This window comes from Cucurbita pepo, chromosome 15 (genome assembly GCF_057944985.1).
Source record: "Cucurbita pepo subsp. pepo isolate OVF chromosome 15, ASM5794498v1, whole genome shotgun sequence".
Classification (NCBI taxonomy): Eukaryota; Viridiplantae; Streptophyta; class Magnoliopsida; order Cucurbitales; family Cucurbitaceae; genus Cucurbita; species Cucurbita pepo.
This window is the reverse complement of record NC_141812.1, coordinates 1217843-1354961: the sequence shown is the minus strand read 5'-3', so window position 1 is coordinate 1354961 and position 137119 is coordinate 1217843. Positions and strand designations below refer to the sequence as shown.

The 137119-nt window shown below is 37.1% G+C and overlaps 21 protein-coding genes and 3 pseudogenes across 33 annotated transcripts in view; 7 read left to right on the top strand and 17 right to left on the bottom strand.

The window, feature by feature from the left end:
* Positions 1 to 1767: 1767 nt before the first annotated feature.
* Positions 1768 to 2910, bottom strand: LOC111797473 (zinc finger BED domain-containing protein RICESLEEPER 2-like; annotated as a pseudogene).
* An 11053-nt stretch (positions 2911 to 13963) lies between these two features.
* LOC111811466 (putative WRKY transcription factor 21) lies at positions 13964 to 16702 on the bottom strand. The gene is made up of 3 exons (XM_023698327.2): positions 15724 to 16702; positions 15503 to 15628; positions 13964 to 14291 (listed from the first exon to the last, which is right to left on the bottom strand). The coding sequence occupies exons 1-3, from the start codon at positions 16383 to 16385 to the stop codon at positions 14147 to 14149; spliced, it is 933 nt and encodes a 310-aa protein (XP_023554095.1). The 5' UTR covers positions 16386 to 16702; the 3' UTR covers positions 13964 to 14146.
* Positions 16703 to 19968: 3266 nt separating this feature from the next.
* LOC111811465 (signal recognition particle 9 kDa protein) lies at positions 19969 to 26230 on the bottom strand. Of its 3 annotated transcripts, none has more exons than XM_087117948.1 (5): positions 26099 to 26230; positions 25711 to 25779; positions 24696 to 24789; positions 24085 to 24187; positions 19969 to 21555 (listed from the first exon to the last, which is right to left on the bottom strand). In XM_087117948.1, the coding sequence occupies exons 1-4, from the start codon at positions 26168 to 26170 to the stop codon at positions 24111 to 24113; spliced, it is 312 nt and encodes a 103-aa protein (XP_086974074.1). In that variant the 5' UTR covers positions 26171 to 26230; the 3' UTR covers positions 19969 to 21555; positions 24085 to 24110. The 3 variants fall into 3 exon arrangements, with proteins under 3 accessions (XP_086974074.1, XP_086974073.1, XP_023554094.2); XM_087117947.1 differs by lacking the exon at positions 19969 to 21555 and adding an exon at positions 23865 to 23997; XM_023698326.2 differs by lacking the exon at positions 19969 to 21555 and having other exon boundaries at positions 23865 to 24187.
* Positions 26062 to 27367, top strand: LOC111811464 (PRA1 family protein E pseudogene; annotated as a pseudogene). Its single transcript, XR_015411911.1, has 2 exons — positions 26062 to 26196; positions 26311 to 27367. The product of XR_015411911.1 is annotated as a PRA1 family protein E pseudogene (transcript).
* A 2338-nt stretch (positions 27368 to 29705) lies between these two features.
* On the bottom strand, positions 29706 to 34240 carry LOC111811463 (magnesium transporter MRS2-I). 2 transcript variants are annotated; one of them, XM_023698323.2, is made up of 11 exons: positions 33676 to 34239; positions 33519 to 33548; positions 33054 to 33198; positions 32812 to 32933; positions 31860 to 31934; positions 30870 to 31088; positions 30728 to 30772; positions 30576 to 30620; positions 30395 to 30424; positions 30131 to 30250; positions 29706 to 30044 (listed from the first exon to the last, which is right to left on the bottom strand). In XM_023698323.2, exons 1-11 carry the CDS (start codon positions 33961 to 33963, stop codon positions 29958 to 29960), a joined length of 1206 nt encoding a protein of 401 aa, XP_023554091.2. In that variant the 5' UTR covers positions 33964 to 34239; the 3' UTR covers positions 29706 to 29957. The 2 variants fall into 2 exon arrangements, 1 of the variants encoding a protein (XP_023554091.2); XR_002817545.2 differs by having other exon boundaries at positions 29973 to 30044; positions 30131 to 30198; positions 33676 to 34240.
* Positions 34241 to 35865: 1625 nt separating this feature from the next.
* On the bottom strand, positions 35866 to 38226 carry LOC111776495 (U3 small nucleolar RNA-associated protein 18 homolog). Its single transcript, XM_023655953.2, has 2 exons — positions 38035 to 38226; positions 35866 to 37777 (listed from the first exon to the last, which is right to left on the bottom strand). The coding sequence occupies exon 2, from the start codon at positions 37761 to 37763 to the stop codon at positions 36045 to 36047; it is 1719 nt and encodes a 572-aa protein (XP_023511721.2). The 5' UTR covers positions 37764 to 37777; positions 38035 to 38226; the 3' UTR covers positions 35866 to 36044.
* An 860-nt stretch (positions 38227 to 39086) lies between these two features.
* LOC111811923 (auxin-induced protein AUX28) lies at positions 39087 to 41208 on the bottom strand. 2 transcript variants are annotated; one of them, XM_023698987.2, is made up of 5 exons: positions 40812 to 41208; positions 40009 to 40265; positions 39734 to 39875; positions 39516 to 39577; positions 39087 to 39333 (listed from the first exon to the last, which is right to left on the bottom strand). In XM_023698987.2, the coding sequence occupies exons 1-5, from the start codon at positions 40931 to 40933 to the stop codon at positions 39308 to 39310; spliced, it is 609 nt and encodes a 202-aa protein (XP_023554755.2). In that variant the 5' UTR covers positions 40934 to 41208; the 3' UTR covers positions 39087 to 39307. The 2 variants fall into 2 exon arrangements, with proteins under 2 accessions (XP_023554755.2, XP_023554756.2); XM_023698988.2 differs by having other exon boundaries at positions 39102 to 39341; positions 40812 to 41203.
* A 2505-nt stretch (positions 41209 to 43713) lies between these two features.
* LOC111811922 (Aldolase-type TIM barrel family protein) lies at positions 43714 to 47871 on the bottom strand. Of its 3 annotated transcripts, none has more exons than XM_087117800.1 (11): positions 47711 to 47871; positions 47355 to 47570; positions 46928 to 47074; positions 46782 to 46847; positions 46189 to 46297; positions 45515 to 45591; positions 44957 to 45007; positions 44788 to 44865; positions 44241 to 44318; positions 44061 to 44120; positions 43714 to 43978 (listed from the first exon to the last, which is right to left on the bottom strand). In XM_087117800.1, the coding sequence occupies exons 2-11, from the start codon at positions 47541 to 47543 to the stop codon at positions 43844 to 43846; spliced, it is 990 nt and encodes a 329-aa protein (XP_086973926.1). In that variant the 5' UTR covers positions 47544 to 47570; positions 47711 to 47871; the 3' UTR covers positions 43714 to 43843. The 3 variants fall into 3 exon arrangements, with proteins under 3 accessions (XP_086973926.1, XP_086973927.1, XP_023554753.2); XM_087117801.1 differs by having other exon boundaries at positions 47355 to 47452; positions 47711 to 47869; XM_023698985.2 differs by lacking the exon at positions 44957 to 45007.
* Positions 47872 to 51900: 4029 nt separating this feature from the next.
* Positions 51901 to 52481, top strand: RTFL14 (ROTUNDIFOLIA like 14). Its single transcript, XM_023697877.2, has one exon. The coding sequence runs from the start codon at positions 52002 to 52004 to the stop codon at positions 52116 to 52118; it is 117 nt and encodes a 38-aa protein (XP_023553645.1). The 5' UTR covers positions 51901 to 52001; the 3' UTR covers positions 52119 to 52481.
* Positions 52482 to 53558: 1077 nt separating this feature from the next.
* Positions 53559 to 58899, bottom strand: LOC111811135 (putative DUF21 domain-containing protein At1g03270). Its single transcript, XM_023697876.2, has 13 exons — positions 58434 to 58899; positions 58267 to 58343; positions 57988 to 58071; positions 57791 to 57904; positions 57006 to 57089; positions 56767 to 56838; positions 56105 to 56172; positions 55645 to 55732; positions 55356 to 55429; positions 54916 to 55288; positions 54621 to 54667; positions 54446 to 54540; positions 53559 to 53924 (listed from the first exon to the last, which is right to left on the bottom strand). Exons 1-13 carry the CDS (start codon positions 58699 to 58701, stop codon positions 53911 to 53913), a joined length of 1458 nt encoding a protein of 485 aa, XP_023553644.2. The 5' UTR covers positions 58702 to 58899; the 3' UTR covers positions 53559 to 53910.
* Positions 58900 to 60051: 1152 nt separating this feature from the next.
* On the top strand, positions 60052 to 60648 carry LOC147789131 (uncharacterized). Its single transcript, XM_087118286.1, has one exon. It carries the CDS (start codon positions 60071 to 60073, stop codon positions 60524 to 60526), a length of 456 nt encoding a protein of 151 aa, XP_086974412.1. The 5' UTR covers positions 60052 to 60070; the 3' UTR covers positions 60527 to 60648.
* A 3382-nt stretch (positions 60649 to 64030) lies between these two features.
* On the bottom strand, positions 64031 to 65402 carry LOC111811102 (adenylate isopentenyltransferase 3, chloroplastic pseudogene; annotated as a pseudogene).
* Positions 65403 to 70024: 4622 nt separating this feature from the next.
* LOC111811104 (small nuclear ribonucleoprotein SmD1b) lies at positions 70025 to 74432 on the top strand. The gene is made up of 4 exons (XM_023697833.2): positions 70025 to 70159; positions 70280 to 70356; positions 73808 to 73999; positions 74132 to 74432. The coding sequence occupies exons 1-4, from the start codon at positions 70146 to 70148 to the stop codon at positions 74191 to 74193; spliced, it is 345 nt and encodes a 114-aa protein (XP_023553601.1). The 5' UTR covers positions 70025 to 70145; the 3' UTR covers positions 74194 to 74432.
* A 1136-nt stretch (positions 74433 to 75568) lies between these two features.
* On the top strand, positions 75569 to 80052 carry LOC111811095 (outer envelope membrane protein 7). 2 transcript variants are annotated; one of them, XM_023697823.2, is made up of 2 exons: positions 75569 to 75891; positions 79593 to 80052. In XM_023697823.2, the coding sequence occupies exon 1, from the start codon at positions 75659 to 75661 to the stop codon at positions 75869 to 75871; it is 213 nt and encodes a 70-aa protein (XP_023553591.1). In that variant the 5' UTR covers positions 75569 to 75658; the 3' UTR covers positions 75872 to 75891; positions 79593 to 80052. The 2 variants fall into 2 exon arrangements, 1 of the variants encoding a protein (XP_023553591.1); XR_002817494.2 differs by having other exon boundaries at positions 75571 to 75936.
* Positions 80053 to 80442: 390 nt separating this feature from the next.
* On the bottom strand, positions 80443 to 82402 carry LOC111776256 (aluminum-activated malate transporter 12). The gene is made up of 6 exons (XM_023655658.2): positions 82028 to 82402; positions 81812 to 81952; positions 81470 to 81742; positions 81281 to 81393; positions 81059 to 81202; positions 80443 to 80963 (listed from the first exon to the last, which is right to left on the bottom strand). Exons 1-6 carry the CDS (start codon positions 82341 to 82343, stop codon positions 80640 to 80642), a joined length of 1311 nt encoding a protein of 436 aa, XP_023511426.2. The 5' UTR covers positions 82344 to 82402; the 3' UTR covers positions 80443 to 80639.
* An 8280-nt stretch (positions 82403 to 90682) lies between these two features.
* SCY2 (SecY protein transport family protein) lies at positions 90683 to 97935 on the bottom strand. Of its 2 annotated transcripts, XM_023697989.2 has the most exons (14): positions 97790 to 97921; positions 97224 to 97546; positions 95838 to 96356; positions 95616 to 95704; positions 94859 to 94938; positions 94651 to 94740; positions 94172 to 94263; positions 93671 to 93754; positions 93038 to 93179; positions 92535 to 92651; positions 92308 to 92437; positions 91873 to 91996; positions 91647 to 91753; positions 90683 to 91076 (listed from the first exon to the last, which is right to left on the bottom strand). In XM_023697989.2, the coding sequence occupies exons 2-14, from the start codon at positions 97294 to 97296 to the stop codon at positions 90987 to 90989; spliced, it is 1737 nt and encodes a 578-aa protein (XP_023553757.2). In that variant the 5' UTR covers positions 97297 to 97546; positions 97790 to 97921; the 3' UTR covers positions 90683 to 90986. The 2 variants fall into 2 exon arrangements, with proteins under 2 accessions (XP_023553757.2, XP_023553756.2); XM_023697988.2 differs by having other exon boundaries at positions 97224 to 97935.
* Positions 97936 to 105602: 7667 nt separating this feature from the next.
* On the bottom strand, positions 105603 to 107593 carry LOC111811228 (protein FANTASTIC FOUR 1). The gene has a single exon (XM_023697987.2). The coding sequence runs from the start codon at positions 106510 to 106512 to the stop codon at positions 105823 to 105825; it is 690 nt and encodes a 229-aa protein (XP_023553755.2). The 5' UTR covers positions 106513 to 107593; the 3' UTR covers positions 105603 to 105822.
* A 1923-nt stretch (positions 107594 to 109516) lies between these two features.
* Positions 109517 to 115862, bottom strand: LOC111811227 (putative transmembrane GTPase FZO-like, chloroplastic). Of its 2 annotated transcripts, none has more exons than XM_087118017.1 (11): positions 115204 to 115862; positions 114557 to 115110; positions 114250 to 114318; positions 113177 to 113374; positions 112621 to 112752; positions 112300 to 112386; positions 111747 to 112178; positions 111475 to 111642; positions 111026 to 111256; positions 110643 to 110758; positions 109517 to 109895 (listed from the first exon to the last, which is right to left on the bottom strand). In XM_087118017.1, exons 1-11 carry the CDS (start codon positions 115697 to 115699, stop codon positions 109613 to 109615), a joined length of 2766 nt encoding a protein of 921 aa, XP_086974143.1. In that variant the 5' UTR covers positions 115700 to 115862; the 3' UTR covers positions 109517 to 109612. The 2 variants fall into 2 exon arrangements, with proteins under 2 accessions (XP_086974143.1, XP_086974144.1); XM_087118018.1 differs by having other exon boundaries at positions 114557 to 115088; positions 115204 to 115344.
* Positions 115863 to 116981: 1119 nt separating this feature from the next.
* Positions 116982 to 119904, top strand: LOC111811239 (uncharacterized). Its single transcript, XM_023697999.2, has 5 exons — positions 116982 to 117140; positions 118486 to 118841; positions 118930 to 119013; positions 119095 to 119166; positions 119565 to 119904. Exons 2-5 carry the CDS (start codon positions 118551 to 118553, stop codon positions 119760 to 119762), a joined length of 645 nt encoding a protein of 214 aa, XP_023553767.2. The 5' UTR covers positions 116982 to 117140; positions 118486 to 118550; the 3' UTR covers positions 119763 to 119904.
* Positions 119905 to 120057: 153 nt separating this feature from the next.
* LOC111811238 (GRIP/coiled-coil protein) lies at positions 120058 to 122921 on the bottom strand. Of its 2 annotated transcripts, none has more exons than XM_023697998.2 (6): positions 122773 to 122921; positions 122577 to 122702; positions 122363 to 122485; positions 121456 to 121662; positions 121213 to 121377; positions 120058 to 120551 (listed from the first exon to the last, which is right to left on the bottom strand). In XM_023697998.2, the coding sequence occupies exons 1-6, from the start codon at positions 122818 to 122820 to the stop codon at positions 120186 to 120188; spliced, it is 1035 nt and encodes a 344-aa protein (XP_023553766.2). In that variant the 5' UTR covers positions 122821 to 122921; the 3' UTR covers positions 120058 to 120185. The 2 variants fall into 2 exon arrangements, with proteins under 2 accessions (XP_023553766.2, XP_086973901.1); XM_087117775.1 differs by having other exon boundaries at positions 122577 to 122714; positions 122773 to 122914.
* Positions 122922 to 123696: 775 nt separating this feature from the next.
* On the top strand, positions 123697 to 126139 carry CSP41A (chloroplast stem-loop binding protein of 41 kDa). The gene is made up of 6 exons (XM_023698546.2): positions 123697 to 124107; positions 124198 to 124319; positions 125047 to 125149; positions 125241 to 125379; positions 125455 to 125732; positions 125812 to 126139. The coding sequence occupies exons 1-6, from the start codon at positions 123721 to 123723 to the stop codon at positions 125992 to 125994; spliced, it is 1212 nt and encodes a 403-aa protein (XP_023554314.2). The 5' UTR covers positions 123697 to 123720; the 3' UTR covers positions 125995 to 126139.
* Positions 126140 to 126288: 149 nt separating this feature from the next.
* On the bottom strand, positions 126289 to 130313 carry EMB3129 (GTP-binding family protein). 2 transcript variants are annotated; one of them, XM_023698547.2, is made up of 9 exons: positions 130092 to 130313; positions 129802 to 129939; positions 129580 to 129696; positions 128023 to 128166; positions 127853 to 127939; positions 127428 to 127543; positions 127116 to 127297; positions 126815 to 126872; positions 126289 to 126731 (listed from the first exon to the last, which is right to left on the bottom strand). In XM_023698547.2, exons 1-9 carry the CDS (start codon positions 130233 to 130235, stop codon positions 126608 to 126610), a joined length of 1110 nt encoding a protein of 369 aa, XP_023554315.2. In that variant the 5' UTR covers positions 130236 to 130313; the 3' UTR covers positions 126289 to 126607. The 2 variants fall into 2 exon arrangements, 1 of the variants encoding a protein (XP_023554315.2); XR_015411969.1 differs by having other exon boundaries at positions 126648 to 126731; positions 127120 to 127297.
* Positions 130314 to 133541: 3228 nt separating this feature from the next.
* Positions 133542 to 135148, bottom strand: LOC111811892 (putative inactive patatin-like protein 9). Its single transcript, XM_023698943.2, has one exon. It carries the CDS (start codon positions 134920 to 134922, stop codon positions 133765 to 133767), a length of 1158 nt encoding a protein of 385 aa, XP_023554711.2. The 5' UTR covers positions 134923 to 135148; the 3' UTR covers positions 133542 to 133764.
* Positions 135149 to 136154: 1006 nt separating this feature from the next.
* Positions 136155 to 137119, bottom strand: part of LOC111811093 (mavicyanin) — a 1212-nt gene continuing 247 nt past the window's right edge. The window contains exon 2 of the mRNA XM_023697822.2: positions 136155 to 136664. Within this exon, the coding sequence (XP_023553590.2) occupies positions 136270 to 136664 (395 nt within the window). The 3' untranslated portion in view covers positions 136155 to 136269. The remainder of the gene's footprint in view (positions 136665 to 137119) is intronic.

Genomic DNA, 137119 nt, shown 5'->3' with positions numbered 1-137119 from the left:
ATCCAGGATTGTTGGGGGAAGAGACCCACATCGACTAATTAAGGGGTTGATCATGAGTTTATTAGTAAGGAATACATCTCTATTGTAATGAGACCTTTTCGGAAAACCAAAAGTAAAGTCATGTGAGCTAATACGCAAAGTGGATAGTATCATTTCAGTGTAGAGGGTCGTGGTTCCTAACAACTAACACTAAACTTGTTCATTCTTTGTACTTGCTCTCTACTTGCATTGCAGTGTGGTAATGTTATGTTGGTCAAAGACAATCGAGCACACACTAAACTTTTTCATTCACACTAATAATCGAGCACAATGCAGCACAATAATAGCTTAAGTTGTTGAAATCATCATAAGCTTATTTGGATGACAATATGATTCTTGTTGGTGTTTTCAAGAGTTGGGTGGCCCTCGCTCTACAGAAAGAGCTATAAAGTGAGTTGGAGAAGGTAAATTTCTTTTAGGCCAAACTACTTCTATGATATGTAAATTACATTATCAAAGACGTGGTCTCCACTCTAACCTTCTTCCTTCTTAATTTGAAGATTTAGCTACTCGGGAAAGATGTTTCATACATAGCCAATGTACTTCAATGAGTGGCAAGAAAAGTCATGAGTATTGAATAAAGGTTAAATGTTAATTTTAGTTAATTTTACTTGGTTTTAAATTCAAAAGTCAGCCGTAAAGGAAAATGGGAGAGTGTTGAAGATGAAAGGCAAAGAGTGTTAACAGGAAATAGTGGTCTTTATAGCTTAGGAAATAGTGACACTCTCATGACTAGAGGTGTACGTGGTTTGGGTTGGGTTGGGTTGGGTTGGAGGATTTTTTTGACCCAACCCAAAAGTTCGGGTTGGTTGGATTAGTAACCCAACCCAACCTAAAAATTTTTTCAACCCAACCCTCAGGTTGGTCCAAAAAAATTTAATTTGTATGACCTAAAATGATAAAACAATTACTACTCGAAGTTGTAGATCAAAAATATCAAACTCTCTATTGCATTCATATTATCACTTATAAATATATAAAAAATAAGCCATGAATCAATTCTAAAGTTACCACAATATATAATCATTCAACAAAATGCCTAAAAATTCACCTATAAATATGTAAAGAATATTTAATTAATTCTAAAGTTACAACATTCAACAAAATATTTAAAAATTTTAAATTATCCAACCCTCTCTTGTATTCTTAATTCCTACAAAAGAAAAATAGCATCTTTAAAGTTAGTACGGTTTTAAGACGTTTTAAGATTGTTTGGATAAAGCATAGTGTAACTTCAAATATTTTACTTGCATGACGTTGTGAAACTTGAAGGTCTTAAATCATCTGAAAAATAAAATATAAATTATGATATAACAATAGCATCTTAACAAATAGACAATATATAACAATAGCATCTTGACAAATAGACAATAAATAGATTTGGAGTTACCTATCTCAATCTTGGAACAAATCTCCAAATCTTCAAGTTGTTGAGGAATATCTAACTATACTGATTTTCTACTGAGGAATATCTAACTATACTGATTTTCTACCGATCCAATTTTGTGTACATATGAGAGCTTCCACTATTTTAGGTGTCAAAGAACTCCTAAAAGAATCAAGAATCCTCCCACCCGTACTAAATGGTGATTCAGAAGATACAGTGGACAATGGAACGGCCAAAACATCTTGGGCAATTTTCGATAAAACTCTATACTTAAACTCATTTGCTTTCCACAATGCCAAAACATCAAAATTATCATCAAGTTCTTCACTAGGGTCAGATAATTATCGATCCACATCATTCTTTAACTCGAGTGAATGTTGCTCTTCTCTTCTTCGTTTGTATCTTGATAATACTAATATTGAACCACTCAAATTCTCTTCATCAATTGTGTCCATCTCCATACTCATGGACTTAGAAGTGAGTCTTGATTCAGATTGATGATGATCTTGAGCATTATCATAAAACTTGTAGTAATCATACAAACGAAATAAATAATTCTTTATGCCATCCACCATCACTCTAGCCATAGCATCTTCATAAATATTCGAAAAGCAAAATGATATGTAATCCAATTTGTAATGAGGATCGAGTACCATAAATATCAACTTATTAATTCTTTCCACTGAGCCCCCATATTTGTCATACTTAACTTTCATATTTGAACTCATGTTACTTAAAACAGAGTTCACATTTGTACTCCACTTAATTAAAAGTTCTCGAATACCCCAAAGTTCATGAAAATAAGATTTAGAAGTCACATATAAAGAATCACTTATCTTCGCAGTGACATCATAGAAAACCTTCAAAAACTTTACAAACACTACAACATTTTTCCAATCATCAATGGTTGGTGGCCCTATTCTTTTGTTTCCATGATCCCCCTCTTTGAAATAATCAACATAATCTAATTCTTCCTCCTTTAATACTTTGAAAGTTTTTTCAAATTTCAAGGCATGATCAAGCATCAAATAAGTGGAATTCTATTGAGTCGCCACATCCAAACAAACAAGTACTTTACATTTAATTTTTTCTTGTTCAACACGATCTTTATTGTCAATCTCTTGGGGATGATCTAACATACCTCACGGCATTGCGAACACTAGAAATGGAGTCATGCATTTCTTTAAGCCCTTCATTCACAATCAAATTAATTATGTGAGCACAACACCTCATGTGTAATATTTCTCCATCTAAGACAAGTGAATTCCAACTTCTAAGCCTTCTCATAATATATGAAATAGCTATATCATTGGAACTTACATTATCAACTGTGATAAAGAAACCTTATCAATTCTCCATTCCAATAAACAACTCTCGATAATCTTGCCAATAGTCTCTCCCTTGTGGTTAGCAACTTGACAAAAGTTGAGAATTCTTTTATGCAAATTCCATTCTGAATCAATAAAATGTGCGGTGATTACCATGTAATTAATGTTTTGCAACGAAGTCCATGTGTCAGTGGTGAGACAAACCCTCTTGGAATGGCTGACTAAAAAATCTTTAACTTTTTTTTTTTTTCTAGATAGAGCTGAAATATATCTCTAGCAATGGTTACTCTTGACGGAGGGTCAAACTTAGGACATGCAATACTACAAAACAATTTGAAACCCTCATTCTCTACAAACTTAAATGATAATTCATCCATAATTATCATCTTGGCACATGCTGCTCTACATCTTGTTTGACTAAATAATGAAGTAACAATATTACTACCACCCTTTTCATCTATTGAACGTTGAAAACTTAGAGTATTTGTCCTTTGTCCTCCACCTTATATGTGTACTTCCTACACTGATTTTTTAAGTGCTTCCATAACGTGCTAGTTCCACAAGAATTAGTATCACAAGCATACTCCTTAGAACAATAGTTGCACTTGCACCTTTTATTATTGTTCTCTAATCTTGTAAAGTGATCCCACACGGTTTATTTACTGGGTTTCTTCTTCTTAAATTCAAATTGGGTAGCCAATGGTGGTTTCGATGCATTATAATTAGTAGAGCTACTTGCACATACCGTTGCACTATTGTTTTCGATCTATAAAAAGTAAAATAGAACTATTATGATTCAAACATTTAACTCAATATGAACAATTATCATAGAATGCATCAAGGTTAAAATATACAATCAGTTTTTGCAAGGGGATATAACAAAAAGAGAATAAGCTTATCCGTTATAGCGTTCCAGGAGACTAAAGAGAGAAAAACGGCATGCGAAAAAGAAACAAGACAAAGAACGCGAGAGAATGCTATTGAGATCAAATTCCTTGTGGAGACTAAGTATCTAGAGAGATTTGTATTTTGTGGAGAGGGTGAGAGTAGAGAGGTAGGGAGAGGAATGGATGAATGGATTGTAGAGAGGTAGGGAGAGAAATGGATGAATGGACTGTGAATTGCAGTAGGATTGAAATGAAATGGCAGAGGAGAGGATTGAAATGAATGGCAGAGGATTGAAATGAATTGCGGATTGAAATGAATGGTTGAAATGAATTGCGGATTGAAATGAAGGGTAGAGGAAAGGATTGAAATGAATTGCAGAGGAGAGGGGATGATTGCAGAGGAATGGATGGCAGAATAAAATGAATTGCAAAGGATTGCAGAGTAAAATGATTGCAGAGGAATGGATGGCATAATAAAATGAATTGCAAAGGATTGCAGAGTAAAATTGAGAGAGGATGGATGCGATTCGTGTAAAAATTTAAAATAACAGCCATTCCAGAGGGAGAGTACTACTGTCAATAACAGCACATACCAGAGAGGGGAAGAGAAATTTCTTTCACCACTGAAGTAATTATTGGGTTGTGAAATATCAGGTTTGGGTTTGGGCTTGGGCTTTGGTAGAGACTAGACAAACTGTAAATTGGGTTTTGACTTTGGGCCTTTGGGCGTTAATTTCTTTTTTTTTTTTTTTTAATATTTTTGGGTTGGGCCAGGTTGACCCAATCATTTTCTTTTGGTACTCGAACCCAACCCAAATCAGATCGGGTTAAAAAAAATGGACCCAACCCAAACCCGAAATCCAAGACAACCCAACCCTTATATTTCGGGTTGGGTCGGGTTGGGTTCTCGGATTTCCGGGTTGGGTGTACACCCTTACTCATGACTATAATTAGTTTTAGAAAGCTTATACATACATTGTTCTTTCTACTGTAAAAAGAAAAAAAGGAAAAGAAAAAACAGAAAAATAATAGAAGAAGGTTTTTGAGATAAATAGAGTTTTTTTTCTCTTACTCTCAAAAGAAAACTTAGTGTGCGTGAGATTTCTTTCACAAATTCGTGAGATTTTTTTAACAAATTGGTATCAGAGCCAATGGCGAATGTGACGGTCAAATGCCGCTACCACGACTAATGAAGACAAACTACAAGAATTGGAGCATTCAAATGAAAGCTCTTCTCGGTTCTCAAGATGCATGAGAGGGGGTCGAAGAAGGTTTTGAAGAACCAAAAGATACCACGGGTTATACAACGGCACAAAACAAGGCGTTAAAAGAGGTGCGATCAAAGGATAAGGCGACACTATACATGTTGCACCAACAAGTATACCAACAAACTCATAAATTTTCGATGATGAAGATGAACACGACAACCCAAAATATGAAGTGCGAGACTTGTATGATTCAATAAATGAGGTACACCTTGTATGTCTTCTTGCAGATGCTGAGAATATCAACTTTGAAGAGGCGGTGCGAGAAAGAAGTGGCAAACTGCCATGGATGAGGAGATTAAAGCGATTCATCGCAATAATACATGGGAGTTAACAGAATTACGGGAAGGAAGTCAGCTCATTGGTGTGAAGTGGGTGTTCAAGAAAAAGATGAATGCTCAAGGCAAGATAGAGCGATACAAGGTGCGACTTGTTGAGAAGGAATACAAGCAAAAGGCGGGAATCGACTATGACAAAGTGTTTGCTCCCATTGCAAGAATGACGACAACTCGATTTCTCATTTCCCAAGCGGCTCAATTCAAATGGCCGATTTTTCAAATGGATGTCAAGTCGACATTCTTGAATGGTGTGCTTGAAGAAGAAGTCTATCTCGAACAACCACCCGGGTACATGAAAATTGGAGAAGAGAAGAAGGTACTAAAATTGAAGAAGGCGCTTTACGGGTTGAAGCAAGCACCGCGAGAATGGAATACTCATATCGATTCATATTTCAAGGAGAACGGGTACAAGCAATGTCCCCACGAGCATGCACTTTACACAAAGAAGAGTTGAGGTAATGTGATATTTGTTGCTCTTTATGCTGATAACCTCATTTTTTTGGGTAACAATGATGAGATGGTAGAAGAATTTAAAAGCACAATGACACGAGAATTTGAGGTGACAGATTTGGGATGGTTGAAGTTTTTCCTTGGTTTGGAGGTTAAACAAGGAGAGACGGATATTTTTATATCACAAGAGACATATGAAAAGGAGATTTTGAAGAAGTACAAGATGATAAATTACAACTCGGTATCAATGCCAATGGAACTAGGTGCAAAACTCTCAAAGTACGATGAAGGAGAACGAGTAGATGCAAATAAGTACCGGAGTTTGGTAGGAAGCCTTCGCTATCTTACATGCACAAGGCTAGATCTTTCATTAAGTGTCGACATTATAAGCCGGTTCATGGAGGAGCCGATTTATTCACATTGGAAGGCGTTGAAGTGAGTCTTACGGTAAATCCAAGGAACGGTGTCACTTGGGTTATTCTACTCGAAAACAGAAGATTACAAGTTAGTTGGTTTCTCTGATAGTGATTGGTGCGGAGACATAGACGATCGAAAAAGTACATCGGATTATATATTCTTTATGGGCAACACAACATTTACTTGGCTTTCAAAGAAACAACCAATCGTGACACTCTCGACGTGTGAAGTTGAATATGTGGCAGCATCTTGGTGTGTGTGTCACACGATATGACTTAGAAATTTGTTGAGCAAGATGGAGCTAAAGCAACTAGGTGCAACCGTGATTCAAGTTGACGACAGATCAGCAATTGAGTTGGCAAAGAACCCAACCATGAAAGAAGCAAACATATTGACGTTCGTTTTCACTTTATCCGAGATCATGTATAGGAAGAAAGTGTTGAATTGATGCATGTGGCAAGTTAGGATCAAGTTGCGGATATCTTTATTAAACCACTACCGAAAGTACTTTTCAACAAATACAAGGAATGATTGTCATGACCGATAGTAGGAGCATGTAAGTTTACGAAGGAGTTTTATTGAATAAAAGTTAAATGTTATTTTTAGTTAATTGTAGTGGGTTTTAAATTAAAAAGTAAGTCACTGAGTAAAATGACAAAAGTGTTAGAAGATGAAAGGACAAGAGTGTTTAGAGGAAATAATGACTTTTATGACTTAGTAAACCGTGGCACTCTTATGGCTATAATTAGTTTTAGAAGAGCTTATATACTTGTTCTTTCTACCGTGGAAAGAAAAGAAAAAAAAAAAGAAAAAAAAAACAAGCAATAGGAGAGGATTTTTCAGATAAATAGAGTGTTTTTTTCTCTGTACGCTCAAAAGAAAAATTAGTGTGCTTGAGATTTCTTTCACAAAGTGAGATTTCTTTAACAATGAGATGGTATTGATATCATATTTGATGGACGCTGTTTTGATTCCATTGGGTGATTTAACGGGTTATCATTGTAGGGGTGTAATACCCCATGTACGGTCGTACATTTTAAATCGTGTGCGGCGTCATAATCTTGACAGAATCATGAAAAGCTTTAGGGAAAACTCAAGCCCCATCGTAGTTTTTTGCTTAACTTTGTAGCTTCATCGGACCTTAGACGAGATTCTCTTTTGTCGACTGAACACAACTCATGTGGATAAAAAGTTTGTTCGGCCATACACTTTGCCTATATGTGACTCTAAACAACTTGCCTCTATTCTAGGCCAAGTCCTAAGGCTCGACCTTGTCTCTACTCTAGGCAATTGTCCTTCAAATGCAATGTTGCATCTCATTTCATTGTTTTAATTTTCAATAAATCGGCCCACACGCTTCGTGATGACATCCCAAGTCTTGGACAGTCATCTGTCCGCGCCACTTGCTTGGACCACTTATCGAGAACCATAGGCGAGTTAGTAAGATAGTCCTGGAAAGAGAGTCCTGCGTTTTAAACCGCCTAGACGTCCTAGGAATCTAGTAGACCTTCATGGCACTCATGAATGACTAAGGTAAGTCTCCAAGTCGTTAGCATGTGGCTTCATCCGACCTTAGGCGAGGTTTGTCTTCACCAACCGAATACAACTTGTGGGGAATCCAAGCTTATTTGGCAACACAAGCTGCCTGCGTGTGCATGTTCAATCTTCTACGACCCAATCAACTTGCTTCTACACTGGGTCAAGTCATTCAGCTCGACCTTGCCTCTCTTCGGGGCCAAGGTCTCTCATGTGCAATGTCACATCTCATCATGTCATCTTTGTTCCCAATTAACATGCCCCACATGTCTTAATGTCATCCCAAGTCATGGAGAATCGTAGTTCATCATAGCTAGCTCGGTCATGTCCAATGAGAACGAGCTCATGTGACGTGCATAATACCGAGACATCCAGAACATCTATCCACTCGAGCTCTATCAAGGCATTAGACTCTCTTGTGCCCATGTCATATCATTTATAGACTCCGTACCGGATACAAGTGTATGATCCAACCTCCACCACAGGGGAGGGGCACAATGTCGACACACCCGTGTTGTTTCACTCTGTCTTTGAAAGACCTATTTCAAAGGAAGTCACCCGAAACACTTGTCTCGCAACGCTTGCCTTCACTGTGACATGTGCATGTGCCACAGGGTAGCTCGCTTAGGCCACAGGGTCCAAGAGTGGTGGAAAACTGACACCATGAGTCCCGTAATATACATTTTGAGGCATTTTCAATCTAACAAGTGTAGACATGATTTTAGCGAAAGTACATACAATGTCGTGGAATGTTCGTCCGGTGTCTGATTAACACCAAATTTGGCAAGCTTTCATATTTCATATGGACGGACTTGACTCCTAAATCCCATGCCCAAATCCCGTTCGAATTTCAACTTTCAAGGTTAAGGTCCGAGGCCCTACCTAACCCTTCAACAAGCCTATCTTTGACATTCATGTTGATATCGTTGCCTCTATTTTGGCTTGACTTTTATGCACATATCTATGGTGTGTTAGATGAAGTACCATCCTCCTTGGTCACATCATGCAACTCGGCTTGCCTCGACCCTTGCGTGGTCGATTGGGCGCCACTACCATGTAGCCATCTTGTCTTATCTACACGCTTAGGTCACAACATACTCTTTTCAAAGTAAGGTTGTGACACCAGTCATGCATATTATGAGAAATATGCTTAAAAAAATATTTTTTTATGTTGCATCACGTTTATGAACAAATATTTTCTATATGTGTGATCTCATGCATGTGTGATGGAAAACTATTTCAAAGGAAGTAACTCGAGACACTTGTCTCACAACGCTTGCCCTCACTGTGACACGTGCATGTGCCACAGGGTCGCTCGCTTAGGCCATAGGGTCCAAGGGTGGTGGAAAACTGACACCATGTCTCCCCTAATGGACATTTTGAGGCATTTCCAATTTAACAAATGTAGACATGATTTTAACGAAAGTACATACAATGTCGTGAAATGTTCATCCAGTGTCTGATTGACACCAAATTTTGCAAGCTTTCATATTTCATATGGACGGACTTGACTCCTAAATCACATGCCCAAATTCCATTCAAAGTCTAACTTTCGAGGTTAAGGCCCGAGGCCCTACCCGACCCTTTAACAAGCCTATCTTTAACATTCATGTCGATATCGTTGCCTCTATTTTGACTTAGCTTTTATGCACATATCTATGGTGTGTTAGATGAAGTACTGTTCTCCTCGGTCGCATCATGTCACTTATCTTGCCTCGACTCTTGCGTGGTCAGTTGGGCGCCACTACCATGTAGCCATCTGACGCAATATCTACCACTCAAAAGTGTGAGTAGATATGAAAATATTATTACTCAACGAAAGAGTATAGATTTAAGAATGAGAAATATAATTGGGATCGAATGTTCAAATCTTCGTTGATATTCACAACCTTTAAATAGGATACAAGATACTAAATAATATCTACAAAGAAAATATAAACTAATTAAATCTTGATAATAACATAAAATAAAATATACTACTATTCAAATTTAACTAACTAAATCTTGATAATAAAATAAAATATACTACTATTCAAATTTAACTGATTACGAATATCTAACATATATTTCCTAACTAATATATTCTTCAAGATTACGAATATCATATATTTCATAACTAATTCAAACTAAAATATGTTGCACTAAATTCTGACAGCCTCCCTTAGTGCGAACTTATTTCTCAATAATTCCGAGAGCTTTTACGAAAAACTTCAAACTTCACTTTGGCATGTGCCTTAGTAAATATGTCTGCAACTTGCTCATTAGTATGTATTTCCTGCAATTCAACATCCTGTGTTAACATGTTCTCTCGAACAAAATAATCTACGAAGAATTTCTTCCATTTAGGCTTGCGTATGGACTTCTTATGCACGCCACCACCTGAATAAGACACTGACACATCATGTTCAATAATTTCCTTCTTAATAAGTTCCACATCACAACGATTCAATCTGGTAATCTTCTGAAAAGATCTAATTTTGAGAGCATTTGACAGTTCAGATCTCAAAACAGTCTTCTCTCCAATGGTCTTAAACTTTGAGGCTTCCACAACTATAAAAGCTCCTTCACCATTTGAGTTCATGTAAAGTCCACCCAAAATATACAAAGCATCTACATGGCTAGGCTTCAAGTCGATATGACCCTCCAATGATTGAATCTGGGCTTTTGATTGCTCCAATTCTAATGACAAAGAGTAATAGTTCATCTCAATTTGTGCAGACTCACCATACTCCATACATCGGTGAATTACATCACTGGCAGACTGCAAAAGCTCTTGATCTTCTGATCCTTTTTTACCACTCAATATATCTACAGAAGCTTTATATCCTTGGTCAAGGTCCAAGTCATCCTTATTATGATCACCAAGGGCATGCTTGAGCTTCTGAGCAAGGGACTCATCTCCTTCAGCTACCCAACCATCATGCTCATCACAAGCACTGTGGCCGTTGTCACTAGATGCATAGTCCTGACTTAAGAGTGTAAGAAATCGATCATCCAAAAGCTGCCGAGTTCGTGGCTTATCAACATCATCTGCCACATGGTCAACGTCTGCATCCTCAAAAAAATCGTCACCAAAAGATTTGTTATTAACAATATTCTGGCTTCCTGTCGCCCTCTCAGAATCTTTAGCCACACTAAACTTATTATCCGTTGAACCATCCTCCCCTTCTTCACATAAATTTGCCTGAACCTCAACATCAAAACCAAATTGTGATAGATCAGCATCATCAAGCAGTGCCGCTATTTCTGGGTCAGGCTGGGGCAGAGCATCAGTAGCCGAATCGTGCGAATTGGTAGTTTGATCCAAATTCTCCAAGATGAGGAAATCGTCAGCCTCAGAGGGGAGGTAAAGACCATCAAAATCGTCAAAGGTTAGCTCGAAAACTTCATTTTCGTCGAATCCCAAATCCAAGGCTATGGAATAAACAGAAGGGTCATCAGGGGCGACAGAATTGGCATCCGAGAAAAAGAGAGAGTCTAGAGGCGAAATTTGGAGAGAATCAAATTCAGAAGCGCAAGTAGTGGAATTAGAATTTTGATCACTTGTAGAGACATCATCTTGATATACGGTTGAAGTCATGTTTGTTGGCTGATCAAGAACCTCAGTGGTTAAGCAGTATTCCCAAATTGGATCTGAAGAATTTTTACTTTCATGTACAACATTTGCTTCTCATTCCGTTGACTCGGCAATTTGGCTTAATATGGCCTGGCTTTCCGCAACAATCACACACCACTTTCGCCTAACAATCTCGTTTAAAGTGGCCTGGTTTTCCACACCTGTAACAAGCTTTAAATGGATTCTTTGACGACTCCTCACTTTTGAATTGATTCCCATTGCTAGATGAAGGCTTTGAATGAAAATTCTGTCTCCTTTGATCTTTGACATACAACACATCTTCTGACTTTCAGGAAAACTCGTTGCTGCTAGTCATTTGCTTAATCAAGGTTTCTTGATTGGAAAGAAGATTCTCCAGTTCAATTACTGTAGGCTGATTTGCCCACCCTTGTATTGAGGAAACAAAGGGCATAAACTCTTTCCGTAATCCACGAATAAGATAACGTCGTAATCGAGCCTCACTTACTGGCTCCTCAGCATCTAATTCTGAAATTTCAGAACACAGATTTTTCACTTTCAAAAAATATTCTTCAACAGAAAAATTACCTTGAGTTACCATAGCTAATTCATTCTCTAGAAATTGCAGTCGAGCGGTATTTTTCTTAGTGAACAACTTTTGAAGTCTATCCCATACTTGCTTTGGTGACTTTAAATCACGAACATGATCAATATACTCCTTGCTAATCAAAGTTCACAAGGTAAATAAGGCTTTTCCGCATTTGATCCTCCACTGTCGGCGTAATTCAGCATTCTTTGGAGTATCTGCTGCCTGTGTCATCACCTTCAATTAAATCCCACAAATCTTGCCCTTGTAGATAAGCTTCCATGCATAACTTCCAATAACTATAGTTACTGCCAACAAACTTTTCCATAGCTATACCCATAGAAGCACTTCCACCATTCATCTCGTTGAGTAATAATATCAAACCGTACTAACTTGGCTCTGATACCAACTGACGCAATATCTACCACTCAAAAGTGTGAATAGATATGAAAATATTATTACTCAACGAAAGAGTACAGATTTAAGAATGAGAAATATAATTGGGATCGAATGTTCAATCTTCATGGATATTCACAATCTTTAAATAGGATACAAGATACTAAATAATATCTACAAACAAATATAAACTAACAAAATCTTGATAATAAAATAAAATATACTACTATTCAAATTTAAACCAATATCTAAGATATATTTCCTAACTAATATATTCTTCAACATTACCAATATCATATATTTCATAACTAATTCAAACTAAAATAAGTTCCACTAAATTCTGACAGTCATCTTGTCCATCTTGTCTTATCTACCAGGGAGGGTCACAACCTACTCTCTTCAAAGTAAGGTTGTGACAACAATCATGCGTATTATGAGAACACTTTATGCTTAAAAAAATATTTTTTATGTTGCATCATGTTTATGAACGGATATTTTCTATATTTCGAATCTCGTGTAGGTCCTTAAATTAATGAAATATTTATAATTTTTCCTTCTTTTCTATAGATCTTGTAGAGGTTCAACATGAGTGAAAGTGATGTACTTAGGATCGTTGCGTGAAAGTAATACTCACTTCTGCATGAAAGTGATGCACATACGTTCCGACCTTCTTAACATGCATATGGTAACATTTTGGTCAAATTTTAGAAGTTGGGAAAACTTCGTTTTTGTAAAAATGGTGAATGAGATATGATTTTTTGGATGAAAGTCGCACACTCGCACAATTACACACCATATGACCAGGCTACAAAGGTCGTATGTTGCCCGATCATGATCTCGTGCACGATAGTGCAAGAACGTGTCTTTCGAACATCTTTCACTATTGTTTTGATTTTGCATGAAAATTTTCATGTTTTATTGCGAGGGTTTTGAAACACTTTAATGATATGATTTAAGAGTATGGGGAGAAAAGGATCCCTAAATAGCTTCTCATACATTCCCTTCTAGAGTTCTTTGGGCCGTACGCTTGCTCATATTGGGCTCCCCATTTTACACCATCGGCCCATTTCTAAACAATTGAGGCCACGGCCCAATGTTTGCCCAACTGAAAGCCCAAAGGAATATTAAATATGAATTAAATGATCTATTATTTATAAAATTAAAAATTTTAACATCATCATCTTTGACACGCTCACGACAAGTCTTAAGGAGAATTCAAGTCCCATTCACATTTTTCGCCTAGCTTTGCGACTTCGTCATATCTTAGGTGAGGTTTTCCTTTGCCAACGAACACAACTCGTACCGAATCTAAGCTTGTTCCACCACACAAACTACCCATGTGTGCATGTTCAATCATCTGCAACTCTAGTCAACTTGCCTCTACACTAGGTCAAGTTATATGGCCCGACCTTATCCCTACTCTAGGCTCATACGCGTCGACGCATCTCATCTCATCATCTTTGGTCTTGGTAACAGATATTGTCCGCTTTAGCCCGTTATGTATCACTTCCAGCCTCACCATTTTTTAAATGCGTCTATTAGGGAGAGGCTTTCACACCTTTATAAAGAATGTTTTGTTCCCCTCTCCAACTAAAGTGAGATCACACGTCAGTTGGAGAGACGAACAAAACATTTCTTATAAGGGTATGGAAATCTCTCCATAAAAAACACGTTTTAAAATCGTGAAGCTGACGGTAATACCTAACGGGCTAAAGCGAACAATATCTGTTTGTAGTGGACTTGGACTATTCTCACAAATGTCGGATTAAATTTGTTCCCTTTATGATTTGGAAAGGAAAGTCTCCAAATTGAAGAGCTTGGTTCAAATGTTGAGGCCAAAAGTATGTACAAAAGAAGCACCAACACCAATCCCACACTAAGTTTTGATTAATACAAAACAAAAATGGAGGCTCCAATCCTGCTTAATTTGAGCTTGTTGTAGGCTAAGTGTGTGCCGATTGCGTCGACATTTTCGGGTGATTATGCTCTCCTTCGTACGTTACGATAAGCATCGACGGGTCTTCTAAGCATCGCTCGACGTGCTTTCTGGCTGGACAACCTCTCATGCTGCTGCATTTGTAGTAACCCCTGCACACATTTTACAACAAAAACAAACTCATTTTACAAACTTCCTCAATCATCAACACTTTCCCTCTCTCAAATCCTCAATTTTTCGAGTACGAAATGATCCAACGGCACAAAAATGGAAAAGAAACAGGCATCCATTCGTTTTGATGATCGCCCGAAGTTTTCGTTCTTCGAGTTGTCGAAAAATCACAAAAACTTGGACCCTTTTCTTTTCCTTTTTCTTGGGAATGATCCTGTTATAAGAACATCTTGTTCTAATGATTTAGCAAACAGACGCTCTTTAACAAGGGTCATTGGAAGTAGAAGTCATTATAAGCTTCCTATAGCCGACCGCTAGCAGATATTGTCTGTTTTGGTCTGTTACGTATTGCCGTCACCCTCATAGTTTTAAAACGCATATGCTAGGGAGAGGTTTCCACACTCTTATAACGAATGCTTTGTTCCCCTCTCCAACTTATATGAGATCTCACAATCCACCCCTTTGGGGCCCAGCGTCCACGCCGGCACACCGCCCAGTATCTAGCTCTAATACCATTTGTAACAATCCAAGCCCACCGTTAGCAAATATTGTCCACTTTGGCCCGTTACGTATCGCCGTCAGTCTCACATTTATAAAACGCGTATGTTAGGAAGAGGTTCCCACACCCTTATAATGAATGTTTTGTTCCCCCTCCAACCGATATGGGATCTCACAATCCACTCCTTGGGTGCCCAGCGCCCTCGCTGGCACACCACCCGATATCTGACTCTAATATCATTTGTAACAGCCCAAGCCCACCGCTAGCAGATATTATCCGTTGTGACCCGTTACGTATCACCATCAGCCTCATAGTTTTAAAACGGTTAGTTGGTGAGAGGTTTCCACACCCTTATAAGAAATGTTTTCTTCCCCTCTCTAACCGATGTGGGATTTGACAATCCACCCCTTGGAGCCCAGCGTTCTTGCTGGCACACCATCCGGTGTCCGACTCTGATACCATTTGTCAAGCCCACTGCTAGCAGATATTGTCCGTTTTGGCCCATTACATATCACTATCGCGTTTGTTGGGGAGAGATTTTCACACCCTTCTAAGGAATCCTTCGTTCCCCCTCCAACCGATGTGGGATCTCACAAGTAAACACGCCAGTGAGGTCATTATCAGAGTCAAAAGGCTAGAGTTATGCACGAAGTGGACAATATCAGTTACGACCGACCCGAGATTTAATCATACCTGGGATGAGGAGAACCCTTAATTGGCTTCTGCCCATATTTCCTCCATGAATAATCATCAGAAGGGATATCAGCAAGTTTGTTACTTATAGCAGGAACCTTAATTGATCTCTTCACTCGATGTTTCCTACAAAAACCAACCCAAATTATCAGTAAACCAAAGGGCTATCAACACCCAACAAGATGGATATCAACACCCAACAAGATGGATATCAATCCAACCTCTTCTTTGAGCAATGGCACTTGCCAGTGCTACCACATTTCAAGCTCCCTTCATCTCCCCTTCCAGAAAACCTCCTCTTGTTATCGCCCGACATCGTCGACGACGGTCCGATCAAATGGAACGAGCTCCCGTCCGCAACGCTCCCGTCCATACTCAACGAAGAAATAAAAGATCTAGCAGATGACATTGTCAATGTGCACTTAGAAGCATCAAAATTCATATTCATTCCACTGTTACTCCTAAGAAACATCATCTCTGCTTGCTTCCTCTGCTGCTGCTGTTGCTGGGGGAAGCTAAAGTTCAAAGATGGAGCAGCTTGTTTATGAATTTTGAGGGAATTCTTATGATTTTGATCCATTTCCAAATCTGGGTTTCCCAAAAAAACAGAAATTTTACCATTCAAACCATTGTTTGGAGGATCTAAGAGAAATTTTTGGGGTAAAGGCAGAGGAATGTTCTTGAATCTTCTGACTTTTGCATAACCAAACCCAGAATTCAAAAGAGATACCACTTTCTTGAGCTTAAAAACAGCCTCTCCAGTTTCCACCATTAAATTCTTCCTCAGCTCACCTTGTTCTTGAGGAGAAGGGTGAGCTAAAAGATTCAAAACTCCATGACAGCTATCTATGGCGGCTCTGTTAGCTTCTTCAAGCTCTTCCATTTGAAGAACAAAACACAGAGGTTTAGAACACAAGAAAGTGAATCAAAATAAGCCCAAGAAAGCTTAGAACTATACAACAAAAACCCAGAAAGGAAGCATCAAAACAGTTGAAATGGAAGAAGAAATCATAAGAAGAGAGAAAAACAGAGCGTGTAAGTTTCTGAAACCCTAAACTAAAACTTCCATGATTTGTTTTTGTTTTTGTTTTTGTTTTTGTTTTTGCTTTTGCTTTTGCTTTTGTCTCGCTTGGAGAAGAGAACCCAACTCCTTGAACAAGCCACACCCCAACTCCTACCTTTTTTTTCTTCTTTTCCCACCTTACTTATTTAAATACTTATTTAAGCGGGTTTACACGGGATGAGTTGAAAAAAAATATTTTCGATGAACTCAAAATCTCAGGTTGGTTGAATTATTTATTCGAGCAACTCGAACACAGGTCACCGTACAACCCAACTTAATCACTGGACTGAGTTGGATTAGACTTGGATAATTTTTTTTAATTATTTAAAAAAATATTACATTAGTAATTAAAATATTGTAAAATTTAAATATCAAACATTCAATTCAAAAGTCTGCGTACTAACATGGATTAGAAACATTAAATTTTTTTAATTTTTGTAATAATCTTATGGTTCAAGTTGAGTTGTAGTCATGTTTTCAGATGGGTTGAGTTGACCAACCACAAAAATGTCAACCGGCAATCTGAATCTTTTGGATTTATAAAAGTGAGTGTTGGATTATTTATCACTCAAATGCTACTAATTTGACGTTCTAGAGAGAGATTTTTTTTTTATAAATATTTTAATTTCAAATTTGTCTTTGTACTATTTACACGTATTTATTTATTTATTTATTTATTTATTTATTTATTTATTATTATTATTATTATTATTATTGGTTTAGAGCCGCATTTTGGAGTTGCCAAACTTGCACTCACCATGCACATAATTTTTCACCTATAAATCCTTATCCTAAAATTTAGAATTATCTTAAACTTTATTATTTTATAATTGATCTTATAAATATTTAAATCTTAAAATTATTTATATATAATTTAAAAAATTATAATATTAACCATGAAATAATTTGAGTTATTTATTTATATAAAATTTTAATATTACGAGATATTTAAAATAAAACATGTGGTTTAAAAAAAATAAAAAAAAATTAGAATTTACTATATATATATATATATATATATATATATATATATATATATATATATATATAAAGTATATTTAGATTAGATTAGATATGCATAAAAAATAAAAATAAAAAAGAAAATAAAAATGGGATTAGGGGCAAAGATTCGACCTGATGCAATCATGGGAGGAGAGACATGTCCTGCGGCTGACAGGGAAGTGGGTCCCACTGGGACCACAATAGTTGACTCTTTTCCCTATTAGTCTCCCTCGGTCAAAAGTCATCCACATCCACCTCACTATTTTACAACTTTATTATTATTATTTTTATTACTTTTTTTTTTTAACTCTAAATTATTTTTTGGATTAAGAAAATCCCAATTCAAGTCTATCTAATCTCTCGTATTGAGGGTAACTTTGTAAATAAATCTATCCGTTATCGTTTACAAAGTCAATGATTTGATTCTTCGCTCCGTAATAATAGCTTAACTGAAAAGTACAGTGTAACAGTTCAGCTTTCGAGGTGTTTGTAGGTTGGGGTTAGTTGAGTCGGGTTGAGACATATTTTAGACTTGACACAATTACTCGAGTTGTTAATTTTTTTTCAACCAAAATTAATGAACTCAACTTTAAAATTTTTGGGTTTAGATTATTTATTCAAATTTCTATTTTTAATAAAAATTACTTTCAAAATAGATAAAATTCATTGTTAAGAGTGGTCAGAGAATAAATAAATAAAAAATAATTGTGAACAACTGTTATGTCCCATATTGGTTGGGGAGGAGACAAGAACACCGAGTGTGGAAACCTTTTCGTAGTAGATGCGTTTTAAAGCTTTGAGGGAAACCCTAAAAGGGAAAGCCCAAAGAAGACAATATTTGTTAGCGGTGAGCGTAGAGTGTTACAAAATGTATCAAAGCCAGACACCAGACTGTGTCAGTGAGGAGGCCCTTCCTCGAAGGTGTAAACACGAGGCGATGTGCCAGTAAGGACGCTGGGGCTCAAATGGGGTGGATTTGGCGGAGGTCCCATATCGATTGAAGGAAGAAAAGAGTGCCAACGAGGACGTTGGACTCTAAAGGGATGTGGATTGTGATGTCCCAGGCACTTCCCCGAAGGGGTAGACACGAGACACTTCGAAACTAAACGCCCTTGCCACGTAGGAGTAAGAATAAAAACAAATAAATGTGGGGAAATTGGTTTAATTGAAATAGATTCAAAGAAGGTAGTTAAAATTGCACTTGTTGTTTAAATATTGATATGAATATCTACTTTTTCATACGCACTTAATGAATAATTAAGAATTTAATCTCATCCGCCCAACTGTCTCTTAAGAATATTTAAAATATTTAAAATATGTGTATAAAGTTTGATGACTTTATATGAAGTTATTTTAATTTAGTGGAGAGGCCAATTTTAAAATAAAATGATACCATAATCAATGAAAGTTAGTGGGATTATAATTAATTGAGGATTAATCATGATTATTAAAATTAAGACATTTAATTTAATGTATTTATATGAAAAGAGTTGGGAATAAAGGGATTCAATCATATGAAATTGAAAAGAGAATTTTAAGATAATGGGTGTCACACGCTCTATAAAGTCAGGGTATAAACTTTATAAAAATTAAATTACACATTTTTTCAACCTTATCTCTACCTTCAAATATTGAAATTTCATCGATTTCTTTTTTTAAATTTATAAATAATTCCTTCCCAATAATTCCACACCATAAGTGAAATCGAAACTTTGTTATATCCAAAAATTATCTTTCTTTCATCCATATATATATATAAATGTATTAGGAGGGCGTTCCGCCTTAGAGGGAAGCACCCGCGCCAACAGTGGTGGACGAGGTGGAAGCAAGGATGTCGGCTTGAGTACCGCAAACATTGGTGAGAATCCAATGCCCCAAAAACCTAGGGGTTCCTCCACAAAGTTCATCCACGGAGGGTGAGTCAGGACCTAAGATCAGGCCAAAAGGCGTAGTCGATGGACAACAGGTGAATATTCCTGTACTACCCCTTGTTGGTCCCGAGGGACGGAGGAGGTAGGTTAGCCGAAAGATGGTTATCGGTTCAAAGACGCAAACTGGTTTCAAATTAAGAAGGGAAAAAACTTATTTTATTTTCTTCTAAAGAAATTTAGAAGAATAAAAAAGGTGCATTCTTTTCTGGTAAAGATAAATATGTCCATTTAATCTGGAGCTCTATCAGAAGACAGTGATGTCCATTTAACTCTTGAGTCAGGTCCCCACAGAGAAGTAGAGATGTTTATTTATCCCGTGAGATCTACCTTAAACAGAACATGGAATCCTCATTTAAATGGAAAAAGAGTGAGCGAGGAGATTTTTTTCCATTAGTTGAACAGAGTCAAGAACGAAGATTATATTCTCCATTCCCACCCCACCTTATATATAAAATATCAAAAACCAAGACACAAAAGTAACATATATTATATATTTCATCCGAAATTATATTAAAAAATAGAAATTATCCACTAAAAAGAACATACCCACGAATTTTCAGTAAAAAAATCTTCATAAAAATAATAAAAAATAATTATAGAAAATTTTGCAAGAATGAGATTAAAGAAGATAGCAAAGACGGAGACATAGAAAGCTTTCCCGTCCCACCTGATAGACATCTCTACTTTATCAAAATTTGAAAGAAGCATAATTCCCATTCTGTGAATGAGGATCTTCTACCTGAATGATAGAACATCCCACAGCCTCCAGGAACAAACTTTAATTTTACACAATAACAAAATTAAAGCTAAATCACAATTTAAGTGCTAATGATCTTCTTAAACGCCTCATAATCATATGAATAAAGGTGAGCAACAAATAGAAGAAGGAATAATATTGCTCTTAATTTATTCTCCCAAAAGCTCAATATTGGCCCTTCTTGCATTGGATCTCACCCCACCAGCCAGAGATACACAACACTTCACTTTGACAAAGGGGAAAAAAGAGCAAACAATGTTTGAAATTTCTTCACAACATAATGAGACACATCAATTTTAAACACTTTTCTTTCCCTGCTTTTAATAAAGTGGTCTAACTAAAGGAGAAAGCTGGTGGTTTGGGATTTTAGTATGATCCTATCACTGAGGCTTTCTGTAAGATGGAGGGTTTTCTTACTATCCTATTTGAATCTAACTCCCCCTTCTTTCATCTTCCTACATCATTGGATTGGATTTAACCCAACAAGTCAAAAACCTTGATGTAATCTAATCCTACCTCCTTAAAACAAACTTTCATTCAACTTGGAAAACTTCTTAGATTGAGCTACCCAAAGGGAAGATGCACTGTAACGGCCCAAGCCTACTGCTAACAGATATTGTTCTCTTTGAACTTGGAAAACTTCTTAGATTGAGCTACCGAAAGGGAAGATGCACGGTAACGGCCCAAGCCTACCGCTTACAGATATTGTCCTCTTTGAGCTTTCCCTTTTGGGTTTCCCCTCGGGGTTTTTAAAATGTGTTTGCTAGATAGTAACTTTCAATTCTTGTAAGTCTTTCTTAGTCATCTTATTCTCAGGATCGTTCTCATTCAGATGTAGTTTTCAGTTCATTCATGTACCCCTCCTTTACTCGAGGGTTACAAGTCAAATATGCTACACATGGATGTTCATAAATCTAGTTAGGTTAAGTTAAGAGACATTTCAAACTCAAATAATGAGGTTGTAAGTCAAAGCCAACATACCTCGACAATAATTGACATATATTCTTTTTTGTGAAGTCGAAGGTACAAATCCTCATACACCACTCGTTGTACCCAAAAAAGATAATGAGGTTGCAAGTTTATAGGATCTAAATCATCCTCTCAGTAGAGGATGAATCCAATTTAACCCAACAATGTTCCCAAAAGACCTGTTAAAGAGTTATTCACCTCTGATGAACACGTTTGAGAGTAAATCATAAAAAGTTTATAATGCAATATGCTGAGAATCTGATACCAGAGTTTTGTTCTTGAAAATGAGACTTAAGGGGCATTAAAATACAGCCTTGGAAAGTGGGCAACTCTGAAATATCAGCAATAACATATTCATAATCATCTGTTAGAAAGGAATCTTCAGCCTGCAATTCAAACACAGTAGTAGCCAGTAGCCCTACATGGATAACAAATTCAACATAGCAAGCGGACTTTATCTCCCTAAAGAACAAAGTGTGGTAGTGTTTTTGCTTGGCCAGTACAGCCAAGAAGATTGCATTTGACAGTGACTGGCACAGCTTTCTTCAATCTTGACACAATCACATGCTAAAAAAGAAAAAGATGTGTACTCTTAGGGAACAGATTCCTAGATATGAACCAAAGGTGAAAGCAATAAAGTTGAAAGCGTGTGGTATTTCTGGCTGGCTCAAGACTACAGGGATGAGTTTGGCTTTTATGATTTTTGAATTTGGGTTCGTTATAATATTGTTTTGATAATCAAAAGTATCCATACCGACTTCCGCACCCTTCAACCAACGGATATTTAACATCTTAATAGACAACTACAACAATTTAAACTCTTGAACTAAACCGAGCACGACTCAACTAGTTAATCCATGATACATCGAACAAAAGGTTTGAGGATTGAATCTTCAACCTCATATATGGTTGGCCTTTAAACCAAACCAATACATTTTGTTATCAATGAAAAAGATGAGATAGAGGCATCAGGTAGACCTAGAGTTGATTCTATGAAGGGAATAGCACTATTTATAGTGTTGAGAAATGTTTTCCAACTCATCTTTTGGAGCAGGATGAGGCACTCTGATTCTTCAGTCTTTTTTTCCAATCAATTTGACCCACTTTAGAATATTAGCAACGGGCTAGAAAAATGCTTTTAACAGATTAAAAATTAATTTCAATCATCCTTCACTAAAGGTCAAAAAGTCACTTCGAAAATTTTAAAGATACCTCAAAGCATTTTCAAATGCTCATAGAATTAGCTACTTCCTCCCAATATCCTTTTTAACCTTCCATTTCTGGTTCTGGTTTTGTTCTATTTTAGTTTTTGTACTCACATAGTTCTAGCACTGTTAATAAATCTTAAGTTTAGTCCTTGCTATTAGTTCATAGTTGATTTTTTCAAAAAGAAAAGTTCAGTCGGTATAAATTTTGAAAATATATTCACATGGTGTCTTTTTACTATTATTATTTAACCAATTATTGAAGTACTAAATTTAAGATTTATTGAAAGTAAAAAGACTAAATGAATAATTAAAACTACAAAAACTAAATTGGACAATTAAGAGTACAAGCACTGGAACGAAATGGAATCCGTAGTATTTAATTTTTTTTTTTTCCCAAAAATATTTGATGAAAAAGAAAAACTATTCACCTAGAGCAATCTCGAACACACTCTTGCTATAACAAGCAGTGTTCAGCTCCATCAAGAAAAGACTTGAGCTTTGATGGGTGAAATTCCAATAACTGAAACAAATCCCAGAAATACATCCCAAAAGCAACTAAAGAAGGGGCCTTCCATGCAGATTTGAAGATAGAGCTAACATAGTGATGGTTGGAGCATCTTGGTAAAAGACTAAAGCATTGCTAAAGAAAAATCTTGATATGCATTCACTCAAGTGGTATTAGTGGGATATATAATGGTTCAATGTGCAAAGCATGATCTTAAATCTGAAATCAGGAGGCACGAGAAAGCAGACTTAGCCAACTTCTTCTAACAATCTACCAAATAAATACTTGGTCACAGTTGATTTTCTAGTAGAAGTGAAATAATAAAATAGAATACAATTGCCTTACACTCAACAATAATGGATACACTACCGAAAAGATTGTGTTTATATCGAAGTCTACAGTGAAAGATATGAACAATTAGAAAGCTCTAGATAGTTGAAATAGAGTAGAGAATCCTCTCCATGTTTACATGGCAGCAGGAGAACACTCAAATAAAAAGCTTTTACAAAATCCTCAAATCTTGTATTATCGTTAATTTATATCATAGGACCATTCCATATTATGTATTCTTTAATGGATTAACCTGTACTCTTATATGAATTTCGTAAACTATCTAATAATAGTTCAGAGGCTTTCCAAACTAGTTCACCCATACTTTGAGTAATCTCAGAAGACAACTGCCTAACCTTGAAACATTTGGTTGTCAGGAACCTGGTAGAATTTTAATATCCTAAGTAGGTGATGTCATAAGTGACCTCCATGAAGTCTGAACCGTTCTTTCAAAGTGTTATACCTTTTTTACTTGCACCAATAACCATTAACCATTAGGTCAATCCATAATGGTTAATTTCTTAAACTACTTTGAGCTAAATTAAAGTATTGGCACAAGATGTGAACAGAGCATAGGAGCAAATGAGTGTACCGAGGTGGAACTTTTGAAAATGTTTATCAATATTGAAGAAAAATCATGTATTACAATCAAACTGCATGCCAAAATTAAAAAGAAAAAAAAAAAAAGGACGGCATTGGTAAATTTACTCCAGAACTTTAATAATCGATTCTGAAAAAAGCAAGACGAGAAGATTAACTAAATAAATAGTAAATAGAGACTATATTTCATCAATGAGTTAAGAGAAGTACGATAAACCTATCCGTGCAGTAGTCAATGTGAAGTCATTGCTTCCTCCCCCTTCCTTTCTTGGTTGGTTGTGCATCAACCTGGTCCTTGCCCGTCACTTCTGATATATCCACTGAAAAAAAGAGAAAAGTAAAAAAATATATGAGAATTCCAAAAAGTAGAATTGAGTGCACATTAGACTTACAGGTTGAAGCATTGATGGATAAATAAAGAGAAAATTATATAGACTAAGAAAGATGGTCCATGAATGCGAAGGTTGCATATAGATCATAGATCATGTGAAAACTCCAGTCTCGCCGTGAACAATTTTGGCCAATATAAATAAGTTAGCAAGCAGGTCTACATTCAATCATGGGCTCAAACGGCATTCAGAGGAGTAGTGAACTCATCCTCAAGTACTGAAATCATCATGGAGCTAATTACAAGTTTCTGCAATTTGAGGATTTGAAACTTCCATGCAACTAAAGAATATATAGTTTCAATTCCAACTATATAGACAACAAGAATTCATATCTTAACAAAATTTTAGTCCTAAATCATGCCACTAGCAAGCGATTATTTATTATTCAACAGGGTTTTCTGATGCTTCATTAATCAACATAAATTAGAAGGCAAAATACCATCAGGGCCCCGGGCCATCAGAGTGAAGAATATGTTGTTGAGTTTTTCCATCTTCTTGGCATCCTGTGCCTGGTCAGTCTTAAACTTAAGACACTGAAAAACAGGGAGAAAACAAAAGGAAAAAAAAGAGGAAATTAGTAGACCTAAAACATCTCGATATTGAAATTTTTATGATTCGACATGTGCCGTTATGCCAATTGGTTATCTTCCAGAGTGTTCATTTCAATAGAAGATCATTTGACTTGTCCAGATTGTCACAAGGGTACAAGCATATATACAGAAAATTCCCCATACAAGCAAGCATCAAAGTATGAACTTCACCAATCAGATTCTTAGTTGATAACTTGCACCCATGTATCTTGCAGTAATTAGCTTTCATTTTTTCCACGTGAGAAGGAAAAGAAAACCATTTCTAGCATGGTAACAAACACTCCCACATTCTAATCTTCCGTATAAGCATAACATTCTTATGAAAGATAACTTCAGCCAGTATAAGCGTAACAGCCCAAAGCCACCGCAAGCAGATATTGTCCTCTTTGGACTTTCCCTTTCGAGCTTTCCCTCAAGATTTTTAAAATGTGTCTGCTAGGGAGAAGTTTTCACACCCTTATAAATAATGTTTCATTCCCCTCTCCAACCGAGCATCTCACAATAAGAAACCAAATGAATCGATGAAAGATTTGGTTTGGATTAATGGTTAGGTTTAAGACCTGATTTCTAAATTGCTAGTTCTTGGTTATTCAACTGTTGTCTACTCGACACTTTACAGAAGAATAAAGTGGAGAGACATAGACTGAACGAAAACTTGTTCAGAAGTCTGCTTGGGTACAAGTGCATCAAAGACTCAACACGCTTCTCCAAACATTTCCGTTTAATATTCATAAGGCTGAGAATTTGCCACATGAAACACAGTGCCAAGCATATAGTTGAAAGCCAATAATAAAAATTCCAACCCCGATCACTGACCAGAAAAACACATGATGTTCATCAATATCTCAACAAACAATTCCTTACCTCGCGGTTATCGGTGACTTTAAGAACCAGTTTCCCATCGCAGTGTCGATACTTTACGTTGTACCGCGTCTAAATTTGCAGTAGGATTGAAAAAGAAAACGGAGGTCGCAGTTAGAAGGAATCGAAAAAACGAGAAACAATGCAATAAACGGAACATATGAGTAGACGGTAAGTTCGCAATAGATAAATTAGAAATCTCTTCACAATTCATTATGCTCAATTCAAATCATCCAAGTCTGCAGCGATGACTAGCTCGATTCCATGTAATTCAAGAGTTAAAAAAGCAATTGTAGAATCACAATACAATCATGCGATCTAATTTTTCATCTGTGATGTTGATTTCTCAGCAGCAACATCTACAGAATCGGATTTCGAAGTAAAAACTTACGGAATTAGGATCGGAGCGGAACAATTGCACAGAACGCTCGACGAATTCATCCCAGGAAGCTATGTAGACCATGGCTCGGCGGCAGAAGCGAAGGAGAGGTAGAGCCCGGGAAATTTGGCGAGCGTGCGAACAATAAATAGTAAATAAATAATAAATAAATAAATAAATAAATAAATAATAAATAATATTTTATTTATTTCTTTTACTGTCAGTGTCATCAACTGGAGGCTGTCTCGAGACGAGACTCCCGTTTTCGCTGTCGCTACACTCGTGAATTCTCTCCTCGCCGGCGCTTGATCGCAGTTGAAGTTTTACAGCAACGGCAATGGCCTCTGTTCAGCCAACTCCATATGCCTTCTCTGAAGCTCCCATCCTATCCCGTTTCGCCACTTTACGGCCATGGCGGGAGCTTCTCCAGCCGCCGTCGTCCTTCACTCGCCCTTCATCCATTTCCGAAGCGACCATTCGATGTAAGCGCAATCTCAACTACTTTCGTGTTAATTACACCTTCATCGTCTTGCTCATTCTCTTTCTCAGCCTCCTCTGGCACCCTGTTTCCTTGATTGTCTTCTTGATCGTGTTCGTTGCTTGGTTCTTCCTTTATTTTTTCACGGATGGTCCATTGGTGGTGTTTAATCGTGTTGTTGATGATCGAGTTGTGTTGGCTGTGCTTGGATTGGTCACGATTGTCGCTTTGGTGTTCACGGATGTGTCGTTGAACGTATTGATTTCGGTTTTGATTGGGGTTTTTCTTGTTTTGATACATGCCGCCTTTAGGGTTACAGAGGATTTGTATATTGACGAGCAAGAAGTCGCCGATGGCGGATTGCTTTCGGTTGTTGGCAGCAGATAAACCCCTGGTTCATAGTTTCTAGGTTACCAATGATGATCTTGCCTTGTCCGATCCAAGTTCTTCGTGCCACGATTCCAATGAGTATTAGATATCAATCTTTTCTCTCTAGCCATCACTTGGAGATCCGGTTTGATACCACTGATTATTTTAGGATGATTCTTTTATTACCAATTAAGTTTGAATGAGCATTTGGGTGTGATTTGCTGCAATGTTTTGGGTTTGAAGTGTTTTTACTTTTGGAAAGATGAAATTTCAAACAGTAGATATCAATGTTGGGTTTGAATGTCCTGTTAATGTATACTATGTCTGTCTGCCATTTCATGTTGTTTCTGTGCATCATCTTGGAACATTTCTGGGTATGTTTGTAGATTCATATGAACTATAATGGTGAGTTCCTGGCTTCAAATTTAGTCTCATCATTTGCTCTAAATTGTATGTTGTTGATTTTGATGATTCAGGTTGATTGTGAAGAGTAGGTACTAGATAGCATAAGATGAGCGCTTTCAAAATTTTGGAGTGATGATGCTGAGATTTAATTTGTGTGCTTGATTGTTAGTTGTCTTTTGTTCTTAGGTTGACAGTTTTTTATCGGATGTTCTGTGAGATCTCATGTCGGTTGGAGAGGGGAACAAAACATTTTTTTTATAAGGGTGTGGAAACCTCTCCCTAGCAAGCGCGTTTTGGAAACTTTGAGGGGAAGTCCGAAAGGGAATGTCCAAAGAGGACAATAAGTGTTAGTAGTGGGTTTGGGCTGTTACAAATGGTATCAGAGCTAGGCACTGGGCGATGTGCCAGCGAGGAGGTTGAACCCCGAAGGGGGTGGACACCAAGTGGTGTGCCAGCTAGGACATTGGGGCGCAAAAGGGTAGATTAGGGAGTCCCACATCGATTAGAGAGGGGAATGAGTGCAAGCAAGGACGCTGGATTGTGAGATCTCACATCAGTTGGAGAGATGAACGAAACATTCTTTATAAGGGTGTGGAATTCTCTCCCTAGTAGACGCATTTTAAAAACCTTGAAGGGAAGCTCGAAAGAGAACGCCCAAAGAAGATAATATCTGCTAGCAGTAGGCTTAGACTAACTTGGGTTGGCCTCATTTATTTTTTTTTTCTTTTTTTTTTCCAGTAGAACTTGTGGTTCATCTTCCAAATGGTCCAACTTTGTGCATCTTTTAGATTCCCATGTGACAAAAGTTAAAACTGGTGGGTTATTTAGTTGTACATTGTCTATGCTTTTATCAGTGATTTCAAGTGAAGTTGTCTGAATTATCACATGGGGATTGAAGTGAAGTTGTCTGAATTATCACATGGGGATTGTCTTAGTTGTGGGTCTTGTTTCTAATGCTAAAGTCCACTGCTAGTAGATATTGTTCGCTTTGACTCGTTACGTATCATCGTCAGCCTCTCAATTTTAAAAACGTGTCGTTAGGAAGAGGTTTCCACTCCTTTATAAGAAATGTTTCATTCCTCTCTCCAACTAATGTGAGATCTCACAATCCACCCCCTTTGGATGGCAATCCATCTTCCTTGGGCCAATCAACCTTGTTAGCACACCGCTCGGTGTCTGGCTTTGGTACCATTTGTAATAGTCCAAGCCCACCAATATCTATTTTGGCCCGTTACGTATTGCTTTCAACCTCACAGTTTTAAAACATAGTCTGCTAGAGAGAGGTTTTCACACCCGTACGGAAAATGTTTCGTTTCTCACTCCAACCAATGTGAGATCTCACATTTTATCGCTCAGGATTTTAAATTTCATACTTTTAGGTCCAAGAATGTTCATTACATTCTCACATCCGTGCTGCATTATATGATATAACTGGTTTTCGTTTGGTGATTGTCTTAGCATAGTTGTTGTTTCTAATTTTCGATGCGACATGGGTTGCTTTCGGATGAGGGATGATAAGGTAGCCTCAACTGGTGTGATTTTAGATTTTTTTTACTAGAGTTGCTTCTTGTTTTGCTTATCCATTTGTGGCTGAGTTGTGGCATATTGAGCACATTTGTTATGTTGTTTTTATAATGGCTCAAGTCACTGCTAGTAGATATTGTTCTCTTGGGTTTTCCCTTTCGGACTTTTCCTCAAAAATTTTAAAACGCGTCTGCTAGGGAGAGGTTTCCACACCCTTATAAAAGGTGTTTCGTTCTCCTCCCAACTGATGTGGGATCTCATAGTTTTGCTTATCCATTTGTGGCTGAGTTGTGGCATATTGAGCACATTTGTTATGTTGTTTTTATAATGGCTCAAGTCACTGCTAGTAGATATTGTTCTCTTGGGTTTTCCCTTTCGGACTTTTCCTCAAAAATTTTAAAACGCGTCTGCTAGGGAGAGGTTTCCACACCCTTATAAAAGGTGTTTCGTTCTCCTCCCAACTGATGTGGGATCTCATAGTTTTAGACTTACCAAATCTTTAAAATTGTATTGATTGATTCTTAGTTTTGTTTAGGTTTGAGTGATTGTGATGTTTTGTTAATCAAAGTGATCAACTAATATGCCAAAATCTTATATTAGGGATTGACGGGTTGTATTTGTTTTTTCCTTATGTCGTTAGATCTTAATAAAGCTACCCCTTTGTCTTTGTATGCTCCACTCATTCTATTTTCTACTATTCATTTGAGTCAAATAAGTCGAGAACCTACTAAACACAATCAATGTATATTGTTATTAATATCATAACGTTCTTTTTTTTCACTTCACATGAAAATAAAAATGAATCTTTTAATTAAAATTATAATATCTTGATCATATTTGAGATTATGGTGCATTCATTTTCCAATAATTGTACATGATAACAAAACAAACAAACAAAAAAAAAAAAAAGTAAAATATCAAAAACATTACATGCCTGGAAAATGTATCTGACTCAAGCATAAGCTATCATTGTCTTCCTTGTAACATATCATAGTGTTACAACTTCCAAATCCTCCCCAACAGACTTCAAGAATCGTCTCGCATTCGAGTAGTTCATAATATCTCAAAACCATGGAAACACTATGTGCGTAACGTTCAAGATCCAACGAGACCTTTGGATCGTGCATAGGAGCTTAGTGACACATAAATGGTTGCACAAACTATTCCTGTCAGGATGACCACCTAAAGTCATGGGAGGGAGAAGATCAACCAGCATCAGACTATATTCTTGATATGATTTTCCATTCAATTTTACTAAAAACACTTACCCATTTGAATACATGTTCATGATCTTCCTTCCAGGTATATGGGATATTCATTCCAAATATCGCAGTCACTAAAGAATAAATAGACAAACAAACAGTCCCAGAGCTCAAAAAGAGTTCAAGCTGCCACATAGAACATTACTTTTTTGAGAACTAAAAGAAAAAACATGATATAGTAGTTGCAGATGAATTTTTTGTGGCCAGAAATCAATGGCCACTTCAATTGCCAATAGATGCACAATTGTAAGCCAAAGAGAAAAAATGTACCTGAATCAGTTGATTCCTGTGATTGTCAAGCTGCAATAGATGAACAGAGCATTTGATACAGAAACAAAAGTGTACTTTTGTAGTTTTCAACATTGCTAAGCATATTGAGGAGTAAAAGTTACAAGAAAATGATATCAATGACATGATTGAGTATTAATAGTCAAGGATGTTGAAGGATTACCTGAATATTGATGTAATCCTCTGTGTCATCAATGTATTCCCGCAACTGGTAAGGGAAGATGAATTCAAAATATATGAACAAAAATACCACATAATCAGAAAGTTTTATATACAAAATATCAGAGCGGACACACTTTGAAGTTTAGTTCATACCGTGATTAGTTTGTTTAATGTACCTTCAATCTGCATAAAATAAGCCTGCAGAGAGTTCATAATTAAGCTCTATTAGATCTTAATTTACTTGAAACTCTATAAATTAGATGTTATATTCTGTTCTTAAAGACATTGATCATACCTCGAGTAACATTTCTAGTTCCTCAACATCATTCTCTCCTCGAAAAGTAATTGCACTTGCTCTACTTGTTTTAGACATCTTTGAATAGTCCTTAGGAGAAGCAAGAAACCAAATTGGAGTCCCAGAGCCGCTTTCAGGGGTGCCAGCTACTTTTCGTGACAAGTAAAGCTCCGCCATGTCGTCGTCGTCATCCAGAAGTTGTTCGAGTTCATCCCTAACCTAGAATGAGAATGGTGTCATATCATGGCCATGGAGATAAAGAAATTGCAGCAGAAAAAACATCAGTTGGCTACTATTACAAATCTTTACTTTTTCTGTTCTTTTGACAAGTAAATCGTTGAGGGATCTTGAGGGGACTAGTTGGCTCATACTTATGTCAAGAATGATCATTTATTTTGTTGCTTTCCAGCTCATTTTGGCTCTACCAAACTAAGATTAAATGAGCATTGAGCAGCAACAGGAACGTATAAAAATTTGGCAGTCCGATAATATTTCACAAGGAGAAAGGTGAATTGCAAGCTGGGGTTTACAGAGTAAACTCGAACCAGTATAGCTTTGCTAGCAGGGGCATACCAACAAAAGGTTCAAGACCTAGCCACCACAATCGCCAGTGCAGAAAGACTCTTAGACTTTGAGGGCAAACTCCAAGCACTGGGGGAATATCGTATAAGCCGCCGGGGTCAGCAGAATTGTTGACCGACTGTTGTAATTAAAGATCCAGCATATGGAACCCGAGATATAAAAGAATGAGCGTGTAATAAAAAACTACTTGTACTTCATGATTTATTGTCTACTTCTCCTGAGAATTGAAAGTAGCCAGTACCATGAAGCTCAACCTATATACCATCCTAGAGTAGTATCAAACTCGGAGCCGAGCAATGCAACTTCGCTTTGCTGTTAGTTTGTAAATATTTAGTTGAAGACCCAAGAGAGTGAAAGCAGAGAAGGGATCATAGCCGCATACTCAAGATGGCACAGAAAACGAGCTACCTTTTGCACCCGATTTGTCAACCTTGTCATTGCACTCTTCAGCTTGCGCACTCGATCCAAGTTACGACTGCTAATCTGCATATAAATTCAGAATTCTTTGACTGATGGCCACTAATAGGCAATCATGTAAAGACATGAATGCGGTTCCTAATTCAAATCAAACACTAGATGGGGGTAGTAAACATTTGTATCTGTTCGTTTGAAGAAAATCTTTTTTATGATACAGCTTGAATAGTACAAGAACATGGTTAGCAACACAACTATTCACCCAAAAGCATAATCGAAAACTTTTTAGGTAGCTGTTTTGAGGACTTAATGATAAATGCAGTATAACTTTGATGAGGTTTGTAACCAAAGGTTAACATTGAATTTGATTAAATATGACTCGTCCCTTTCCCATGTACCAACCACAATTATAAAACTAAAATGGAATCTCTAATTGAAAGAATACAATCATATATTACTATTACTATTATTATTATTTTACCACATTGGCTTTCCAATAGAAGGATATCAACCTTCCATTACTATTTCATTGTCAACTTTCAAGTCTTTACTAGAGAAACATAAGATGGTATGGAAGATTATACCCATAAAAGTCCCTTGAAGATAATTATCTTGATGAAAAAGTACTGTTTCTCTTAATGGAAATAAATCTAACTGAAAAGTGAAAATACATTTTATCTGGACATTTGTTCATCAAATCCACTAATAAACTAAATGCTTTCAATTAATAATCAAGCCTAGAGAACTTGAGATGAATAAGGAAGTTAAAAAAGACAAAAGAAATTCAAGAAGAACATCCAACGCTTTTTTAAAACTCAAAAAAGAAAGAAGGCAGTGTATTATAGATCCGTGAAAGTTCATCTCTGTTTCAGTAAAAAGCTGAAATTTCAAGAATGGATCAACTAAATGGATATGTACTAAGGGAGCAGAATTAAACAAGCTTCACCTTGGAGGTCAGCTCATCTAAAGCAGGATACGTATCAGTCTCCAGTTCTCTTGTGCGTGCATCAAGAAAACTACAAATTGCTTCTAATGCGACCTCTAAAGCACGAAACTCAAATGGAAATTCTGCATTGAATGACAAAACTCTTAAAAGGGAAGAAAGAAATTTCAAACAACTATTTAAAACAGTACAATATTTTCAAGCAATGATAACTATATTTCCAAATATGGCATCCCAAGATGTACCGTTTTCAGCCAACTCATTTTGAGTGGTGGAAGGCTCTTCTTCTTCCCCTTGTCCTTGGTACAGGGAATTTGTGGAAGGCAACCGTCTCTGCAATTCTTGAACAATTGGAACTACATTTTCATCCATTGGGTCTCTAAGCAGCACCTATAAACACAAATAGTAAAAATTGAACCAAGAAAAAGAGTTTGAGTTCTTCTTTTAGCTCTTCTCTCATACGTCTTGGTTTGTCACTTTGATTCATCCTTTGCACAGTCTAAGCACATAAATACTTCCATTATACTAGTCAACTTGAAACCTTTTTGGGACTATTAAACCCCAAAAAGGGGTTTGGAAAAAGAATCCATTATAAGATAAACAGAGTAAAACAAGAATTAGCCTAAATAAACCCAACAAAATAATCAGTTTAAGGAAAGATTAATTAATGAGCAGTTAATTAATGAAGAAAAGGATAAACAAATTATTACCTCGTCTGCAGTGATTATTGACTTGATGTGCTGGACCAAATCCCAGAGCGATACCAGAATCAAAATCAGTATAATAACACCAACAAATTACAAATGTATTTGAAGAAAGTTAGATCAGCAGAATTTCACAAGAAGAATCAATCTCCAGTAAGTTTACCTCCAAATTGAGAACAATCACGCTTTCTCTCCCCAAGATAGTGGAAGGATACGACAACAGAGGATCAAGAAGCCGAAGATCTCTCGCATTAATCTGAACTCTCTGCATAAGCGCATACTTATCCACGTCCAAAACCGTAGTCCTTCCTTCATGGTCCAACGAAACCCAGCTCCTGGAAACTACAGTATTCTTCTTCTTCGTCGTCGTGGTCGTTGTCGTGGTCGCCGTCTTCTTCTTCACCGAAACCGCCTGAGATTCCACAGGGAATCCAAATCCATCTCCAGCCATCTCTAAAACAATATCGATTCCAAAACCATTGCTCTTCTTCGGAAACCAATGCTCAGTGAAAACACGTCGAAGAAAAAGAATCTGGAAATCTGCGGTGATTTGGCGCGTGAATGATTCAACTCAACGACGAATTCGAGTTCAACAACGCCATGAAAAACAGATTCCGATTTGAAAATGTGAGGGGGAATAATGGGTTCAGTTATGAGAAAGTTGGGGCAGAAAGTTTCAGAAAGAGGAAATGGGATTTTGTATGGGCTTTACTGGGTGATACACGCGAGTGGGGGCGAGGGGTGGTAGTAGCCTCGATAACAGTTCAAATAATTACTGCCGCCTTTTCCCCCACTCGCGCCATATACCGCGTGTCTTTCACGCCATTTGTTTCGGTGATGGATATTCTGCGAGACAGACGGGGATGATGGGACGATATCTTATCGTTACTGCTCGTTAGCTTCATTCCTCCGACATGTCGTTTCGGTTATCATCTCTGTCGGCCGTATAGCCTCTCCTATAATTATGGATTTAAATAAATTATAAATTTAATTCCTAAATTTTTTAAATTGAAAAATAAACTTATAATTTTAACTTCAATCAATATTTATCATTTATCTTAATTGTATTTATTTGTTAATATAATATATATTTTGAGTTAGTTCCAAAACATTCATTCCAACATAGTTGTTTAAAATTCCAACTCTTTCAAAATGTTTTTATCTTAAAAAATAATAATAAAAAAGAATGAGGCGATAGTTTATGATATTTATCTAGAACGTGAGAATGAAGACAAACGTTCTTTTGGAAAGTTATTTTGTCTTCTTCTTATTTATTTAAAATTACTCGTAAAAAAACAAATTTTTTTGAAATCTATCCGTTTATTCCATGGGACCAAGGCTTCGAATAAGGTAAAGATCCTCTGAGATCTAAGGAGGAAGGAGGGAGTAGAGAAACCTTGTCCGTCCCCAACCTGTCTTGTAGACATCTTTGCCTCTTTCACCCACAACCTGTCTCGTAGACATCTCTGTCTGTTTCACCCCCCAACTCGTCTCGTAGACATCTCTGCCTGTTTCACCCCAAACCTGTCTCGTAGACATCTCTGCCTGTTTCACCCCAAACCCGTCTCGTAGACATCTCTGCATGTTTCACCCCCAACCCGTCTCGTAGACAACTCTGCATGTTTCACCCCCAACCCGTCTCATAGACGTCTCTGCATGTTTCACCCCCAATCCGTCTCATAAACATCTCTCTCTGCCTGTTTCACCCCCAATCCGTCTCATAAACATCTCTCTCTCTCTCTCTACCTATTTCACCCCCAACCCGTCTCATAAACATCTCTCTCTTTGCCTGTTTCACCCCTAACCCGTCTCATAAACATCTCTCTTTGCCTGTTTCACCCCTAACCCGTCTCGTAGACATCTCTCTGCCTGTTTCACCCCCAACCCTTCTCGTAGACATCTCTCTGCCTATTTCACCCCCAACCCGACTCGTAGACATCTCTCTGCCTATTTCACCCCCAACCCGACTCGTAGACATCTCTCCGTCTGTTTCACCCCCAAGCCGACTCGTAGACATCTCTCCGTCTGTTTCACCCCCAACCCGTCTCGTAGACATCTCTCCGTCTGTTTCACCCCCAACCCGTCTCGTAGACATCTCTCCGTCTGTTTCACCTCCAACCCGTCTCGTAGTCATCTCTGTCTAATTGATATCATAGCTATAATAATGCCTTATCAGTGGTTAAAAATAATTTTCCTAAACATATAATCAATTCTTCCTTAGTCTTGATGACTTTTCAGACGGTCATTCTCAAGAAAGAAAGCAAAATAATCAACATCAGAAAACATAATTTATAAGCTTAATTCTCAAAAACAAAAAACCAACGGTTATGATACGAAGTGGATATGAGCAACGTAGTTCAAAGAATCGCTTAATATCAAGTTCTAATCTTTTAACAAAAGAACAGACTCTTAATAAGTAAACAAGGTACAAACTTCAGACACTTCGCTGAAGTAACAGCTGATTGTAAGAACTAATAATAAAAGTGTCAAAACTGTAGCAATCCATTATGATTAAGCCTATGGAGATCAAATCTAAGCATGCTGATAATGATGTAGTTTATACAACAATACCTTTCCAGCAGCATTTCCGACAGCCATGTAGCCTCCTTCGGGGCTGAAATCCAAGCATGAAGGGTACTGAAGGTTCTTCTTCGGCGGCGGCCAGTTCGAAAATATGGTAAAAGAAGGTACGTGTATCAGCTTCAAACTACTTTTCTTCATCCTTGAACAGATTGCCAATATTTGAGCATCGTGATTGAACTTGAGAAAGTCTACTTTGGTGGTCAGATTCTCAATGGCCTTCAATGGCTTCTTCTTGCCCCCTAAGAATTCTTGTCTGTTGTAGATGTTAACGATACCACTGTCAGAACCCGCTGCAAACAATGCTCCGTTAGGAGACGTACAAAGTGCTGTGCCATTGATGCAACCTTCGTCGACAGCCTTGTGGATGCACGTTCTTGTTCTCAAATCCCAGTGGTAGACCTGCCCGTCACCGCCAGAGCTCAGTAGCTGTCGCCCATCGTCAGCAAACGCCAAGGAACGAACGGTTCCATTCATCTTAAGCGTCCCGATGAGCTCCTTTGTTTTGGTCGACACTAACAGGATATAGCCTTCATTACCTATGAATGCGACCGTGCTAGAATCAGGAGAAACTTCAAAAACTTCAAGGCTTTTCTCCTCTCTACCTACAAGAGGGCCTATTTTATCTACTTTTGCCTTCACTAGATCGAGGCTATAGAAGAACTTTCTCCTCCCAGATATGATGACCTGGGATCCATCAGGCAAAAATGATGCCTTTCGTATGGGGCAATCCTCGAGAAAAATGCTCTGAATTTTGGTATTCCGTTTCCCATCAATCTGAAAAAATCGAAGCTTCCGATCCAACCCAGTAGCTAGCAGTAACTGAGCATTGCGATGAAACTGAACCGAATGGATAGGACCATTTGATGGCTCCTGTGCATTCGCATCGACAAGTCTCGAGTATTCAAGAAGACCAGGCAACAATTTAGCACCACTCTTCGCTACAAGATTCTCATTTGTTCTAAGGATATCGTCAATAGAATCGACATTATCGTAACCATCAGCCAATGCAACTGCATTTTCATCATCTGATGATAGATCATCATCATCATCATCATCACTGCCACCCCTGGATTGTGCATCAAGTTGAGCCCACTCGGTTCCGGGGTTTAGCTTGGCATGCTGAGCCCTCAGTCGTGACACATACTCTGAACCCGAAATCGATTTCTCATCTTCTTCCTTCCTCAATTTTCTCAGTCTACTAACATTAGTAATATTAACTGAGGCCTTCTCCTCTTCCTCGTCGACCCATACCGGTTTTCTTTGCTGAGCTTCCTCCTTACTCGAGCTCTCATCTAGGAGCCCAACATCATTTTCATACACGGAAAGGGAATTATTTGCAGAGCGGTCCATAATGTACAAAGCAGGAGCCTTTTCTTCAGCACTGAAATCATTTTTCTCTTCATCCTTCCCAAATTCAACAGGGGAATACAGTGATCCAAAAAGAAAGTTTTCGAGCTTCTCCATTTCCTTTTGTTGTTCTTTTACTATTTGTTCATCTTCTTTTTTGTGTTCTTTCTTTCTCTTCTTCGCCCTAGTAGTATCCGCACCAGAGTTTTCTACATCACTAGCATCTACTTTTCTCAACAGAGATGAAGAGCCAACAGTATTATCCCCATTAACCTTCTCAGTACTACTAATTACAGCAACATTTTGAGATATTAAACTCATCTTCCACTCAGCTCCTGCAAAACCAATCATATTGAGAAGATAACAAAAAACGCATCAGAAGTAAAAGATCCCACGATCCATAAGCTCAATTTATCCCTTCATTGTAAATTGTGTACCCTTTTTGTCTTAATTTTTGAAAACAAGTAGTTGAATTCTACATTACAGAATAACAATAAGCCACATTCATCATGTCCGAATCAGAACAACAAACACAAACCGCGTCCCAATTTGCGGCAAGAATGTTTTCATTTTTTTCGTTAGAAAGACGTACCAGTAACAACAAAGGAGTAGAAAATCAGCGCAAAACCGAGAGCTGCACCGGAACGAACGGAAGAAAGAAGTCCGCGGCGGAGGCACGAGCGGAAAAGAACGACGACGGCGGCGAAAGTAGGAACGGTAGAGAGGCGGAGGAGGAGACGGCGTGAGGAAAGAGTTGTTTTATTTTACACGGTGGTTAGGGTTTTCTTCTTTGTTTTATTTATTAATTTTATTTTATTTTACAAAGTGGGCTTGGGCCCAATTTTGTTTTTCTCAACAGAAACTTGGGCCGGGCTTTTTCATAAACACAAGATCTCATGTCAGTTAGAGACGAGGAACGAAACATTCTTTACACGGTATGAAAACCTCTCACTAGCATATGCGTTTTAAAATTTGGAGGGAAAACTTGGAAGAGAAATCTCAAAGAGGACAATATCTGCTATCGGTGGGTTTGAGTTGTTACAAATGGTATCGGGGTGGTGTGCTAGCAAGGACTCTAGGTTTTGAAGAGTGTAGATTGTGAGATCCAACATCGATTGGAGAAGAGAACGAGTGCCAGCGAGGACACTGGTTCTCAAAGGAGGGTGGATTATGAGATCCCACATCGGTTGGAGAGAGAAACGAAACATTATTTATAAGGGTGTGAAAACCTTTCCCTAGTAGATGCGTTTTAAAACTTTGAAGAGAAGTCGGTAAGAGAAAGCTCAAAGAGAGGACAATATCTGATATGGTGAGTTACCGGGGTGGTGTGCCAGGAAGGACTCTAAATCTTGAAAGGGGTGGATTGTGAGATCCAACATCGATTGGAGAAGAGAACGAGTGCCAGCGAGGATACTGGTTCTCGAAGAAGAGTGGATTATGAGATCCCACAGAGATCGAGTCGTTAACATTATAGAATTGTAATTTGTATCTCTGTCGCTTAAATAATGCTCAAATTGACTAGAATTTTGAAGATGAGTATCAATTATAACATTGAATTATAATCGAGTCGTGAGGACCTGCCTCAAACATGAAAGAGAATCTTTGTTTAAACGGGAAATGGAGGAGGAAGCAGCGAGAAATTTCTCTACGTTAGTTAAACGGAACCGAAAACGGGACGGGAACAAAGATTATATTCAACATTAACACAAAACAAATTTAATCACTTAAATAAAAAGTAGACCATATTGTATACACACAAACACTACACAAAGATACATAATTAATATTATACATTATGATATATATATATATATATATAAATAACACCAACCAATTAGCATGCCTTGCCCATATCAAAGGTGAAGTTAGTTCTTGGAGTTCTTGCATTTCTCTACAGCCCTTGGTGAAAAAGAAAAAAAAAACGTCCCGATATGTTAATGATATAGATTCGAAGGACTTGTTTCGGGTGTAAAGTTAACCTAAACATAACTAAAATGGTTAAAACAATATGCTCGATAAATTCAAATCTCTGCGTTCATTGATACTGAAAACACACAGATCTATCAATCTTACCGAGGTCAATGGCTTCCTTTCCTTTCATTATACGTAGACGTTTGCAAGATACAACAAACATCCTGCATGGATATTGAGAGACGTATTATACTCGAGTTATTTCTTGCATCTTTCACGGTGGATTTAGCAAAAATTTGGCACAGTTATTATCATGGAGGATTTTCATAAATTGAAGACAAAAACAAAATATTTAAAAATTCTAGATAATTATCACTTACTGCCATGGAACATCACCGACGAGCATCCAATCACCGTCCTTGTCTTGGTAGGTTGGAACGTAGTCCGAACCATTCAAAAGATCTATTAGTTGGCTTTCATTCATGAAGTCTTTCATCCCAACTGCTTGGGATCCACAGTGACCTAGAGTCGGGAAAATGAAAAAAAAAATTATTATTAAATTTCTTTATATTTCTGTAAATTATGTTAAATTACACGTCTAGTTTCTAATGTTTCGAGAATTTATTGATTAAAAGTTCGAGAATCCGTTAAATACCAATGGTGAAGGCACCGAAGAATTTGGCTAGGGCATGGGAGAGTTGTTTGTAGCTGTTGTACATGGTCAAGTCGACTTTGCGAAGATAAGGTGCACCATCAAGGCTAACCTTCACGAACCTAGCTGCTCCGATATTTCCATTCTTATTCCTACTGATTAGCACTACCTCGTCGTTTTCTTCCTCGTTGCTACCCTTTCGGAGGGCCAGACTGTTCCTTCTGTACGACCTTATTGGTGGCCAACCTACCACTTGTGCCCTACAAAGCTCGCAACAACAATATTACTCGACATTCTCGATCAACCCATAAGCTTAAGTAAACACACGGGTTGTGTTAAAGTAATCTCGTTAAGGGACAAAGTTAGAGGTCTTGTATGTACTTAGAACCTCTATAATGCCATTTATCTTTCTCTAATTAGGGGTGCTTATATGACTTAATATCTCGAGTAATTTGGACTAACACAAACGATAAAAATTGGGTTGAGTTAGGTTGAGTAATGAACTATATTCGGGTTGCTCGGGTCATCAACCTAACCAACCTGAAATTTCGAGTTTGTTCAAAAAACTCTCTACTCAACTCAATTCAATACAATCCGTGTACATTCTGACCTCCACTTAAGACTGTTTTCTACTTACTTGAGGTTCTACAAACTTGTACGTCCACAAACTCCGGAGAGAACATTGAAGTATTGATATGTTCGGTTTACGGTAATCTATCTGTTTAAGCTTTTCGATTTAGTGGTGATTTACGTTATTGACCCTAAGAAAACGTTACTCGAACTCTAAAAGATGAAGTAGAACTTACTTGGGTAGGGGAGGCTTGTGATTTGTAGCTGACTCCTCATGGAACACTCTCTTCCTTGTCACTTCTGAACTCCCATTATTTCCGGGCAACCCTAGCCTCAGCTCTGTCTCTTCAAACGACATCGTTTCCTTCGCTTTGAGAGCTTGGTGGCTATGTCTGTTCTTGGTTGGAATGATAATAGTGAACAGGCTGTATGTTGAGAGGGAGCCAGCAAAGCCCTTTTTGACCAATTTTGACTCATTAAAGTTTAACCTAATCGTGTCGATAAAGGAAATCGAACCTTTGAATTTTAAGACTAACGTGTGTATTTGGTCTCTGAACTTTCAAAATTATAAATTTAGTTCCGGAACTTTTGTGGATCTACTTTGTGAGATCCCACATCGATTAGAGAGAGAAACGAGTGCCCGCGAGAACGTTGACCTTGAAAAGAGTGGATTGTGAGATCCCATATCGGTTGGAGAGGAGAACATGAACATTGTTTATAAGAGTATGGAAAACCCCTTCCTAGGAGACGCGCTTTAAAAACCTTGAGGGGAAGCCTGAAAGGGAAGACACAAAGAGGACAATATCCACTAGTAGTGAGCTTTGGTCACAATATCTGCTAACGGTGAGATTTGGGCACAATATCTGCTAGCAGTGAGCTTTGGTCACGATATCTACTAGCGGAGAGATTTGGGCACAATATCTATCTACTAGCAGTGAGATTTGGGCACAATATCTATCTATTAGCGGTGAGATTTGGGCACAATATCTATCTACTAGCGGTGAGATTTGGGCACAATATCTATCTACTAGCGGTGAGATTTGGACACAATATCTGCTAGCAGTGATATTTTGGCACAATATCTGCTTGCGGTGAGATTTGGGCACAATATCTGCTAGCAGTGAGATTTGGGCACAATATCTGCTAGTAGTGAGATTTGGGCACAATTTCTGCTAGCGGTGAGATTTAAGCACAATATCTGCTAGCGATAAGCTTTGGGCACAATATCTGCTAGCGGTAAGATTTTGGCACAATATCTGCTAGCGATAAGCTTTGGGCACAATATCTGTTAGCGGTGAGATTTGGGCACAATATCTACTAGCAGTAGGCTTTGGGCACAATATCTGCTAGCGGTGAGATTTGGGCACAATATCTGCTAGCGGTGAGATTTGGGCACAATATCTGCTAGCGGTGAGCTTTGGTCACAATATCTGCTAGCGGTGAGCTTTGGTCACAATATCTCCTAGCGGTGAGCTTTGGTCACAATATCTCCTAGCGGTGAGCTTTGGTCACAATATCTCCTAGCGGTGAGATTTGGGCACAATATCTGCTAGCGGCGAGATTTAGGCACGACACAATATCTTCTAGCAGTAAACTTTGGGCACAATATCTACTAGCGGTGAGCTTTGGGCATAATATCTACAAGCGGTGAGCTTTGGACACAATATCTACAAGCGGTGAGCTTTGGACACAATATCTAAAAGCGGTAAGCTTTAGGCACAATATATGCTAGCAGTGAGCTTGAGTTGTTACATACTTGATACAAATTAAAATTTAGATCTAGATCGATCAAACTATAGTTTTTCGAATTCAAATTTGCATAAAAGTGATGTAGCTCAATATCTTAAAGGCATGATGTTGATGGGCAGAATAAATTTAAATAGAGAAACTTTGGAGCATGTAATGAATATTAAGCCCACCAAACAATAATTGATATAAGGACAGGTATTGCATTGATGGGTGACAGGGAAAATACGTGGTTATACCAAAACTTCAAATTTAAGAATAGGCATGGCCCTTCATAATAATAATCATATACATACATCCAAACAAATTATTCTTCAAATTCTCATTCTCATGCACAGATAGATGCAACTTTCAAAACTTTAATTCCGATCATAAATTCTATGGATAATATCTCAATTGGTATAAACTCATTTAAGTCATTCTTCAAGTAAAGTCACGAGAACTTATGTCTTGTAGAGATAGGTAGAAGGTTGTTGTCCCTAACAAATGGTATCAAAGTTTTGCCTTTAACTTATCGGAATACTTGAGTGTCGAACGAAGAAGTGGTGAGTCTTAAAAGATGACGCATAGAGGAGATCTATGGTTGAACTCTATCATACCAACGGGGCCTATGGATTGGAATTTGTATCAACCTAAGCCCACCACTAACAAATATTGTCCTCTTTGGGCTTTCCCTTCCGGACTTCTCTTCAATAGGAGAGATTTCCACACCCTTATAAGTAATGTTTCGTTCCTCTCTCCAACTTCCGAGCTTCCCCTCAAGGTTTTAAAACGCGTCCACTAGGGAGAGGTTCCAACCCTTATAAGGAATGGTTCGTTCCCCTCTCCAACCGATAAAAGGATCTCACAATCTCACCCTCTTTCGGGGCTAGCGTCCTCGCTAGCACACCGCCCGATGTCTGGCTCTGATACCATTTGTAACAACCTAAGCCCATCGCTAACAGATATTATTCTCTTTGGGCTTTCCCGTCTAAGCTTCCCCTCAAAGTTTTAAAACGCAACCACTAGGGAGACGTATCCACATTCTTATAAGGAATGCTTCGTTGCTCTCTCCAATCGATGTAGAATCTCACAGAATTAGACTGGTAAATAATTATCTAAGAGGAGGCTCATAGAGATGAGTGCACGGTCAGTAATACCTTCAGTCTTCCATGTTTTATCACATGCTATATAGATTTTGTAACAGTTTTAGTTGGCTGAGTTTCTTAGATTTATTGGCGAGCTCTTAGTTATTGCAAATTTACACAAATTAACTTGTGTTTGAAACGTCCTTCAACTAAAGTGCTTCCTATACTCAAAACCAGTACAAAAATGTAGGCATGACAGTGGACCTTTTGAACCAGAAAGAACAAAACTTATATTCGCTAAAAAACCAAGCAATATCCTTAAACAGAACTAAACTGACAGTCTTATTCAGCTAAAAAGAAAGAGAAATGTTTTAAGTATCATTTAAAGATGACTGTAAAACACTAGCAGGCTTCAGTGACAGAGCTAGCTGACCTCTTATTCCATCGAAAATTGATTAGGAGAGAGCAGATTTTAAGGATTTGGTGAAGCTTTCTAGTGCCTTCAATCCTTCTTCAGGAGTCTGGGCTTCTCCCAACAGCTTCACCATAGCACTACCAACTATGATCCCATCAGCCCCCCAGTTGGCCACCTATGGACGAACACGGCAACGTATTATCCAGAAAAAATGCAGAGCAAGTAAACTGTTTCGGTGTATGACGAAATTCTTTTACCTGTTTCACGTGCTCGGGTTTTGATATACCGAAACCTACTGCCACTGGTTTTTCTGTTGCCTGCCAAACAGAGTGGAGAGTGAGGCTTATGTTATTGATTGGTTTCAAAGTCATCAGCTGTCAAATTTGTAGCTATTACAAGTACATCCTAGATAGTTATTAAGACTGAAGAAGATGCACCTCTTTGATTTCCTCAAGGAGAGTTTGAACTCGATCACTCACTGATGTACGGGCACCGGTAACTCCTACGGAGCTCACCTATAATCGAACGAGAACAAATTTCATATTGCAAGTCTGACAGAGAAGGACATCGTAATTTCGACTCGATCTCTATGGTATAATACAGAGGAAGTAACATAGAGAATAACTGTAATTTACTATCTTCACCAAACTCCTTGTTCTTTCAATGCAATCTATCATTCCGTTTGTGCACAAAAACAAAGCGATTAAAGCGATATGCTCCAACAAAACCGAAAACGATCTCTCTTCTTCCTACACAATTCTGTTGTTGTTCTATAACTTAACTCCATCAAAAAGAGGGTTCTGAAAATAATCACATTGTTAAAATACCATTCTGAAAAGGAATCTTGGAACACTCTAGATGTGCCGTCATGGTAATGTTACAAGCAAGACAATTTCAAGAAAAACATTCAATGACACCATGAACAACAAGAAAAAGCTACAACTTATTTGCATATAAAGAGACAAAAACAGAAAAAGGTCTTACAAGATACACAAATCCCTCTGAAGCTTCAACGATCGCTTTCATCCTATCTTTAGGCGTCGTCGGTGTAGTTAAGAGTACCTTTAGCAGAGTACAAAATCCATAAGAACCAGCAAATATCTAGAAACAATACACTCTGCCTGTTCTTCTGAATTCGTGAACAAAGCATTACCACACAAATGGATGATGTATAACAACTAATGATGATGTATAACAACTCCACCTGTTCTTCAGATTTCGCCCGTTTTTCAGATTTCGTGAACAAAGCATTACCACACAAATAGATGATGTAGAACAACTAATCATCCTATCTTTAGACAAACCAGTCAATGAATTGGCTACTTTTTACCTTAATAATTTCATTCTACAGATAATGAAAAGAATGCAGGGAAGTACAGTTCAACAATCAAATAATTTTCAGTACTCAAGGCAACTGTTTTCCGCCTAAACAATCATGATCAAGAAAACTGGATACTCTGCAGGTTCAACCAAATAATTACAGTTAATAATATACTAATCTTCAGCACTGCAGATTATGTCCCTAATTTACGTGTGGAATCAATGGGGAAGTTATCAAGATCTTTGGACTGTTCCATTTGCTAGGTCCATTTCAGAGGTTGTTTTTGCCACTATGTGCAATATCTTTAAGTAAAAATCATAAATAAATATCAAAAACCTAAAACTAATAATCAATTTAGATAATACAACCATTATGAGAAAAGGAATTCACCAGCTCGATATTGTACTTTACAGCTTCTTTTCTCAAAATTTCAGTCTCTTCCAGAGGAACGTCTGGAACAACAAGCCCTGCAAGAAAGTGCAATGTAATTACAAACATATTCACGAACCGAAGATTCAGAAAGGTTTCTTTCCATGGAAGTTTGTAAAGCAAGAAAAATTACATTTAGAGTTGTAACATTATTCACTTTCAAATAGTCATCGACTCGTCACGAAGTTGATGATATTAAGTTAGATAATCACATAATAGAGAAGCAGACAGATAATCTTCCTACACGCCTCTGTCCTCTCTTTTCTCATTAAGAGACAAGAAGTTGTTCGCGAAGTTCATGATTTCAGAAACAAGCTCATTAGAACCTCACACCAAGTGCACAAATAAATTTGAAACAAGGATTTTGGAATATCATGTTCATTACGCAATGATATAATAGGCCCAAAACCATAATTATTGTTTAGTACATACTTCAGGGTTAAAGAAAATGACAATTTAATGATGTTCAAGTAAATAAACCAATATTTCTATGCAAGTTAGAGCAAATGACAACCCATAACATTTAGTACCAGACAATTGGCCTAATTGTCATGTTATCTTGAAAGTAGGGCAAAAAAATTGATAAAAGGTTTTAACATAATTCATTATAAAAGATGGGGTTAATTCATTATTACCATGTACACCAGCATCTCTTATTGTCATCATGAAGTTCTCAACGCCACGCTTAAGAATTGGGTTATAATATGAAAAAAGGGCAATTGGGCAAGACAGTTCAGGAATAACCTAAGCAGCCAGAAACAAAATTAAAAAACGTCAACTTTCGATTCCATTACTGAAGCATATAGAGACAGAAGCTTATTTCAAAAGACATTTAATTTGATGATGCCGTGCACGAGAACTCAATTGTCCTAACGAAAAAGAAGTGCAAGATCTAATTTAAGTATACACGTACATATTTGTTCGTTAAAGGAAAGACAAATTTTACAGCCTGGTGAAATGCAGCTTCTAGTGTGACTCCGTTCCAGTATTATCTAATTAAACAAATTCTCAAACTACAACCTTAAATGGTTAATGACTAGGTTACTATACCTCATTATACCTAGTTTGCAAAATAACACATTTGGCGTGGCTTAAGTCGTTATATAAGTAACAAATGAAATAATTTTGGGTTATTCTTTCTATTACCTAAAATAATTTGAGACCAAAATTGGAAGAGGAAAAAATGTTAATATTATCTACAGCATGTTGCATGGTACTACGAGATTACCTCCTTCAGCATAGAAATGATTGCACTAAAGTTTGTCCCCCTAGCCAAGGACCGAGTAGCTGCAGCCTACAGAAAACATTCAAAGACAATTGAATAAGGAACAATACATTAAGAATGAAAAAAATGAAGAGAGCGAGATATTCAACCTGTATAACAGGGCCATCTGCCAAGGGATCTGAATATGGAACACCAAGTTCAATTATATCTGATCCATGGTTGGAAAGAACCTTCAATGCCTCGGCCGTGGTGGAAAGATCAGGATCACCAGCAGTTATGTAGGGGATAAATGCGACCTTTAAACATGTATGAGTTTAGAACAACATTGATGAATGAAGAACTCTAACCCATCTCGTGATCAATCCCAATTAAGCATTGGTGAAAGAATTTAACCCAGTAAAGACTTGGATTGATTAGATTGAGTTGAAATGAGGACTCTCAAGAGTATCAAACAGTGAACACCAAAATGCAGAAGAAGTATAATTCAACAAAACAAGAGCAAATATTAACAAACAACCCAGAAACGAAATGTCAAAAAATTAAAGTTGGAGATAATAAATGGTTGAACAAATTTACCTTGCCCTGTTTCTTCAATTTGCTGAATGTTTCCGACAGTCCTATAGCATTGGAGGCTGTAAGGGCCGCCATTGGAACAAACCGCTTGGATTGGACGACTGAAATCTTACGAGGATGAGTGGGAAAGACAAGGGCAGTGGGAATCTTGTTCAATCGAAGTAACGACGAAGAATTGAAAGCAATGTCCATTTGGAGTAAATGACGGTCGGTAGTTCACTGAATTTCAAATTCAAATCAAAACAAGAGAAGGTTTGGTGGAATTTTTGGATTGACAAATGGGTTCGTCTCCGATTAAAGCTCAGTTGCGGTCAAAAACTTATTCAAATTCAAATATAGGAAAGAAAATGAAATCTTACCTGGAACCTGAGAAGTTCAGTTTCGATATCCAATGGCTGCATCAAAAAATGAAGAAATCTCTCCGGCGCATCGACCTCGTTCTGTCCGAAAAATGAAGGACAGCGGCTATTCTGTTGAGCTGCGCGAGGAATTTTGGCGGCTGGATTCTTTTACGTAGGGCGAATTTTGTTTAATCGGTTTTGATTCTGTTTTTTTTTTTCTTCTTCTTATCGGTTAATTTTTCAAAAAATAACCCCAACTTTATCATTTATTTTTAAAACACCTTTTTTTTTTTTTAATCTATTTTTTCAAATTTTACAATATTATTAAATACTTATTTCGACATTATCTTAAATATTTCGAAAATGTTTCCATTACATCGATCAATTAGAAATTATCGTGTTCATTTCTTACTTTCAAGTCATCCAAAATTTCAATAGATTTCGCTCTAAAGACAATTTTTAAATATTTAGGATAAATCAAGAGTAATATAGTAAAATTTAAAATAAATCATTTTTTACACAAAAGGTTCTAATTATTAGTTATATTCATATCTATCCTCTTTAAACTTTACCAATCGTTTGATACACGTTCATCTTTTTTTTTTTTTTTTAATAGTTCCTTTTAAGTTTTTAATTTTAGTTAAAATTAGTCGAATTAAATTTTTAAATAAAGTGTTATATTCTTTCCTATAAAGTATGCGAGATATAAGATATGCACAAAAATAGTGTAACAACCGAATTTTTTAAACTGAACTTTAGAGGATCACCATTACAAAAATATCTAAGATATGAGCTTTTGAAAACAAATTGATGTTCAAATAAATGAAAAGAAACCACTTAAATTTATTAAACTAATCAAATTTGGGATCAAATTCAAAGGTATTTCCAACCTTCATATTCCAAGTGTGAAAAAGAAAAATCAAACATAATAACAATGTTGAAAATTAAATGGGACAAATCAAAAACTAAGAATTTCTAAGATCGAAAGCAAAACCTTTATCCATTACCCACTTCGATGGCTTTATTAGATTAAGCTGTATTAGACTAGAGTGAACGTCATCACCATGCATTTTGTAACTCCAAGTACAATCTAAAAAGAAAAGAAGAATAGAACGAATAAACATAAAATATATACTTTTCGAGTAGCCCCATGGCTACCCACTTTAAAGGGTAAAATGACTCTCATACGTGAGACCCAATTGTCCACATTTTTCTTAGTACTTACCTAGCCTTGTTTTACCTCAATTGGTCTAGGAGTACCATTAACAAGTTCTTCACTAAACTTGTTAGGGTACCAATGTGAGTCTATCTGATAAATTAAGTGCCTGTAGCGGTTAGATGACGACCTCCTAATAGAATTAGGTTTATCCCGACACAATTCCACATGAAAACAAAGTTGACTGGAGATAAAAGGGAGTGACTCAAGTCTAAACTAACTACGATTTCTATTTGGATCAATCATGTTAGACAGAGCACTACTCGAAGTTAATCAGCGATTCCTAGTGGAACTAAGTCAACCCCAACATAGTATCTCAAGTAAAACATTACTAACCTTCACCAAAATCCATAAAAAAAAATAAACAAATATCAAAATCCACAAAAAAAAGAGATTTTTTTTCGAAATTTACTCCTAAAACAATCTAAATCACTAAACAAGAAGATTTTCAACATAACAATTTTCTCATTAGTTTTCATAACGAACCTATCAAGATTTACCTTGGAGTTTTGATTGATTTGAACTATTCCGATAAAGATTTGAATGTAGTTTGAAACATAATAACGGTCATTATCAAAAGAGAGCCTAGCAATCTAATCAGATCTGTCTTTTTTTAGATTGGACTCTTCCAATGATTCAGTAAGTGACTCGGAATGGACAAAAGTTACAGCTAACATTGAAAAGAAGCACAATAAATTCCACCGTAAGAAGGAAGGAGAGTCGGAGATTTAAAATAGCCTATAAGTATTCAAACCGGACAATAATAATTGAATTTCTTTCGCTCTTTTCTGATTATTGTGACGATGACGAGGATGAAATCTTAGCCCCAAACTTTTTCAACCTCAAAACTGTTTTGGATTGGAAATATTTGAGCCTCAAACCCATGAAGTTGACGTTGGGGGGAATATTGCTGCATAGACTCCTCGTATTATTGCATTGCTGCAATAAGTGGCTGTGGTAGTTTCATGAGTTGTCAGATTTATTTCCTTAAGCTCTTTTCCCTTGTGGGTATTCAATAATTATAATACGGCTTGAAGAAACTAAGGCTGTGCCTATTCCTACCACTTTCATTTCTCACCCAAAGTTTAATGCTTTTCATCAAGAAAACTCAGCATATGCCTTTGGTATGTATCTACAACATAACTTCTACTTATTTACTAAGTGCATATGTATGTATCTACATAGTGGGCATTGCATACATAGTGGGCATTGGGGCAAGATCGGAGACGAGAACAGGGAATGTAATCCCCTTCCTGACTCTGTTAAGCTAATGAGGAAAAATCTCTCACTGCTCCCTCTCCCATATTCGGTTTAAACAAAACTTATTCGCCTTGTTCAAGATAGGTTCCAACAGATTCAATGAACCTATCAACAGAGAGTCATTTGGTCAAACGAGGATTGAGGATTGGAAATGTGATTATAAAAATGGGCCACAGGCACTTTGAAAAGAGTTGATATTAAAAGTCTTGAAAACATGCAAGGTAGGGTAAAGATGGAATTGGATCACAATTCACAATTCACAACCATCAAAATATCCAGTTAGATTGGCCTCAAACACCTTATCAAAAGCAAAAGATAAGATAACATGACTTTTGCAATGGATGTACTCACAGTTCATTGACGAACGGCAACCCCACGAGATGCACGAACAACTCTCACGTGGGCTGGGGCCATCAAAAGGTTGGAGTGGGCCGACCTGTCGAACATGAGGAAAGGAGGAAGGGCTGTGCTGCAGGAAAAAAGAGCAGAGACGAAGAGGAAAGTGAAAGAGTTTTGAGTATGGCAATGATAGGTGGACGGCATGTCGGACAACATTAATTGTATTTGGATTTGGGATTGGAACAACTAGAAGTGGGTTTCGTTTCATACTTATCCGTGGGTTTTTCTCTTCTACTTATTCCAAATCTACAATAATTGGATGAGGTGGCCAGCTTCCATCCTGCCTTTCAATTCTATGCCTATACTTAGAGCTCACACATTGGTCGGAGAGGAGAACAAACCATTTTTTATAGGGGTGTAGAAACTTCTCCTAGTAGATGCGCTTTAAAACCTTGAGGGAAAGCCCAGAAGGAAAAACTCAAAAAAGATAATATCGGCTAGCAGTAGGCTTGACTGTTACAGTTAAGCTCCTTGTGTGTCATTCTAAAGCCCAAAAAGAAAAGCCCAAAGAAGACAATATCTGCTAGCGGTAGACTTGGGCTGTTACATTTAAGCTCCTTGTGTGTCATTCTAAATTCTAGAAAGGAAAGCCCAAAGAAGACAATATCGACTAACGGTGAGCTTGGGCTTTTACAATTAAGTTCCTGGTGTGTCATTCTAAAGCCCGGAAAGGAAGGCCCAAAAAAGATAATATCTGCTATCTACTAGCCGTAGCCGTGAGTTTAGACTGTTAAAGGTGTCATTTTGAAGTTTGGAAGGAAAAACTCGAATATGACAATATTTACTGGCCATGAACTCGGTAAGCTGAATAATTATTTTTTTTTTTTGGTTCTTAATTACCAAATGTAATAATAAAGGATCAACTAAATCATCATTAGAATTTTAATTTAAAAAGTTTTTTAAGTGTTGACCAAATCATCATTACCAGATTCCATTCCATGTACAGAGACTTGACAGCTCTCGGGAGTCTATCAGTTAATTATTAGATAAGAAAGGTTTGAGATGAGAATTATGGCTTCTGTATACCATAATTTCTCCCTCCTGATCTAATATAAACCAATTGATATTTTCTCCCACCTTTTGGCCATGCTCAATTATCTGGTGGACTCTAGAATTCGCGAAACAGTAGATGTGAATAAGTTATACAAGTGTTGCCCTACAATGGAGGAAACAGATGAGGAGTCTATATCAGGTGGGCGTAGCAAGGAGACAAGGGGAATAAGCCTGTTTATCATCTCCCTTAGACAGTAGACCAATCATGGGCCAACATCTGTCTCCCACCACATGTTGTTTCTCACAAAGCTTCACAATCCTCTCTCTATATAATCACTACCCTCTTAGCTCATCTCCAGGCCACAAAAACTGAACTTCCATTGTTTCTCTCTTTTAGTTCTTTTAGTTCTTCTTCTTCTTCTTGTTGTTCTTACATTCATCATGAGGAGTTCAAAGATCTGGTTATGGCAACAATGTTCAAAGCAAATCAGAGAGCAGAGGGCAAGACTTTATATCATCTGGAGATGTGCTGTGATGCTTCTATGTTGGCACGATTAACTACTCATCCAAAGCCAAAGGTAGAGATTTAAGAGAAGTCAAATTGTCTCCAAGGACTCCACACTCTATTACGCTAACTATAATATACAGAGTTGAAGAAGCATAGAATGTGTTCGAGTTGTAGACGAGAACAAGTGACACTATGTACAGTTGAGGATCGAATCGTGTCAACTAGGATTGCAGAGAAATGTTCTTTTATTTCACTGTGTGAAATACTATGTTCTATACTCCTTCCATAGAAACATAGATCAATTATGCTGTGAATCCTTCTGTTCTATCCTACCCATTCTTGTGGGGATCCATAACAACAAACAAGAGTTCATTATAATCACGATTTGGCCACTAAAAGGGTGGTTGTATTGATGTTCTTTTACTTAATCATGGGATCCCCATATAACCTAATTCAATCATAGATCGTCACATCGAGGAGTTTGGGAGCCAAGTCATTGGATTACTTCAGAACCTGGATACAAAATCACCACACACTAACTTCAATCCGTACCAAATTGAATAGCTTTTTAGGTACCATCCACTGTAGGAGATGTGCCAATTGCCTTCAATTGGATTGCTAAAAGGTTAAGCAATTTTCTCCTACATTCACTGTGGTTGAATGATTATTAAAAGAAAAATAAAGTAGTTTCCAAGTTTTCCACTTTTTGAGAAGTCCACTATACTCTTTTCAGAAGTCCATGAAGTCTTCCTCTTAGTTTCTGGAAGAAGATAGAGGGCCAGGGTTGCACTATGTTCTCAGGAAAAGAGGTGTTCCAACATTTAAACTTAGTGAATGTTTTCTCTTCCCAACCATTTTTCCTTGACTTTGTGGGCTTTCATGACTCCTCTGAGCCATTAATTTATTCCAAGTCCTTGAAGATTGTCCATAACTTTATAATGATGGGTTAGAATAATTTAGTTCCAAATACAGCCACTGTTGGCTAAGCATCTTTGCAAACTTCAATGAACCAGTTTTCCACTGACCAGAACAAGACAATTGCATCAGACCCTCTCAACCACAGCATGTGTGAGAAAGAGAAAAGACGATCTAATTAAAACGAGCAAACATGATTTATTGGCGGAAGATATCAACAAAAACAAAAACAAAAAACAAACAAAGTGGAGAATTAGAATGACAAATTGAATCATATAAACATACCTATTTTCTTCATCCGGTTGAATAAAGTTTGGGAGGAAGCAGGTAGCACCACCAGTCGAGGTTTTGATTATGTGCAGGCAAGGAGCAACACGAATTCCCAAGTACGATCAATGCCAGATAACGAGTGTACCTATTTATCACCTCTCATAAAGGGTTAGAAGGAAATCAATATTCTCAAATCCGACCGATGAATAATAAATTATCTAAACATATATTTACAGCAACTCTCCCGCCCCCCCCCCCCCCCCCCCCCCCCCCCCCGCCCCCCCACAAAACCCATTGAAGATGCATTGACAAAAGCGAGTCATATTATATAGCTCTTTCGTTCTTTACATCAGCAGCTACTATTATCTTCTACTGTGTACAAGAAAGAGAAAATTTCATACTATTCTCGTCATTGATTTGCTTGAAGTAATGACGACCGGAGCTTTCTTAGGATGATTATTTATTCTAAAGCTAAAATTAAAAATCTTCTGATCGATACTACGGAAGCTGGAGAGTTAAAGCTTGGTGAAGCACGTAATGAATTCCGTTTGATACTTTGTTGATTCATCTTTTATTACTAGGCAGAAGTACCAGCGCAATTCCTTAAAATCTCATCGAATCTATCATCTCCAGCAGCCTTCCTGGATCTTGACCACCCTACTTCGAACTACCTGTGAATTACAAATTATTTAACTTACACGTTCACAATATTAGAGACATTTATTAGTCAAAAAGTAGTGCAAATAAAGGTCCGTTGGGGAACATTTCTGCTACCTTTCCCTCTATTTCTTATTATTTTGGAAGGAGAAATAAAAGTGTGATCTTGGAAAGTTATCATGGAAATGGGACAAAATAAACATAGAATCGCTAAAATATCTGTTTATTAAAGAATGTAAATGAATAACAAAAAAACAAAACAAAATCATTCCCAAACACGTCATAACAAAACACTTCCTGTTGCCTGTATTCTTGATACGGCAATTGCACCTTGGGAGTTCGTTCATTTTCCAAAATCTTATGCAATTCAACTCAGCCGTAATGGATATAATTGGCCAAAAAGACTCATCAAATAGAGTAGAACAAACCAAGAAAAAAATATTTTGATGTAGGATCAATTTTAGCGTTTAGAAATGCTGCTAATAGCTACATAAAAGTAAGTACTCAACAACTTGAGAATTGGACTTTGACTTACGGTGGACTTTTGACCTGTCAAGTGGCAACCTACGAGTTGATGGAGCTCGGGCCACAGATGAAGCAGCCACAGCTGCAGCCGCAGCCACACATATCCTACAAACGTGAGAAACATTCTACATTCAAACACACAATCAGCTAAATAAGCCTGATGCTAAAAGAAAAAAAATATGTACCTTTTATGGACATCCACATATACGTCTGTCTCATCTACAATTTCCTCCTGCATTGTGAGGCAATTCAGTGGAAGCCAATTATCTATTTTTACAATATACGTTGAAACATGGATACGTGCATTTTTTATGAAGAAACACAGAAAAGATAAACCGTAAATGAATTTTATTTGCACAAAAAGATTGGTCATCAGGAGTTAAAATTTAAGTTGATAGTTCAGCTGCCTAATCCTACTTGTCATGATAGAACAAATTAATAATTATTTTCTACTATATAAATTGTGGAAGTTGTGCTCACTTGCAGAAGTTCTTCAAAAACATCCTCTAAAGTGATTATCCCAATAACTTCCCCATCTTCAATATCTTCAAACAAATTGCACACTCCATTTGTTGCAACCACATTATGCTGCATGGTTTGCCTGATATCAGTATTCCTTGGAGCTTTTTTAATGTCAACATCAACACTTTCCAAATCATTGTCATGTTTTGAGAGCAAGGGAGTGAAAAGCGGAGATATCTTAGAGGTAAATTTATTTTTCTCGTGTTTATCTCCATCACTGACAAACACTGAGTTCTTATTCTTCTCCTTGACCTTGACTACAGCCGCCATATGACTACTTCCCTTTTGGAACTCATTTAGGATATCATATAATGGCATATCTGAAGGAACCCTGCATAAAATGTTAAGAGGTGAAGTCATTTATAATTAATTAGATATAAGGGAAGAACATTCATTACCTAGGAATTCTCCGTATGGAAACAGCACTGACTGGAGTTTCCGTTTCTGCTCTTACTGTCAGAAGACTTTTCACCTGAATCCAGGGGGAAAAAAAAACTTGCAACTAATTGAAAAAGATAGTGCAGGGCTCAACAATCACAAGAAAATTGGAATTTCTTTTTAAGAAAATGAGCGATGTTATTTCCTACTCTTGAGAGCTTGCCATTGCATTTGAAAAGAAACATACAAGTCAAATGGAGGTTGAAAATGAGAAGGCATAAATGTAATTGCAAAGAATTCTACTGATACCAATAGGAGACCAATTATATTCTTTGGATTCTCAGAATAGACTGGGACACGACTATGACCACGTGCAAGTATTTTTCCAATTGCTTCCCTGTACAAGAAATAGGGTAAAAATCAGTTTGCAATTACTTGGGTTCCAGTTTAGTTTGATAATCATTTCTGTTTTCTGTTTTTGGTTTTTCTGTTTGTAAAAACAAAAACCATGAAACCATTTTTTGTTTTCCGCTTTTTAAAGAGGAGAGAGACATATGTGAAGGCAGGGAAATAAAAGTGAAGAGAAGAAGAGATAAAGTTTTTAGAGAAAAATCTTGGAAAGTAATTGTATAGAGATAGAGAAGAGGATTCAAGGAATTTAAACCTGCCAGAAAATATATTAGCAATCATCAGCATTATTGGTATAAATGAACAGAAAGGCAAGGTTTAACAAGAAATAAATTAATCATGATTTTGATGCCAAACTAACCAGTCCAAGTTGGAATTCACATCCAAAGAAAATGTTGATTCTATTGGTGTCATAGCCGCCTCTGCAGTCTGCATTCAGAAAGTTCAGTCATTTGATCTGTAAATTTTCTTTACAACAAAGTAAATCGAAAAGATGTCTCATAATCTTAAAGGAGTCAAGCTTATGAGTGAGACTAACAGCCGAAGGTCTCAATAAAAAAAAGGACTTGATTGAAAAATAAAAAAAGCAATACGTGAGGAATTAAATTGGAACTTTGAAAATGAAAAAACAGAATTGAAAATGGTTAATATATTAAGGAGGTAGCTGTAAAGTTATATTGAAAAGTACAAGGAAAATTTTGGTCATATGAATAAATACATAATGACTAGGGACACAACCAGATGGTGATGGTATAAAAAGCAACTAATATCCACATATCCAGTAGATTTTGCAAGCAAAAATCCTTGACACTACCAATTTACTAGAGGAAAAAAATGAATACTTGTTATATTAGACTAACCCTTTATTAAGATTCTGTACACGTGTTTTCAGAACAAGTATTTTCTTATACCAAACCAAAATGCAGGAGTTTCCCTAAATCAAAGTGGCATGATAAAACAAAGATGGTAGATAAATCATAATATGCATAAAGATTACAAGGCTCATCTTATGAGAATAGATACCTTTTCTGTCAAGTCCAATGCCCCACTGATGATGGTCGTCTCATCGTGTGTGAGTTCACCTCCCTTCCCAGCCTAAATGAAAAAGTAACTTAAGGACCATTTCATAATAAATCCCTGACATTTTGCTCTTAATCAAATCTTGCACCCTTCCACAATGTTATAGCACGGTTTTCATTCTTTGTCCAAACTAGAATGTATCTCATTAACTTCAAATGCTACTATATTATACTTCTTGTTACCTCTTGTCCATGGATAGAAACAAGGGCTTTCAACTGAGCTCTCCTAAACAGAGCATCATGGTGACCAAGTAATGCATCCAAGACCTAGAGCCAGAATATCGGTAAGTAATAACAAAGGCCACATGAAGAAAGTGAAATAACCCAGTGTACATCTCTTCAATCTCAAATATGCAATCACCTACTTCAAACAGTTAATTTAAAAAGATAGAAAAAAGGAAGACAAATTATTCCTTTTCATTGACAAAAAAAAAAGAAAAAAAGTACAGTTATTCCTTTTCTCTTTGAAAAGGTAGAATTAAGGAGATATATACTGCAAGAGAAGGTTGAGAATATGGAAGAAGGTACAGGTTAACTTTTGCACACTGCAAAAGTGACGCCTACACTAGAAGCCAAAGAAGAAATACATGAATAAAGACTTAAAGTTGATGCTTTATAGTTTAGTTCAATCATAGGTCACTACCATCCATGGGCTCAGCTCAAATAATGCAGCACGCATACAAGGCAAACTAGCAGATTTAAGGCTTACTCAAATTCTGGATTTCATGATTACCCTAATACAATCACCAATCATGAAATTTATAGAAAAGTAAATAGACGACTTCAATTAGAGGAAAAACAACAAAAGGTTAATAGACGACCTTTTTGGAGTCAATGCATGATCAGAGTAGAGTGGAATAAGGAAATAGAGTACAATCTACAAGCAATCATGCACAATAGTAAATTTCATATGCAAGAGAAATAAAGGAATGCAGCAGCAGCAGCTTTCTGCCTACTTCAGAGGTTACCTTTCCAACCGGGTACGAAATTGGATAACAGATGATCATCAAAATACGCACTAGCCATATAAAATTTGCACCAACAGCAAGTCCATATCTCGAGCATATTGCTTGCGGAATAATCTACTAAATAATGAAAATTAGATGCAATATGGCATAGGCTTGTTATAGAATGAAACGTATTGTCAATAGGAAAAATGTTATACCTCGCCAAAGACAAGAACAAAGGTCACAGATAGCAAAACCGCGACAAAAGGATGGAAGATTTTATCAAGGTATATAGGAAGAGCCTTCAAGAAAATTTAAAAACGAAATGAACGTCATCAATTAATTATCTACTTGCCATAAATCTGACGACTCCAAATAATAAGAGCGGGATGCAAGTAACAAGAAATTAATAGTATTCAGCATTGAATCCATAGATTGAATTGAAGAAAAAGAAAAGTCGTAATTAGAACAGAATTTAAGAGTGCAGAATCGAATACCTCCATAGCACAAGCATTACAAAGCAGCAGCGTAACTAGCAATTGGTGCTGCTTCTGCAGCACCGGAATAATAGTAGCTACGCAAAATAGAAATCAAGCAATGAAAAGCGAGTACGAGCATAATTACAAAAGAATTGAATCAGAGGGAGAGTGGAAAGTCAGCGGACCAGCTTGCTTTTTCTCGGTGGAAGAACCAGTGCGCTGCAAGATTTCAAGCTCGACGAGGTTGAGAGACATGAGGCCAAGGGTGAGGCCGGACATAATACCAGCGAACAAAACGAGGAGACAGGAGAGGCCAGCGTAAACGAACCACCATGCAGTGGGAAAAGGAATATCATCGGCTTCCACCACAGGGACCTGGTAATGATTATGGTTGTTGTTGAAGAAGAAGGCGGCGGCGGTGGTGGCCAATGTCAAGGAATTAAGGAACAGCATTGCCGGAAAAAGGGGCGGCAGACAGAAAGGGAAAGGGGCGGTATGAGCAACGAGAAAGCGAAGAAGGCGCGCTTGACTGGACGCTTCTGATTTCGTGGCGCCTTTTTTTGTTTTCTGATCTTCTGATTCCACGTGGGCCAGACCACAGGCGATTATTTGGACACGGCAGCTGTCGTTCTTTCAGCCTTGCTGATGCAATCGATCTGTCGTCTCTAAAATTTCTACTTCGTACTTGCCTCCTTTATATATCCTCCAAATCAAAAGGTCGTTAGTTTTAAATTTAAAATTTTCAATAATTTTTTTTAATTTTTTTAAAAATTATCAAAAATATTTTTACGGTTAGTTTTAGATGGAACAAATCCGAGTGCTTAACCTTGGACATGCAGTGGAAACTACCAAGCTGGAATATGGTATGGACAGAGAAAATTTTCGGTGGAGCAATAAAATGTTTTGAGATCGGAAAGAACACTATTGGTGAAAGTACTCTGTTGAGCCGACCTTAACTGAGACACGAGGGCTAGGAAGCAAATGAGATTAGATATCCCAGTAGCCCTAGCCGTAAATGATGGATACTAGGCGTTGTGCGTATCAACCCGTGTAGTGTTGTAGCTAATGTGTTAGGTATCCTGTCTAAAGACATACGTTGATGGTGTCTGGATCAGAGTAGTGACAGAGTTCTGCATCGACGATTGGTGACACAATTGGGTGGGAGATGTAGGGCTATTGGCAGTGAGACAAACACAATGGCAGACATTGAGGCTCGGTTGGAGGACTTTCTTCATCGTTAGTCTAACAACCCAACCCCACCGCTAGCAAATATTGTCATTTTTTGACTTTCCCTTTCGGGCTTTCCCTCAAGGTTTTTCAAAGATGTCTATTAAGGAGAGGTTTTCACACCCTTATAAAGAATGATTCGTTCCCCTCTCCAACCGATATGGGATCTCATAATCCACCCCCTTCGGGGCCCAGTGTTCTCGCTGAGACTCGATGCAGGATCTCACAGTTAGGTTGGCCAACGGCATGACGATGGACGAGACAGCGATAGGGTTTGACTGAAAAGGGACGACACTCGGTGCTAGGGCAAGCGGGTTATACTCAATTGGACATTTGTTTCAACCATAATTCTCCAATAAAATGGATCAACTTCTAGATGAAAACACTCTTTAGAAGCTTTTGTAATATAATGCATGAATATCACCTAACAAGAGGCTCATTGAAAAGGGATGAGGCATACAGCACCAACTGAATGGGGCCTAAACAATGCTCATCGTCTTGGAACCTAAACAAGACAAACCAACCCAAAAGCTCCTTGTGTATAAATAGAGCCAATGAACATGCCAAAATGGTCAACTAATCAATAGCAAAACAGATGGGTCGGCTCGAATTCGCATACACATTAGCAGCATTATTGTTCGTTTTAGCTTTGATGATACCCGAGATAGAGGCGCAAGCATGGTCATACCCTCCAAAACCCCTTTGTTCTTCACAGTTTGCGCTCGCAAGCTACGCTTGTGCGAGGCTGCCTCTCAACCCAGAGCCCCTCCCAATTTCTCCGCCTCCTTCGCCCCACAGGCATGGGCACGACCACGACCACGACCACGGGCATGGACATCACCGTGGGCATCACCATGGGCACCACCACCGCAGCCGCTCGCCCATCGAAGAGGAATGTTGCCGATGGGCAAGGCAAGTGGATAGCGAATGCGTGTGCGATGCCTTAGCTCATTTGGCTAACTTCATGGTGCGACCCTCGCATGTGTTTACCGTGGCCATAACAGAAGACTGCATTGTCACTTACTCGTGCATTGGACGAATTAAGATTTGAGCACACCATATTGAGTATATCGATGACATTAACAAATTATAGGTACGATATATGAATGAGTACTAATATAATATACTACCAATATATCAATAACAATATTATATTTAAAATTTGATATTGAATGAGTGTTGATATTCTACTGATGCACGGACTCTGTTTATGTCAATATGTAACGTTTAAACTCATGGCTTCAATGAGTATCTTTCTACTTTAACCGAACATGGCTCATGCTGAAACTAAGCTTCATTACTTTTATTTTAGGTCAAGGCCCTTCAAATACAACTCACGTCACATTTCATCTAAAAAACGTGTCCCACATGTTTTTGCAAAATTATAAAAATAAAAATTAGCAATAACTACAACTGTCTGTATGCTAATTAATAAAAATATTCTTAAACTCCTCCCTTTGTTTTCAAAGTATCTCTAAACTTTCAAGAATTTTAATAATATCCTTAATCGTTTAAAAAAAAAAAAAAGTCTCGATGACATGATTGAGCGAGTTGTAATGACTGACGACATCCTAAGATTCAAGATGGCGTCAAGATATATGGGTCATGTCGATAGGGATCGAGATGACAAGATGAGATGCGACGTTGCATTGACAGACCTTGTCCCCAAGTAAAGGTAAAGTCGAGCCGAATGACTTGGCCTAGTCTAGAGGCAAGTTGGTTGGGTCACAAACGATTGAACATACATGCGCAGGTAGCGTGTGTGGTCGAACAAGCTTGGATTCTACACAAGCGATGTTTGATTGGGGAAGATAAACATCGCCTAAAGTTTGATGAACCCTCAGAGCCCAACTTTAGAAAAAATTCAAAACTACTTTAGATTTCAAATTATTTCAAAAATACATTTAACTTTTAAAAAAATATATTTAAAAAATACCCTTAAATTTTCAAAAGTTTCATTAATACTCTTAATTTTTTTATAAAAATAAAAACATAAAAAACACTTCTATAAACTTTTTTAAATTCAAAAATATTTTTTATTGTTTAAAATACTCATGAACTTTCGAAAGTAACATTAAAAAGTTTAGAGATAATCTATGAAATGTCAGCATACGATTTTCGTTCATATATTGACGATAACGTTTTCGTCGAGAGCGTGAGCTTCGAGTGGGCTATGGAATCGGTTGATGCATTATCTTGAGTGCCAATTGCAAATGGGATTACGACTGCACTACCCATGCATTCCCAAATTTTCACCTAAAAAAACATCTCTTTCTTCAAAGTCAATATATGCCTAAAATATTCTAATTCTCTTCATTATATTGTCCTAAATCCACACACCATGCCTCTTTTTCTAATATGATAATGAGCATCTTCTTTCCGAACGTCGCCATCGGTGGGAAAAAAATTACTTTTCGGATTCTTCGTTGCTAGCTGGTTTGCCTTCGGGTTCTTTCGTTATGGACACCTTTACCACATCCATAACATGCTCTGGTGCTAGCCAACCATTCTCCGTCATGTCTCTAATCACATTTTGGACGTTTTCGAGACTTCTGGATCGATCTGGAGAAGTTTTCTCGAAAAACTCCACGTCAGTCTAGGTCATGATTTGTGATTCGAAAATTCGAAAAGTGGGTCGTGAAAGTTTTAGTCCAACAAGAATTGCTTTGATACCAATTGAAGAAAATGAACTATTCATTCACGAGTCGTCGAGTCCATGAGTCAGTTACATGCTTAGAGGCGAGACGCATTTTTGGTGGGTGACCGCCTCATGTACAATGAGCACGAGTGAGAGGACAATCTCCTTACCCCAACCCTGGGTGGCTTTCTTTGAAAAATACTACCTTGCAATCCTACTAGCTAGTTGCATTAATTGTAACAGCCCAAGTCCACTACCAGTAGATATTGTCTGCTTTGGCTCATTACGTATTGTCGTCAGCCTCACGATTTTAAAACGTGTTTGCTAGATAAAGGTTTCCACACCCTTATAAGAAATGTTTTATTCCCCTCTCCAACCGATGTAGGATCTCACCATTCCACCCCCCTTGAGGGTCCTGCGTCCTCGCTAGCACACCGCCCCGTGTATGAGTCTAATACCGTTTGTAACAACCTAAGTCCACTGCTAGTTGCCCGCTACGTGTCGCCGCAGCCTCACAGTTCTAAAACATGTCTGTTAGGGAGAAGTTTCCACACCCTAATAAGGAATGTTTTATTCCCCTCCAACCGATGTAGGATCTCACAATTCACCCCCCTTGAGGGCCCTCCGTCCTTGCTGGCACACCGCCTGTTGACCAATGTAGGATCTCACAATCCACCCCCCTTGAGGGCCCTGCGTTCTCATTGACACACCGCCCGGTGTATGAGTCTAATATCGTTTGTAACAGCCCAAGTCCACTACTAGTAAATATCGTTCATTTTTGCCCGTTACGTGTCGTCGTCAACCTCACAGTTTTTAAACATGTCTACTAGGGAGAAGTTTCCACACCCTTATAAGGAAAGCTTCGTTCTCCTCACCAACCGATGTGGGATCTCACACTAACACTCGTTCTTTTGCATCCTAACTTAACTCGTTAAAAGCCGTAAACATTATAGAAAGGATTAAGCAACACAATGATTAGTTAATGAATGATAAACGAAAAAAACCCGAAACAGAGAATATAATCATCATCCCATCTAATTCATCCGTTGAAGCGAGTAATGACGTCAATGCAATCCCACAACGTCGTGTTTGAGGAAGCTTCATGAGCTTTCCACCAAAGCAACAGTGGTTCCCACTAAGCATATAAACACAATGATAAACATATATAAACATACATCATTTTATTCTGTGCTTAGCCATGCGCCATTGGTGCGGGGCATCTCCATTGCCACCACCACCACTTTCTCCACCAAAAGCTGCAAACCTCATATGAACATTCATTCATCTTCTATAACAAAATTTCCGCACTAATACTAATTTGCATGCATGATCTAGCAAAAACATTACGAAAAATCAAAAGGGTAAGATCGTATGGATTGATACGATAACCGTAGCTAATTGGATCTAAGAACCTTCGTAGTTATGCAAACTCGTAGATCATATATGTTAAAATCCTCTGATCAAGATGATTTCTATCACTAATGACTGTAACTCGAAGGAATCTGAGCTAAGTAAGATCTAGATTACCTTGTTGATCAAATATAAGACAAGAAAATTTATTTGAAATTCGAACCATTTCATAAGATAATTTGATCATGTTCTAATCATGCAACATAAACGGCATAATCTATCAAGAATTTGTAACCATTTGAGAATAGATGACGCCCCACTAAGTTGAAACATCTTCCGATTAGGTCTCAACTATTAGTAGAGCAGTCGTACTTCCTTCACGCAGAACTTGATTTAGCTGCTATTTCCAAAAGGGGTTAATGCAAATAAGAAACATCTCCCGAATAAGCTTCGTGGTTGGGCGGTCACATAAATAAATTTGTGATAATTTGAACAACATTCTTGAAATTTATATTATATGACTGAGATGTCTTGATTTATATATGAAAGCTCTGAATCGTTTAAATATGAAACTCAAAAGCTATGATTCTCGTATTGAAAATAATGTTAAAAACAACGAACACGTTATCATTAGATGATCTCGATCAAGTTTTTGTTTTTATTTGTAGGTCAAGGTGAAAAAAGAAAAAAGAATGAAATAGTAGTAGGAAAGCCATGCAAATGCATCATATTGATGTATTATCTAACGAGCGGCGGCGGCGGCGGCGGTGGGCGCCCTCTTGAAAGGCATTCTGAAAGCCTTATGTTTCAGATAGGGTTGACCGTGGGGTTGGGTCAGAAAGTGCGCTACAATCATGGCGCTTGGTCCAGCCACAAGCTTAGTCCACGCCTCGTCACCTTCTTTCCCTTTCTTCCTAAACGCCTCCGTGGCATCCACCCTGTGTATCTTCCAGCCTTTGACATTCCTAAGGCGAAGGATTTTGTCCACTTGGCGACACGCCAACTCACACGTGTTCGCCTTGATCTCCGCAATGGCTTCTAGTAGCAGCTTCTCTCGTATTTCATAGTCTGAATTAGATGCGCGAAGGTAGCGGTCCAGCTCCGGGACACCAATTGCCTTCCTGATGCCGTGGGAATAATCCACATTATTCGGGTCGAACAAGTTTCGAACCTCCTCGACAAGTCCATTTTCAACCATCTTATCCACTCGGTCCGACACCGACGAATGGAGAAGCGGCATCGAAACGTCCACCCAAAGAAAGCAACATTCGTATTTTGAGCGAAACGTTGGGTAATCGTCGACTAAAGCCTCGACGTAGGAGTTGGAACCGCCGACTATGATTGGGAGGTGGGCGCGGTGGACGATGGAGTCGGCGGCTAGGGTGGCCATGCGGCAGAATTTGGCGATGCCGAAGTCTAGGAAAGGGCTGGCTATGCCGAGTAAGTGATGCGGTACTCCACGTTGCTCGTCGGGGGTGATTTTGTTGGTGACAATGTCGAGGCCGTCGTGGAGTTGAATTTTGTCGGAGTTGATTATTTCACAATTGGCGAAGTGGGTGGCTAGGTCAATGGAAAGCCGGGATTTTCCGCTGCCGGTGGCTCCCATCACCACCACCACCTTTTGCTTTTCTTTGATCAGCCGCCGTGCCGGAGTTAACCCTTTGATGTTCACTTCCCCAAATGGAAGCTCGTGGTTAACCATTGCTAAATTACTGATCATGGCAGCTTGGTTTGTTAGTCAACGGATTTGGTCAACGGGGCTGGCTCCTAAATGATTGAGCTGAGGAGTGAGCTACTTATAGGGATTGGGAAGATGGTCAACAGAGTGGCCTAATTCATCAGTGGATTGTCTTCGGACAGTCAACTAAAAAGCGACGACTTCGATTATACTTATGTTTCTAAAGGATTTTGTCGCTTTTTTTCACGGTTTCCGACATGTTATGTTAGGTTATGTTATGTTTTGAAGGCCTTATGGCTTTATTATAGTCCTTTTTATACTTTAGGGATAAGATTCTCTCGGAATTGCATGCTTATTGTTCTTTTGCTTTAGGGTTTATCATTAGATTCTCTTAAGAAGGTAGTTCATTAAGTGATTATCAGACATGTTGAGGATTGTCGGGATGGAGTCTCACAGTGTCTAATTTAGGGAATGATCATGGGTTTATAAGTAACGAATACATCTCTATTAACACGAAATCTTTTGGGGAAGCCCGAAACAAAGCCATGAGAGCTTATGCTCAAAGTGGACAATATCATACCATTATGAAGAGTCGTGATTCCTAACATGGTATTAGAGTCATGCCCTTAACTTAGTCATGTTAATAGAATCCTTAAATGTCGAGCAAGAAGTTGTGAACCTCGAAGGTGTGGTAAAATAAAGTGACTCAAGTGTCGAACAAATGGTGTACTTTGTTCGAGGGTTCTAGAGAAAAGAGTCGAGTTTGGATTAAAGGGAGGTTGCTCGAGAGAAGCTCTATGGTGTACTCAAGTTTATTAGCTCACAAGACATACCCATCAGAGGGACAGTGTAAACCTTAAGTTAAGAATGTTTTTTTTCTTTGTTCGGTCCCGTGCCCTATTGATTATAGATTCTCACTAATGATGATGCCCCAATTGTTGCACTAACTTGGTTCTTTAGGGGTGGAAAAAGAGAAACATTCTTATTCTTTAGGTTCCAAGTTGGGTCTTAATTTGGAGGACAAATGTTCCATATGGTTATGGAATCTTTAAGAAACATGATCCTACACCATCATCATTGCCCTTATATTGATAATCAACCCTACATTTGTAGGACGGAGAATTGAACTTTGACGTGTGAAATAAAAAGAATTATGTGTCAGTCTAGTGTTTATACAATTTGATGCTCGAGTTAGAACAAGGGTTGTGAGTAAAAAATAATACTATGTTTGAACAGACGTTTGAATATCTTATCGGGATTCTTGCTTGATTTTGTAACGGTACGAAAAGACTAAACTTGTTGACCTCTCGCTTAAGATCTTATCGGGATTCTTGGTGTACTTTTTGTTAGACTAATACTAGTTGTAACAAACACGTGCATAGGACATTACATATGGTATCAAAACTGGATCTCTCCCAGTAGAATATGGCTTGGAAACGAACCAACCTGGAAGCAAGTGATGCCCAAGTAAAGATGGTGATAAGGAATCACTACAAGGGAAAATAAGATTCGCATTACCTTGTTGATCAAATATGATTCATATCAGAAGTTTATATTGCAGGATTAATGTCTTGATTCATATCAGAAGGGGTACATGAATGAACCAAGACCATATCTAAACGAGAGTGGCCTTATGGATATGATGGTCAAGAAAGACCTAAATCATGGGCACGAGACATTGCATATGATATAAAAGCAGGACCTCTCCCAGCAGAATATGGTTCAAGGACGAACCAAGGTGGAACCAGAGAGCAAGTGATGCCCGAATAAGCAAGGAGTGACCTGATGGATATGATGGTCAAGAAATACTTAAATCATGGGCATAGAGCGTTACACATGGTATCAAAGTAGGACCTCTCCCAGTAAAATATGGTTCAAGGACGAACCACGGTGGAAGCTAGTGAGCAAGTGATGTCTGAGTAAACAAGAGGTACATGAATGACATCAGGTGACATCATCGAGTGTAGCACTCGAAATGTGGCAACATCTCGGCCACGTTTTTACCTAGTTTCCTACAAATTAAGCCCTCTCGAGAAAAACACATTGAATTCCCTATACGCCGAGCTTGAAGAATCAAAAAGTTCATACACTTTAAATATTTGGAAGATTTTATAAATATATTGGTGCAAGTCAACATCATTAGAATAGCTAGGGCACTATGATCAAAGAAAGGTCAAACCTTTTAGGGGGCTGGATTTTGGTAAATAATGCAGGAGGTAAATAAATTAAAAATGAGTTTCCATTTATATATTAATTCAAAACTATTATAATTTTATCACTAAAAAAATCTAAAGTTTATGGGATATATCTCATAATAATAATAATAATAATAATAATAATAATAATAATAATAATAATAATAGTAGGTTAAATATTATTAATATTATTATTATGGGATATATCTCATTATTATTATTATTAATAAACTAATCTAAAACTTTTTTAATTAATGAGAGCATTAATAAAAAATAGGTTAAATAAACAAAAATGCCAAAAGTTTTAATAATTTTTTAAAAATTTTTAAAAAGTCTAAAAAATATTTTTCATTTTTTTAAAATGCAAAATACCTTGCACTTAGTTAATATTTTGTTTAAAAATATTTTTGATTTTTCAAAAGGATTTTAAATATATATATATTTTTAAATGTTTTAAAATATCTTTAAATTTTCAAAATTTTTATTAATATTTTAAACTTATCTTTAATTTTTTTTTTAAATTTAAAAATATTATTACAAAAACTTGGAGATAATTTATGAGATTTCCTTAGACAGTTTCTATTTTACTGTAAAAACTTTTATTGGTAAACATATTGCTAACGGAGTATTTTGAAAAGTTGAAGGGTACTCGAAAAACTTTTTAAAAGTTTAAGGGTATTTTTGAAATATTATTAAAGGTAAAGCTATTTTTTTAATTTTATCAAAATTAAGAGGTATTATTGAAACTCTTGAAAGTTTAATAGTATTTTTATTAATTTAGTCTAAAACATAAGTAGAAGAGATATCCCGGCTTTAGACTTGTAAACATAAGTAGATTACGTCGAGTTTCTTTCACTTTTCTCTTAAGGAAAAGGTTTATGCATCACTTTTTTGAGTAGCCCTCAAACGGTAGAGATGTATATGGGTTGGGTTGGATAAATCTTTTGAACTAGTCCGAAACTTTGGGTTGATTGGGTTAGTGACCCGAGCAACTCAAATAGAATTCACAACCAAACCAAACCCTCTATTTTAAAGTTGAGTTGTCCGTTTTTTTTTTTTTTAACTATTTGAAGAAAAAAAAAACTACTTATCTACCATACATGTTAAGTTAATAACTAAAATTTTGTAAAACTTAAATATTCACACGTCACAATGCATGATGTTAACGTTAAAATTCTTAATCTTCGTAATGATCTTAAAAATATGGTAGGTCTGAGTTGGTTTTATAACCTTATTTTTTGGGTTGGTCGGACTAATCAGGTTGACCCGACAAAAAAAGGTCAACCAGCCAACTGACTAAAGAAGATAACTTGTAATGGACTTAAATTCATATTTTATATAAAAATTGATACGGAGTCTCTTTTGTCATACCACATCGAAAGATTTCGAATTAATTGAATTTTAAAATTTGAAATTATGAAATTAATGATTGAAATTAGAAGGTAGCACAATCTTGAGTTGATTCAATCATTAGGCTCCATCAAAAGATTTGAAATTGCATTAATAAATAATAATAAATAAATAAATAATCAAATTTTCACACCAAGAATGGTGCTCATGGCTTCTATAATTTTTTAATGCCTATGGCGTTCCTCGTTCAAAATGGAATCATTAACTCGATGATTTGAAAGATTTTAGCGGTGGAATAGACTACTTCAAAATCTGTAGTGTCGAAGATGAAACTTAAATATGATTTTGTGGTTTTTTTTAACTGGAAAAGGTAGGTACGAGCCAAACTGAAAGTCAATCTTCTTCTTGGTTCTAGGCGTGTTGTGGGTCTGGATTAAGTTGGGTGGATAAAGAGTTCAAGAATAGAGTAGGTTCTTATCGTCCCGTTCGGACATACCTAGAGGCTAGAGGCGAACCATTGGTTACAAAATGAAGGTATTAAATATATACTATTAACCAAGAGGTTAAACATTCAAGTCGTCTTATAATAATGCACCTCCATAAACATTAACAATGTGAGATCCCACGTTGGTTGGAGAGAGGATCCAAACATTCCTTATAATGGTGTGGAAATCTCTCTCTACTAGATGCGTTTTAAAATCGTGAGGCTGACGACGATACCTAACGGGTCAAAGCGAACAATATCTGGTAGCAATGAGTTTGAGTTGTTACAAATGGTATTAGAGCCAAACATGAGGTGGTGTGTAAGCGAGGACACTGGACCAATAGAGGTAGATTGTGAGATCTCATGTCGGTTGGAGAGAGAAACGAAATATTCCTTAGAAGGGTTTGGAAACCTCTCCTTAGTAGACATGTTTTAAAAACTGTGAGGGTGATGGTGTTATGTAACGAGCCAAAACGGACAATGTCTGCTAGCGACGGACTTGGGCTAGTATATATATAATCGTCCTTAGCTACAATGGGCACATGAGTCTCAAAACCGTCCTTGTTGTAGTTTATGTTCCTTCCTCTTCAGCATCGATGTCACCTTAGACTAGTTAATCATATTGATAGACGTCTCGTTGTCCGGAAGAACGATCCATTTTGTTTTCCACCGTTGTGGTTTTTATGATAGTGGTCACCCGATCTGAATAGAAGGTCGACATTAAAGTAAATTTCTAGTTTTTATTTGTTAATATTTTTATTCACAGATATAAACACCTCGCTGGGCCGGGCCGGGGCGGGTTGGAGCATCATTTCCTTTATCGTCCTTTTATTATTTTTATTTACATTTATGCCCTTCTACTTTCTTAAATTACTATTTCATACTCACCGCCAGCACGTAAAACTCTACAAATTTCCTCTCCCGCTTCGCTTGTTTGTCTGTGTTTGAAACCCTACATTCATTTCCCCTGCAATCATGAAGCTCGTTAGGTATGCTCTTACGCTCTTCTCTTTGCTATTTTCGATCTCCTTCTTCTCGATCTACTCGCTGTTCTCTACCCAGAATGGCCGTTTTTATGTTTAGAAACTTGGATTTTGGTGAATCTACAGGTTTTTGATGAAGCTGAACAATGAGACAGTCTCAATCGAGCTCAAAAATGGAACTGTTGTCCATGGAACTATCACAGGTATCCTTCTTACTTTCACTCACAACCACGCACATTGATATTTTCTTAATCTTGTTAAACCCTAGATTTACCAACTTTGTAGCAGAGCTTTTTTTAACTTCCAACTTCTGTTTTGTTTTCTTCTTTGAACTCCACTGTAGTGAAAGTTGTAGAATGTTTCAGTTGGAAGGGATAGTTGGAATATGGGTTCTACTGTTAATTTGGAGTGGTTTATGATTTATCTTGAACCTTCTTGTTCTTGATAATTTGGCTTACATAGATTTTTCTCTGCTACATTGCTGCTAGAAATCTAATTAATGTTTCGTTTAAAACTGTGTGTGACTATTTTTGTTGCGATGGCTGAAGTACATTGCTACTATTAGTCACGCCAAGGTTCAGTCTGTCCGCCAGTGTACGATAATCGTTTTTCTTGCTTATGTCTCACTACTATCTCCCAACATTTGTTCCTGCAATTGTGTAGTTGTGTAAGCTAACTGAAGAGTTCTGGCAAGCGCGCGCTTGGAGAACCGCTATCCCACTCCCATTTTGAATCTTAAAAAATAGTTAGCCCACTGCTAGTAGATATTGTCCTCTTTGGGTTTTCCCTTTCGAGCTTCCCTTCAAAGTTTTTAAAACGCGTTTGGTAGGGCGAAGTTTCCACACCTTATAAAGAATGCTTTGTTCTCCTCCCCAACCAGTGTGGGATCTCACAATCCACCCCCCTTCGGGGGCCCAGTGTCTTCGTTGGCACTCGTTCCCTTCTCCAATCAATGTGGGACCTCCAATCCACCCCTCTTCGGGGCTCAGCCTCCTCGCTGGCACATCATCCGATTTCTAGCTCTGATACCATTTGTAACAGTCTAAGCCCACCACTAGCAGATAATGTCCTCTTTGGGCTTTCCCTTTCGGGCTTCCTCTCAAGGTTTTTAAAACGCGTCTTCTAGGGAGAGGTTTCCACACTCTTATAAATAATGCTTCGTTCTCCTCCTCAACTGATATAGGATCTTCAACTATCATCATTTAAAAAAAAAAAAAAAAAAAAACTAGTATTAAACTCATAGGTTGCTAACGGGCAATTAAATTCCTTGTCATCTGAGCGTTGGGAGGATGCGGTGTTTTCTCTGTATAGTTTTTATTTTTATCATTCTTAATAAACAAATCAATTTGAACTATTGACTACTGTCTACTGATGCTGAATGTCCATTCTATTTCATGGCATTATCAGTAGATTTAAACAAATCTTTTGAATGTCCTCTCACATTTATATGGACTGATTCCTACTATTCCTTCTTTCCCCTTTGTTTTGTAGGGGTTGTTTCTTGATCTAATAGAATTATTTTGCTGTATCCAGACTAATATCAATCCAACCCATTTCATGAATAAAATGTGACCAAAACCAAGTGAATATACTTCAACTTTTAACTTGAACTGTTTTTCACATGCACTAGAATGTCATCATCTTAGTCTGATTAAACACTAACTTCTGCTGAACACCAGTATTTTTGGATTTTGTTTCTCATATGCCATTCTTCGGTGCATTATGATATATGCCATCCTTGCGTTTTGGGTTTTGTCTTCTTTATCGTTTGAAATGTAATAATAGTTACCATCCCTAAATGCAAAAACCCTTGCATTTAGGGTTTTTCTTCTTTATTAATTAATAAAAAAATTATAATTAGAGCACATTACAAAAGAAAGGTCTTGCTTTTTTATTTTTTTGCACCTTGCACGACATAAGGCTATTGTTCCTTGAGCTTTAAAAAACACTGATTGCAATAGAATATGAATATCTTGTATTTGAATAACCATTGTAAAATGTTTGCGATACATTACAAATAGAATCTATAATAGATTATTTTTTCCTTAAGAAATCCATAGAAGCGCAATTCCAAAAGATCTTAGCCTTAAATTTAAGCCATCAGGCTGTGAGGGCTTCCAAGAAAAATCGTCAACCAAGCTGGGTTGGCATAAACAGAAACCAGGCTCATTGAACATGAAAGACCACCTCCTATAGAAAAAGGTCAGTGGAGGTAATGGTAATTTTGGGTTTCATCATAGGAAGAGCAGAGGAACAAACCAGGGAGAGAACCCAATTTTGAAACTTTTTTTGAGCCGCTTGGGGTGTTAAGGCTTCTTTAAGTAAGTGACCATACAATCATATTAACCTTCCTGGGGACGTTAAACTTCCAAACTGATTTAACCAAAGGAGTTTTCAGCTTTAGCAAGGTCATAGAGAGTTTAATGAAAGTGATTTAGAGGAGAAGCAGTTGAATGAATCAATATATTCTACCTGTCTTGGCCAAGCTTCTAATTGAAACGTATCAATGTTTCCTATAAAGGCTTTACAACTACCAATTTCTCTATGAAAAGAGCGAGCAAGCACTCCACAATTATCCCCCAATATTACCTATGGTTTTGGTTTAGGTTTCCTTGCCTATCTTTCTGGTTTGACCCCTTGTTGCCAACCATCACTCTTCTCCCTAAGCATTTAAGAATTAGGGCGTTATTTCTCTACTTCTGGAAAGAGCCAATGGAAGGGAAGTCCAACTCCCTTTTAATGGGTGCCTCAGGAGTTGGTGAATATTGATTAGATTGCATTAAGAAGTAGGATGTTATTTTCTCTACTTCCGGAAAGAGCCAATGGAAGGAAAGTCCAACTCCCTTTTATTGGGTGCTTCCACTTAACGTATTTCTCTATGCGGCTGCTACTGAAACTAGTTATTTACTCACAGAGTCGTTTCTCACAAGATGCCTTTATGGGAGAGTTGGGACTCAATTTCATAATTTTACTTGGTTACCTCTTTTGTGGGAGGATTTCAACTGAGATTATAAACAATGTTTTAAAAAGCTAAAGGCAGCCTTGAGACTTTTCCTCCGGTGGAGGCGAGGTGAAAGCCTCAAGGTGGTATGAAGCATAAGACTAATTAATTAATTTTTTACCAAGTATTGATAAACAAACTTAGTAATCATAAAAAGAAAAAAAAAAAAAAAAAAAAAAAGAACTATGAAGCATGGACACATATGGGGCATGCTATACATGGCTAGACACACCTCTAGATAATATTTAACCCATTAAATAGGTTTTAAATACTAATATACACATATGGGACATGTTCATCCTCTTGCAGCCAACTAATCTTTTTATATGTTTTAAAGTTTGAAATATTGTTAATTGACTTAACTATGGATGTTTTTAGTGAAGCATCTTTTATTTTTATGTTTAATTCACATTTTATCTATTAAAAAAAAAAATACTAATATACTTATATCGACTCCCAAGGTGCTTGTGCTACTTTTTAAGAATTTGATGTGTCTCAGTGTTTATGTCATTGTCTTGTATCTGTGCTTCTTAGATCATTCATATCAATTGCACCTAAACATAAACTCTAAAGTGATATCATTAACGTCACTACTATTATCATTAAGAGGAATCACTGTTTGGTTGATTTTGAGTGATTCTCGTGTTTCATAGGTGTGGACATCAGCATGAATACACATTTGAAGGCTGTGAAGCTTACTCTAAAGGGTAAAAATCCAGTCACCATGGATCATTTAAGTGTGAGGGGCAACAACATCAGATATTATATTCTACCTGACAGCTTGAATCTCGAGACTTTACTTGTTGAAGAGACACCGAGGGTCAAGCCGAAGAAACCAACTGCAGGTACGTGTTGTCCTTGTATTCATGCCTATACTTATGGTCATTTTCTGCAAATCAACTTGTGTATACCGAATCATATACTACCCATTATCAAATGTGTTGCTTATGCATTTCTACACTCTACTGCAACTACAGGGAAGCCTATGGGACGTGGACGAGGACGTGGACGTGGACGTGGGCGCGGTCGTGGACGCTAGATTTGTTGCAGTTGTTTCAAGTTTTGAGATCGGTAGTGTAAACACTTGTATTGTAGCGAAGGATTCTGAATTTAGTGACGGTATAGCAATTCACTGCTCAATCTCATGTGTTTATTACAACGTTATCCAGTTGTTTTTCTATGATTGACGTAGCCTTACTATGTTTTTTTGATGCCTGGGGTCTGTTATTGATTTACACTCTAATATCATCACAATGATCAAACTCTGGCATGTCTCTAGATTGGAATCTCGTCTCTTATCTTCCAACTTTGATAGACGTAGTCATGCAGTACTTAAGTTGGTTACAATGAAAGACTATTGTGTCAAGTCATTTCTGTAAGACTTCTTTAGAGCTCTTCCTCCTCTATTTACTTTCTCTTCACTACTCCTTCACTTTGAGGTCTGTCTGTACGGCCGCACCTGCTGTTCTGGAACGGTCTGTCTGTACGGCCGCACCTGCTGTTCTTGAACTTTTCCAAGTTCATTGCTAGTAGATATTGTTCTCTTTCAACTTTCTTTTCTAGATTTTTCCTCAAGGTTTTTAAAATGTGTTTGTTAGACCTTGAAGTTTGAACGGCTGTTTTGGATCTATTGTTCCCACGTTCACTACTAGGATATATTGTTAGGGAAAAGTTTTTATATCCTTATAAAGAATACTTCGTTCCTTTCTCTAATTGATGTGAGATCTCACATTTACGGTATGTTATGTTATTATTATTGACTGAATGGTTAATTAGGTGAAGAGATCTTCATCCATTCAGATATTTCCTCACTATGTCTTTTCTGCTACTTTTTTCAAATTTGGAAAAATATATTGGAGAATTACTTAAAAATCAATATCATTTTCATTTATAATAAAGTCTTTAAGATCTTTTTTTTCTTAAAATAATATTTGATTATATATATTTGTAACAAAAAAATTTCACCCTGGTAAGAACTAGGCTTCTAAAAACTTTTACTTTCATCAAATGGGTCTCAGAACTGAATTAACTGCAAAAATATTTTCACTGTTTAATTTTTATTAATTAAATTACTCATTTTTACAAAATAATAATAATAATAAATAAATAAAAATAAAACCTAAAAATTTATTAACCCATTAATTTAGATAAAATAAGGCTACAAAATTTTATTTTTATTTTTTTATCTAGTACTGAATAAAAAATTTATTAGAATTAACATCTAAATTTGGATGAAAATTTAGAATTATCCAAAATATATAAATTTGGATGAAAATTGAAAATTTAGAATTATGGGAGATATATTTCATAACTAATTATTATAATATATTATTCGAATATTATTAAATTTAATAGCAGAGGTAAAATTAGTGAAAAATTAGGGTTAGGGATAAAATTGATAACCATTTTATCTAATATTTTGTTCATCGTTCCAGGAAAATAGAAAGAGCAGTCGGAGCTCTCTGCTTCTAAGACACCTAGTCGGCGCCGCCACAACAAGAACCATGGGAAAGAAACCGTCTGGGTCCAAGCAAGCATTTTTCATCCTCGGAGCCTTGGCACTGGGTTGGCTAGCCATTGAGATGGCCTTCAAGCCCTTCCTCGATAAGGCCCGCTCCGCCATGGACAACTCTGATCCGACTCGGGATCCTGACGACCTTCTCGATAAACAATCTGATCACTTACAATCGGACGACGATCGAAGTACCACTGCTTGAAGTCGCATCATCTTGTGGCGGTATGAAAATTTGAATTTTACATCTTCTCCTCCGTATCTTATAAGGTCAGTACTAGACCATTTTAGTTTTTTTAGTTGAATTAAAGTGATTCAGTTCTTAATTTCATAATTAGTGCCTGCTCTCCGGCAGTTTCTGAATGTGCTTGTTTTGACTCCTGTAAATCTAACTATAAGCTTTGAAGTATGCGGATTACCTGTTCGACGAATTGTTTAAAAGAAATAAGGTGTTTTACTTGTTTAATGTGGTGGGTTTGTGACAATGCGGCTTTGTATAGAAATGAACTGAATCAGATCCCCTGCATATGAGCTTTCTTGGAGACTAAATACTCTCTTTAGAAGATTAGATTGACAGGAACAAAGGCTTGTCTGTTGAAAGAGTTGATAATTATGTTAGATAGGATCAAATGTTATTTGGGTGATGGGACTTATTGGCCTTATCATCACAATGTCGGAAGAAGTTGACTTAGACGGAGTATTTTACATCATAATGTGTTATATCTTTGTTGAACATTATTCGGTGGTCTAGCTGCACGCCCACACCCGGCTCGATTGATGCCACTTGCATCCTCCTTCCACTCCGGTTATGATATCAATATCCATTTTGGAGCTATGAGCTTTTTAGAACTAGCTTTTAATGCCATTAGATGCTCCCCTTTTTTTCCTTTTTTAATATCTTCACATGCCAACTTTTGGTGTTGATCTTAAGATAAATGGTGAGAAGGAATAGCCAAACTACAATCCGTTATAGCCCATTTACGGTTTGAAAAGCACCTCCATCGTTTGATTTGTCTTCAAGTTTCCTTTTATTGTTGGTTCATCCGTAGGGACAAAAAAGATGGACTGGAGAGACAGCAATGAAAGTGTTTATGGCTGAATTGTTGAACAACACGATCAAAACAATGTTAGAATCACGGACCTCATAATGGTATGATGTTGTCCACTTTGAGTGCAAGCTCTCATGGCTTTGCTTTTAGTTTCTCCAAAAGGCTTTATACCAATGGAGATGTATTCCTTAATTAGCCGATATAGGACTCCCACCAACAATCCTCAACAAGCCAGAGCTTCTGAAGCTTTCTTTGTGAGATCCCACATCGGTTGGAGAGGGGAACGAAATATTATTTATAAGGGTGTGGAAACCTCTCCCTAATAGACGCTTTTTAAAACCGTGAGGTTGATGACAATACGTAACGGGCCAAAGAAGACAATATCTGCTAGTGGTGGGCTTGAGCTGTTACAAATGGTATCAAAGCCAGACACTGGACGATGTGCCAGTAAGGACACTGTCCCCCAAGAGGAGTAGATTGTGAGATCCCACATTGGTTGGAGAGGGGAACAAAACATTCTTTATAAGGGTGTGGAAACCTTTCCCTAGTAAACATATTTTAGAACCGTGAGGCTGACAACGATACGTAACGGGCCAAAGCGTACAATATTTGCTAGCGGTGGGCTTGGGCTGTTACATTCTTTCTGTCTTTACGTACCCATCTGGGTATTGCATGCGAAATAAGAAAAAGACCGCTCCTTCAATGATGACTAGTGTTGCCTTTTGTTCGAAGTTCTGAATATTCTGGTTTTGTGAGACTATAGGAACTCCAACATTGAACTCGACACTTCTGCTTTGATTTAACAACAATGCATCTGACACTACTTCCTCTTGCTTTTTCGAGCATCATGTCATAGGAAAGCACCAATCAGCGTCCTGATATCTTCATTTAAGATTGAAAAGACAGGAGAAAAGAGACAAGGAAGTGAAACAAGTGCATTTCAAAGAAGCAATAACATTCACCACACTAGTCTCTAATCATCAAATGGGTATTCCTCATACCTAACTGCACAGTCATGGAGCACTGCACGACCCCCAATCCTCATTTGACACGATCCCAACATGTTGGTCTTAGCAGCACAAAGACCATGAGGTGCAGTCTGAGGTTGTGAGATTTTTGCTGCAGGAAGCATGTCCATAGGCGAAGGAATTAGGATAAGGAGATATGTTGTGGAAATCATATTTCTTTCTAGTGGGAGTTGAACTCTCCCATTCTTTTAGAAAGAACGTAATCCAGACTCTAAACCCACTGCTGGCAGATAGTGTGGTCTTTGGGCTTTCCCTTTTAAATTTTCTCTCAAGGTTTTTAAAACGCGCCTGCTAGGGAGAGATTTCCACAGTCTTATAAAGAATGTTCCGTTCTCTTTCCCAGTTGATGTGAGATCTCACACTGAGTGAAAATTTTGGAGTTGCACAAAACCGACTTGACTCCAATGTTTAGAACACTCAGCACCATAGTGGACATGGACAACCAATCATCCCAATCTATTTTCTTGCTTTTGTCCAATTCTAGTAATTGTTCTAAACGATTTTTGATGTATGTCTTATGTCTTTACTTGGGTGGCGGATCAAACAAGAACTTGTCGGTCTCGCTGCCTCTGTTTTTTTTCTCTGGCTATGACTGATTCCTTTGCCATTGGTCTCTTCCTTAAGGTCACAGCTTTGTCTTAGTTTTCGAAGGGGAAAACAATGAGTTCTATTCACGATTTTACTTCAGAAGAATAGTCAGGTCAAAGCTATTGTCATAGCCAGAGGTTGATAGATCTCACTAACCGGCAGTAGACTAGGGATTGTTGCCTTTGGAAAGCACTCAAGTTCAAGTTCTATCGTTTAAGGAAACAATACTTCCCCACTTCCTCGTTCACTTTTATCTCAAATCTTAAGTGATATGCTTTGTACCTCATTCACAACTATCTTGACAGTTTTTTCAAAGCATTATAAGGTTAGTGAGGGAGTTGTTGAATGTAAAATGTTGTAATATCTCAAAACTAAATCATGAACCCTTATCTTGAGCAGTGGAGTAGCACTTCCTGATTCAATTGCTTGATTCACGATCTTTGCTATTGAATTAATCCCCCATGTGTCGGGACCTGAACTATGGTGGTGCTCTTCTACAGCTTCTTCAATTACATAGATAATAGCTCCTCTCCCTTCGGTCTCATTGCTTCACTCCTCTCCTTCTTTGTTGAAAACTGTTCTTTCACTCTATCTTCGTCTTCTCTCCTTTACAATTCTAAATCATAAGAAAAAAGTGAAAGACTCAATCGAAAACCTGAACCTCGACTTCTTTCGTCTCCCTTCTTTCACGAGGTAAAAGTAGCTCTTTTCTTTCCTCTCGTTTCTTTCACTCGGTAAATAGGAGATTAGTCTTTCTCCTTCAAAATCAAGTGTTTCAAGTCAAGACTCAACTGAAAACAAAAACTACCTTTACTAACTGTGACGGGCTTCAAAGACTTTACGTGAAGCAAAAGTTGTAAGATTGTCACATGCAATAATATCTATAGTTGGACTCTACTAACTAGAACTTGAATAGAAAACCATTTGAAGGAAGGTTCGGTGGCCCTTTGTTTAGGACGAAAATTGTTAGAGACACCCCGTTTGTTAAAAATGAGAGAGATCAAGAGCATATAGGTAAGAACTACATCTCCATTAAAAAACGAAACTAAGTGGACTGAGGTTAGGTTTGAAAGCACAACCATTAACGCAATATTTTAATATTGTGAAGATACACAAAGATTCGTTGTCCTAACACCTTCGTCCCTTAGGGTTGCGTTATTGCGACGAAAACCCATGTGTTATTACTTTTAAGGATTTGAATATCTGAAAAAGATGCCTACTTTTTCTATTGATCCAGCTTGAATTTTCTTCTGGTTTTCAGTCTGCAAGACGGCTATCTCTGCACTTGCTAAAATGGATCCATCTCTGGCTCTTGAGGCTGTGATGGGAGTGCGCAGAGCACAGCCAAAATGAAAATGGCCTGCAACTCCATTGTCACTTAGTGTGTTGCTTCCACTCTGAAAAGGTCTCTTTTTGTTATTCCCTCTCCTTTTCGGTTTAATATTAAACAATGCAGCTGTTCTTATTCTCAATATCATAATATGAACATCCTCGAGAAGACTTTTGGGGTCAGGCGAGCCACGTCGGGTAGTAGACTTCTCAACCTTCATCAGTCGAGCAACTTGTTGATTGATCACTTCGTTCCGTTTAGGAGATTGAAGTCTTAAGTTTCTAACTATAGTTATGCTGTTTGTGATGTGATTGTTATCGCAGCATTGGAATATGATCGAGAGTTCTGGCTTATTCTCTAATCGAACATATTCTAAAACGAAATTCTCTCTTATTCTCTGATCGAACTATATTCAAACAGGTCTTGATCTCAAGGAGTAGAACGTGGAAAGTTGGTAAAGTTTGTACGTTAAAAGGAGAGAAAATTACACTTTTGATTGTTTTTGAGCTATGTTATATTAGTCTATCCGAAAGCTTATATTAAATTTTTTTTAAATAGGTATATATTATATTTTTAATAATATAAATTGTTTAAAATATTTTTCTTTCTTTCTCTCTCTTCCCTCTCTCTCCTCTTTTCATTCTTCTAATGATTGCCACCCTTTTCCGTCTCATCAATATTTTTTTTTAGACCTTTTCATTACATATATGGTATCCATTCATTTTTGTAACGCATGAAGAAGAAGAACGAAAGAGAAAGGAAAGAGCGGAAAAGAATAAAGTATCTGAAAAATATTCATTTTTTAATAATAAAACTATCACGACAGCTTTTAATTAACAAATGAACATCGGAAACCAAAATGCTACTAAGCTCAAACTTCAAGAATTCTATAAAGGTATAATTAAACTATCTCCAAAAAAATTGAAAATAATTATATACATAACACTAATAAAAGCATAGACAATAAACGATGAACATTCACGTAGTACGGAATCGACCCGCCTCCTCAAGTTCCTCAACCTCTCTTGCAAGTTCTTCTACCTTCTCCAAAATCTCCATGACTAAGAACACAAAGCTAGCCATTGCCAATCCATCACCATTCTCAATCACTCCAAGCTTTGATGGAGTGATTAAACCGCTCATTTCTTGCCTAACCAGCTTCAATTTAGGCACTATGACACCCTCAATTTGACACCTTTTCACGTTCTTGATACCTTCTCCAAGCTCCTTCAGCGCCCATGCAATGGACGATCCACCCATCTCACATGCCTCCTTGATCGCCTCTCTCATCCCTGATGTGGGCTGCTCCCAAATTTCCAAACACCAAACTTAATCAAACTTTCCAACAAAACCCATCAAATTTTAGAAACATTAAGCTTTGGATTTCATGTTCATACCTGTCTTGGTGATTGAAGACAGCCTTTGATTGAAAGAACAGTAGCTGCTAGCTCTCTTAGAACCTCCCCAATTTGTAGATATCTATTCCATGGATAGTTCAGCCCAAACTTCCCATGCCATGGCTCCCACTTAGCAAAATTAGCCTGAGAAACAATTAATCTCTGTTCAAGATCATTACTTCATGGAAATTTACATCAACAACAATGGAAACTGGCTTGTACCAATGATTCCTCTTTTGATTTTGTGTTCAAAATTGCTTTACAAGAGCTGAAACTTGCATCAGATTTGTTCTTCTTCTTGTCATCAGTTGAGCTGAAATAATCCTCCATGCACCCTGAGAAACAGAATTCTATTGCTTTAAGTTCTTATGTTCATAGCTAATTATGGTGGAATGAACAAGAATAAGAAACCTTCAATGGAATTGGCTAAGTTATGGAAGCTTTGGACGGTGGAGTGATGCAGCTCATCGCTAGCCCAAGCAGGGAAGATGAGAAGGTTTATGAAAATGCATACTGCAAATCCCATGCCAATGGTAGACAAGCGTTCTCTTGCTAATGCCATAATCTTTTCTTCTCTCATACCAGACACCACCACCAAATTAAACGTCAATATCGATATCATCACTCCGTAGTCGTATTTCTTCTTTATACTCGGTATCAACCGCAAGTACGTCGCGATACCACCTAAATAACAAACAAGTTCAATAAGATATGAAGAATTGAACCTTTGACTTTACGAGAACCAGGACTCACCGAAAACAAAGACGGAAACTCCAATAATGGAAGCACAGGTGTCCCCGCCGACATCTTGAGCGAATGAACCCGCGAAACATCCGAGCCCGCCACCGAATATCGTGCCTAGCCCTCGGTTAAGCCCCTTGCTCAGTGTAGCTCCTAAACCAACAAACCAAAATCAAGTCAAAACCAAGAAATTTTCTGAATTATTGGTGCATTTAGTGAATGAATTACCTGCATAGAACTCAAAGACAACAATAACAGTCATTATAGCCCACATTGCATTATCTCCAACTTGTTTATAAAGAGGATTAAGGAGATAAAGAAGTGAAACAACAACCAAAGCAATCCCAAGCTTAATGCTATGGAAAATTTTCTTCATGTCTTGTTTCTTTATTCTGTCTCGAGTCGAGTCAAACAAGTTACGGAACTTGTTCATAGCTGCCGTCTTGTTCTTGTTCTTGTTCTTGTTCTGATCAACGGGAACGTCATCGGTAACTCTTTGATCCTGAATTTCTTCACGAATCGAGACTACTACGGCCGACCCCATTTGCAAGAACCCTGTTCTTTTCTCTGTTCTATAAGTTTGTTTGATTGTAGCTTTGAACTTGAACGTTGAGGCACTTGGGGTTTGAGGGGTGGGGAGTTTATATAGGCATGAAGCAGCCACAATACAAATAAAATAGTATTATTAGTAATGGTGTGTACGGCATTGCTGCAAATGGGAAAAGGGGTTAAGAATTCAACACAGTTCAATAGTGTTACCAAACCACATGCTCCTTATTTCAGGTCAAAACAAAAGACAAGTGTAATGTTTTGTCTATGTATGTATATATGTAAATGTAATGATTATAGTGACGACATAATTAAAGGCAAACAAATGTTGTTGGTTGTGTTATAACAATAATAATAAAAAAAAAAAAAAAAAACAGAGAACAGCTGCTGTAATGAAGAAGAGGGGGAAGAAAACGCGTGGGGGATTGAGGCGTTTGAGGAAGAGGAGCTATAGAACACTAAAAATCCATATTTTCGAAACTTTAAATCTTGATAACTCGATGTATGTTGGTAATAGGTTATGGAATAGGGCTCGATAGAGTCACGATAATGAGGTGTACAAAGTTGTAGAAGGAATCGGGATGAAATTTTGGGTGTAAGGTGATATTTTTGGGTAGGGGCATAAAAGGAATTAATATAAAAGTTGAAAATTTGTAGAAAGTCGTGAGGGGTGCGTGGGAGATTGCAACTGGCGTGTGTGACTGAGTGAGTACGCGTGAGGTAGAAGCTCAAATATCTATTCACACTGAAAGAGCTAAATATGAGGAAATGACAATGCTTGGAGCTAGTGAAAGATTATGATATGGAAATCCTGCATCATCTCGACAAAGCTAAAATGCAAATGGAGTTTGAACGAGCTTAGATAGTTGTTTTAGAGGCTGAGCGAGCTAAGGATTTCTTGGTAGGAGTTGATGGTAGTTTAAAATGCATATGTTTTTCGTGGTCTGGGAAGAAGGACGTTGCTGAATATGTTAGTAGGTGTTTAACTTGTCAACAAGTTAAGGCACCTAGACAGAAACCTATTGGATTACTGTAACTTCAGAACGTGCTCTAGTGAAAGTGGGAAGAAGTGACCATGAATTTTATTACAGGACTACCTAGAACCTGGTCGGAATTTACGGTGATATGGATTGTTGTGGATAGACTAACTAAGACAACTCATCTTATACCAGGAAAGTCAACATATATTCAGTTGACAATTGAGCACAATCGTACTTGAAAGGAATTATACGCTTGCATGGTGCACCAGTTTCAGTTGTGTAAGATAGGGACACACGATTTACTTCTTGATTATGGAGAAGTCGTCAGGAGGCACTTGATACACAACCAAAGTTCAATACAACGTTTCATCCTAGAAAGACTGAATCAGATTATCGAGGATATAATACGTGCTTGTATACTAGATTTTTCCGGTGGTTGGGATACCTACCTATATTTGGTAAAATTTTCTCATAAAGCATATAAATCGACATTAGAGACAGTACACAACGTTCTTCATGTTTCAATGCTGTTTTGATGCTACGAAAATATGTTGCAGATTCCGCACATGTTCTTCCTTACAAAGACTTACAATTGAAAGAGGATCTGAGCTACGAAGCACAAACTCTCAAAATTTTAGCACGGAAAGTGAAATCTTTACGTAACAGAGATATTTTCTTTGTTAAAGTTAGTGGAAAAACGAGCTAGTAAAGAAAACTACTAGAAGGATTTCAATTTACAATTCTATCCATTGACATTTATTTATGGAATCAGAAAGTTTCTTAAAAGAGGGAAAAAATTGTAATATTCTATGTATGTATTATATATATATAATTTATATATATGTAAATGTAGTAATGATTGCAAAGACAAAATTATAGGCGAAACAAATTTTGTTTGGTTGTGTTATAATAATAATAATAAATAAATTAATCAATTTAAAAAATTTGAAGAATGTTCGTGGAAGCTCCTTGTGAAGGAAACTCAAGGTCTTATGCTCTTCTTGGAGAACTAAAAACTCATATTTTTTTAAGCTTTAAATCTCGATAACTTGATATATGTTGGATAATAGGTTATGAAACGGGGTTCGATAGAGTCACAATAATGAAATCTACAAAGTTGTAGAAGGAATCGCGATGGAATTCGATGCGTAAGATGATATTTTTGAGTAGGGGCACAAAAGGAATTTGCAGAAAGTCTCGAGGAAAAAGGTGCGCGTGAGAGACTGCGACTGAGCGAGTTACAAGCACATGAGGTAGAAATAGTTGGCACGTGAGGGCATGTGAAGGCTCTGTTTGGCTCCCGATTTGTTTCGTTCAGCTCCTTTTGACGTGTTATGACAAGATTGACGTATACTTATCTTGAAAATTGTTAAATATAGGTCAAATTGAGAGAGACCGTAATAGGTTACTCTTTTAGGCATACAATACAATAAAGAGGAGTTCGAAATAAAGGAAGTAGCATAACGAGTTTCTTAAACAAGTTCTTAACTTGTTTTAAAATACCCGAACATGTTGATTATATGATTAAGAGTTAATATAGTGATATACGTGTTTATGATATGAATAATTATTTGTATATTATGATTGCATGCACCCGATGTGAGCATCTATAGGTTCATATATATAAGAATGTATGCATAAGATGTGAGCGTGCTATAAACGTAATATAGAAAAGTTGTGACTCTAGTTTATGCTTACAATCAAACATGCCATGGGTTATATGTGAACCTTGTTAGTCTACTAATTCTCGTGGAATTCCTAGCCGACGCGCTGTGTGCTAGGTTAAGAACAATGAAAATTTCTGACCGTTGGATTATATGATGTTACAGGCCGTCAGAGAAATTAGTAGATGGGTCGTATTTGTTTGATAGCGAGTCTTACATACGTGTTCGAAAATTCTAAATAAGTAATTGAATACCTTTTAACACTAGAAATCAGTGGTGAATAAACTTAAGAACGACTGGAAAGATAATTAATAAAAATTGTAAATGACACGTTATCTACTTTTTGGTCAGCCACACTAGGACTCAGACACGACCCAGACTCCTATAATAGGCAATATTGTAAAATTTCTTATAATGGGCGAAAGCCTAACGAAGCAATGTCGCGTGGAGATAGAAGACCTACAGATCGTGAACTTCTTTTCCTAGAGAAGAAGTATGACGGTATCTGACGAATAAGTATCGACTAACACGATGCCAACAGTTGCAGCGGAGGATCCATGCGTTATTCATAATGATTGAGTGTAAAGCGAAGAATAAGTATCTACTAACACTATGTCAACAGTCGCAGAAACACGGAGGATCAAAGCTGTGATGTCCCACATTGGTTGGAGAGGAGAACAAACCACAATTTATAAGCGTGTGGAAACCTTCCCCTAGCAGACGCATTTTAAAGCTTTGAGGGGAAGCCCAAAGATGACAATATTTGCTAGCGGTGGATCTAGGTCGTTACAAAAGCGTTATTCAAAATGATTGAGTGTAAGACGTCTGTAGGTAGCTTTTCAAGTTCACCGTCAAACCCTAAATTGCACACACACACATGGGTTGAAGCTACCCACAAAATAAAAGAAAGTTCTAGACAAGTTATTCGTGGACAAAGAATGTGGGATGTAGTGATAAATATGGAGAATAAGCACTTAAATCAAGTGTGGCCCTCACTAATATTTGTAGCCATACAAGTTGAGGCACAATATTGAATCATAATATAATAATTATCACTTATTTAACGCGTCTAAAGTCCACCACTAATAGATATTATCTGTTTTTGCTCGTTAACAGTTTTAAACGCTTCTACTAAAGAGAGATTTCTACCCAAGCCCACCGCTAATATTGGCTCGTTACGTATCATCGTCAGCTTCACGGTTTTAAAACATGTCTATTACGGAGAGGTTTCACACCCCTAATGAATGTTTCGTTCTCTTCTCCAATCGCTATGGGACCTCACACTCTAAGATACGTAACTTTCATATATTTTAAGTTCTCTAGACACGAATACCTTTCATACAGCCAAATCTTATATTAAAAAAAAAAAAAAAAAAAGGAAACCCGTTTAAATATTTCCCGACTTTTATGACCATACACATGCACGATGACCCACATACAAAATATCAGTTTAACAACACTATACAATAGAAAAACATACATACCTACCGACTTTCATTCTAATTACATAACATTCACGGCTTCCACAGCATATCCGACTATTTTACAAACATTCATACAAAACATGTCGAGCAACAGAGCCACCCAACCTAACCCCAAAACGTTCGAGCAGTAAAGTTCCGTACGTTATCGTAATTTCTCAATATTTAAAGGTAAAAAGATAAGATAAGAAAGTAAAAAAGTGAGTTAGAGATTAATGTATAATAAAATACATAGGCCTAAGTATAATTGGTTGGAATATACACAAATGGCTTCATATTATGCGTAGATATGATTATATTATATGAAATTTTGTTAGTGTTTATCTCATTCTTCCCACTTTCAACTGTCCATTACGTGATCTTGTTTGATATTACTTTTCAAATTTATTTGGATTTTTCGTATTAAATAAATAAATAAAGGGTTTTGGCCTACAAATTATATTAAAATAACGTACATTATTATTAATGTTGTTACAATTGTACGGCACTTCGAATTCTTTTTGTTCTTATTATTATTTAATTTGGTTTCTTTTTTTTCTTTTTGAGCGATCGTATCAATTTTCAACCTCAAACATGAACTAAGAGTTACCGGTCAATTTCTAATAATTTACTGTAACGACCCTTTTTTTAGTTCATAATCAGACTGTTTCTTCATGCATGTCGTGAATCGAATCTTGTTTTATATTATAATGTATGATAAAACAGGAGCGGTGCACACGAGTTGTGTTGGATTGGGTTGTCGAAATCTCTTGGACAAACTCAAAATTTTCGGTCGGTTAGACTAGTTGGGTTAGTGATCTTAGCCGCCTAAACACAATCTAACCCAAACCCTAACTCTCGATTTTCGAGTTGGGTTAAGTTGTCAAGTTGTTTTTTTCTTTTATATATAATTATTTAAAAAAATTATACTTATTCACTGTCACATTAATAACTAAAATGATATAAAACTCAAATATCAAATATCCACGGGTCGTAACGCATCACTAACATCAGTTACAAACGTCAGATATTCTTAATTTTCATAATAATCTTAAAAGTAGGGTTGAGTTGTAACCCTATTTTTAGGTTGATCAGGTTGGTCCAGTTGACCCAAACAAACAATTGTCAACCTACAAACCCTATTCTTGAATAGGCCAGGTTGGTCCGGTTGGTCAGGTTGATCCAAACAAACAATTCTCAACCGACAAACCAACCCAAATTTTTTATTTTTCGAAAATTCAACCTAATCCGAATCGAACAAAAACCTAACCCAATTCAATTTTTACCGTTTGAGTTAGATAGTTTGGATGGATCGAATCATCCGACCATATAAACAGATTTAATTAATTAACGAAAAATTGAGATATACATATTGGATGAAACACGTAAAGAGCTATTAATTTGTGTTAGTGTTGAGTTGGATGGTGATTATGAAAAAGTGGTCACTTTATTAATTTAAAACTATTTTAATAAAGCATGATTAAATATATTAATTAAAATTTCAGGTAGAAAGCGTAATTTAAGGAATCCAATCCTCCCCCAGTTGTAAAGCACGTCTGATCGTCTCATGCATTCATTGTTGTTGTTGGTATTCAAAAAACTCGAAAAGCTCGATAACCCAACTCCACCCAACTTGTGTAGTTTGGACTGAATTTGGTTGGTTCGTGAGCTCCCTAAAATTAGATTAGGTTGAGCTAAACCGACCTGAATTTTTATTAAGCTGGCTTGATTATTTAATTCATAAATTTGTGTTGGGCCTACGCACTGTCTTCATCTCACTCAATTCAACCCACGAACGCCCTTAATTACGGCATATTTATTTTTTACCGAGACTTTTCTACTCTTAATGTGAAGGTGTGTGTACGTGTGTGCGGGTGCATGCACGTGGGCGTGGTGTATATAATTTAAAATATAATTATTAAAAGGAATTGGAAGAGAGGTAAAATAAATAAAAATAATAATAATAATAATAATGATAATAATAGTGGAGTAGGTGGGTGTGGTTTCCTACCAACCAATGTACGGTTGACACTCCGTGGCACGGAACATCCTCCGTACACGTGCACGCCAAGCCAGATCCGCACGCACTGACAATCTGACACCACCTTTTTCTGTCTTTCTTTCCATTTATATAATAGAATGTTCAGTAGTCTTCTACCGAGTGTAATGCTGCGTCATCCCACCTGATCATTTCCCCCTCCTCCAATCACCTCCCACTCTTCCTCCTCCATAAAATCCCATCCTCCAACACTCTCCCTCAACTCAATCTCAAACTCTTTCCCACTCGAGCACGTTTAGCTTTAAAATTTCACGTAACGTCTCGGGATTTTCTCTCGATTAGATATGGTACTGGTTCATTTTTCGCAACCACGTCATACTAAAAGGGATTCCTTTCTCCGACGTCAATGATTTGGACCAAGATCATAATCTAAATTTGAAACCCAGTTGCCCAATATTCCTTTGAACCCTTTTGACCTAATCACACTACCTAATTTCCTTGAGATGCGGGTGAGAATGCGATTTTCCTTCTAACACCCGAGTAACATAGGGGTATGTGAAGGATATGAAAGTCACTACTTATACCAATAAAGTCCACTTTTCTTTTCAGTGGCTCAATAACAACTGGAGCAATTTTATGTTAGGTGACCTACTGGGAATTTTCGTAGGATGTATGTGAGTGAGAAGAAAGTATATTTGGAGGATTTGTGTTAAGCGAGGAGTTAGTGACACGACCATGTTGCAGGGGAATGTTTGAATTGACTCGTATGTTCTTAGAAAGAGTATTAAGTGTACGGGTAAGATATTATAAAATGATCGGGACATGTACCATCCATATCTATATTTATAATAGATGACCTAATTTATGGTGCTCTACACATGGATGATGTCTACATAATGGGATTCAAAGATATTTCAACTAACGTTCAACTTGTGTTTCCCTTCAAATGCAAATGGGTTTTTATTCTTACATCTAATGGTTTTACCAAAGAGTTAGTTCATAGTATTTAATTAATTATTATTAATTTTAATTTTAATTTAAATCAATTAATTATGCTTTCAAATTATGATACATTAATAAATAAGCTAATCTAAATTATCTTAATAAACAAATAATTCATTCATAGACAAAAATAATAATAATAATAATAATAATAATAATAATAATAAAAGACATTTGGGAATAAGTGGAGTCTCCACTAAATCATATTCACACCATTTAATTGCTAAATATTTTAATTAATATTTTTAGTCCCAATAATCATTATCACTTTTTCTTCCCTTTTCTGCCGTACAAACTCACTTCATTGTTAACCAATAATCATGGAAAAATAACATTTTCAATTTAAAATTCAATTTATTCATATAAAGTTGCACCAATTTTGACTTTTGTTTTGAAAACTTTTTAATTGGAAAAGGCAATCCAAATATTCTTTTCTACCATTTTAAATAAAATAGGTTAATTTCTAGAACATTCATTTTGATTATTGAATTTTGGTGTTTATATATTAACATATTAATACAAAGTACTCTCATGTTATTAATTTCTTAAAAATAAAATTTTTACGAGGACCAAAATGATTTTCTTTAAACATTTTGAAGGATATAAAATAAATATTTTAAAATTTTTTAGAACAAAATTGAACAAAAGGGACCAACAAAGAGAAAATTTGAAAGTTTAAATACCAAATATAGGATTTAAAATAATTAAATACGACCCGTTTTATAGCATTTTATTAATGTGAGACTGTCACAGTCAACTTCTCTCTACCCAAGATTATATATGCTAAGTCGTTATCTTTCTCTTGCTTGCTTATATAACGTCTCTTTTCAAAATCTCTCTTTCTAAAATCTTTATCTCCTCGTTTTCTAAAACCTTCTTTTAAAACCGAGGCTAGAGGCTCGATCGTACGTCACTTGGCCGTAGGCGACGCAAGAACAAATTGGCTTAGCTCACTTGTCGCTGGCAAGTAAGTGCCGCACAATCGCTAGTCCGCTGCCTTTGAAAGTGCGATTGTGTCCAGGAAGCAAACTCATTACCACAAAGGACATGGACTTCCACTGATAGACATAATCTCTTAAAAGCATCTAATCAAAATCAGGATGTCGGTGTGGGGCGGTGGATTCAACAATGGGCCCATCAAGACCACAAAGACCCAACACTCGGCCGCCGCCGCCCGACAACAACAACAGGTGCAAAAGAGATTGACAGTGAAATTTTCTCCAGAGGTATTCTTGCTAAGCTGTAACTTATCAACACTTGCTTTTCCTCAATTTACATAAACCCTAAACCCTAAACTCTAAACCCATACAATTTCAGTGTCTTAATTTCACAGATTCTAGGCTATCATATAATATCCTTTACAAGAAGTAAAACCTACCATGTTTCGAAGTCCAGAGAATCAAAATTTTCCTGATATTTGCATTAGTTTACAATGTAACGGATGCACATGATTCTGAAACACTTTTGAAGATTGTTGGATCCTTTAGAAGCTCGAATACAGAGCCGCTTGGAGCATCATTTGAACTTGTTGTGTCATACACCATAACGCCTCAAAGCATTGCTTAAACTTGGCATTACGTTATATGCTTGGTAAGATCTTCTGAGTTCAATAATAGAACCCACCTGAACAATGAACACGCAGCAACTTGAGCTCATCGATAAGATTGGAAAGCTTGAACAGTTTATTAATATAACAAATCTACCACATTATCCTCTAATGGGGTATATTATAGTGAGTCCCACCTCGATTAATTTAGTGAATGATTATGGGTTTATAAGTAAAGGAATAGATCTTCATTGGTATGAGGTCTCTTGGGGAAGCCCAAAGCAAAGCCATGAGAGCTTATGCTCATAGTGGACAATATCGTACCATTGTGGAGATCCGTGATTCCTAACATGGTATCAGAGTCGTGCCCTAAACTTAGCCATGACAATAGAATCCTCAAATATCGAACAAAGAATTGTGAGCCTCGAAGGCGTAGACAAAAGTGATTAAAGTATCGAACAAAGGGTGTAATTTGTTCGAGGGCTCCAGAGAAAGGAGTCGAGCCTCGATTAAGGGGAGGTCCCTGAGGCTTATAGTGTACTTTGTTCGAGGGGAGGATTGTAAGTGTGTGTGGGAGAACCAATGTCATAGCATTTTCCAATGACTGAAGCATATGATAAGACAATGATAAACATTTTTGTACTTACAATGATCAGAACTGATGTAAAACCAATTGCAAAGCCGGCATTAATACTGCGTAAGTAATGGTCGAGAAGAGACGAAGTTGTCGCCAAGAAACTCAACAATAGCCCGCCTGAAATTTACCACAATGCAAAATCAAATTAAAAAATCAACTATCAACCAAAATATGAAACATTAGTAAGCTGGGAAAAACAATGTCACTAAAACCACAAATTGAATGATGAAACATACCCCAAAAGCGTGTCGATGCTTGAATTTTTGTGAGGTACTCTATAGTAGCTTTCCCGGGTTTAATGTTTGGAATCCTTGCTCCCATCTTATTTAAATAGTCTGAAATCTCTTTTGGCAAGTTGGCCTAGACAGGTAAATGAATATGCTAAATAACTTGAGCGCATCTCAACTATTCTAATGGGATAACAGTTTTCCTATTACAATTTTCAAGAAGGCTGGTAGAATATTAAACACTAGATAGGCGGCCACTATGGCCAGCAATTTAATCCTTTGTTTAAAAAGTTTCAATTTTTGCATATTAAATCAGAAAAACATCAAAACATTAAAACTAAGTCATGTATTTAGCCAAAAGAAAATATAAAATTCTAGAGATGTTGGCAGCTTGCGAATGCAATAATCATTTAAAAACCAAAGACTAGAGGTAAAGAAACTTACAATGTCAAATATGTTGAACAAGAATACAAAAACCGCATATATTAAGTAATAAACCCAAGGCTCTGCACCAATAGAACTTTCAGGGTTCAGTATCTCCTTTACATGCACCCAGAATGTTGAATTTAGGACGCTGTGTACAAAACCGGATGTTAGAAATTGCATCAATCACATACAGTAAATAACTTTAGCCATTGTAATGCAACGAAGGATATATTTTATAGAACAACCTGGCAAGTATACTGGGAAACGCCAAGAGATAAGTGGTCGTGAGAATTGGTTGCATCCCAGCAGGATTGATATTAAAAGGTATATAAGGCTCTACTTCAGTGATTGGTGAGCCTTCTCTGGAAAGAAACCAAAAGGAAAAGGGGATCGTAAAATAGATAATTAACCAAAAACGACAAGATCGGAAAATCGGATATGGGCTCAAGCATAGTACAAAATCAAGACATCTGTTTAAAACATAGCCAATGCAAGCATAGGAGAGGCAAGTGATAACAGCATGTATGCCGAAGGAATGAAATTAAACGAACCACATGATGTTACTTTATTTTACCCTAACATTGGGCAAAAAAAAAAAAATATATTAAATTAAATTAATAAATAAAGATGAAATCAACATCATTCAACATTATGAAACTGCTTACTGTGACAAGAAACCAAATGCATGGAAGCATGAGATAAAGAAATATATGATATATATTTTCCAGGAAAAAAAAAATCAGAATACCTTGCAGCTGAAGCAAGTTTAAAACCATAATACTGAAGCTTAATTTTCCTGCAACCTTCGGTTACAACAACTGCCCACATCGTAACTACGGTAAAAATGCCCAATAAGGCAAGTACGTACGGCCACCAAATCACAGCACGTCCTGTGATATGTTACATTTTTAAGCAGTCAAAAAACTGAAAGATTTCACAACTAACTGATGGAAATTTAAGGGGGGAAAAGAGTACACATAATATTTATTTACTCTATTCAAAACAATTGTACCTTAGTAAATTCACAAACAATGTACATCAAGCATTATCCTCGATTGTAAACCTTCCTTACTGAATAAATTTATTACCAGACTAAAAAATTCCGTCATAAATCCTCAACTAACAGCACCCAGATGGAATATAGGAATTCAGTTGAGAACTAAGTTCATAGAACATGATACTGCTGGCATTCCTAACAATTATCAGCATTATTTTATTTCATCTTACAGTTTTCTCTTCTCTCAATTTTTCCTAACGGCAAATATTGACTAGCATGGGATTATTGGTTAAATTTAAAATTAATCTTTTACAAGGATCTGACTTAGATGAAAGCAACTCTAAAGGGTAGGTAACTTTTAAACCATCAAGTTTAATTGCATACCTGATAGCTGAGACAACATTTTGTACAATGTCTCTGTATAGCCCGACAGTATTCCGATGCATATAATTAGAGAAGAACCTTGCCCTGCACCAAGCATTACTCGTTAAACAGAGAAGAAGCATCCATTACAAAGTTTATGAATATGGTACAAGATTCTTCGTGAGGTGGTTTATAACACATCATCTAGATAGAGAAAATGTAAATTGGAAAAGGATAGAATAGTAAAGCCAAGAGTTGAATCATAGAGAAGATAGATGGGAGATTGAAGCGTCAAGGATACAACACCCCATCCTCACATTTATACGTGTGCAATCAGACGCTCATACATGCATACACAGGCAGTCACACAATAATACAATAATATACCGACTATATATTCTTCAGTTAATGGATGAACATTATTAACAATGAATCTCTCAAGTGTCTTGAACCACAAGTAATGAAGAAGAGCACAAAAAATGGATCAATTCATCGAAATTAAATGAGAAAGAAGTGACCTACCAAATCCAGACTCTGAGATGGTGTCACAAATCCATGTCATTGTCATAGCACCACAAACCAATAAGAAAGTAGTCACCATCACATGCTTAACTCTACAAAAAAAAAAAAAAAAAAAAAAAAAAAAAAAAAAAAAAAAAAAAAAAAAAAATTAAGAATAACCTCCTTTATGAACACTATATGCAACCTTCACTTTCTATCTCTCTTTTAAAGATTTAACCTCTCTTTTTAAGATGCAACCCCAATTCTCGGAATAAAAGTACTTGAACCAACAATAACGATAAAAATAAGCATGAGAGTCGAGTTAAATGAAAGCAAAAACCAATATTGACGCTGGAAGAGAAATGAACATACAACATGCACCAATGAAAAGATATTACTATTGAAAAGGATATTTTACTTCACTGTCTAAACTGAGACTATACAACTGCTCAAAAGCCCAAAATACTACTCAAACTGATGCTCTTGTAGCTAAAATTTACCTGTGATTTGCTGCATAGATTGAGTATGGGAGTGAGTAACAAGATAGTACTAAAGCCTCCACTATTGCAAAGCCAAGTGACATCCACCATCTGATGTTACATGGTGATGTTCGTAGGAATTCCATCAAAAAAGGAAGAAAATGAGTATAAGCTAGCGAAATGAATAGAAAAATGTAGATCAATGGTTGGAATGAAGTATCAGACATACATATAACTTTTGATCTTCTCTTGACCATCCAAGCCTTCTTTTCTCAGCTTTACTAAGGAGGGTAAAATGTGACAGAGTACCTATGCATCAACTTTTGAGAAGTTAAGCATCGAAATTCAGTCCAACATGGATACAATACAATAATAAAAATTATTACAATAAATAAATAAATAAATAAAACAAAAGATACAAAAGAACTTTCATAAATACGTTCATCAACAAGAGGTATTGCCCCTGGAAACTCATCATCGAGTCAACTATTAGGACCACCCATGAAAAACAGCTTGAGCATGGAAAAGACTTAAGCATAGTAGTTTGCCTCAATGCAATGATATGTTAGAACTTACTTTGATTCTATCGTGAGTGAATTGCTAATGGTGAACAAAGAAACATTAGATGTACTTTAAATTCCTAATGCATTCAAATTTGCTTGGGTAATAAATTAAATCATTAAGGTAATTGCAAAAGTATTCTTCTTCCTTAACCATAGTCATACAATTAAAGTGGTAGATAGTGCTTTGAGCTCATACTCTTAAGGTCATAATGTTCACCAACAGTATTTATGAACAAAATCCTGTTGGTGAACATTATGGGCTTACGAAGCTGAATTCAGAGGAAGACAGATTTTCGGAATATTTCACAGCCAAGTTTCTCTAAAGGGAACAAGCCCTTCAATATTCTTAAATGCCTTTATTGTGTATTTCACTTTCTACGTCAATATCAAGCATTGAAGATAGATATGAAGAAAACGTTAAACCTGCATGATGATGGATGCAATAATCTGAGGACTGATACCTAGCTGGAAAAAAGACATTTTCATCTCCGTAGTAAAATCACCAAGTTCATCTGCCACAAACATGAATATAAGTAAAAGAGTCAACATCACCTAAGTAAATTGCCCAAAATGAAATTGAATTCTGCAATATATGAATACACAACGTAGATAACTCATGCACATACAGTAATTTCATGAACTCACCAACAGATCCAGAAACAAAGCTAAGGTAATCTTGTGGTATCAACCTCCGATCATACCCAGGAAGAGGAATGAAGTATCCAATACGACTTATTACAATTAGCACTGCTGTTACAAACAACCTTCGCCGTATTTCACTTTTAAAAAATGATTCAGCAGCATTGTTGAGAACAGAACGAAGACGTACAAGATTCAAGAATCTATTTCTAAACATTTTCGATCTGGGTTTCCAGGTATCGGAGTTAGTGCCGTTCGGAGAAGTGAAAAAAGCATCCCCATCATTCAATTCCTGCGAAAAAGTTTCAAGGTCTAGACACTGCTCAGATGTTGCATTGACATTCATACGGCTGCTTCGGCACTGATTTGACAAACAATCAAACGACTTTTCGTTCACTTTAGAGACAAAAGGTCTACTCAATAACACATTATTTCTTCCCTTGAATTTCAGAGAGTTGAAATTAATAACAGCGGCAGATCTACCAAACTTCAAAGGACAGAATTGGACATCATAAGCTGCAGCAACTGTAAGAACGAAAGCAGCCAAGTGAGGCCATATAACACATGTTTAATGCAAAACATTATTTTGTAGCAAAGCAAACTCCCATGGTCAACAGCAGATTCGATTAGACATGAATCATATCATAGTATAGAAATTTTAATCCTGGGAGGAAAATGAGTGTTTGCAGTATATCGAATAAATACATGGTGGTGATGTGGAAAATTAAACCACTATCCTAAGCTGACAACCAAATAGTAAATTGATTGTTGGTCACCTCATCAAAGTATACTCATAGCATCTGGAAGCATTTCTGATATAAAAGGAAAATACAAAATAGATTTTCCCGTTCAAACCTAAGATATCTGAACATTATGAAAAGAGACAGATGATCATAGCATCAAAGGCAAACACCCTCATCATTTCTCATCTTCTTCTCTCATTGCTTAGTGAATATTATAATGTGAAATACGTGCACATTAGGTTGTTACAATTTGCAACATTTTAAAACCATAAGATTAGCCAAATAAAAATATTAGGTTTTGAAATCATGGATAAACAAGTCGTCCATAAAGGATGGAGTTAAAATATGGTGCTAAGTTTAACCATAAAATGCTACATTTTTTGTGAGGTATAAACAATAGATATGCAATGGAGTTGAACTTAACAAACAATTGAAATCTTTATGAAAGTGAAATAATTTCACCTACAAGCTAATTCAACAGCGAAACAAACTCGATTAAAACAATTCCTGAATATAAGATTAAACCACTCTACTTTCACAAGAACAGACACTATCAAATGAAATACGCAGAGGATAACGTTATAATTTAACTATTTGTCATTTTCCTTGCGTAATAATACTTTCCCACGACCGAATTCAGGAAGCTAACCTCGAAACTTTGAAGGTGTAGTAGGGAACAGAGCGGGAGGGAAAAGACGAGTGCAGAGAGGCGCTGCTTCCATGGCGGGACTTTGGAATGGCTCCAACAGAGCGTGATTACCCCCAATTTGGAACCCTCAGATTTGGGAGGATTTGAAATCAGAACAGGTTTGAAATCATTTCCAGTGTCTGGATATAATAAAGAAAAACAGAATTTCAAATTCAATCTGATTTGAAATACTGTTATGTACCAACAAGAATTCGGTCTGCAATAGCTCGGACTTCGCAGGATTTTAAATGGACGTTAACCGAATCCCGACTTCGCCCTGCTTTCTGAATGGGTTGAATTGAAGAAAAGAGAACAAAATGAACAAAAAAAATCAGGAAAAAAATGAGTTCGGATGTGATTGAGAGAACAGGAGAGTGGAAGATTCAGTTTGGACTCGCCAACGAGAGGTGCAGAAGAATGCAGTGAATGGTGTGGCAGAGACAAAATAGAGGCGGTATACCAGTGCAGTTGCAGCAAAGCGAGATAGGGAGAGAAGAAAGAAGAGGGAAATGGAGGAATGCACGCACCGGCGTGTGGTCGTGGCACTCGGCGTGTGGCGGAGGGGGTGCCGGCGGTCACCTATCGTAGTGAGGGAGATGGAAGAAGAAATTTGGGAGTGTTCTGGAGGGAGAAGAATTCGCGCGACTGAGAGGAAAAGAATGGAAACGAAAAAAGGGTTCGGATTTTTTAATTATATAATTTTTTTTTTTTTTTTAATCAAAAATAGCCTCTACAATAAATTAATAAAAATATTTTAAAATAAAAAATAAAAAAATTAAATTAATAAAAATATCCCTAAAATTTATACTAATTTTCAACAATACCTTTACATTTTTCGAAGAATTTCTAAAAAAAATAGATTATAATTCAGGATGTCCATTTTATTCTAACAGTGACTGAATTCTTGATTTGGACGGAGAATGGGAGAGTGAGTAACAGATAAATGGAGTCGAAGATGGGTTTATATTCTCTGTCCCCGTCCACACCCAATTTTCCACGGAAAATAATATTCAAAGTACCGATTGTTATAGTATATATTTGTTTAAAACTTTCGTGAAAGTTCGAATATTATTAAAAAAAATTAAGAGTTTTAGAAGTATTTTTTAAATAAAGGTTTATTTTTTATTAATTTTTTTTTTAAGAAATTAGTTTTAATTATATTTCAAAATTTAAAATGTTTTATTTCAACCTTAAAATGAAATATTATTTAATTTGTGCAAAAACAAATTTCTAAATCTAACTTGCATTGTTTAAAGCCATTAAATTTTCATTTAAATAGGTTTTCATTTTAAAAATCAATTAAATTATTTATTAATTAACGTAAATACCAAAAAGATTCTTTTACGAGTATCTTGCGGCTCAGATTTTAGTTGCATTACGAGTAGTCCTTGATATTAATGGTAAGTTAGATTTATTAATAATATTAATGAAATGAAATAATAAAGGAAAAAATAACTAAATAAACATGCATTAAATTAAATATTTGATTTCATGTATATAAATTGCACGTAAAATTAAATAGATATTTTCCATAGATTAGCGTATGTATGACAAAATATTCAATATTTTATTCCATATATACAACAGTCCGTATGAAAGAAAATATAACAAAGAAATTATATCGATATTTTCCATAGATTAGCGTATTCACGACAAAATATTAAATATTTGATCCCGTTTATATGATAGTGGTGGGCGAGTGGGTTAACCATTGAGCAGCGAAGAATTGAAACGAAACTAAACGAAACGAAAGATGGTGTGGACAATGAGCAAGATGCTAGATGCACGGGAGAAGGAATTAAAAATACTGCAGCTAGATGATGAGGAGCTGGAAGTCGAGAAGAATTTGTTTGATCTTTGGCCGACAAAAAAAGTGAACCAAGTGTTGACCGACACACATAGAGGCGTGAAGATCACCTTGTACGATGTGAACACAGGCATAGCCACGCAAACCGTTATGAAGAGGGTGGCAGGTGAAGAGTTCCATATCAATTGGGACTTCGAAAGCGAAGGATATATGGTGGGAGATGAGATTGTAATGGGTTGGGATAGTAACAACGATTGGCTCTGTTACAAAGTTCTTCCTATTTCTGCTATTCGCACTCATCCCCAGATTGCTAACCATTTCTCCAGTAGTTTTCATCCAGTTGAATAGATTATAGCTTTTATTACGTCTTAAATTATAATATTTTAATATTTTGTATTCATCGTCGTTTTACGATAATTATTGGTTATAAATTCTAATATATTTCAATATTTTATATATTTTGTTTTACTCCTCGTTTTATGATAATTATTGAATTCTAATAAATTCTAATATTTTTTATATTCAATCGTAAAAAGAAAAAAAAAAGTATTATTGAAATTTTTAAGAATTAAATATATTTTTAAATCGAATATAAAATTTAAAGTTATTTTTTCTTAATTCAACCGGACCATCTAACTACAAAATTAGTTTTAATTACATTTAAATTTTCAAAAATTTCATTTTAACCTTAATTTTAATATTATTTAATTTTTATTTAAAAAATTTAAATTCACATAAAAAAATCTAGCATAAATAACATAATTTTAGTTTGCTATGTCTATTTGACTCGATGAGTCCGGCTTAATAGAGCTGAGAACAAGGCCCCTCCGAAACTTCGACCAGCCTATCCTTGTAACATCTCTAATTTTATTATTTCTATTTACAAAATTAATTAAATTATTTATTAATTGACGTTAATACCCCTTCAACAAAGAATAATTGACTTGTGCCCGTGCAAGGCACATTTATTAATAATATTAAATATGGCAGGGAAAATAATATTAAATATTTAATTCCATGTTTATAATAATAGCGTGGAGATGAAAGAAAAATAATAAGAAAATTAGGTGAAATACGATATTAAATATTTAATTTTGTGTATATAATAATTGTCCGTAATAAAATATAATAAAAAAAATTTATCGATATTTTCCATAGTTTAGCGCATGTATGATGTGATATTAAATATTTAATTCTGTGTATATAATAATTGCTCGTATGAAAGAATATATAATAAAGAAATTAGTTCGATATTTTTCGTAGATTTGCAAATATACGACACATATTAAATATTTGATTCCGTGCATTTAATAACTGTTAGTATGAAAGAAAATATAATAAGAAAATTATATTGATATTTTCCAGAGATTGACGTATGCACGACACGATATTAAATAATTGATTCCATGTATACAATAACTACTCGTATGAAAGAAAATATAACAAGGAAATTACATCGATATTTTTCATAGATTAGTGTATACCTCCTATGTATATAATAACGACGGGCGAGTGGGTTAGCAATTGAGAAGTGAAGAAACGAAACTAAAGATGACGTGGACAATGAGCAAGATGCTAGACGCACGGGAGAAGGAAGAAAAAATACTGCAACTAAACAATGGGGAATTGGATGTCAAACAGAATGTGCTTGATCATTGGCCAACAAAAAAAGTGAACCGAGTCATGACAGACACGAGTAAAGGCATTAAAATCAACCTGTTCGATGTGAGCACAAACAAAATCACGAAAACAGTCATGAGGAGGGTGGCAGATGAAGAGTTCCATATCAGTTGGGACTTCGAAAGACAAGGGCATATGGTGGGAGATGAGATTCTGATGCGTTGGGATTGGAACGATGATTGGCTCGCTTACAGGGTCCTTCCTACTTCTGCTCTCCGCACTCATCCTCAGATTGCTAACCATTTCTCGAGTAGTTTTCGTCCTGTTCAATAAATACATAGCTTTTATTACGCCTTGCATTATAATATTTTAAATATTTTGTATTTGTCGTCGTCTTCGTGTTACGATAACTCTTGGCTATAAATTCTAATATATTTTACGTTCAATAGTTCAAAATTGTTAGTTTTTTTTTTAATAATTTCTAATCTCTCAATCACAGTTTTGTTTAATTTATGTTAAACGGTAGGAGTTTTTCAATTATCGGGATCTAAAGCACAATAGGTGTTGAAATTTCACGAACAAATAATTAACATCAATTTATTGAATATTTTTAAATTTTTAAGTTTGATTTTAGAACTATATTCTCTGTTCTCCAGCTTAATATAAATATATTTTCTATATAAATATATATATATATACACAAATAGTTAATTTTGATACCCTAAAAATAATATTTAAACTAAAAACTATGTTGTATATTTTTTTTAATTGTTAAAAACTTATTTTGTAATATTAAAATTTGAATTTTTAGAAATTAGGTTAAAATATGTGCTAACAAAATAAATTGGTTTATTAAATTTTTTTTTTACAATTTTTTAATAAAAATATATTTTTTAAAATTAGAATAACATAGGGGAAAATTACTTGTGAGGAACCCGAGCCGCGTAAATTCTTTGTGGGGAATTACAGCCATCGTTCCAGCAAAAATAAATGAGAAACAAGGCCTGTCTCCTATTCCGACCCATCTAACCTCTAAACATCGAGTAAATACCAAAAAGATTCTTTTACAAGTATCTTGCAGCTTAGATTTTAGCTGCGTTACTAGTAGTCTTTGCTATGAATGGTAAGTCAGATTTATTAATAATATTAATGAAATGAAATAATAAAGGAAAAAATAACATGCAAGTAAATTAAATATTTGATTTCGTGTATATAATAATTTCACGTAAAATTAAATTGATATTTTCAATAGATTAGCGTATCTAAGACAAAATATTAAATATTTTATTCCATATATACAATAACTGCCCCTACGAAAGAAAAATATAACAAGGAAATTATATCGATATTTTCCATAGATTAGCGTATTCACGACATAATATTAAATATTTGGTCCCGTCTATATAATAATGGTGGGAGAGTGAGTTAGCTATTGAGCAGCGAAGAATTGAAACGAAACGAAAGATGGTGTGGACGATGAGCAAGATGCTAGATGCACGGGAGAAGGAATTAAAAATACTGCAGCTAGATGATGAGGAGCTGGAAGTTGAGAAGAATTTGTTTGATCTTTGGCCGACAAAAAAAGTGAACCAAGTGCTGACCGACACAAACAGAGGCGTGAAGATCACCCTGTACGATGTGAAAACAGGCATAACCACGAAAACAATCATGAAGAGGGTGGCGGGTGAAGAGTTCCATATCAATTGGGACTTCGACAGCGAAGGACATGTCGTGGGAGATGAGATTGTAATGGGTTGGGATAGTAACAACGATTGGCTCTGTTACAAAGTCCTTCCTATTTCTGCTATCCGCACTTATTCCCAGATTTCTAACCATTTCTCCAGTAGTTTTCATCCAGTTGAATAGATTATAGCTTCTATTACGTCTTAAGTTATAATATTTTAAATATTTTGTATGTCGTTTTAGAATAATTATTGATTATAAATTCTAATATATTTTATTTTATTCGTAGTTTTAGAATAATTATTGGGTTCTAATATATTTTAATATTTTTTTATATTCTATTGATTCAAAGTATTATTGAAAATTTTAAGAATTTAAATATATTTTTAAACGGAATATAAAATTTTAGGTTATTTTTATTAAATCAACCTCACCCTCTACCTACAAAATTAGTTTTAATTACATTTCAAATTTTCAAAAATTTCATTATAACTCTAATTTTAATATTATTTAATTTTGATTTAAAAAAACTTAAATTCACTGGCATAAATAATTATTTTACTATGTCTATTTGACATCGATGAGTCCTACTTAATAGGGTTGAGAACAACGCTCCTCTGAAACTTCGACCTACTTGTCTTTGTGGACATCTCTAATTTTATTATTTCTATTTAAAAAATTAATTAAATTATTTATTAATTGACGTAAATACCCTCCAAGAATAATTGATTTGTGTCCGAGCAAGCCACATTTATTAGTAATATTAATGAAATTTAAGAATAAAAGAAAAAATAACCCAAAAAGATGGCAGAAAAAATAATATTAAATATTTAATTTCATGTTTATAATAATAGCTAAGAGATAAAAATATAATAAGAAAATTAGGTCAAACACGATATTAAATATTTAATTTTGTATATATAATAATGGTCCATACCAGATAAAATATAATAAGAAAATTGTATCGATATTTTCCATAGATTAGCGTATATACGATATTAAAGTACTAATTACCTCATTTAATTACCTTTCAAATTTTCAACTTTCATTTTAACCGTAGTTTAATTGTGGTAAAAAAAAAATTAATCCACCTAAAAAAACTAAACATAAATAATCTAATTTAATTTGCTAGCTATGTCCATTTGAGTCGGGCTAGTCTTACTTTAGACGATTAAATTTTGTTTAGATCGAGAGGGAGAAAAGAGGTAAGAAAATAGTTTTTCAATTAGCTAATTAAGGTTGAGAACAAAGTCGGTACATAACTTCGACTCCACCTATCCTCGTGGACATCTCTAATTTTACTATTTCTATTTAAAAAATTAATTAAATTATTTATTAATTGACGTAAATACCCCTCCAACGAACAGATTCTCTTACGAGTATCTTTGCAACTAGCGTTCGCTAGTCATAATGTTAATGATATTAAATATTTGATTTTGTGCATTTAATAACTGCTCGTATGAAAGAAAATATAATAAGCAAATTAGATCCATATTTTTCATAGATTAGCGGATTTAATATACGATATTAAATATTTGATTCCATATATACAATAACTGTCTGTCCGAAAGAAAATATAACAAGAAAATTAGATTGTTATTTTCCAAAGATTAACGTATGCATGACATGATATTAAATATTTGATTGCATGTATATAATAACGGATCGTATGAAAGAAAATATAATGGAAAAATTAGATTGATATTTTCCGTAGATTAGTGTATACCGCTCGTGTATATAATAACGGTAGGCGAGCGGGTTAGCAATTGAGAAGCGAAGAAACGAAACAAAACGAAAGATGACGTGGACGATGAGCAAGATGCTAGACGCACGGGAGAAGGAAGAAAAAATACTGCAACTAAACAATGGGGAATTGGATGTTAAACAGAATGTGCTTGATCATTGGCCAACAAAAAAAGTGAACCGAGTCATGACAGACACGAGGAAAGGCATTAAGATCAACCTGTTCGATGTGAGCACAAACAAAATCACAAAAACAGTCATGAGGAGGGTGGCAGATGAAGAGTTCCATATCAGTTGGGACTTCGAAAGACAAGGGCATATGGTGGGAGACGAGATTCTGATGCGTTGGGATTGGAACGATGATTGGCTCGCTTACAGGGTCCTTCCTACTTCTGCTCTCCGCACTCATCCTCAGATTGCTAACCATTTCTCGAGTAGTTTTCGTCCTGTTCAATAAATACATAGCTTTTATTACGCCTTACATTATAATATTTTAAATATTTTGTATTTGTCGTCGTCTTCGTGTTACGATAACTCTTGGCTATAAATTCTAATATATTTTATATTCAAATTAATAATATTAGTCATACAAAAACACTATGAAAAGTCTTAGACTTTTAATAACATTGTTAGGACGTATGAAAAACGCTATAAAATGTTTACTATAAGATTTTTCATTAGTTATTGTATCTACGTCGTCGTCGTGTAATTAGAGCAATATTTAATTAAAAGATTAAATGTTACTCTCGACTTTATAGCTTAAGTTGAAGAGACATCAACTCGAGTATAGTTTAATTGACCGAAGATTTTGATATGTGGAGTTAGAGAGGAAGCATCTAGGAAGTTTCGTGAGGAATTTGGGCATACAACAAAGCACATGGAGTATCCATCCATGATGATCTCAGTCCCATGTTGCTGCTGCTTTGTCCTTTGATAACAACTGCCCTGTCCTTCTCCTGTCTCCTCTCTCATTTTATTATTGAAATTATTTTAAAATCATTTAAATAGTTCTAAATTAAATATTTAATTGATGTGGATGATTAAAGACGTGTTCGAGACTGATTTTCACCCGATAAAGGTGAAGAAATTGTGATATTCAACCCCGAAATCTCGATCTAAGATATTTTACCAACGATGATAACGAACTATTAAAATATCATCACTAGTCCGAAAAAAACATTTTTTCGCATTGTTGTGGGAAATGCCCCAATTTGATGGTCGGGAAATGAATTTGTGACACCGGCACGTTTTCGATGCGTTCTGGGATGATGAATTTGACACATATATTGAGTTAAAATACGAAACTTAAACACTTTCATTATCGAGCCATTTTGGAGTCAAATTCCATAAGTGTTAACATTTGAACTTTTTTCCTGACCTATAGCGCCGTACTAGAAGACAAATATATAAATATTTGCCTATAATAAAAGATTAAATATGATATATATATATATATATAGTAAACTATAATTCAAGACTAAATATCCTTAACAAAATCAAATGATTAAAAGTACCCATTATCGGAATAAAAATACTATAGAACAACGCGAACGCTCTGTAGTAGTATATTACTGAGCGTCTTATAATTTCATCTCGATTGGCAAAGGAAGATTTTTTTTTTTTTTTTTTCCGAACATAAATGGGGTAATAATTTACATAATAATGATAATTAGAGGTCTTAATTAAGAATATGGATGAAATCTTGAACTAAGTAGAAACCCATAGTGGCTCCCAATGGAGCACCTCTTTGCTTTGGTGACTGCTGCTACTACAACTGCGTGGCCTTCCAAATTCTTCCATTCCCATTTCTTCAACTTCACCATCTTCTTGGCCTTCACTGTGTTTCACCAGATGAAGTTTAAGCCTGCCATGGCTACGTTCTGCATGGAAGTAGCTACTGCCAGAACCCGAGCTTACCTCGGCTCTCAACACCAGCCGCCCGTCTTCTCTGTAGGATTTCATTCTGATGCCTGTGGAGCTACTTATTGATGTCAATGGAGGTGGATATCTAGTGTCCTTTCTAATCGTTTTCTCGTGCACCCATGTTGAGTATCCGACCTTGGGACGAGAATTCTCCGCTTCCAATCTTAATAACGTGACGTCCTTCTCGCCCATGTCGCTCCCGCTCTCGCTGCCTAAGCTTTCCGTGCACATTTCTAAGCTTTTCTTGCTCAGCTTTGTGGATGAGTGCTTCACCAAAGGGTGGACGTACACCGTGTCTTCTTGATTCCCATTGGAGAGAGCTTCAAGGAAACTCCACCCACCATGTTTTGCATTTTCTTCTGCTTCATCCGGGGAGCTCCTGCTGGGGTAGCTTGGCTTCTGAGGAAACAAATGCACACTCAAAACATGAGACTCAACACGGGACTGCAGGCCTCGACCGATGCTGGTAATCATTTCGCTATATCCTTAAACAAGATCTCAATGGGTCGGGAAAACGAGCAAACACAAAAACAGGGGAGTGTCAAGTTAAGCCCACCCCTAGCCGATATTGTCCGGAGAATCCAACTAGAAATGGGTGGCTTAGAGAGAGGGAAGAGAGCAAGGGAGAGATAAGGGAACATGCAGGAGTGGAGAAGAAAAGCAAGGAAATGATAGAAATTTATAGTTGAGAAGAAGCCTAAGGCTTGAGAAGGCGTGTAGGGCCAACACTACAAAAGCTGAGAGACAACTTCATGCCCACAAAACATGTACAAGTCACAATCTTGAAGAAATAATGGACAAACGTGTGACTATGAAATTAAACCCACAATGTAACTGAAGTTTGGTAGCCACAGCATATATCAGCTATAAGATAATCAGCCCTTTCCCTTATCGTTCCTAGTTAACCCGTTGTTAGGAGAGGGGATCTTTATAGTTACCAAAAACGAAAACAAAATGCAAACCAAAAGCTGTTCCTTTCAAAAGGAAAACCAAACAAACCTATGAAAACAAAGGCCGGACGGTAACCGTCCAAGCCCACCATTAGCAGATATTGTCTGTTTTAACCCATTATGTAACACGTCTACTAGGGAGAGGTATCCACACCCTTGTAAGGAATGTTTCGTTCCTCTCTCCAACCGATATGGGATCTCATAATCCACCCTACTTGAAGGCCCAACATCCTCGTTGTCAAACCGCTGGTACCTAGCTCTGATACCATTTGTAACAACTCAAACCCACTGATAGCAGATATTGTCTGCTTTAGCCCGTTACGTATCACCGTTAGTCTCACGGTTTTAAAACGTGTCTACTAGGGAGAGGTTTCCACACCCTTGTAAGGAATGTTTCGTTCGTCTCTCCAACCAATGTGGGATCTCATAATTCACCCTCCTTGGAGGCCCAGTGTCACGGTCATGCTTGCGATTGTGACACCCAGCGTCCTCGCTAGCACATCGCTCGGTGCCTAGCTGTGATACCATTTGTAACAACTCAAACTCACTGCTAGCAAATATTGTCTGCTTTAGCCCGTTACATATCACCGTTAGTCTCTCGGTTTTAAAACGTGTCTACTAGGAAGAGGTTTCCATACCCTTGTAAGGAATGTTTCGTTCCTCTCTTCAACCAATGTGGGATCTCATAATCCACCCTCCTTGGAGGCCCAGCGTCCGCGCTAGCAAACCGCTCGGTGCCTAGCTCTTATACCATTTGTAACAGCTCAAGTCCATCGCTAGCAGATATTGTCCGCCTTAGCCTGTTACACATCGCGTCAGTCTCACGATTTTAAAATGCGTCTACTAGGGAGAGGTTTCCACACCCGTGTAAGGAATGCTTCGTCCTCCTCTCCAACCGATGGGGATCTCATAACGGATCCAAAGTTCTCATTAGAATCTGAGGGCACTTCATTTCTTCCCCCTTTTTACTATTTTTTGAAGTGTGAAACCCAGCTGGGAAATCACTATCCTCCCACGCAGTCCAAAGTAAACTTCATCACTGAGTTATCTAAATTAAAGTTTCTGACGAAGGACTGTGCTTTCAATGGCCATCTCTCTCAGCCTCTCAGCCTATGATGAACAGAACATTTTCAACCGACCAAATAGGCAAGTTGAGCAGCCACCGGTGAAATACAGTACCTTTAAATTAACTAGTAGGATAAGTGGCCAGTACTCAAATTCTTCTTTTCATCTCAATTGTACTCCTTAAGCCCCACCAATATATTATTAAAGAAAGCAACAACAGCTAATATATCACTCTCTGACAGCTTTTCAACATTTAATAACATGGGTACTGTATGTTCTAGGACCACAGTTCATTCTATGGAAGATGATTCTTTCTTCCCAGAAGACATTAAGCCAACAGTTCATTGATTTAAGTTCATGAAAACAAGTTCTAATTAAGAATGAGCCAGCGGCCATTTTGGATATTACATGCATGAATCATTAGTACAACAATGGAGAGAAAGAAAGGCAAACTGAGCTGTTTCACAAGAACATACAAAGCATTGTCACTATTGAAAATGGGAGTAACGTGAAGAACCAAAAGAGAGGAAAGAAACTAACCTTTCTGAACAGAAGAGTTTTGGAAATGGAATCTTCTGATATTGGACTTCGAATCCGTCTCTTCTCGCATGTGATTCGTCATTTATGTTTCGTCGCCTGTTCATAGTTAGCCAATGCAAACCCTGCATATCAACTAGAAAGAGTCACCTAAAGGCAAAGAGCATCTGGCCCCCAAACCATCAAGACCGTCCAACTTACTTGCTTTTATTTGCCCAAGCCCACCGCTAGCAGATATTGTCCTCTTTGAACTTTTCCTTTCGGGTTTCCCCTCAAAATTTTTAAAATGTGTCTGCTAGGGAGAGGTTTCCACACTCTTATAAAGAGTGTTTCGTTATCCTCCCCAATTGATATGGACGTTCAGACTGACCAACCTCACTCAATAAGAAGCCCTCCGGACACATGAAGGGTAACTTTCAGACATCATTGTCTAGCTATGTCACCCAAATGATAAAGAAGGGTGAAGAAGCATTCAAGCCTATGAATATTTGTCTTGTATTAACTGTATATTTATTTACCATAAAATCTTCAACGGATCTAAAGGAATCAAACCAAAAAGGTGAAGGAATCAAACCAAAAAAGTTGGTCCCTCCACTTCTCTCCTAGAAGTTTTGAGCCAAACAGAAATAAGTAAATAACATTCCAACATATGAGGTAGGTGTGTTTTCCTACAAGACTTTCCTTCGGGGAAGTTCAGGAAAGACAAGACAGTTCTGTATAGAATCCATAACAGATCATTTGATTGCGTTCCTGCTAGCACTGTGTGATGATTTGTGATACTTACGCTTCAAAAATTTCATCAAGACAAGACTTATCACCAGATACCAGGCATCGTTGTACCAGGCACAGCTCAAATCCTGCTGTGTCTGTAGTTATTAAAGAAATGTTCAGCTCTTTTTGAGCTGTGGACATTGCCCAACAAGGAATCCAGAAAAGATGGATCAGGATATGAACATTATACTGTGACGTCGTTACATTTAACATATGCGACTGAGGAAACCCTTTAGACATGGCTTGTTTAGTCATGATACATGAAGATTTTGAATATCATTTTGTAGTTTTTGTAATCTTTTCCCAACATTGGACAATTCATCTTGAATCTCCAATAGTTTGTCTAACCTATTTTGTGCTTGATCTCGATACGGCTTGCTTATGGCGCTCACAAACGTTTCCAAATTTCGAACTGCTTCATTGAGATCCTCCTGCATAGCAGCTTCGAACTCTCGAGCAAATCCATCTGCCGTTCTTTTTACCTTACTAATCAACTGTTGCCTACGAATTGGAAAGTTCGAAATTGCCCAAAATCTATCAAAGAGAAAAAAATACCTCGTCAGAACTCAGAAGTTACAAAAAAACTCATAGTTAAATAAGTAGCAAAAGATGCATCAAAATTGTTAAAAGTGAAGATCGGGTAAGCTCTACCGCACCTAAGTTACAGTTTGAGTACACACAAAAATGTAGGGCCTACCCATACCATGGAGACTTCCATGGAGGTATCCAGATATGGCATTTAGAAGCTTAGTCCTGAAGATGTTGACCATGATAAAATGATAGAACAGTAGTTGTTGGTCTTTGGGTACGGAAAGGAATGAGTCTTAGGTTGGGATCGAATTTTGGGATAATATTCTAATTTCCTCTTGTATAAATCCATTGACTTCGTCTATGCCCTTATGCAGTAAAGAAAGCAAGTGAGGCGGGCTAAGTTTCCATTCGAAGTAAGGTAAGAGGATTCAATCTTGCACCATCTTTAACTCTTTTCGGGATCCAGTGTTTTTCGAGAAAAGGTCCGATCCATTAATATCATGATTGGGTCGCCCAGGTCAGATCTAGAGTGAAATATCATGATTGGGTCGACCAGGCCAGATCTAGAGTGAATAGAAAATCGAACATCACTATCAATTACTTGATTTGGAGGTCATGAACTAAAGTCGAACGGATCTGGTATTATGGAAAGGAAAGTTGGGACGAGCTGGCTTTGACAAAAAAAAGAGAATATGAAAACTAAAAGAACAAAAGAATAGGGTAAAAAGGTTAAAGGAAGATGAACATTACCCGCCAGCAGAACAAAGGCCAAGAGCAAGAAGATCTTCTGTTGTGGTGGGAAGAACTGAAGTCAGAAGCGAAGCAGAAAAACCAGCTGCCCCAAGTCCACCAAAAGTTCCCAAAAACTGAAGTTGGAAAAAGCATATTAAAGATCAGATGCCATGTGGTTTGATGATAAAGCTTTTCAGTTATAACTACAGGTCACCGAGCGTTCCCGACTCGTGGAAAAAAGAAGGAACTTTAGACCTCAAATTAGCGATGAATCATAAACTTCATCTCACAATAGTGAAAAAGCAATCCACAGATAGCCATTCATTTTCCATTTAAAAATAAAAAATAAAAAGTTCTTAATGTCGAAAAATGACCAGCAAGGCTTAGGAAGAAGCTCTCACCGCTTCACGAATTTCTTGGTTAAACAGTTTGGAAGCAGCACTCGGACTAAAATTCTTAATTACTTTCAGGCTTAGATCATCTACTTTTTTCAGCAACTCATAGGTTTCAGAAGGCATCTCAGTAGTCGGAAAAACGATAGATGGCCATAGTTTCTCCAAGGATTCCTGGTACATTCTTCCTTCCTGAGCATTGCCTGATTGCAGCCAGGATTCATAGTCTTGGAGAAGTTTCTAGAAGCCACATAAATTATCAAAAAAAAAAAAAAAAAAAAAAAAAACTTATGGGGTCAAGATATAACAAGAAAACTGCATGGAAGGATCAACAAAGCTTTAGGAGAACTCTTTAGACATGAACAATTGGAGATTCAAACTGTACCCTGAAGCTAAGACGAATTAAAGACGAATCAACTACCAAAGCAAAGACGAATTAAAGACGCTGAAAATATTACTTGTGCATCGGATAGTGCTAGAGAAATGATGTCATTTGGAATCTTCAAGGTAGCTGATGCAGTGGAAGACTTTTCCCCTTTCAAGACATAATATGCAGCTATATCAACATTTGATAATTGTAGTGTGGATTCTGTGAGCTTCATAATACGTGATTGGGTAGAATCAATCTGCATTTTTACATAGAACCACGGAACGGTAAATAAAGATAGAAAAAACTAGCATTTCTACCTAAAGAATAATTGGAAAGTAGAGTGAATAGGTATATATATACCAGTGAAAAGGCTTGTCTTCTCCAAGTGATACTTTCGTTTTCCATCTTTGTTCCGTAATTTTTTACGCCATCAACTAATTCATTTAAAGACGCCAAATCCTGTTTGGCTAACTGTATGTCTTGTCTCACGAGAGTTTCGGCTGCAGAAAGTAGCCGTTCTGCAATTGAAACAGGTGTTTGGAGTTTAAGCTTCATTCTTTCCATTCCATTACTTGTTGATCCATCTAAGAAGCTGTACAAGAAATTTTCAAGTTCGTGGAAGCTACTGCTTCTCGAATAAGAATTAGAGAGCGATAAGGCTTCGCCACTCTCCAGAGAAGCAGAAAGTTTTTCTTCCAGAGCAGATCGTGCAGATACTGGAAATACACAGACGTGTTCAGCATTCAACAGTTTTGCTGCATTTTCCTTGACAAAGGATAGGGCTTCCTCCAGCTGCAACCAAGCAACAAAAATTGCAAGGATAAAACAAAGCTCAGAATGCCTCTAACGATTATATACTTTAAAGAAGTACACAAAGAAAAGAAAATTTAAACCAAGAAAAGAAAATTTAAACCTCGTGGCTATTCTGATAAAGGTCAGATTTATTCAACACGAACACCACTTTCTTCTTCCACTGCTGTGTGTAACGAAGAAAATTAACCTGAAAGTAAAAACCATGGATGATTTTATTCAAATGTGTAGAAGTTCACAATCTACGACCAACCACGATTTTTTCTTGTGAAAGTATAAAAGTATAGGCTCCTCAAAATGCCTGCTCCATGATTTTCTCCCGAAGTATGAGTGAAAGGTAATAACTAAAGGGTCCTTATAGTTAACCAGGCAGGACATAATAAGCAAGTGACAGGGATAAACAGACTACTTCAATGGTTCATGCCTCACTCTCGGTCAATGGGCGATCAGCAGAGATAACAAAAAGCAGCAAATCTGCACGAGGCACAAATTCCTCCGTTAGGCGTTGTTGCCTTTCAAGAATGACATTAGTACCAGGTGTATCAACAATGTTCATCTGCATTAAAAAAGAGTTGGAAAAACTATGATTAGACGTCAAATAACACATGTTAGTATTCAAAGATACAACAATCCAGACACACACGGATATGTACACATACATTAAATATCTAGTCAACACAAACGTGGTCATCCCGATGAATGGAGATGAAGTAACACTTCAGATCAGTCTAAGTTTCTTGTTAATGTCTTACAAAAACATTGTTCTGAGCAGTCTAAACTCTGTTGCTGACCACTGTAATCTTTTGTAAAACTTGTAAATTGGGTTTTGCAGGGAGAGAACAAGTAAACGAAACGTTCCTTTTTTCCCCCTCTTTCGTGCGTGAAAAAGACCATTCATCACAAAATGATATAATATACAAGCAACAGAAGAGAGGAGGAGATCCCTTCCCAAGCCAAGAAGGGGTTATGTATAAACTCACTTCCTTAAGGATGGGAGCAGGAAGATAGCATATATATTGACCATCTGGATGTCGTTCACATCGTTGTTGTTCATTAGAACTTAACTCGGAGAACCTCAAGAAAGTTATCTCATTAGTTGTAGGAACAACCCCATCTTTTAGATATCTCCTTCCAAGCAGTGCATTGATAACTGTTGACTTTCCGGAGTTAAATTCACCCTGGTAAAAAATAGAGAGCATAAAGTCTTAAAAGACAAGGTGTACTGAAAAAAAAAAACAAAGTAGGATGTAAGATATCATTAACAAGGGAAATCGTTACTCCCTCGATTGGCTAGACTTAAAGTAACGTTTAAAGGATGATAAATAGGAAAACAAAAAGATGGTTTGTTAAATGGATAACGTTTGTTCCCCTTGGTTGAGAAAAGGCTAATGTAATTTAAAATCTGAAGTAGGGAATAGGGAGAAAAGGATAATGATCAGTGCCTTGACAAAAAGAACATTTTTCAAACTACTACCCAGTTGAATAAGGCGGTGCAATCCCATCTCCAATAGTAACCACTCGACCGACCTCATCCACTTTCAAATTTGTATAAAAGTTGGTAATTCTACTTTCTAATAAAGTCATTAGTTCCACAACTCCGGGAGAGAATTCCATGATTCAAAAATGGTCTCGAGTCAAGGGAGAATGCCGCTACTGATAGATCCTACCCAGATCAAGAGCGGGCTTCTTTAGAAAGAAGAGAGTGAAAGTAGGAGCACGGCCCTCATTCTCTTGACTATTCAAGATAGCGTTGAGCCTGCTCAATGAGAAGTCTTTGTCATTTTGAGCCTTGATAACCCGAGCCCTGTGTGGATTAGCAGGGAAAGAGGATTCATGTTTGGCCCCAAACATCATGTAAGAGTGAGAAACGTTTTAGTGTAAAAGGCAAAAAGGTCGTTCGTTCTTTCAATAATTGTCAAACCCAAAAGACGGGAAAGGTCGGTTTACTTCTAGATTCTTTCAAATGAAAAAGAAAATGAATTTCTTTGAAATTAGGGCCAATACCAATGTATATCCTGCAACCAGAGTTTGTTGAAGTTCAGCACACAATTACCACTATAGCCAGCATAAATGGCTCATCAATTTGTGACACTGAATCATTGAGCAGCGAAACCTCCGCCATCTGCCATTTAAAACCATCAAAGATTGAGGAAATGAAGATCATATCTAATAACTACAACGGTCAAAAGTGAAGATACTTGGAATTTAGTTTGAAAATCAACTAGCAAACCAAAAAAGTAGTTCTTATAAACTTCAATTTTGTTTTTGAAATTTGGCTTAAAATTGTGTGAAAACAAGCATAATTTTCAAAAACCGAAAACAAAAACGAAATGGATATCAAACCGAGCCTAAATGATCACCAGTGGAGCAGCTTTCTGAATAATATTTATGGCCTCACGCAATACTAATTTCTCTGTAACTATGACTTGTTTTTCTCTATCTTCCAAATTAGCAAATCCAGCTACTTGTGTTGCTCCAAGAGCACCATTGGCCATGTTCAAGTTCAATGAACCAGACGTATCGATATCGTCCTCCTTTCTTCCACTGTCTGTAAATGTGGAGTCAAATAATTTACCAACAGCATCGTCGCTAATCAGCCTCAACGCTTGCAAAGAGATTACTAAGCCACTTGCACCAAATTCCAGCCATTTTAAAGCTTCATGAAACGTTGTGTTCTTTCCATATGAGGAAAACGGTATAAAGATTGGTATCTTTACATTCATGAACACAGAATCTGTTCTTGTCATATCAAGCTTCTCTTCATCAAAATCATATAAAAGAAAATCAGCTCCTTCAGATTTTGATGCATTTACAGCTGAAATTGAGGATTTTACATTCCTTGCTACCAGAGGTAGAAACAGGGAATCCGATGTGGAATCCAGCATGGTGTTCCTGGCCACAATAGGAGGAAGACCTGATTCAAATGAATTTAAAATCATAAAATTCATATATTCTATGCATTGTAATCAAACTTTGTTCTGTATTTTTGAAACAGTCTAAATACAACCTTGATCGGAGAGGAGAACTCCACTGGCATTAACGGCAGTGGCAATGTCGACACGCTCAGCTATCAACAAATAAGCTCGATCTCCGACCACCGACTTCAATTTACAGGCAGCTTCGTAGAGCTTACCGCCACCGCCTTCGCCAGAATTCAGCACCACGATCCGAACCCACTTGGACAAAGCCCTATCGATCAAATCCAACGCATCCCCACCGCCCAAAACCTCGGCTACATCCAATTGCAGCACCACACAAGGCACTTTAATCTCCGGCCGCTTGAACCCACTTGGGAAAAGAGTTTTAGGTTGTGGGTTTTCTAGGGTTTTAGGAATCAATTCGCTGGATTGAAATGGGTTCTGCGAAACGGAATTTATGCGAAAACGATGGCGTCGACGGCGGGAGGGATTAAGAACAGGAGGGTGAATTCGGAAGGAAGGAATTGATTTGAAGAAGAGAGGAGGGGAATCAATGCGGCAGACGGAGAGGAGTCTCATATCCATTAGAATTAGGTAGCGCTTTCGCCGATGACTGAAAATTAAACGGAGGATGTTCGGGAAAAGATCATCTTATCCTCTTCAATTGGCGCAAGCTGTGCGCCAATTGAACAGAACAGATTGCCTTGTGGGGATTTTCTCTTTCCTTTGATGGAAATTAATACGACTGACTTTGATTTTGGTTGTGCTGTCAACGCTTTGTTTTTTTGTTCAAACGTTTCAATTTATACTCACCATACCATACTCGTTCTTCCAATGCTGGGTTGAATAACGCCTACATTTTAAGGTAAATCTCGCGGTTATGTTCGTCTATGACGTGTTCTCTATAGCCACATGCTCGTTCTAAACCTCTTTTACTTATTGTCATGTTGATAGTCATTTACTATTTATTGTTGTGTTAATACGGGGTGTATGACGGTCACCAAGATCATGTTTGCCCTCTCAGGGCTAAATGTCTACAAATGCATTATATAAGTGATATGAACTAAGAGACATCAATCACACCATATGCTTCAATGGAGATGTGAAGAAAATATTATTGAAAATATCAAAAGATATTTCAATTCATGTCACATTGAAGAAGAATGAAGTTTCATGCTTTAAATTTTGGTGGATTAGATTACAATTTAGAGTTATTATATTTCATTAATGTATTTTAAAACTTTTAATTTACCATTACAGTTAATTATGACAATTAAGTATGGATGTTACAACTCTTTGAATGCCTTCAGTAGTTTATTCAAGAGTTTCATTTTGAGGCTATATAAGGCCATGTACGTTGTATTTGTAAGAGACTTGAAAAATGTAATAAAAGAAGTATTTGTGCTCTTGTTTATCCAATTGCTAAGTTTATTTGCAATTCTATGTAGTTAAGGTTGCATGTAGAATCATTCAAGCTCGACATGATCAATCTTACTTATGGAGTGATTCGAATCTCAATCAAGCGTTCTTGTCTTTAGATATTTGATCAACAAGAATCATTAAAGCTAGACATGATCGATCTTGCTTGTGGAGTGATTCGAATCTCAAACGATGTTCTTGTCTTGAGATATTCGATCAACAAGGTAATCCGAATCTTACTCCCATTGTAGTGATTCCTTATCTTATCAAGGAGAATGTAACTAGTTGTCAATTCTTCGTATTAGAGTTATATGTTATTAAAATAGTTGTTAATGTTTATTCGCTTTTAGCCTATAACATTGTTTTCTTTAAAATTGTTATCCAACGTATTTTCTGACTCACGATTTCTTAAAATATTTATCTCAAACGTTCGAGGGTGAATACCCCATTTTCTTGGTTCGTTTAACGATGAGTTAGAGAGGGTCTGATGAAAAGACAGCGTCAAGCGCGACCTACTATTGACCATCGCCATCTTCTTCTCTCCATACTCGCTTCTTCAAGGCGATCGTCGGCTTCTGGGTCTGTTTTTGCTTCTACAGCTTAAGAGGTGCTCCATTCTTTTTCACGTTTTGAAGTTCTAGTACTGGTTTTCGTTGTCTTACCTTTGTCTGTTCTAAACAATATTTTGATATTCTGGGGAGTTTCTGCTTTGCTAGGTTTGTTCTTGCCTTGTTCTAACTCGCTGCATGTACACTGTTGAGTTTCTGTGAAGTTGCTTCCTTTAGTCTATTGATCTATTGTGATGAAATGGGGTTGTTTCGAGCTTTACAAGGGAAAAGATTGCGAGATCCCACGTCGGAGAGGAGAACGAAACACCCTTTTTAAGGGTGTGGAAACCTCTCCTTAGTAGATGTGTTTTAAAAACCTTGAGGGAAAGCTCAAAGAGGACAATATTTGCTAGCGGTGGTGGGCTTAGGCTGTTACAAATGGTATCAAAGCTAGACATTGGGCGATGCGCTAGTAGGAGGCTGAGCCCTGAAGGGGGTGGATTTGGTGGGGGTCTCATATCGATTGGAGAAAGGAACGAGTGCTAGCAAGGACGCTGGGCCTCGAAGGGGGTGGATTGTGAGATCCCACATCGGTTGGGGAGGAGAACGGAATACCCTTTATAAGGGTGTGGAAACCTCTTTCTAGCAGATGGGTTTTGAAAAACCTTGAGGCAAAGCCTAAAAAGGACAATATCTACTAGTGGTGGGTTTAGACTGTTACAAATGGTATCAAAGCCAGACACCAGGTGATGTGTCAGCGAGGAGTTTGAATCTCGAAGGGGGTGGACACACAAGGCGGTGTGTCAGCAAAGACGCTGGGTCTCGAAGGGGGTGGATTTGGTGGGGGTCCCACATTGATTGGAGAAAGGAACGAGTGCCAGCGAGGACGCTGGCCCCGAAAAGGGGTGGATTGTGAGATCCCATATCGGTTGAGGAGGGGAACGAAACACCCTTTACAAGGGTGCGGAAATCTCTCCCTAGCAAACACGTTTTAAAAACTTGGAGGGAAAGCGTAAAAGAGAAAGCCAAAAGAAGATAATATCTGTTAGCAGTGGACTTAGGCTATTACAAATGGTATCAGAGCTAGACATCGAGCGATGTGCCTGCGAGGAGGCTGAGCCCCAAAGAGAGGTAGACACAAGGCGGTGTGTCAGCAAGGATGCTGGACCTGGAGGGAGTGGATTTGGTGGGGGTTCCACATCGATTGGAGAAAGAAACGAGTGCTAGTGAGAACGCTGGCCCCCGAAGGGGGGTGGATTGTGAGATCCCACATCGGTTCGGGGGAGAACGAAACACCCTTTACAAGAGTGTGGAAACCTCTCCCTAGCAGATACGTTTTAAAAACCTTGAGGGAAAGCTCAAAGAGAACAATATATATAACGTGTTTGATTCTGACTTCGCTAGGGAAACCGACTCATTTTTGTCAAAGAACTTCATATCCAAAGGCACAAAATCCCTCCTCCTTGCAAATGGAGCTGCCAGACCTTCCCTGCACTTCCTCAAAGAAGTTATACCCTTCTGTTACTCGACGGTCCGAACGGATTCGGAATGCCGTTACTCCATTTGAAAATGACTGCATCGAACCTGTGAGTGAAGAAATAGCTTTTAGTGAGACTGAAAAAGATGATGAACCACCAGCTGAGGGGAGAAAGCATTTGGACGAGCCGAACTCGGGCGAACGGGACTTGCACGGAAAGATTGATTATGTAGTTAAACTACTCGAAACTCAAGAACGAACCATAAACGCATTGAAAGCTAAGGTGCCAAAGCATAGGAATTGACATGATATGTTTTGAAGTTCATTTTGCTCTATGATTTTCTTTTAATTGGTTGTTCAATGTCTAGCAGAATGATGAGAATCCATTGTTGAGTGAAAGCTCATCACCAATAGATGTCGGATACAGGGGCTTATACTTTGAATCCGAGAAAAAGGTTAGTTTCGTTATTTTCATATTAATGAATCTCGATTCTCATTCGTATATCTATGAACAGTACCGTCTTAATGTATGTCAGGTTCAAGCCTTAATCGACGAAAACCATCAGCTTACTCGGAAGTTGGAAATAGCTCTTTGTAAAGTCGAAGCAGTACGTACCTTTGATTGCATGCTTTATACGATAGATCATTGCAATTGTTGGTTTTCAACGTGGGATTTCTAGTAAGTGCGAGTCAATAGCTCGCGTTGACTACGTCCCTGGTCCGGTGAAATGTTCAGATCGCGGTGACGTGGGCGGTTCACTGCCCTCGACATCGCGAGAAGTCCATTGATCCTTATCACTAGAGGAAGAAGAAGTCGTAACAAGGTTTCTGCAAGTGAACCTGAAAAGGGTCATTGTCGATGTCTCGACATCAAACAACCCGTGAACGGGTTTACGAACTTTTTGTGTCGGGGGGAGCATTCGTGCCCCCTCCGTTGCCTAAACCAAACCAAATCAACATGATTTTTTAGTATTTGATGGGAAGTTATTTTGTTTGATTTGTGTAGTATGAGAAAGGGAATAGAAATATTTCTGAAGTGCTGGAGAAAATGAAGGATGTGATCTTAGTCTCCAATCTCACAAAAGTTACTGAATCAGCTGTCAACGCTTCTTCTCGAGCAATTCGTGATGCTATGTCTCCTGGCACGGGTCGTGACGCCGAGCGTTCTGCAGCTAAGAGAAAGAAAGTGACAAAAACAAAGTGAAAAGAGCTGAAAATGTTGCATTAGTATCTTTCGAACACGAAAGCTCGTCTTCGTCCTCTGTTGAGCTGTTATGTATATGTTTTAAGACTGACTGATCTTGTTCTTCCAGTTATGACATGTTTCGGAGGTTGTTCAAACGGTATGCCGTTCGCCCCTAAATGTATAAGTAGTGTAAAACAGGTTCCATATGCTACACAACAAACGACAATCAGCTATCGACTCAGCTCATGAATCGCGCGTTTGTTTGAAGCTTCTAGCATGGAACCTGGTTTGATAGTAGACGAATACGACAGTGTAGAAAATGCTATGACCATAGATTTATTTCGGAACTAAATGCAGTGAAGATTGAGTTAACTTGGTTACAGGATTGTGAACGAGAAGCAACCGACGTTCGAGCCTGCGTTTTCTGGTCCGGAATCACCTCTACTCTTCTTGGTGGAGTTCATCAAGAGAGGTAGAAAAGCTAAAATGATCAGCTCTAGATGTTTGAGTAATTTCTTTGTCAATACAGTCACATTGTCCTTGTCCCTGTCCTTGTCCTTCACCTCGTCCCTGTCCTTGTCCTTGTCCTTGTCCTTGTCCTTCAGCTCCTTCGACAATGGCAGGTGGTGGTGACGAGAAGTCCAAACACATGCCGATGGCTTCGTCGTAAGATAGCGAAAGATCTTGGGATGTGAGCTGGTGATACTCCGCAAGCTGGTAAAGGCATTGATTTTCCCTTGTTAAGTTTGCATTTTCATTTGCTAATCTTGATTTCTCAGCTAGCAGTGCCTCCATTTGAAGCCTAACCTGATTTACCACCGAAGAGAAAGTTAGTAATCACGACTCTCCACAATGATATGATATTATCCTTAAAAGGCTTCGTACCAACAGAGATGTATTTCTTACTTATAAACTCATGATCAAGCCCTTAATTAGTCGATGTGGGACACCCCTCCCAACAATCCTCCTCTCGAACAAAGTACACTATAGAGCCTTCCCTGAGGCCTATGGAGCCCTCGAACAGCCTCCTTCTCTTAATTGAGGCTCAACTCCTTTGGAGTCCTCGAACAGTTTTAGTCAAAAGTGACTTAAGTGTCAAACAAAGTACACCCTTTGTTTGACACCTTCGAGGCTCACAACTTTTTTGTTCAACATTTGAGGATTATATTGACATAACTAAGTTAAGGGTATGGCTCTGGTACCATGTTTGGAATCACGACTCTCCACAATGGTATGATATTATTCACTTTGAGCCTAAGCTCTCATGACTTTGCTTTGGGCTTCCCCAAAAGGCCTCATACCAATGGACATGTATTCCTTATTACAAACTTACGATCATTCCCTAAATTAGACAATATGGGAGGGAATTAGACAATGTGGGACTCCGTCCCAACAATCCTCGACACAGACTACACATAAACAGAAGTGGGAAGGAAGAACAAATAATCATCATAATAATGATACGAACCAAATCATCTTCTTCCGGTCTGACCCCGGTGGAAACACCGTTGCGAAGTCTCCTATTCTCTTCATCAAGTATGGCGCATCGTTCTTGCATAAAACATATATTGGATTTTAATGATTTTAATTCTCTTGCCAGAGATGCTGTTTTTGTAGCCATTGCAACTGCAAGCTGGAGAAACGCAGGCCAAAAGGTTAATATTGCAGTAAGAACTTGTTCAAATACAGATGACAGAGGCAAGGAACCAACATGTTTAGCCCTTTTAAGGTTGTCTGTTGGGTTTTGCTGGTTTTCTTTCTCTAAATTAACCTCTGAATCTTCTAAGCAATGAGTATCATCATATTTTCTCTTTGTTGCTTGCTTGAGCTCCACGAACTCATGCTCAACCTCGGAGTTCTTGAGGTTGCTTTGGAAGATCTCCGTCAAGGTTGGTGCTTGAACCAGATCCTTAGTACCCTGGAATCAGCCCTCAAAATCATATCTTGGTTTTGTGGGGTTTAAGAGAATTTGATAAAATTGCTAGTTTTATACCGCACCAACGGGCAAATGTTAGGAATCACGACTCTCTACAATAGTATGATATTATCCGCTTTACTTTGGGCTTCCTCAAAAGGCCTTGTACCCACGAAGATGTATACTTAATAAACCCACGATCATTTCTTAAATTAGTCAATGTGAGACTCCCTCCCAATAATGCTCGACAATCCTCTCTTCAAACAAAGTATACTATAGAGCCTCTCTTGAGGCCTATGGAGCCCTCGAACAAGCTCTCCCCTTAATCGAGGCTCGACTCCTTCTCTGGAGTTCTCAAACAAAGCACACCCTTTGTTCGATACTCAAGTCACTTTTGACTACACCTTCGACACTCACAACTTCTTTCTTTGACATTTGAAGATTCTATTGACATAGCTAAGTTAAGGGTATGACTCTAATACAATGTTAGGCATCACGACTTAACAATAGTATTATATTGTCCACTTTGAGCATAGGCTCTCATGACTTTGCTTTGGGCTTCCCCAAAAGGCCTCGTACAAGTGGAGATGTATCCCCTACTTATAAACTTACGATCATTCCCGAAATTAGCCCATGTGAGACTCCCTCCCAACAATCCTCAATACAGAATACAAAGAACGGAAGAGTGGAGAGTGGCGTTTACCTGCAAGGCGTTATCCAAATTGTTGGAAAGCTGAGACAGAGTATAGCCAACAGAGTCGAATCCTCTCATCAAAAGCAAAGAATCTTCCTTCAATCTCTTTGCCCTTTCCGATTTGTTCATGTTCTATCCCCACAAACACATGAATTTTCAAGCTCCATTGACATGGAAAAAAGCTTAGCTTGAAAACGAAGAACTCGAAGAGAAAAGCACTCACAAGATTTGAAGATTTGGCATTTCGTTGCTCAAGAAGCGAGTCGACCCGACATCGAAGGGAGCTCCAGAAACGCTTGTCGGAATCAGGGCTGGACAATGGCGGCGAACCCATGAAGCTGGTCGGTCCCTAAGAAATCAGCTGAAAATACATCAGAAAATGAAAATCCGACACGACAAGGGTGTCCCAGTAAACGAACCTGGTTGGGATGTGAAGATGATGATGGAGACTCCACAGACGGGTCCATGAGGTAGAGAAGAAGGTTGCAACGGCTAGTCTTCAAAGAAATGAAGATTTAAAAGTAAATTCAAACTCAAACGGGTGGGCACAGCTCACTTGGTAAATATGAAACAATTGGATAAGACAAATTTAATAAAAGTTGTTCTTTGACTTTTTCATAGCTTACCATCTTCTCTCTTAAATTAATGTGCCTAATTCAACTTAAATTAACTCATTTATGCAAACAATAATACTAATGTGTGACGGTTGAATTAGATTAAATCGGAGATGGTTGAGTTTGTGACTCGAACCATTTGAATATAGCTCATAATCTAATCTTCTATTTTTAAGTTGGGTTATCGAGATGTTTTGTTACTTATTTACAACACATCACTGACATCATTTATAAATGTCAAATATTCTTAATTTTCATAATAATGATCTTAGGGTTGGGTTAGATTGGGTTGTAGCCCTATTAATTTTCAATTTTTCAACTTTGTCCACAATATATATATAACCCAACTCAACTTTTATGATTTGGGTTGAATAGTCTAACTTGGTTGGATTCTTGGGTCATATGAACATCCATAATATGGGTAAGTATCGTTCACTGCCCAAATTGGAAAAAAAAAAAAAAAATCAACTTTTAGGTTGAATAGTTTGATTTGGTTGGATTCTGAGTCAAATGAACATTCATAGTATCGGTAAGTATCATTAAAAGCGATAATATCGTTAATATCGTTGAACTAGTTCGGAATTTGGTCTGTATCCACTTTCCAATTTGACCATTTAATTTTTCACCTTTACATTAGCGAAGTGGTATAATGGCCATGGCAAAATGATTGGCCGTTATCATACATCATCTATCTGATAGCTAAAAGAGCTGATTCTCATCTTCACACGGTCCAGCTCAAAATTCTTCGATTCCATGGCTGCTCTCGCTTCTTCTTCGTCTTCCCTCTTCACCTCTAAGCCCTCCATTCATCTTCCATCTTCCCTTTCTCCTTGTCTTCTGCGTTCATCACTTTCCCCAATCTCTTCCCCTTCTGCTCTGACATCCTCTTTCGCCATTTCCCATTCCTTTCTCCCTTTTCCCTCCTCTTCCAGACGCTCCAATGTCTGCTCCTTCAGTGTCAGGGCTAGCTCTGCTGACAAGAAGAACGTCTTGATTGTCAACACAAATAGCGGCGGACATGCCGTAATCGGCTTCTATTTTGCCAAACAGCTTCTGGGTTCCGGCCATGAGGTCACAATTTTGACTGTCGGTGAAGAGAGTTCCGACAAGATGAAGAAACCTCCATTTAACAGATTCTCAGTTAGTCATTTGTGATATATTCACAACCCAGGGAACTCGAAATGAGTGGTGGTTAACTAACTGTCTGTATGTTTTGGGATGTTTTTTTAGGAAATTGTGAGTGCTGGAGGCAAGACGGTATGGGGGGATCCTGCAGAAGTTGGGAAGGTTGTGGCAGGAGCTTCATTTGATGTGGTATTAGATAACAATGGCAAGGACATTGATTCTGTGAGGTTTGTCAATTCTGCTACCTTCTCACTCTTTCTGGTGGATTGTTCTTGATAGGGTTCTTGTTTTGTTGATATCAATCCACCTTTAAAGGAACAGTAAACATAATCTTGCTTTTAAACATAGAATCTATTTATGAAGATTACCCTTTTTTACAGAGATTTCAGTAAAGTAAAGGAATTTTGTGAAATCCCACATCGGTTGGGGAGGAGACTGAAACACCCTTTATAAGATTGTGGAAACCTCTCCCGAGCAGATGCGTTTTAAAAACTTTGAGGGCAAGTCCGAAAGGGAAAGCCCAAAGAGGACAATATCTGCTAGCAGTAGGCTTGGGCCATTACAAATGGTATCAGAGTCACACTGGGTGATGTGCCAGCGAGGAGGCTGTTCTCCGAAGGGGGTAGACACGAGGCGGTGTGCCAGCAAGGACGCTGGTCCCGAAGGGGATAGACACGAGGTGGTGTGCCAGCAAAGACGCTGGTCCCGAAGGGGGGTGGATTTGGTGGGGGTCCCACATCGGTTGGGAGGAGAACGAAACACCCTCTATAAGGGTATGGAAACCTCTCCCTAGTATACGCGTTTTAAAAACCTCGATGGAAAGCCTAAAGAGGACAATATTTACCAGGGTGGGCTTGGGCTTGGGCTTGGGCTGTTACAGATTTAAACCCTTAATCTGCTAGAATCATGCTGGAAATCAATCTAAGCTGCCATTTGGCCTATATTTTGACACAGGCCTGTTATTGATTGGGCAAAGAGTTCTGGTGTGAAGCAGTTTCTATTTATCAGTAGTGCTGGGATTTATAAGCCAACTGATGAGCCTCCCCATGTTGAAGGGGTAAACATTACAGTGATCCTATCAGCATAGTAGATAGATAGAAGGCAGACACTTACAGAAGGCTAATAAATCTGCATCATTACTATGACAGGATACTGTTAAAGCTGATGCTGGTCATGTTGGTGTTGAACAATATATTGCTGAGGTTTTCAGCAGCTGGGCTGTTTTCCGTCCCCAGTACATGATTGGATCTGGCAACAACAAAGATTGTGAAGAGTGGTTCTTTGATAGTAAGAGCATACATATTTATAAACATTTCTAACCTTGATTGATGAGCTCATGGACTTGATAAATTCTCGATGCAGGAATTGTACGGGACAGACCCATTCCAATTCCAGGCTCTGGGATGCAGCTGACAAACATCGCACATGTCAGGGACTTGTCTTCTATGTTGACACTGGCTGTAGAGAAGCCGGATGAGGCACAGGCTAACATATTCAACTGCGTAAGCGATCGTGCCGTGACTCTTGATGGAATGGCCAAGCTATGTGCTCAAGCAGCAGGGCGTCCAGTTAACATTGTACATTATGATCCAAAAGCAGTTGGGGTGGATGCAAAGAAAGCTTTTCCTTTCAGGAATATGGTGAGTAAAAGGAAATAGTTTCTTTGATGCTTTAGGGGTAAACATAGAAGATTCAGAATTTACCTATTGTTTTTTGCAGCATTTCTATGCGGAGCCAAGAGCAGCTCAGGAGATCTTAGGGTGGAAAAGTAGCACAAATCTTCCTGAAGATTTGAAGGAGCGATTTGAAGAGTATGTGAAGATTGGCAGAGACAAGAAGGCTATTAAGTTTGAGTTAGATGATAAGATACTTGAGTCCCTAAAGGTTCCAGTAGCTGCTTGACCGTTCTTCGGATAATCGTGCACGACGGTACTGTCCATCTTACAGTACATCTACATGTATTCTCATTTATTGTACTTCTATCAACTTAACCAAATAACGTGAGATTCAGAAGTGAAGTAATTGAGCTTTCACTTCTGTTACCCCATTTCTGATTTTTGCATTAACAGAAGATAACAAAGAACACTCTAGTTCTGATTCATTCCTAGTGAAAATATATCCATTTTTTTGCCAGAATTATAAAAAGCCAAGACAATGTACAATGTGCAAAAACTTAGGACCAGCCTGATAAAGATATTTGAAGTAAAGCATTATGAATTTCATTAGGGATACAAATGTCGGTTAACCAAAAAGATCGTTTTAATTACACGAGTAATATAAGAACATATAATACATTGCTTCACAAGTTAATCAGACTCCTTGCCATTCATGATGGACTCCAATTTTGTGCTTCCCACGACTTCGCAAGTCGAAAAGCAATATAGACATCATGAATCTTTTTCCATCAGTTGAAAGTTTCTAATAATTCTACACCAGGTGGTTTTAATCATTTATATGAATTGTATGAGTGAGAAGCTGAAATTCTGACCTTCAAGCAAAGCATCATCCAACAGCATTACCTAGGAGGCCTCTCCAAAGCAATCCAACCAAACTTTCCTTTGCGGAAATCTGATAAGATGCGGAAAGCTGCTTGATGACTGTCCCCGTTGAACAATTGAAGTGCTAACTTTTGAACAAATCTGTCACCAACAATTTGTTTTACGCGTATAATAATAATACTAAACTAGAAATGAAAAGTTATTGATTAGCATATGATACGTACGTGTGACCACATTGACCGTCTGCATCGACTTTATATCGCTTTTGAAGTAATTCTATACCTGGAGATTTGTAAGAGCTAGTGTCAATTTGACAAATAGGAAACAGACCATTTTAGCAGGTAAAAGTGAACATCCTGAAAAGCGCCAGAAAATGTATGATGCAGTGTTCCATCAAGCAAAGAATTAACCCACTGATTAGAAATGATTTGACTATCAAGTAACAGTGCAGGAATATTTCAGTACGACCAAGAGAGATACTTGAACTATTTGAATGCTCAAGAGATCAAAATATTTCCATGGTACCTACTGACGGAAGCTTGGTCAGAATCTGTACAAGTATGGCAGCAACATCAGCAGCATTGTAGGACTTCTCTCCAATGTCATCGCATATAGCAAGCTTTATTGCGGCTGTCTGGTCACTAATCCGCATTGGTATAATACCAGGAGAATCAAGCAACTCAAGATCTTTGCCAAAACGAACCCACCTTTTACAAGAGAATGGAATAAGGAGACAGTTAATCAAAGAGCTCATACAAATGGCTTTACAATTGATTCCTCCCTCGTTCCCAGCTTGTACATCTTAATCAAAACTATTGAAGAAAAAAGGTACCATACCTCAATTCTCGGGTGACACCCGGTCTTGGAGCTGCTGGACACATTCGTCGTTTCAGCAAGCGGTTGATCAGAGATGATTTTCCAACATTAGGATATCCAACTATTCCAGCACGAACCTGTACATCACTAAGGTTGTTTAGGTCGTGTTCTGAAAATAATTCTGATTTACTATTTAAGGATAAACCCAATATAGCCCCTAATCTTCACATATTTCTCTAGCACAGAAAAATATCCTCTTCAAGCTAATAATATGATTTGGGCTTAAGCTTAAATGTCTTTTGGTGCTTCTGTATGTCTGTTTATGTCAATATAGAACGAAAATCATTTATGATTTGCAGATGGTTTGGCATGGAAAGAATTATAGATATATAAAAACCTTACAAACAAGCTTAAGCATTAAAATTTAGTGAATTCATGCAACCAACCGCGCGAGGAAGTAGTCCTTTAGCTCTACGTTTGACATTGACATCTGCTGCTAATGTCTTGGCCAACCGCCCTAGCTTCATTGCGCCCTACAGTTGCCACATGAGAACATTAACAACTATTACACTGTCAAACTCCGTATGCTCAGAAAGAATATCGTTTGCTTAGATACCATTCCGAGTTTCCCATTTGAAAATACTACTTTTATTCCCTGTCTCATAAAATAATCTGCCCAAGCATTCCGGTCCGCTGAAGATATCATATCTTCTCTGTTCAATACCAATATTCTTCTCCTATTGCCAAGCCATGCATCCATCTAATCATGAAAATGATGAATAAATTGTAAATAAAAGAAAAAACATGGTCAGTTAATCTTTTAGTGATGCAATGATGAATCAGTGTTACATTAAAGCAACTCTAATAGTTGTTAAGCTTGTTTGTAATCTTGATATTTTTCACTATACCCAATGTTATCGTGCTATTTGTGTATCTTATAGTTTTTACCCCTTTTTCATTTTACTTTGTTGTATCTTCTAAACAGTTTACACACTGTTCTACATTGCTTTAAATGCATTATGTTAGTCTCAGACACTGTGCAGAGAGCTCTCTTTTTCATCAATATACCATTTTTTTCTTCTCTTAATTGTATATGATATTAGAACTTCAAGTATTCTAGAAGCTTCAAACAGTGTCTTCCATCGGCACGGTGCCTTCCTCTAGCACTTCTTCCAGTGACAGTGATCGATTACCGACGAGAAGCTCTACTCCATTATAGTCACGACTCCGGTAACAATCCAAAGAAGTCCTCACTCTCTTTCTAGCCCTTCATCAAATCTGGCTCTACTCCATTAGTCATGACTCCCATAACAATCCAAAGAACTCCTCACTCTCTTTCTACCTCCTGTTCAACAAAAACCACAGCCATGGTCTCTTCCTTTCTCCACACAACAAATAGGCTTCAATGCCCATGTAACGACCCGAAGCCCACCGTTAGCAGATATTGTCCTCTTTGGGTTTTCCCTTCCGGGCTTCCTCTCAAAGTTTTTAAAACACGTCACTAGGGAGAGGTTTCCACACCTTATAAGGAATGCTTTGTTCCCCTCTCTAATCGATGTAGGATCTCACAATCCACCCCCAGTGTGTAGCTCTGATACTATTGTAACGACCCGAAGCCCACCGCTAGCAGATATTTTCCTCTTTGGGCTTTCCCTCAAGGTTTTTAAAACGCATCCACTAAGGAGAGGTTTCCACACCTTTAAAGAATGCTTTATTCTCCTCACCAATCGATGTGGGATCTCATAGTCCACCCCAATCTAATACCTACCAAATACCCCAGCCAAACACCTCTTTCCCTCTACCCCATAATCTGCTAAATTCCCCTCTTCTATTTTCCGCCCAAATAAATTTTGCTTGTTAGCATCAGGAACTGTGTGCTGAGAGCTTTATATTTTTCACCAATATTCCTTTCTCTGTCTTCTCTTTATCGTACAATAGTCTGTATTTCAGCCAAAAGACTTACAACCTCTGGACTTTTCTTCACTTCTATGACAATATAGCAGGGGTACCAATAGTTATGGATGCATACTAATCAAGTTAAGAACTGAAAACATTCACATCAAATCTCCTAAACATTTCAATAAAATAACACATAAAACAAAAACAAACAAAAAAATTGCGAGTCAAGAGTATAATGAATGGAATGAACAAAATCTGAACTTGGATGCAAAACCTGTGGGTGACTTGTAGACATGGGTATTCTAGCATCTCGAACCTCTATCACAACATCCATCAACCTAAGTTGATCCTTCAGCTCTTTTTCTGTTTTTGCTATATGGCCAGGATACCACTGCCGAGTTGCCAGCAAAAAATGTAGGGGAAAAAGGATATACTCTTTAGCATATTCATCAAGAAACTTCTTGCACTATTTTCATTGCCAGAATTTTTGGCATACCTGAACGGGACGCAATGGATTTGTCCAGTAATACAAATCAGCTTCAAAATCAACCCAATCTTTCTCAACTACGTCGCTGTTAGGCGCACCTTTTGTGCTCAAATCTCCAAGGAAATTTGATGTTCTACCACCAACAATCTAAAACATTTTGCAATTTCACAACATTATTCAATTACCACAAAAATTAACTTCTATAAAAAACTGCGGCAAACATCTAGTAGTCCAAACTTCCGCCCAAATCCTTCGTTACATGAAATGAAAACTACAAAATCGACTTGAATGCGGTTTACCTGGATTGTGGGGTGCGGCAAAGAAGCGGAAGCTGAAGGCGTCAGAGATGCTGGGGATGGTCCGCTCCGGCAGTAAAAATGGCGCGTCGGGATTGCACGAGTGGTGGGCAGGCAGAGCCCTGATAGCTGAACATGAAGACTCATTGCCGCGCTACAGTAAACTGCCGCACTCGCCGAGCGAGACGATGAGTCGTTCCAGAATCGGAGATATTTTAAAATTTTTAAAAAATAATAATTAATAAATAGCTCCAGATAAGGTATAGAGTTTTTTTTTTTTTTCTTTTTTCTTTCTTTTTTCCTTTATTTATTTTCTTTTTTGGGCCATATTAGCCCATTTAGCCCAATGTAGGATATGTCACCATGGCCCATTTAGCCCAATAAAAAACATCCAATTTTTAATGTTGTATTTATACTTCTAATATATTTAATATTTTATAAATTAATATATATTTTTTAATTTAAAGACCTATTAAATAGAAAATAGAAAACAGAAAATTTAAAGATTTATATTAGGCATTTTTTAAAATTTTAAAAATTTATAATATAATTTTAAAGTATTTTCAAATATTTATTTTCTTGAATAAATTTTTTTCCTTTTTTTTAAAAAAATTAATTTTAATCTAAATTAAAATAAAAACCCCTAAATTTTAGCATTTACTCTTTTAAATTTTATAATATTATTTCACAAAATTTTCGAAATTACTTTAAAAGTAAAAATTTATTAATGGAAGAAAAATTAAAAATTAAAATAATGTAACTTTAAAAAAATAGAAACAATTTAAAAATCAAAGATTTAATAACTTACTTTCTATTTTATTTTTTTTTATTTTTTTACTGATGGTTAATTAATTTTAACTTTTTTAACTATGGATCTAGAATAATTTTTATTTTTACCTCCACTTTTACCTCTCTACAATATGTAAATTTTTTTTCACTTTTTTATCTATGGGATTCTTGTTCTCATGTTGTTAACTCCAATCTCTCTCTTTTAAACCTTATGGATTAAAAAGTATCTTTTTACCTATTTCGGTTTCTTTTTTTATAATATAACATAGCCTGTAACTAAAAAGGTGTCCACTCAACAACAAAAGTATAACGAAACAACTACCTATCTTTACAATAGTATGATGCTCACCGCTAACAGATATTATCCGTTTTGGCCTATTACGTATCGTCACAGTTTTAAAACGCATCTGTTAGAGGAAGTTTCTACGCCTTTATAAAAAATGTTTTGTAGGATCTCACACTCTTCGTGGACTTCATTTACATTCCATATACTGGTTTCGGTTTATCAGTTGCTCAGTAACACATCGCCACCACGTGTAGTAGACCCTTTTACTTGTCTCATACCAAAAATATTAAATTTACATCAGCTTTCTATTTGATTTGGACTCGTTCTTTTAACTTAAATTATGATCCGAAAAAGTTATAGACATGTGACCATTTAAATATTTGTGAGAAAGATGGATCAAACATACAATAATTAATCTTTCTTGAAAGTGAAATTAAAGAAGATAATTGGCATTGGTATTGCTAAAAGAACAATCCCACGATATCATTTTCTACCTAACTCATATGCTATACCGTACCTAACTTAAACACGAACATATACTTTTATGAACATTTTTAGTGTCCGATTGTACCCAAAGTTTCACACTGGCTAGAAAATAGGAAGATCGTAAGCATTAAGTAAAGATAACTATCTCTATTTGTATGAGATATTTCGAGTCAAGAGCGTGTTCTAGCAAGTTTCTATTGGTATGCAGTTTCGAGTCATGAACGTGTTCTTTTACCTCTTTTATATTTAGATTTGCATGCTTGAATCATTCAAGTAGCCTTGATCAAAGTATCTTATGGAGATATATATACATGATTCGGTGTCGGTAAGCAAGGGGCCACACCAGGCAGCCACTAAATGATTGTAGGACCATGCATATTATCCAATGCCCTATCCCTTTTACATTAATTATATATTATTTATCTATTAATTAAAATCATAATTATATCGCATTTACATTTTTTCTTCATTAAAAAAATATTTTAAAAAAAACATTGAAGGGACTCCATAACTAATTGCATGCCCACACTTTATTATATATATTATATAATATGATTGAGATAAAAAAAAAAATAGTCCACACCCCGAGCTCGGCCTTGCAGCTTTGCTCATGAACCTACACGAGACTCGAGATATTCTTCACTCCACGGTATCGCACCTTTCGCTCGTCCATTTCGTGCTACTAGACATTATTATGGTAGCTTCACTTAACAATTTCTCGTGGGTTCGAGTCAAAACAAGAGTGAATAGCGAGCTTTGACGTTTTCTCATATTATAGTAGAAAAACCCCTTATTGGTCAATTAAATGTGACTAATTTTGTTTAGTATGTTTTTTTTATGAGTTTAAATTCTCAATAAATTTATATTTTATTAATTATAAATAATATTTTTTTTTTTTTGTATTTTACCATAAATTTATAAATTAGTGTCTTAAAAAAAAGTTTTTAATTTAATTTAATTTTTAAACTTTTTTTTCTTAATTTTATAAATTAAGAAATTAAAAAAAAATCACCTAAAATTACTAAATGGCTTATATGATTAATGTTTCTAGAGGAATCATTTCAATAATTTTCTTGCAACTCGCTTATAATATAATTAATGCTTTCACTTTAAAATATTCACTTTTAAAATCACATTATTTTATTTAATTTCCCTCCAAAAAGTAATATATTTTCTTTTTTATTTAATAATAATAAATAAATAAATAAATAAATAACTAAAAAAGGAATAAAGGCAAAAATAGTAAAAAAAAAAAAATTAAAATAATAAAAACAGATTATATTTTAAATTAATTCCATAATTAAGGTGGACCCAAACTCTCACTTTAGCTTACCAAGAAAGAAAGGAATATATTAATTTGTCTTCATCCATTAAAATTTTGTAGTTTATTTACCAAAATAATTATTTTAAAATGACAATATAATTAATTGATAATATTTATACTAGAATGTTTCGTTCTTCTCTCCCACTGATGTGCGATCTCACAGTCCACCCCCTCGGAACCTGACGTTCTCGCTGACACTCGTTCATCTCTTAATAGATGTGGGATCTCACACAAACCATAAATTTCTCAATTGTACTCGGCTAGGTGGCATTGTATCGAGACTGTTCATCTCATTAAGGAGAATTCTTATGTTTCATCACTTGTTTCGTGGCGGACAATTCCTCTATAATAACCTCAAAATGACATCACAAAATAGTGCCTGTCCAAAATGATAAAAGTAAATGATCGTCTAAGCAACAACAAATTTTCGCAACACGAGCAGCTCCGTAGCATAATTGCACTTTTGTTGGATTCATGAATATAGGAGAACGAAAAAAAACGCATAAATCCTAAAAATTATGTAATAAAATAGAGGAACGAGTCTAAGAGACTTGAGTGAGACTGAGAGTGACAAAGAAACTCTGACTATTAAGCAAGAATCATGGATGCATTTAACAAGCATACCAATAAGAGGAACGCTCACATTTTGTTTTGCTTCCTCTTTTGTTTTCGCTTCTAAATTCAAGAAAACAAGATATCTAAAGAGTATCTTGTAAACAAATTATTCGATCTAAGAAGCGAACACAAACATAATATTTACACAAACATATAATCAAACTATGCTGGAATTGTTAATTGAGAGGCGGTGGCGAGGCAAAGGGAGTGATGTTGAAATTCTTGCAGGGACTGGGCGGCAGGCTGCCGTTGCTTGATGCAGCAGCCAGGCGCTGCGCAAACCCCTCGATTCTTACTTCGTTCGTCTCCATCAACAAGCGCTTCCCGCCAAACGGAACCGATTCTGAACCCTTTTCTTTCAGCAAATCTTCAACCAATCCCTTCTTCTTCAAATCATTCACCTGAATCCTTACATAGTCGCCTCGATTCCAACAGAATGCATTGCCCAACATCTGATCTATGGTTTCGGACACTCCATCCATCGCAATATCGACAATCCAAGAAGGCGAACACTCCCCGTTTCGGCTGAAATTTCTTCCGCGCGATAAGCTTGAAGGTCCATTGCCCAATGATAAAACCAGGAGATCCTCCACGCTATTCACCAACGGGAAATCCTGTTTATTGTGGAGTACGTGAGTGACGGCCGCGGCCGTCGGATTGTTCATTACCAAACCACCGTCGATTGCAGAGCATGAGGTTTTTCCGTCGATGGAGGTCAGATTGAACGGTTTGAAGAGATTCGGCGTCGCGGACGTTGCGCGGCAGACCTTCCAAAGCTCGAAGTTAAAGCTCGGCGACTCGGAAGCGTCGGCTCTGGAAAACACAAATGGAGCAGAGCTCTTTAGATCAAAGCAGGGAATCAGAAGAGGCTTACACACGTCCTTAAGCGTCAATGGCTTCCCATCGCCATTTCGAAAAGCTTCCTTTAGGACTTTATCCATGGATTTAGCAGAGAACAATCGGCGTCGGGAAAACACCCCTGCATTCTTCATCTTGAACATCTCGGATTTCCTCTCGGAAAGGAAATCCACAGCATCCTTAGCAGTGAAAAGCGGGCGGCCGAATCCATCATCGGCGACGAGCATTGAGGCGAGAATAGCGCCAATACCAGTACCAGCAACGAGGTCGAAATAATCGGCGATTCGAGCCTGGGGATTAGCGGTTTTGATGCGGATCTGGTCCTCTAAGTAGAGAAGAGAGGCGCCGGCTACAAGAGCGGTGGTTCCGCCGCCATCGATGGTAAGAATTCGAGTTTTGTTGGAGTTTTGGCACTGGGAAAGCCATTTCTGTTCGAGATTGGAGAAGATCTGGAGAGTGACGTTGCCGAGCTCCATGGGAGATGGAAACTGTAAGGAACGTTTAGCAATGTTGGGTGAAGTGAAGGAGCATGAGTAATGGAAGCAAGGGAATGAAATAGTGAAGACTGAAGAAGAAGACAGTGGGAGGAGGCGTGGCTGCGCTCCTGGTGGTGCGGGTGCGTGCTGCTTATATATTATCCAACAAGGTTGGGTAGCAACTCTGTATAGAGTTCACAATTGACCCAACCCAACCAGTTGAGTTAGAAATATAATCGAACCCAACTTTTATAGCTTTGGGTTAAGTAGTTCAAGTTGGTCGGGTTATTAATTCATACGAAAACTTCTACCAATTACTTGGTCAAATAATTCTAAGTCGATAACTCAATATTAAATTGTTCTAAGCAAAACACACTTAACTTTAAGTTACTATATTGAGTCTCTTAAAGATATTGTTAGTATATTTACTAACTTTAATTTCTTTTAATAATTCTCATATGTTCTTGATTCGTTCATGTAACGGTAGAGTTCAATTACAATAAATATAATATAATTTATTTATTTATTTATATTATCAAGAATAATTATTTTAAAAATAAATAAAATAAAATAAAAAACAAAAGAAAAAGAATAAATAAAGTGGTGAAGATAAGTATTTTCTTTTTGTTGTACCTTGCCATAAGTGATAAAAATGCAAATAATTTTATTAATTAATAAAAGCGGATTAGTAATAGACTTTATTCTTGTCTTTCCTAAGCCACGAGTAAGGCTCGAGCATGAGTAAGACGAAGCCCTTTCGTTTCCTTAGGGGGCCATGCCTGTCTTCGAGTAGTTTCTATTTTGGTAACAAGATAATAGCACTTTTCCTAGCAGGCTTGTTCTATTCCGACCCTTTTCTGTTCATGTAATTCTGCAGCTTGGAGAAACTCCATTCACACAAAAAGAGTCGACCCCTAAACTTTGATCCTTTGAGCTTTGACAAGGTAATAGCACTTCTCCTAACGGGCTTGTTCTATTCGGACCATTTTCTGTTCATGTAATTCTGCGGCTTGGAGAAACTCCCTTCACACAAAAAGAGTCGACCCCTAAACTTCGATCCAACGAGCTAAGCTCAAAGGTTGGACCTCATACTCAACTATGAAAAGTTGGATTGGCTCGGTTTAGACCCAAATAGTGCCTTGGGTCCTATCAAATTGGGGTTGAATCGAGCACGATTCTACACTTTTTAGGATCGGATCGACCCAACTCGACGTACAAATTAGGTAGGAAAATGCAAAGAAGATAAAGGGCATTCTCATATGATACTACAAACAAGAAACAACAACATTAGAGGTGAGTCCAACATTCAGAGTAGAAGTAGTAGTGGAGAGTCTAAAACATTGAAATTCAAACACACAGAGAGTAGAAGGCAACGACATAAGCAGCCAGAGGGAGGCAGAGCAGCGAGTAGTAAGAGACAGTGGAGGCAGCGCTTGGCGGCGGAGCAAGAGCCGAGGGTGTGCCCAGTGGTGCAGGCCCATTGGGTAGTGGGCTTTGACTTGGGGCTGACGACGGAGCTAGCAGCGCGGAGGATGAACCTGGGTCGACCTTGATTTCCACCTTCTGACCCAATTGACAGTGCCCCGGGATGCCACACAGGAAGTAGAACGTTCCAGGCCTCTTCAAAGGGATGGAGTCTGCGCCGGAGGTGTACGACGCCGCCGGAGAAGATGAGTTGCAGGACTTAAACTGCTCTTGGTCCACTTGCAAGACATTGTGGAACTTGTTGTTGTAGTTGAACACTGCAGTTCCCAAATTAAGCTCTTACATTCCTATTCCTTACTTGTAAATCGTATACATAGCTAAGTTAATAAGGGCATGACTCTCGTACCATGTTAGTAATCCGAACCCATAACTAAGTTAAAAGCATTTCTAAAATTCCGTAGCTTTGCTTTAGGTTTTCTAAAAAGACTTGTACCGACAGAGATGTATTTGTTGAGGACTATTGGGAGTGAGTCCCACGTTGGTTAATTTAGTGGAAGATCATGACTTTACACGCGTGAATACTATTTCCATTGGTACGAGGCTTTTGGGGAAGCCCAAATCAAAGACATGAGAGCTTATACTCGGACAATATTATACCTAACAGTATTCCTTACTTATGAACTTAGGATCATTTCTTAAATTAACCAACGTGGAACTCTTTCCCAACAATCTTCTCGGATGCTCGACTCATAGAGCTCAAAATTTACAGAGA

Excerpts from the sequence above, each read along its gene's own strand:
- LOC111811466 (XM_023698327.2), bottom strand. The coding sequence starts at position 16,385 with ATGGAAGAGCTTGAAGAAGCTAACAGAGCCGCCATAGATAGCTGTCAT. Across the intron at positions 15,629-15,723 it reads TGCCATTGCTCAAAGAAGAG|GAAACATCGAGTGAAGAGAT; the intron begins GTTGGATTGATA and ends TGGTTTTTGTAG. Across the intron at positions 14,292-15,502 it reads AAGGGTTCTCCTCATCCCAG|GGGTTACTACAAATGCAGCA; the intron begins GTATGATTAAAT and ends AAATGTGTGCAG.
- LOC111811465 (XM_087117948.1), bottom strand. The coding sequence starts at position 26,170 with ATGGTCTACATAGCTTCCTGGGATGAATTCGTCGAGCGTTCTGTGCAA. Across the intron at positions 25,780-26,098 it reads TCCGCTCCGATCCTAATTCC|ACGCGGTACAACGTAAAGTA; the intron begins GTAAGTTTTTAC and ends CTGCAAATTTAG. Across the intron at positions 24,790-25,710 it reads AAGTCACCGATAACCGCGAG|TGTCTTAAGTTTAAGACTGA; the intron begins GTAAGGAATTGT and ends CCTGTTTTTCAG.
- LOC111811463 (XM_023698323.2), bottom strand. The coding sequence starts at position 33,963 with ATGGCTGGAGATGGATTTGGATTCCCTGTGGAATCTCAGGCGGTTTCG. Across the intron at positions 31,935-32,811 it reads TAGATGAGCTGACCTCCAAG|ATTAGCAGTCGTAACTTGGA; the intron begins GTGAAGCTTGTT and ends ATTTATATGCAG. Across the intron at positions 30,251-30,394 it reads ACAGGAATCAACTGATTCAG|CTTGAACTCTTTTTGAGCTC; the intron begins GTACATTTTTTC and ends TCTATGTGGCAG.
- LOC111776495 (XM_023655953.2), bottom strand. The coding sequence starts at position 37,763 with ATGAGTTTAATATCTCAAAATGTTGCTGTAATTAGTAGTACTGAGAAG.
- LOC111811923 (XM_023698987.2), bottom strand. The coding sequence starts at position 40,933 with ATGTCGTTTGAAGAGACAGAGCTGAGGCTAGGGTTGCCCGGAAATAAT. Across the intron at positions 40,266-40,811 it reads CACAAGCCTCCCCTACCCAA|GGCACAAGTGGTAGGTTGGC; the intron begins GTAAGTTCTACT and ends CGAGCTTTGTAG. Across the intron at positions 39,334-39,515 it reads AAAGGAAGCCATTGACCTCG|AGAAATGCAAGAACTCCAAG; the intron begins GTAAGATTGATA and ends CAAGGGCTGTAG.
- LOC111811922 (XM_087117800.1), bottom strand. The coding sequence starts at position 47,543 with ATGGACATTGCTTTCAATTCTTCGTCGTTACTTCGATTGAACAAGATT. Across the intron at positions 46,298-46,781 it reads TCATTTCTATGCTGAAGGAG|GTTATTCCTGAACTGTCTTG; the intron begins GTAATCTCGTAG and ends CTGGCTGCTTAG. Across the intron at positions 44,319-44,787 it reads CAGAGGGATTTGTGTATCTT|GTGAGCTCCGTAGGAGTTAC; the intron begins GTAAGACCTTTT and ends GTTCGATTATAG.
- RTFL14 (XM_023697877.2), top strand. The coding sequence starts at position 52,002 with ATGAGGAGTTCAAAGATCTGGTTATGGCAACAATGTTCAAAGCAAATC.
- LOC111811135 (XM_023697876.2), bottom strand. The coding sequence starts at position 58,701 with ATGCTGTTCCTTAATTCCTTGACATTGGCCACCACCGCCGCCGCCTTC. Across the intron at positions 57,905-57,987 it reads TTGTTCTTGTCTTTGGCGAG|ATTATTCCGCAAGCAATATG; the intron begins GTATAACATTTT and ends ATTATTTAGTAG. Across the intron at positions 55,430-55,644 it reads ATATAATTGGTCTCCTATTG|GTGAAAAGTCTTCTGACAGT; the intron begins GTATCAGTAGAA and ends CCCTGGATTCAG.
- LOC147789131 (XM_087118286.1), top strand. The coding sequence starts at position 60,071 with ATGGGTCGGCTCGAATTCGCATACACATTAGCAGCATTATTGTTCGTT.
- LOC111811104 (XM_023697833.2), top strand. Across the intron at positions 70,357-73,807 it reads TGTCCATGGAACTATCACAG|GTGTGGACATCAGCATGAAT; the intron begins GTATCCTTCTTA and ends CGTGTTTCATAG. Across the intron at positions 74,000-74,131 it reads GCCGAAGAAACCAACTGCAG|GGAAGCCTATGGGACGTGGA; the intron begins GTACGTGTTGTC and ends CTGCAACTACAG.
- LOC111811095 (XM_023697823.2), top strand. The coding sequence starts at position 75,659 with ATGGGAAAGAAACCGTCTGGGTCCAAGCAAGCATTTTTCATCCTCGGA.
- LOC111776256 (XM_023655658.2), bottom strand. The coding sequence starts at position 82,343 with ATGGGGTCGGCCGTAGTAGTCTCGATTCGTGAAGAAATTCAGGATCAA. Across the intron at positions 81,743-81,811 it reads AGTTTCCGTCTTTGTTTTCG|GTGGTATCGCGACGTACTTG; the intron begins GTGAGTCCTGGT and ends TTTGTTATTTAG. Across the intron at positions 81,203-81,280 it reads AATCAAAAGAGGAATCATTG|GCTAATTTTGCTAAGTGGGA; the intron begins GTACAAGCCAGT and ends ATTGTTTCTCAG.
- SCY2 (XM_023697988.2), bottom strand. The coding sequence starts at position 97,296 with ATGGAAGCAGCGCCTCTCTGCACTCGTCTTTTCCCTCCCGCTCTGTTC. Across the intron at positions 96,357-97,223 it reads TACACCTTCAAAGTTTCGAG|TTGCTGCAGCTTATGATGTC; the intron begins GTTAGCTTCCTG and ends TCGTTCTTACAG. Across the intron at positions 91,077-91,646 it reads TTACATCAGTTCTGATCATT|GTGGGTTCTATTATTGAACT; the intron begins GTAAGTACAAAA and ends TTCATTGTTCAG.
- LOC111811228 (XM_023697987.2), bottom strand. The coding sequence starts at position 106,512 with ATGATTACCAGCATCGGTCGAGGCCTGCAGTCCCGTGTTGAGTCTCAT.
- LOC111811227 (XM_087118017.1), bottom strand. The coding sequence starts at position 115,699 with ATGGATATGAGACTCCTCTCCGTCTGCCGCATTGATTCCCCTCCTCTC. Across the intron at positions 113,375-114,249 it reads CATTTATGCTGGCTATAGTG|GGTGAATTTAACTCCGGAAA; the intron begins GTAATTGTGTGC and ends ATTTTTTACCAG. Across the intron at positions 109,896-110,642 it reads GGCCTTTGTTCTGCTGGCGG|ATTTTGGGCAATTTCGAACT; the intron begins GTAATGTTCATC and ends TCTCTTTGATAG.
- LOC111811239 (XM_023697999.2), top strand. The coding sequence starts at position 118,551 with ATGGAGCTGCCAGACCTTCCCTGCACTTCCTCAAAGAAGTTATACCCT. Across the intron at positions 118,842-118,929 it reads TAAACGCATTGAAAGCTAAG|AATGATGAGAATCCATTGTT; the intron begins GTGCCAAAGCAT and ends AATGTCTAGCAG. Across the intron at positions 119,167-119,564 it reads CTCTTTGTAAAGTCGAAGCA|TATGAGAAAGGGAATAGAAA; the intron begins GTACGTACCTTT and ends TGATTTGTGTAG.
- LOC111811238 (XM_023697998.2), bottom strand. The coding sequence starts at position 122,820 with ATGGACCCGTCTGTGGAGTCTCCATCATCATCTTCACATCCCAACCAG. Across the intron at positions 121,378-121,455 it reads ACCTTAAAAGGGCTAAACAT|CTTGCAGTTGCAATGGCTAC; the intron begins GTTGGTTCCTTG and ends GCGTTTCTCCAG. Across the intron at positions 120,552-121,212 it reads GACCGGAAGAAGATGATTTG|GTTAGGCTTCAAATGGAGGC; the intron begins GTTCGTATCATT and ends GTGGTAAATCAG.
- CSP41A (XM_023698546.2), top strand. The coding sequence starts at position 123,721 with ATGGCTGCTCTCGCTTCTTCTTCGTCTTCCCTCTTCACCTCTAAGCCC. Across the intron at positions 125,150-125,240 it reads AGCCTCCCCATGTTGAAGGG|GATACTGTTAAAGCTGATGC; the intron begins GTAAACATTACA and ends TTACTATGACAG. Across the intron at positions 125,380-125,454 it reads TGAAGAGTGGTTCTTTGATA|GAATTGTACGGGACAGACCC; the intron begins GTAAGAGCATAC and ends TTCTCGATGCAG.
- EMB3129 (XM_023698547.2), bottom strand. The coding sequence starts at position 130,235 with ATGAGTCTTCATGTTCAGCTATCAGGGCTCTGCCTGCCCACCACTCGT. Across the intron at positions 128,167-129,579 it reads TGTCTACAAGTCACCCACAG|ATGGATGCATGGCTTGGCAA; the intron begins GTTTTGCATCCA and ends TTTCATGATTAG. Across the intron at positions 127,940-128,022 it reads CAAATGGGAAACTCGGAATG|GGCGCAATGAAGCTAGGGCG; the intron begins GTATCTAAGCAA and ends TGGCAACTGTAG.
- LOC111811892 (XM_023698943.2), bottom strand. The coding sequence starts at position 134,922 with ATGGAGCTCGGCAACGTCACTCTCCAGATCTTCTCCAATCTCGAACAG.